Source organism: Protomyctophum bolini, assembly GCF_963924005.1.
Source record: "Protomyctophum bolini genome assembly, chromosome: 18".
In the NCBI taxonomy this organism is placed as follows: domain Eukaryota; kingdom Metazoa; phylum Chordata; class Actinopteri; order Myctophiformes; family Myctophidae; genus Protomyctophum; species Protomyctophum bolini.
In genome coordinates this window covers 23,957,331-24,066,156 of record NC_137879.1, presented here as the reverse complement: position 1 = coordinate 24,066,156, position 108,826 = coordinate 23,957,331, and the positions used below count along the sequence as shown (strand labels likewise).

General features: G+C 41.5%; 1 protein-coding gene across 1 annotated transcript; it reads right to left on the bottom strand.

The window, feature by feature from the left end:
* Positions 1-8,466: 8,466 nt before the first annotated feature.
* On the bottom strand, positions 8,467-94,623 carry crhr1 (corticotropin releasing hormone receptor 1). Its single transcript, XM_080789113.1, has 14 exons — positions 94,332-94,623; positions 81,264-81,351; positions 79,949-80,005; positions 78,992-79,117; positions 51,009-51,094; positions 34,255-34,361; positions 25,584-25,704; positions 23,691-23,844; positions 22,334-22,394; positions 21,347-21,419; positions 13,979-14,064; positions 12,983-13,118; positions 9,944-9,985; positions 8,467-8,638 (listed from the first exon to the last, which is right to left on the bottom strand). Exons 1-14 carry the CDS (start codon positions 94,359-94,361, stop codon positions 8,498-8,500), a joined length of 1,308 nt encoding a protein of 435 aa, XP_080645239.1. The 5' UTR covers positions 94,362-94,623; the 3' UTR covers positions 8,467-8,497.
* Positions 94,624-108,826: the final 14,203 nt, after the last annotated feature.

Genomic DNA, 108,826 nt, shown 5'->3' with positions numbered 1-108,826 from the left:
GCATTATTTTAAATGCATGGCCATTAGCATTATACACAGACGAGTTGCTCAGCTCATCTGGGCCAATTTGTTTGACAATTTAGAGATCCAGCCAGCCAGCATATTTTACTTAAACGTTGACCAAATAAATGTATTGTTTTTTTGTTGTAGCCTATGTCAAAATTTGCCTGAAGTCATTCCTTCCCCGTTTAGCTATTATTATCATGTTTTCCACATCAACAATTTCTATTTTTCAGTAACACCCAAGCACAAACATTGCCTGGCTAAACTAGATTTAAGCAAACATGCTTTACGAGAAAGCATGTGCATTACGATGTGGGTTGAGTGATATCTGGAAGGAACAATAAGGATGCTGAGCTCAGTGAGCAAAGACAGAGATAGAAGCTTCAAGTGACATCAGTGGGAAGCTTTAGGGTTGAAGGCCAGATGACCAGACTGTGGTGCTACTGATGGTGTTTTGGTCTTGGCATTAAGATGGTAATACACAGAATGTGTCCTTCGTAGTTCTTATTTAGCATCTTAACTATTAGGAGCAATATTGCTATCAGTGTCAGTGTCTTGCTCATATACTACGCTTGTACTAAATGTCAGGAGGATCGAGTCATGCCGAACCAGAAACATTCCAGTTAGTTTGCAGTGTACTGACTCCCAGGTCTTGACCTCTTGAATTAGGCTACAGACCCATTTGAGTGTTTGTGAAGCTGCTGTTGTTTACCTACAAGTCTTTTTTTCTCTTGATTGATAATTTTATTAGACAATAAAATGAAAACAGTACATCGTACCGTTTTGATGTACAAATAGAGACTTCTATATAGTCAAAGAACAGAACAGAAATTCATCATAAAGGAGGTAAAAAGGGAAAAGAAACATATACAGTGAGGGGAAAAAGGGAGGGGGGGATTCAGATTTTACGGGGGCCAGTTTCGAATTGCAGCCGTCCGTAGGTGCCCTTTGAGAGCGGTTTTGAAGGAGTCAAGGGATTTGCATGTCTTAATGACTGTTGGCAGGGCGTTCCACATTTTGGTGGCATAGGAGCGAATATAATTTATTGTCTTGTTTGTGCCAAATCTGGGTTGTACATGGTTCGTTGCTTGCACTCCCTCTGGTGTTGTGGGTGTGGACTTCGTTAACATTAAGGAAGTATTTAGACAGGTACATGGGTATCTTGGTGGTATCGAATCTTGTGGACCAGACCCATTGCAAGATGCTGTACTCTGTCGTCGACCCTAAGCCATTCCAGCCTGTCAAAGTGGGCAGGGGTGAGGTGGGTTCGGGGGGTGAGGCCAAGTAGGAGCCTGACCAGTTTGTTTTGGGAAGTCTGGAGCCTAGTTTTAAGGGCCTTTGAGGTGCTGTGGTACCAGGAAGTGCATGCATAGTCAAAGAAACCTTGTACGAGGGCTCCTGTTAAGGTCTTCAAGGTGTTTTTGTTGACCAGTGAGGAGATCCTGTAAAGGAATCTTGTTCTTTGGTTGACTTTTTGAATTTACCCATATTTGTTCTAAAGGTGGGTGGCACCAGATCATTATTCACACTCCCTCTAGTGTTGTGGTTGTGGGAGTTGCTCACCTTTTGGAGGTACTAATCAGTCAAGTGTACGGGCACTGATGGCATGCATGGAGGGCAGAGCTGCATTTTGAATGTCAGTTCCATTTTCAATTCACTTGACTCTGTCTTCTACCCAGAGCCATCAAAATGTTTTGATTTTCTGTTTTACACACCATTATGATGTTCTTATTTTGATCATAAGACCCAATTACTGTATGTCAATCTCCAGGTTTTCTTCAGAATATATGGCAATTATTTATTATGACACTATGGCGTCCAACTACTAGTGGTTCTCAAAGACCCCTGAAGTGTTCAAATGGAACCAAATGGACCCATAAGGGTCTGTTTGAGCACTCACAGTTACAGACCTATTATTCAGGGCTATCTATTTATGTGTTTCTGGTAATGTTATTTGTCCACTCATTTTGTATGTCCGTGGCAAAAAATAATATGTTGACAAAAATGTCCACCACAAGCCAACATGACGATGACCTATGCTATGCATCCTATGCTACCAAAATGTGGTTAAAAAAGGTGGGTCATGGTTCAGGTACGATCAGTTATTGTACGTATTTAAATGCATGCTCAAAGGGGCGTTCATGATCTATCACGTGGTGATCCTCACAAAACAACCCCAGATGTTCAAGGGCAGATGTCCAACCAACTTAGGACAGTTTCTTGGTACAAAGTGCTGACCACAAATAAACACTTTGGTGTTGACCGCTATCATTTTTAGAGGGTCTTTTCTTACCTGAATGAAGTGATTCTTTCTATATTCTGATGGTAATCATTGCATCGTGTTGGTCCAGTAACAAGTCTTCATCATAGAAGGCTCAGTTCACCACTGGATAACTGTCCTACACAACTGCAATCTGGACTTTATTACTAGGTTAAAGCTGTTCTACCCACCCTTTCGAGAGATAAATCCCACCATTAACTATTTCCCAATATTTGTCTTTTCAACCATCACCCAACTGTTGTTTCCTTGGAATCCACACTTGCTGTCTTGTTCATGGAGGATATAGGTAAGACTGTGGTGTCCATAGGGCAGACTGCAGGCCTTTATTATCCACATTTATCGGAAGGATGGGTGTTCTGCTTACTTCTCAAGCTGTCCACAATTCAGTGTTTTCCCTAACATTTCTGTAAGTGAATTTGGTTGGGGTTTGCCCACCTAGCCTCAGTACCCAGGCTTTTATTTAGGGTTTGCCCTAACCAAATGTAGTGGCCACAGTGGCCACTAGATGGAGCGGTGACTCCACAGTGTACACTACTACACTCCACAGCTTCCCCAGCATTCTGTCAGCCTGACTGCAGGCTTCCAACAGTTTGATTTGTTTAATGGGATCCGCAGTGTCTTGGCCAGCATGGATGGGACTCATGGGAGTTTACACGTATCATGGAACACATGACATGCTCTCTAGTAGTGTGCCACAAATATCTCAAATGTAACAGACATGCAACCGATAAAGCATTAGGATTCAGTTCTCCAACTACAGCTTTTGCCTTTTTGCAGACTCATGTGATTTGGTGAAATCACATGAGTCTGCAAAAAGGCAAAAGTCTGGACTTTGGACTAACTGACAATGTGTAGACATGTCAAAGCAGATGGAACTGAGGAACAACAGATTTTTTTTAAAGGAATTGACATCACTACATCATATCATATTACTATTTACAGTAATATTATCCTTATAGAGATTATTATTATTACCGGTACTTGCACAAGCAGAGTGAGCAAGTACTGTGGTCGGCTGCATATGTCTGGTATGTATGTAACCAGCTATTGGGACAGGGACTCGGACAGAGACTTGGTCTTAAAATCTGGACCGAGACGAATACAGGATTTACAGAGAAGTTAAAGCAGTAGTTGCACAGGCATTCACGAGGACAGGAGAGCTAGGGATTCAAGGGGACGGAGAAGAAAGCCGTTAGGGCTTGTTTCCGTTGTGGTCCTTTTGGGGAAAGGGGACATGGGTAGTAACAAAACAAAACAGACAAAAACAAAATACCATTTGTATTTTGCCCTGACCCTGTTCCTTTTGGGGAAGGGGGGCAGGAAACAAAGACATAACAAGAAACAAAAACACAGTACAAAAACCCAACCAATAACCAATAAAAACTAAAAAAAAAAATATTATTTTTTAACCTATTCCAATCTAAAAGGTCAGTATGGATTTAAAAGATGTAGGTCATGTTATCAGCCAACCATCTTTTTAATGCGCATTTAAAGTTTTCGAAAGAACTGATCAGCTTAAGGCTGGAAGGCAAGTCATTCCACTGAACTGCTGCAGAATATAGGAAATATTGCTGCAAAAATGGCAGGGTTTAAAATCAGTAGGGCTACCTCTGGTGTAGTGCCTGTGAGTATCACTAATCTTTGAAAAGTAGTCAATGAAATACTTGGGTGCTACATTATTTCTAATCATGTGAACAAGGCACATATTTAACTGGGATACTCTCTCCTCCACTTTAAGCCACCCCAGACTGGTGAAGTGGGCAGGGAGACGATGAGTTCTAGGGTGCAACTTACATGTAAGGATCACTCTAATCAATTTATTTTGGGAGGTCTGAAGTTTCATAAAAATGCCTGTGTACCAAGATGTACAGGCATAGTCAAAGTGGCATTGTACAAGAGCCCCAGCAAGGGTTTTTAGGGTGTTTTTTTATCTAAAATGCTGGATATTCTAGCTAGAAATGTTGTTCTTTGACTTACCTTTGAAATGACTTTTTGAGCCATGCTTTCTCCTGAAGGCTTGTTATCCAAGATACACCCGAGGTATGTAATGGATATCTTAGCTGTCACTTCAAAGTCAACTACCCTAATTTTAAGACCCAGTTTGTTGTCTGATAGCCAGACATTAACCTTAAGATGTTCAGCACTAAGTAGCTTTTCCACCTCTGTCCACCTCTGGGGGGAAAGAAGGAAAAAACAACCCTGGATAGCCTACATACATAATGTTCAAAAAGAGAAAACAAAATGTTGACATGAGGGTGTCCTGATGGTACAACAGTGCAGGCTTGTCTGCATCATCATGTGTCTGGTCCTCGCTCATGGCCTGCAAAGCTGCATGGCATTTTGTCTCCTCGCTCTCTGACCCCTCTTTCATGTACAATTCAAAGTGAAAGAAATGCCTGAGGTTATGGCCACCAGGTCTGGTGGCCATTGGCCAACCTTTACAAAACAATGGAATTTATTGGAAATGTCATCAGTAATGAACCTGAAAACCCTTATCCCAACCAGATCATTGTGGACATAATTTCTTGTCCTGATTTCTCTCCAGTTCTTTGTCTTTAGATATCTGCAGTGATCTGAATTTACAAATAGAAATTCCCTTTTGTCTCTGACTGTGGAAGAAAATGTCCAATGTTTGTCGGGGTATAAACACTTAAGTTCAGTGTTACTGCCCCTTGAGCCACATACATGGAATTTAAAAGGATCACACAATACTCAAAATGTATTTTGTGTGTTCTCAGTCTCAAGGGCTTGAAGGCCAACATAGTCATAGAAATGTCATTCAGAGTGCAGCCTTCCACTCTGCACCTAGTAACACTCATTTCAAATGTGCCCCAAGCCTGCTGATTCTTCAATCAAAGCCAACAATACATTATTGTCTTAACCCTATAGCAATAGCATCCGTATTCTGGGACGAACATTCGGCAATCTTCAAGCTCTGCAATGTAGATCGGCCATGTATTTTCTTTGCAAATAAATTCTATTGTCCAATAAAATATAACTTATACAAATTTAGAGTATCAAAGTTGTATTTCTACAATGAGCAAGCAGGCATGTGCTGTTAGTTGAGTTGAGTTAAAATATTCAGCCCTTGTGCAGGAGAGGAAACCATGGTTCAATTCCAAGGTAGAACAGGGAACATAGTCCACATTCTTCCTTTGTGTTGATGCAGTAGCTGTCTGTCATCCCAAAGTCCACTGGACTATCTAACCTATCACACAATCATGTCAAAGTTTGTGTCCCTAATTGTCATCAACACCCTGTTCACTATCTCTATATGTACAGTATCTGGTAAATGGTGCATTTATATTGTGCCTTTATCCAAAGTGCTTTACAATGCACACATACATTACAAATTATACTCCATTCTTACCGATGGAGGAGGTAACCATACTAGACACCAACCTTCTCATCGGGAGCAGTTTGGGATTCAGTGTCTTGCTCAAGGACACTTCAACACTAACTCAGGGGGAGCTGCGGATCGAACCGGGAACCTTACTTACGTTTCCCAGGCAGCCACTCTCCCTCCTGAGCCAAGTGTGTGTTGAATAACAATGTGAGATTTATTTATATCACAAGCATGAAGCATCTAATGCTTACTGTACAGTACACTATGTATGTTAGTGAAGACCCCTTGTTAATTTAACTCTACTAATCTAAAAACAGACTACAAAAGTATGACCATTTATTTTATTGTATACTCTCTAAGTTAAATGAACATTGAGACATATGGAAATGAAGTGATTGATACTCAGTAGCAGGGCAGGCCATGTCCGCCTTTTCCCCTCAGTTTGGCGTTCTGCCCATCAAAAAAGTATATTCCGTCAGTCTTTTCCACATATTCTGGTCTTGCCCAAGTCTCTGAACATTTTTGATCCTCCATATTTGAGGTAAATTCATATATCACAGGTCTAACAGTTGAACCTTGCCCTATGCTTGGTCTTTTCCATGTACCGTCAGATAATAGTGGCTTGCGTGGGATACTTGGACAGCAAAGGCTACTCTGCCATGTCTTAAATTGGACATATACCTGTAGTTGTCCTTTGGTAGAGGAAGTGGATCTGTGAGGTCATGTACTGTATATATACCCTGTGCACACTGCTCCAGCTGATTGTGCCATTTTCTCCTCTACCCCTTTCTTGTATATCATTTTTTAGATGTCTTTTTGAGATTCTGAATTCTTAACTATTGTATTGTATGTATTAAGTATTACTGAGGAATTGAGTACAATGGAAACAAATGGCTTTTCATGTTATCCTTTTAGCATAACCTTTGACTGTACTACCTCCACTGTTAACAATCTTGTTAAAAGTGATAAAAGTCGTCTGGCATCCAGTACATAGTTAGATCAAACTCGTCTTAACGGCTTTGGCACTTAAGCTGTTTTAATAAAGTATTGAATCCCCATCCTCAGTAGTAGACAGCAGTACCCCTAAAATGAGTAGTCACAAAGGATCTTTATGACTACTTATCATCAAGTATAATTTATAAAACACAAGGCATTGGGAAAATACACCAACATCACAGTACATTTTATTATATATATATATATATATTACAGTGCCATTTGAAATTCTACTAATAAATACATCTCTTTTATTTCATATTTAACAACCACAGCGCACGTATAGTAGGCCTATACAGTAACTCGAAAGGCATGATAATGATCGATAACAATTGACATCATAATTTGTTTGTGTGAGAAAGATGAGGTACATATACTGCACAATGTTCAATCAATCAAAAATCAAAAACACAAGCGTGTAATGTTGGCAATGCAGGAATGTATGGTTGTAGTGCTGATCACAAGAATAATACGCTAATATGATTTACAGTGTGTGGTTTTCGTAATTTGGTTCAATTCATAGTGTAACGACCCTGCAAAAGACCCGGCCGTAACTTGCTCCTCCAAGCGAGCTATCTCTCTTGGCACGGCTTGTTGCTTGCCTTGTCTACTGAGTTGGAGATCGGGGTTCGACTCCAGCTCAGGGTGCTAAACGTTACATTGGTGTCAGAAGTGGGATGAGGACCGCTGGAGCGTGCCCTTGCGCGATGGACATGAGGGACTCAAGGAGTGAAGCGAGAAGTGCGGGGGTGCACTTCAGAAAGGAGGGGGTAGTGTAACGACCCTGCGAAAGACCCGGCCGTAACTTGCTCCTCCAAGCGAGCTAGCTCTCTTGGCATGTCTTGTTGCTTGCCTCGTCTACTGAGTTGGAGATCAGGGTTCGACTCCAGCTCAGGGTGCTAAACGTTACAATATTAAAACTTTGTATAATACAATACACAGAATGCTGCCTTAGACTCTACTGGCTTTCTATAGCCTCTGCAGTCTTGTTGTGTGTACCACAAAATCAGTATTTGGAAATCATGCAGCAAACTAACACAACTATGTAGCCCACTAAAATCAGATGCTTCTAAACTTAATTCCACTGATATAGATTGTAAATGGGAGGAAAGTAGATGATGGCTTGTAGGCTACCCTTCTCAGTTAATTATGGTCCTCCAGAATTGGCATGTTGTAAGGGGGACAGCAAAAGCGAGGTCTACAATAGTGCATGGAATGTGTTCGACCTTTCTGGCAAGAAAATTAACACATAACTGCATGGGGCCGAGGACGATTGAGAAAGACAGCACATCACCAAATAAATGAACACTGTTTGAACTCACAATTGTTTGTGATAAAAATAACATTTAGAAAAGTTCATTATAATAACTTCACTGCCCCTGTAACAAGAGAGCATTCATGTTCAGTGTCAATAAGTCAGTTGAGTTCAGTGCAGTCCAGCGGCACTAGTTACAAACTCACATTGATGCAAAATAGCAACAAAACAATAACACAGTACAAGCAGGAATATAGCACAATATGTCTATGGCAGGCAAAACTTACAAGGTATCAGAAGCTTTTCTATTGCAAGCTCTCAAAATACTGTCTCTCACAAGCCCAAAGTCATCTTGGTCATTTGTGTCTTTTGATCTACCAAGCTCTTGTTTCACAGAGTCTGCATTGTCCTCCACCCTTGTCCCCTATCCATCTTTACCTCTGTAAGTCCTCATAACGTCCTTCCTGAGTTCCTGGAAAGTGGTGCAGTGTGTCTCTCTCCCTCTCTCCTTTCTCCCTCTCTCTAGCCATGCCCCAGTCAGGATGAAACCAGGACAGCAGTCCGGTTTCTGCCTTAAAGTAAACATTTAGGTCCAGGGCAAGGCTTATTCCCTGTCTCATAACGATGTTGACTGCTTGATGCTGTGAAAGCTGACTCGTGAAGGTGAGGTGGGGATGGACATGGCTTGGGTCATCCGGTTTCGAATTGAGTGCTGCTCTTGCCACCTGTGAAAACGCTTCCTCGTAGCTGACCGCACCTGACATGGAAAGCACAGCTAATCAGGAATCAGGGAAACCGGCCAATCTGTTGACTAAGTTACCATCAGCGCCATCACTACGTATGCGCGCAATACGCACTGCGTGAAGGGCAACGCAACACACCGAGGGGTCAACAAAATGTGCCAAAAAGTGCCAAGAATACCCTCATAATAACAAATTTCTCTGCGGCTCCGCCACGTAATAACACACGCCCATGTGTGTGCGTCCTCAGAAACGGCGAAAGTAGTCGATCTGCATGAGATAAAGCAGCGCTGTCGTCGGGAGGGGGGGGGGGGGGGGGGGGCAGCACAAATATATGCGAGTAGGGCAACCAAATCATCAGCAACGTCCCTGGTTGCCATCCTCACCTCAGCATTCTGAACCACATACAGTAAACATTAAACAATGACTGTAGATGCAATAGGACACATACAGTATGTGCATGACAGCCTGGATAATGCCAGTATAATTCATGATCAGGATAATATAACATCCACATTATATAATGTTCTGGAGGATAGATACATCCTGGAATATTCTCAGTACTATATTTGTGTGTATGTAAACATACTAATATAATTTATATAACACATGCAAATTTCATTGCATGAACTTATTTTTGTGAGGAATCAATACACTCTAATCTTATAGGCTCTGCAGCCCCAAAGTGCATTCATGCCGTTAATTAATCACAATACATAAATATTTAATTGAAGTGTTATCCATATTTAGATTATTTAATGAACCTATTATTCAAGCAGGTAGCAAACATTAACGTAACATTACACACAGACTTACAACATTCTTATTTCCCAAGAGACTAGCTGTAGGCTCTTTTCGTGTGAACATTAGCAATTCACTGGCACAGGTTAGTAACACAAATGACTGGTGCATCCAAATCACGTAATCACACACCTTAAAGGGGAATGAGTATGTGAATTATGTCTGATTACTACCCACGACCCACTACAACATAACACTTCCCAATGCTTTGTGTTGTTGAGAGCTCACTCTCTTAGCACAGAAAAACCTCCATGAGTCCTTTAATATTTAAGTGCCAGTGGGGCTGACAATGATGTTGTACTGATGTCTTGTGCAATGGTACACAGCAACATTTGGCTTAGGCCTTAAATTGGTTTCCTTCCCAAGCATCATCTCCCACCTCTCAGCACTAAGACATGGCAGCAGCAACTTAACAGGGACACTGAAATCCGCCTAAAGTCGGGGGATATAAATAACACATCTGCGACTGCGGCTAGGGGGGAATAAAACGTTCGATCAATACAGGATGCGGATTTGCTTACCTCACTATTTAGGAAGCAGTAAAACACTGACACGAAGAACCCCTGTGAGCAAGACAGAGAGTGAATGGGGGAAGGAAAAATACAACATGAGGGCATTCAATACAGCGACTTTGAGCCTGCTTTGAGGGCACACTGTTTAACACACTGTAAATACTGCTCATTACACACTCAACATGCATTCAGTGATTTCCTGAGAGCAGTTAAGCATTTCTACTACACAGTCATTTCAATCACAGAGTTAAAGGAACACTTCGCCCATTTTCAACCTTATCTTATACCGTAATTTGTCCTTACTAATGCTCATTATTTGGCACAAATTCCATCTAATCACTCTATGAGTCTCATTGGTGGACTGTGAACAGTTTCGAAATCTGCCAACCTACCAATAACATCATTGATGGGTATTTACAAAGTATAGCCTTTCTCTTCCTGGAAAGTTAGCATGCTGAAATAAAAGCCTTTGTGATGATGTGTTAGGCAGGTTTCTGAACTGTCCAAAGCCCCCTCTGAGATGCAAAGTGATTACACAGGAATGGTGCCATCTTAATTAGTTAGTTAGTGAAGACCCTACACTGTAGGGTCTTCACTAACTAACACATTTTTAACCTATCTTTATACTGTAGGGCCTACAGTATGAAGATAGGTTAAAAATGTGTGAAATGGTAATGCCAAATAAACACTCAAGATTGTATTGTGTACTACTACTGTGCAATTTCATGAAATAATAATAACTAGAAAGTTTGGTTGCCGCAGTCGCTTACATAGGCCCCTCCTACTAATATTGTCAGCCAATTACAATGTCACATTTTGGTATGGACAAAAGGGCCATTAAAATGACATTTTGGACAGGTGTATTTAATACCTTTTCATACAAGGTCATTGATCCTAAGCCACTAATTGCATTGTATGGTGTAATCCTACAGGAGTCACCAATAACAATTCCAAGCCAATGCAATTACTACGCAATTATTAATCCCACAGGGTAAATTCTGTGCCATTCACGAGATATCTCGTGTTTAGAGCTTTACTACAGTGTGCCAAACACGAGAAACATGAGATTCTATTAATTAGTTTTTCTTTTTATGTCTTATGTCTTTATAAACGATTGTAAAACATAGATTGGTCACATAACCAACAACAGCCAATTAGCTACATCAAATATTATGCAAAGCTCGGCCAATCACAGCGGAAGTTAGATTACTCCGGAATAGCCAATTAGCTACTACAAACATTATGCAAAGTTCGGCCAATCACAGCGGAAGTTAGATTACGTCGGAAATAGTAATTTAGAGCTTTACTACAGTGTGCCAAACACGAGAAACATGAGATTCTTTTTATGTCTTATTATGTCTTTATAAACGATTGTAAAACATAGATTGGTTACGTAACCAACAACAGCCAATTAGCTACTACAAATATTATGCAAAGCTCAGCCAATCACAGCGGAAGTTAGATTACTCTGGAATAGCCAATTAGCTACTACAAACATTATGAAAAGCTCGGCCAATCACAGCAGAAGTTATATTACTCCGGACTAGCCAATTAGCTACTACAAACATTATGCAAAGTTCGGCCAATCACAGCGGAAGTTAGATTACTCCGGAATAGTCTGGTTGCCCTTTGGGCAAACAGACTATTCCGGAGTAAGTAGTAGAACACATTTTAAGAGTGGTCGGGAGCACTCTTACTGAGATAAGAGAAAACACAGTCAACACATTTGTTTGTCCAATGCTATAAAACATACATTTAAAATGTAATGTAATTTAATAAAATGTATATGATATGGTTTAAAGCAATTTGATTTAATTATTAAATTCATAGGCTAAAAAATACTATTGGTCCATTGAAGGAGGAGGAAGAAATGCCTCTTGACATTTTTTCAAATCAGCCTTATGCATGGTGGCGCAATAACAGGCCGAGTCGTGCCTTCACCTATAACTGCACCAATCTGCATAAAATGTTGTAAATTGTATGCACACTCTCTAGAGGCCAAGGAAAAACCTCTGGTCTGCATTTTTATAGCGCCATTATGTGAAACACATTTGTTAGATTGTTAAATTAGTACCCATTATAATGTGTGATCAAGATGGGTGTCTGATGTTTTTATATTCTATCGTGGTTGGCTAAGATTGACAGACATGGCATTCTATTGACAATAAAATGCCTCAAATCATGAACGCAGTCCAATTGCTGTGAAACGTTTAACATTGCCCTATCCTATACTGTCTATTGGCTAATAACTGCACTTCTATGATCACTCAATACCAAACAATGCACGGCCACAACAAACCTTCCTGACCTGGTGGAGACCTGTGCTCCGAGGAGCACTTTTTCTAGTTGCTGTCTGATATTTTTGTTTGTTTTTTTGGTGAAAGTTGTTAACGTCATCGTTAAATCTGTTAAGCTTGTGACTAGCTACATTGGATCCATTGGAAAGTTGCCTTTTAAAGAGAGCTTGTGACTAAATATTAACTATGTTGGATCCATTAGAACACAGGTTCTTTTGTCCATCTACTGGAATGTAACGGTTTTGGACGTACAATCTTTCCACACAACAAGCAATGAAATATATCCTGTTAGATTAGAGCAGATTGTTTGTATTTCTCAATTTATTTCTGCCATTTGTCAAAAGCCTTGCTTTTTATTTCTGCATTTATAAAAAACAAAATAAATGATAAACAGAACATTAAAAAGATCAGATTTGTAAATGGTGCATTTATTTAACGCCTTTATCCAAGGCGTTTTACAAAGATTGTGCATATACATTCACCCATACATTCACACAACGATGCTGGAGGAAACCATGCAAGGCCCCAACCTGCACATCGGGAGCAATTCAAAGTCTTGCTCAAGGACACTTCGACACTAACTCTGGGTTCGAACTGGGATCCGGACACTCTACCCCTGATTACTCTATTATTGAGATCTCTGAAGATTTGTTTTGGTCACAAGCCGCCATACCCCATAGATACACACTGATACAAAATAAATACAATAAACAACACAGATGGGTGGAGTATAACTGTCTACGGGACATACCTGGAAGGACTCTAAGAAGGAGTTGAAATATATGAAGACGATTTGAGAAATCTCGTCTTCTCCGGGGTTCACGAAGAACAGCATGTAGGTGATACCCAGGAGTGGAAGGAGCACCAGGGTGGCCTTCACAGCTTTCCTGTGGACGAGGGTACAAGATGGTGAACAGCGCTTTGTCCTATTCTACTGAGATGTTGTCCTTGATAATCCATTTCAATCGTGCCATCTTGGTCAGAAAAGGCGCTCTCATGCCCCCCCCCCCCCCCCCCCCCCCACACACACACCTCCGAAAGAGGTGAAAGACGGTCGAGCAGTGAGGCAGCAGACGGATATGCTGAGTAAAACAGACAGAACAGACACACACTGTCTCATACAATGGTGCAAGTGTACTTGTTGTATACAAATACAATTTGTATCTGTACTTTTCTCATTTGAAGGTAGTGCATACAATGGTGTAAAACCTTATTCTGCATGCCTTTTCAGACCAGCATGGGGCCCCATAGCATGCACGGCCCAATCGGCCCATTGTGCGACGTGCGGGCGAGCAAAAATCGTAAGAATCAACCATGATAGGGATTTAGAATTAGAATAGCCTCCTAAAAAATGATAATCCTCGCCAGTCAGGGGGGCCTTCCTTGTGCTGAAATCCTGCGTACGGGTTTACATCACCCTAGTTAAATTACGCCACTGTGCATTTGCAGTAGAGGCAATTTAATCAATTCATTTTAATAGGATTTTGGGGGGGACTTTCTTTTCAAAACGATTCACACCGTAAACATTGTGAGTTTGTAGATTGGTTATTTTCTGCATTTTTGTGTGACAACGTTATACAAGTATAAATTATGGTTTCAGTGATTAAACAAACTAATTGAATCAATTTGTTGATATATTAAAAAATTAAAAACATTGAACAAAGAAAAGGTTATTGATCGAATAATCACTAAGAAAATAACCGATAAATGCAGCCCTAATGATCAGTTATATTATTATTTACTTTACCTGTATTGAATAGTCTCAGACGTGGTGGAGGCTCGCAGTTTGGTCATGAGGATTCTCACTATATTGAAGAGGAAAATGAAGTTTATCTGTGGGGGAAACAGAAACAGACACATCATAGGGATGGTTAAGACTCTCATGGAATCATGAATGAGGGTCAAAGGCTTTGACCCCTTGAATGATCCTGTTAGCTTTGACTCAAAGGTGCCCTTCCAATCGGGAGAATATCCCCCACTATGCGCTGCCATTTCATTTCCTTCACATAATGTACATCAAATAACAGAGCAGCCACTTAAAAGGAACCCATGGTTATACTGTATGCCTTAATACACTAGAATAATTGCCATTAGATTAGATTGTCTAGATCTATGGGATGTAGCATATGTGAGTGCTATAAATATTTTAAATATTGTCTCGAATCGATGCTCATTTTAACTGGAAGAATTATCAAGTTGTTCTTGGTGACCTTTAGGTTAAGTGCTTTTAAACATAACACATTACTATGTGGGAATATTTGACTCCCTCCACATGCCACACTGGAATAAACCATCAATTATCCAATAAACCAGTGTGTATTTGCGGCATTGAACAAACTCAAAATCTCCTTAAACATAAAGACTTACCGGTAATTGCATAAACGTATTATCAGTGACGAATCAATTCATTCTTCTCTATCAATATTGACTACTGTCTCTTGAGAAAGAAGAATGTTGTAAGTCTTCACATGTATACGGTAATATAACATAAATGTTTGCGACTATTGAATAATAGGTTAATCAAAAAAACTAAATATGGACGGCGATGAAATATTTATGTAATGTGATTTAGACTTAGAGCCTAGATGAGAGTAGAGTGCATTCACCAATAATGTGTCTTCTTCTCTCTCTAAGATTATGTCTGACATTTACTTATTGCCCACTCAGTCAGCAGTGCAGGTTATATTAAAGCCATAGCCTAGCCTGTGTCTAAGCTTAATGTAAAAATCACACCCGTGTGAAGTGAGGGGCGCTAATATAATAAAGTCTAACTCATGTTGATTAGGTGATCACATTAAACGCCATTAACAATAAAGAGACAATATGACGTAATGAGGCACATTATGACGTACATTTTCCTTTCATTGTCAATGGCATTTACAAAACAAACATTGAACTAAAGACAAACATTAAACCTGCGTATAGGAGGAGCTAGCTCCCCTCAAAATATATTAGGATAAACTGCAATTAATGTCTGCACTCCGTCCGTCCGTGTGTGTGTCCGTCCGTCAGTCATGCCAATAACTAATCCCAATTTCCAGTGTATTCCCAGTGTATGCCGATTCCCAGTGTATTCTAGTCCTAGAGGAGAGCATCCTAGGGAGAGCACACTATGAGTAAGTCACAAATGTGTAAGGATAAAGGCGCATTCATAGTCTGGATTTTCGGTGGTGAGGTGACCACCGGAGCTGAAATAACGTTGAGCGGTGGTGAGTAAAAACAGGAGGATTCAAACTAGTCTCCACGGTGGTGGGAAGGCAACCCAAGCACCCGAATAAACTCATTCATGAGTGGCAGGAGGCTGTTACGTTTCAGTTAAGCACACACCATATGTCCTTAAAAACAACAAGGATTTCAATGTAACTGTCAACCTTTTGAGGATCATAAAACATGTGTAAGTAAGCCTTGCCGAGCCATGAGGCCTCTGTAGCGTGAGGCCCTGTGAGGAGCTTGATGCACAAGTACACCCCCTGGACATGACACTAGTCGCAGGGACCCCAATCCAACCCCTGATGTTGAGTCAAGCAGGGAGGCATTAGGTAGAGTCTTTGGTAGAAATTGAACCCCAATCTCCCAGTCTCAGGGCGGACACTCTAATCAGAAGGCCACTGAGCTGGTAAAAAGTCAGCTGACTGATTCAGTTGATAGTCTACTTGTTTCTAGGTCCTTGCTACCTCCTTCTTGCTGGAGTAGTGAGGTAATAAGTATTCCAAGGTTGATGACTCCCAACACACCTTTCAATTTAAAGACAGTATTGCTCCTCATGCTCAAGGCAGGGTCTCTGTCTTCACCCCAAAATGTGCACAGAAACAGCTGAGGAAGCAATGCCAGTCTCTTCTAGTACAAAGCCTATCAGACTGCCATGACAACAAATACTACTGTACCTTGCTCTCAACAGTTTTCAACACGGATTGTCAACAATGCTTTATTGAACAACTGAAGCACTATATGCTGTGGCAATTTCCCATGTGACGAGTACTTGATGAAGAATAGTGTCCAAATGAAAAATGTCAAGCGTTGCTTTTAACAACGGAGTGAAGTGCATGATGAAACATGGGAAGGTAAAATTGCTGAATGGGTATTTTCCGGCTCCACTAGAACTGACCTTGGCCTTAACAGATGCCTAACAATGGTTCAGTGATGTATCATACTTGACACTGGAGATTCATGCTTATGTCACAGTTTTAATAGCTTCATTTATGGTTGTCTAGTGAGAAAGATAATGACATTTTTTTAATATATGATAAATGAGATGGAAAAAGACAATGCTACCACTTTTGCTAATAAGACTATTATTATTATAACTAGTCCTTACCCGTTATGAGATGTTGCCTCCCCATAAGGGGACATTTTAATGCACTAATAAAGTAATTATTAATTTGTAATGTGGTAAATGGGAAAAAAGGCTTCCTTAAGACCTCCATATTATTATTATGCCTGTGTGAAAAGTGAGGAGCTATGACAGTGTTTCTGACACACATTCAGACATTCAGACAGACATTGAGTTAATTATGATATGATATGATATGATATGATATGATATGATATGATATAGTATGATATGATTATAGTATGATGATGATGATGATATGATAGGATGATGATGATGTGATGATATTAAATTATATGATTATTATATGTAGGACCTTTTAGATTAATCAGATGTGAACAGACATATTAGAAATAAGAACCAAAGAAAACAAACCCACAAACAAGAAAACAAGACAAAGAGGGTGATAATTAAGGGGGGATGATAGCCTGGCCCCAGCCCTGAATCGCTAGCCACGCCCATTAAGAAAATTTGTTCTGGTGATTCAGGTCTGGTGACTCTGCCCACGACCGCGTCAGTCTCGGTCGAAAATCTGTTCACAGCAGCTGATTGGTCATCAGCCCCCTCACTCGACAGCGTCAGACAACAAACATGGCTGACCCCACTATTAAATCGACGTATGATAAATAGGTTTTATAAAGATCATCATCCGACATATTTTACCGCTTTTGTTTACATGCTAGTAGCGCTCGTTGGCTGTTTGGTTGGTTGGCAAACGGGTTTATGAGGCCATAGCCTCATGATTGACAACAACGTCATCTGCATTCCTACTATTCTGATTGGTTGATATGAACCAATCGCCAATGACTACCGCTTTGACAACCCCCAGCCCAGAAACTGCTGCCGTGGGGAGGGCACCTATAGCATTAGCAGAATGTCTGTGGTGTGGAGTGGAGTGTCTTCTCAATATGACTGTCAGAGCCGATCTAGTTCAGGAACCTTGGTGGGAGGATGCTACAGTATTACAGAAGAGAGAAGATCAACATTTTTCAGGTCAAGGCCCCTTTAGCTGAGAGAGACTACAGTACATATTGTAGGATGTTGTTTTCCGATTGAACATTTTCGTAATTTCATAGTTCGCTTCATGGATGTGTTTGACAGCACTATATATCAGTATTGTGTGAATTCATGTTTTTTTTAAGTCTAAGTGACTCAATTGTTGTGTTAAGTTTGGTAACGTGCTAACTGCTAATGACTATGCAGAATATTTAAACAAATGTGGTATAAGACGAAACAATTAACAGGACATGGTCTGTGTTTATTAATTATGGCATATGAAAGCTGTGAATAAACAATAACATGGACAGTATTGAGAGTGCTATGGTCCTTTAAGGATTGGAATTGGAGTGGTGAAAGTCTCGCACGCCACAAAACAAATTAAGGATGAATAGTCTAAACAGATTTCTTTATTTTTTCACACTCAACCACATGCTAAAGTGATGAGGACAAATGTTCAATCATAAGATCATCATCAGTGCCATCTGACCACACTTATGATAGTCTTATGACAAGGAAACATTTGTCCTCATCCTGGGTTTTATTACAACCTCAGGACCTAGGCTTTACTTTCCTGTCTCTTCTTCCTGTCTTGCGGCTCTTGCCGCAGAGGAGAAAAGTATACAGCACAAAGAGTTATGATAGTGGGGAAGAATAAAGCCTTGAATAGCTCTAATTCTAAAGTATACAGTTTCCTGATATGTCAAAAATAAACGTATCTGATAGGACTCCTTGTACATGATTCAGTTGAAATAAAAGTCTGTCAGTTAGATTTTGTATTTGCCATAATACCAACAATTTAATTAAATGGAGCGGCTACATTTTGAAAATTTGCAAACTAAAACAACCCCAATTGTATCATCATATTTATCCCATTGAATGTTTTGAGATGTCCAAAACCGATTGTAATGTGATATTTACAAGCAAATAAAACCATGTCTGAATGAAAATAAATATAATGTATAGTAGTTCAGTGGTAAATGTTAAATGGACTGCATTTATATAGCACATTTATATAGCATTAAAGCGCTTTGGAGATGGTGTGAATCAGTGTGTGAATGAGTGAATACCATAGACTGGGTGAATACCCATTCACACACTGATGGCGAAGTAAACCATGCAAGGCTCATCTGGAGCAATTAGGCGTTCAGTGTTTTGCGAAGGACACTTCTACACATAGCCAGGAGGAGCCGGGGATTGAACTTTGGATCCTTCGGATTCCAAGACGGCAGCTCTACCCCAGGAATTTACTAAACCATGCAAAACCATCCTAACTGGGAGAATATCTCTCACTTAATGCTGTACTGTATCACTGAATGCCAATTGGCCCATTATTAATTAATACCTTTGACAAATGCATTAAAGATGGAGTGCCGTGATTTGTTTCGCCCCTAAAACATGATCATCATCAGGTACTATGGTACTATGATTATACTAGGAGGAAGATTTCTTTCAAAAAAGTGTACAGAAAGTGTTGGCTTTCAGGAAGAAACCAAAAATGCACAGGGAAGACATATTTGAATATTATAACCACGCCTGGGGGTCTATTAGACTTATTAGAGTAATTTTAACTCCATAGACACATGCGAAACAGGAAAAGTACAAAAATCATGGCACTCCATCTTTAACTAGATAAAATGCCCCTCGGGGCACAGGTCTCCACCAGGGCAGGTCAGGTTGTGGCCTCCTGGTGGCGCTATAAAATGCCAATGTGAGAAGGGTGCCATTTCTTCTTAAGCCTTGGATGGCAATTGGATGATTTGAGGCATTTTGTTCAAAAAATGTGTTATGCAAAAATCCAACTGTTAAACTGATAAAAGCGCCCCTCACTTCACACAGGTGTGTTTTTTTGAGGGGCGCCTATATACAGATTTTGTCCCCACACGTATCAATATTTGCCATTGACAATGAAAGGATAAATTGGGTCAAAATGAAAAATGTAGAATTGCAAATGAAGGATCATCCCTTCAAAAGTTACAATGGTAAGACTGCAAGACTGCAATGGTACTGTGTCAGCTTCACTGAAAAAGACATCACGGATGTTTCCTGTCATTCATTGTCTAGAAATATATTCCATTTTTGGTAAGCCCTGCCAACAGAGATTATAAGTGGAGCTAGGGGCTTGCTTCCTTCCAGCTGTGTTGGAATGTAGTAAAATATAGGATAAGACATCCCATAAACCAAGGTGGATTAAGATTTAGTTGTGTAACACCCAGCTGCAATCTTTTTCATATCTTTGACATTTGAGAAATAAAGCAAACTACACCAGGAGGCAGAGGATCTCATAATATCTGTGAGACACGAATAGGATTATATTATGTAAACCAATTAAGAAGCATGTTTATTATTGCAACAGAAGCAACAAATATAAAGGACAACCAGATGGAACGGTTGGAATTTGTCTCGAAGCTTGCACAAAACATGGAGGCCTGGTGGAGGCTTCAGTTCCCACTAACAGTGTTCTCACTGTTTCATCAGTTGTGGGGGAAAGTTCTGCAGTAGTTAAATAGTTAAATCCAGAGCCAATGACACAGAAAGTCACGTCCGTGAGGGGTCAGACACACAACAGGTTGCGCGGTTCATATATCGTGCATACTTAATCAACACCCATTATGTGTTTGGAACTATACAGAAAATGATTGAATAATACTGAATATTTTATGAATACATCATTCGTTTAGAGCCCTTGCTGTATAATAATTGTCCTGATGGAGTGAATGGACATGACACAAATCTCAATGGCTCTGGGGAAATCTATATACAGTAGGTGCATTATAATCTGATAGTCAGTCAGTCAGTCTGTCTGTCTGTCTGTCTGTCTGTCTGTCTGTCTGTCTGTCTGTCTGTCTGCGACACATTTATGCCCATATACCGTATGGAGATTTCTGTATCTGTCTGTCTGTGCCCCTTTTATGCCCATAAATGATGTTCTGTGTCAGCCTCAGCCATGTCTATGACATCAGATTGATGATATCAGCATACTCCATTATGGGGATTTGCGTTTTTTCTAAAAATAAACAAATCTGCTGACCCGACCGACCTGACACCAAAGCCCCATCCACACGTAGCCGACTATTTTTGAGGGGCGTGATCCACTCCTATTATCCAGCTTTGTGTGTCTGTGTGTATCCCATAGCGACGATTTGATTGGCTGAGCAATGTGTGTACCCCATAGCGACGATTTGATTGGCTGAGCAATGTGTGTACCCCATAGCGTTGATTTGATTGGCTGATCAATGTGTGTACCCCATAGCGTTGATTTGATTGGCTGAGCAATGTGTGTACCCCATAGCGTTGATTTGATTTGCTGAGCAATGTGTGTACCCCATAGCGTTGATTTGATTTGCTGAGCAATGTGTGTACCCCATAGCGTTGATTTGATTGGCTGAGCAATGTGTGTACCCCATAGCGTTGATTTGATTGTGATGTATGATGATGTATGATGATAAGATCGCCCCTCACTTTTCACACGAGTGTGATTCTTTATAAACGTAGGTTTTTATATGCGTATATACTCCGCCCACAGTGTAGATTTAAACTCTGTTTATGCGTCCCCATGTGGACAAGATACAAGTTCACAAGTTCCCACTGGAAGAGTAGGGCGATCACCTCCAACCTTTGCACATATATGCTAGTTATATTGTGTTAACATACTAAAACAGATATACAAACAAACTAAACTAAACTAAAAACTAAACTAAAACTAAATACAACACAAATGACAACATTTTCATTATGCAGTTATCGGAATGCATGTGCAAAATACAACAAAGAAAATATTCCACTCACCACTAACACAAATATCATGGGCCCTTGATAGATGTAATCTGTGTAGACTCCAGATCGCTTGCCAAACCAGCATCTGAAAAGGGGTAGAGCAGTCTCATTTTTAAACAGTAAATTCAGAGTGCTTTGTGTTGTCTTTTAATAGTCAGAGGTGGGAAACTTTGATGATGGAGAGGACCACATTATTCCCAAACCCATTCCTGGGCGCCACATTGGATATTGGAATCCTGAATTATCTTTTAATTGGAATGGTGAAAAAGCACACATTTGAAATGTGATTTCAAGGGGGAGTGTTTAAACCAGACAACCACATAAATCACATTGATCTGCGAATTGGTCATTTGCTCACAACCTGACTTATGAACATCATCAGGCCTCATTCACACGTATAAAACACCAATCAAACAAATGTTTGGTCATTTTGTTGTTTTTTTTAGGCCACCACAATGCTTTTCCAATGGGAGTCACATGGTTTGACCAAACATTTTTTGTTTGATCGGGGGGAGGGGCAGAACACCACCAGCAATCAGCAAGCAAACACGAATGCTTTTTTTTCCCATTGGAAAAGCATTGTGGTGGCCTAAAAATAAATAAAAAACATTTGTTTGATTGGTGTTTGATACGTGTGAATGAGGCCTCACAACTCATATTTAGTCAAGAAGTGATTCACTCCATCAGAATGACACATTACATTGAATAAGCCAAATGTACACTGTACAGTAATCCACTTATAGTAGTGATATTGGCTGGGTTATCACCCATATAATTGGCTCTTAATATCAATCATTGTGAACACTGACAATTAAACTAGCTGGTGTGTAATTAAGAATCATCTGTAGGCTAATGTAAATGCCATTACAGTGGGATATTAAAGGTCACTCGTCTCTTTAATCCAATACAGTTTGACTTTGCCGCCGTCCATAATTATGAAGGCTTGCATCACTCTTAGAATCGGTTTGCATGTCAAAGAAACACATCAAACACACTTACTTCTCATTGTCGTAGTACAGTTTTCCAATCGCCCACGCCACAATTATGGGAAACGGAATACCTGTAAAGGGGGGTGGACAAAGAGAGAGAGAAAGAGAAAGTGACAAACGCCCAAGGACAGAAATTGCATAATGGCACTGACTTTTTGTGCTGTCAAACACAATTGTTTGTTGAGAGTTGTGATCCGCAGAAGCGAGGCAGGACCTGTCAATTAACGGTTGAACATTTTTGTGCAAATGAATGAAAAGCAGACTCTGGTTGAAGATAATGCGGACTGATTTTCTGTTTTGCTTAATTGTTTATGGGTACAATGAAGCCTGAGTCATACTTCATTCCACGACGGTATCTCATGCTGAAAATAGCCGACATACAAGTACACAACGCGTAACATTTGTGACATGTTGTGAGCTTGCAGCTTGGCTATTTTTGGCGTGCAACACCGTTGTGCGATAGAGCATAAATTTGGCATTAGGCAGCTAAACTGCCAGGAAGACCTTGCCATCCCCTCCTTGTCAGCCAACTGTTTTTGGATGCTAGGAGCGATGTGTTGCATTGCCTGTGTTAGATACTGTACTGTCAAACCTCTGGGAAATGTAATCGCACTGCCGCAGACTGCTTCAATTGGTTGGGGATGATGTGTTTGAAGAAAATAAATAAATAAAACAAAATCGTATATCTCCATAGTGTTCAAATCTCTGTTTCTTTCATGTTGCCTATTTCTGCCATATGGTCCACATACATACAGTACCAGTCGGTGGCTGAAGCTAAGCGAGGAAAATGGAAATTGATCATGTTCTCTCTCTCCTTTCACACCAATGCCAAAGAAATCTGCCATCTTCCGCTCACATCTGTCATTTTGCTAGCAGAGTTCACACTGCCTTGAGGGGGGGACTGTAACCCAGCTGGCACAATACACTAATCTCAGCACAGCATAGTTTAATCTGACAGAGTGAAAAGGGGTATTAGCAAACGCCGCACTAATACGTTTCAGTGCTGTCAAAGGAAATCCTCGTAGCTCCGGAAAAGTCTGCTTTTGGGCAGAGTTGAGTGGGTCCTCATGGGGTCCTATGGTCATGACATGTCATCAATGCACCAAGATCATGAAAAAGATAGGTCGGGTTCAGTTCAAAAGTTCAAATATAGAAAAGCTTTCTAGATGGTATGAGAGGTGTCATATCTCATATACAATATGATAATAATATGTCATAATAAATGCGTCTCATTGTCATGCAAATCTCAGCTTGCTCTCACATTTTGAACAGAGTGAGCGGTCATAGTAAGTGAATAAGACTCCAACCACAAAAGGAAGTTATGCCGAGCTCACACAGCAGCGAGTGGAGAGGGAGAGCGTACGTACACCAGCCAATGCAGATGAACATCCACTTGCGCAGCTTGTCGGTGGAGTAGGTGAGCACAATGGCAGTGTGAAGGTAGCAACCCTCGCCAAACATCCAGAAGAAATTGGTGGAGTGGAAATAGTTGAAGGCGGCTGTGACGAGACGGCACCAAACCTAGGGAGTGAATCGATTTGTGAATTATGCGTGCATTCATTCTAACACCTCATAATTAGGTTAACGCTTAATTTGTTCAACGGCATGCCTATTGCGTCAAACAATGCCCTGTGGCAAATGGAAGATGAAAGCCTTATGCTCCTTATTCTTAATCAGATGGAAACTGGGTCAGATTACTGGTGAAGCGTCTGATGGGATGATCGATGGGAAATAATCCACTCTAGATAATTGAAACTCGGATACAAAATACAGCTTTTGTTCGTTGCTTTGTAGCAGTAAAATGCAGCGAGGATGATTCCATTTGCGTGAAAGGATATGCTTTTAGCTCCATTCACAAATAATTCAACCTCGGTATCTCTAATCTGACACAGACTGCAGATAAACTGTTAATAGTAATAGTAATACTACTATCTCTATGGTCTGGCCAACAATGTGGGTATTGGATGGAGCCCACACACCACAGGTATAAGAAAGACGTTCTTTATTGAAATACTGACAACGTTTCGATCTATTTGATCTTCATCAGGTCATGAGAACATACACAAAAGTTTGTACTTTTATACTAAGGGAGTGCCCCCATTAACCAATCAAAACACCACATTTTTGTGCCCCTCCCATCATGGCAGGTGTGACACGTCAACCCTGAGTGAGTAGGTGGGGACCCAGACATATTGATGTAAATATAGTCTGTTCAGAATTTTTTGTGCACTAATTAAAAACATTTTAAAACTATTTAAAAAATGTATATCTATACTCATTTCACCGGTACATCAAATAAAGATCTCACACGTCCTATAGGTCTGTGGGCTTCATTTACATTTCCAATGTTATTCCTTTTGTTGTATTGTTTTTCTTTTGTAAGGTAAACTCTAGCAACTAAACTAAAAAACAGGAAAATACTGATGTAAGATAGATAAAGAACAATCAAGATAACAACCAAAGGAACTACATAAAGAAACCAAAAATATATATAATACACACCAAAAGATATATGAAACACCAACAATGTGACAATATGTCAGTGGTCAAATAAGGACAGAGGGCCGTGCTTGTAGTTAGAAGGGTTGACAGCCCCCAGGCCGGCAGGAAACATCCGGGCAGGGATGAGCAACATTCAAGCCCTCCCTCAAAAAGTGCCTTACTCAAGTGCCCTTGAGCAAGGCCACTTATCCCCAACTGCTTAAGTCGGAGAATCACCTGGGCGGGGAAGTGGATCAGCAAAACTCAACCCCTCCCTCATTAACTCATTTACTGGAAGCATTGATTCAGACTGTAGTCACTTCCCTGCCACCGGATTCAGACGGGACTTTTAATTACCGGTAACCAATTAACCAATTAAGCAAAATTGGCTAAAGCTAATTTGGCATTAATATTGTAAACGCGAGGTAGCGGCAATTTAGTAATGAGCCGCTAACATCCCGGTTTTGATCAAACACCTCAATCTGAGAAATAATTATTTTACCTAGCGACGGGACGCTGCTAGACGATCAGCGATTCTGAATTAATAAAATTTAAAAAACACATAAAAGATGTCATTGGCAGGTAAAGCCGTTGGGATAAGTGCCTTGCTCAAGGCCATTAGAGCAAGACAACTCATTTACTGCCAATGAAGTATTTCACTCTATGTGTTTTTCCCCGCCAACTGCTTCAGTGGAACAGCTCAGTGGCCAACAGTGGTTGTACAGGCAGCTTCCAGGCATGAATGTGTGTGTAACTGTGTAAGTGTGGCTGCCACTTACCACATTGCTTTCATGTACGTCAGGGCTCATGGTCATTTGGACAACAAACCAAGTGGCGTTTCTCAAGATGAAGGCTGTGATGAGGTTCCAGTGGATGATGTTCCTCAAACAGCGAATGCTCCTGTGTAACATACGAGGAACACAGCACTCATTAATGTAATGCTCCTGTGTAACATACGAGGAACACAGCACTCATTAATGTAATGCTCCTGTGTAACATACGAGGAACACAGCACTCATTAATGTAATGCTCCTGTGTAACATACAAGGAACACAGCACTCATTAATGTAATGCTCCTGTGTAACATACGAGGAACACAGCACTCATTAATGTAATGCTCCTGTGTAACATACGAGGAACACAGCACTCATTAATGTAATGCTCCTGTGTAACATACGAGGAACACAGCACTCATTAATGTAATGCTCCTGTGTAACATACGAGGAACACAGCACTCATTAATGTAATGCTCCTGTGTAACATACAAGGAACACAGCACTCATTAATGTAATGCTCCTGTGTAACATACGAGGAACACAGCACTCATTAATGTAATGCTCCTGTGTAACATACGAGGAACACAGCACTCATTAATGTAATGCTCCTGTGTAACATACGAGGAACACAGCACTCATTAATGTAATGCTCCTGTGTAACATACGAGGAACACAGCACTCATTAATGTAATGCTCCTGTGTAACATACGAGGAACACAGCACTCATTAATGTAATGCTCCTGTGTAACATACAAGGAACACAGCACTCATTAATGTAATGCTCCTGTGTAACATACGAGGAACACAGCACTCATTAATGTAATGCTCCTGTGTAACATACGAGGAACACAGCACTCATTAATGTAATGCTCCTGTGTAACATACGAGGAACACAGCACTCATTAATGTAATGCTCCTGTGTAACATACGAGGAACACAGCACTCATTAATTTTCATTAATTTCCTCCACACTAGTTGTTGTCACCCCCCCACGATGTAGACAAACACAAGTTTGTCTACTTGTGTTTGACGTACATGACAAACACAAGTTTGTCTACTCCAAGACCTGAGGCCGATTCTACAAAGACAAATGCCTTGTAAATCACTAGTTTGTCTAACCTCGCATCACCAGACTTTACACCGCAGAGGAAAGCCTGGTATTTGTTCTAAATGGGCCTGTGTGATCCAGTATAGGCCACGCGTACTGAAAAAACTAAAACAAAACCCACGGTGGTTACGGTTGCTGTTTCCAGTTTTCGGCGGCGCTTTGTTTTGGTTCCCCCAATCAGATTTAGTTTAGTCTCGCCAGTCGGTACGAGTTGAAATAAAACATGGATATATACCAAACTAATTATTCCTATAAGCTAAACTACGCCACATCAAAGATTTTAATGGGTACGCTCGAAGTTATTATGCCCTTGATCGCTGGAATTATTTTGGGTGATGCCGGCACCCTTGGTTCCGGCCGTTGGTTCCGGTCGCATGGACTACAACCGGTCGCATGGACTACATGGACTACAACATGACGTAAAGTAATCTCCGCTCCGGACCGGATCAGAAACCCTAAGATGGTATTGGTCTAGTAGTTCTCACACTTATAGCAGATGTACCAGTAAGACGCCCTAAAGGGCGAGGTTGCGTGCATGCACCCGCCTGGGTGACGGCAGACTGCTGTTCGAGCACTGGCACTTTGGCATGGGGGGTCAGATCAACATATATGGAATGAATTCTGTACTGGCCATATATGAAGCGTGTCTTGATACAGGTTTTTTTTTAATTTCTTTTTTAAGATTTTTTTTGGTTTTTGAAGGGACAGACAGTAGGCTGACAGGAAACGGGAGAGAGATGGGGGAAGACATGCAGTAAAGGCCGTGTCGGGCTCGGGAGTCGAACCCACGGCGACTGGATTACCAGTCGGGTGCCCAGACGGTTACGCCACCGCCTGGGCCTTGATACAGGGTTTGATGAGGTCAGATCAATATAATATGGAATGTCAGAACAGGTCAGCTCCATATATGGAGATCTAAGGGTGGCAGCGGGGGCAGTGTCTTGAGTGTACAGGGTTTTATGAGGACCCAGGTAGGACCGGGCCTTCATTTTTGGGTCTGTTGACCATATATGGTCATGCCTGGGGGTGACGGACTAACTAACTAACGGGAAATGCGCATTTTCATAGTAAATGCGACCTGTGGTCGCAACAAGCTCGCAGTGAGATTGTATATATCTATTTTTGAAAAGTCAACGCTAAAGTCTTATATGAGGTGACAGTGGCTCAGGGGTAGAGTGGCAGGTAGAGAAGCCGGATGGGAACCGTGAGGTTCACAGTTCGAACCCAGGCTCCCCAGAATTAGCAAGACTCTGAACCCCTAATTGCTTCCGATGTGCAGGTTAGCGCCTTGCATATGAATGCACCATTTAGCATTTTAAATGTCTGCACACTGGTTTAAAGCTCCCAAACAATTGTAATGATAGTGCAAGGTTTTGACTCTTTTGACCTTATAGCTCTTCTTCAGGCAAACATTGCGCCATTAATACAATTGTTTTTAGCTTTAAACCAGTGTGTGGATGTTGAACTGACACATGTATGACTTAAGTTAAAAATGTGCACACAATCTCCTCTTTGAACATTTCATCTAATACATTTCAGCAAATAAGTGGGTGACCTACATTGCTGTATTTGTTGTATTTATTTATTCCATAGAGTGTAGAGAAGGAGATTAGTTATGAGGATATTACTAAGAGGAGACCGTTAGGAGGGAGGGAGAAAGTGTTGTATTGGGAGGTCCCAACCACTGGGACACCAATGGAGACAGGTGTTGTTGGCTCATATCCAGCAGGGATCCTGCCAGTTCAATCTTCACTCTGGCTGGGAACATTTGAGCTGAACATTCCATGCAAAACGTTTTTGGCCGTCCTACCTTTATCAGTGTCATCGCACACTGATGAAGGCTAGACGGCCTAAAATGTGTTGTATGGAATGGCATAGGGCCTATATGATCAGGGCTGCACATAAGTGGTGCGCCAGTGCGCATGCGCCGTCAAAATTCATAATGCGCTGTCAATCAAGCGCCGGGAAGCGCTTCTGCGTACCAACAGCTGGGGCCGCACAGAATGATTATCATGGCCAGAATACTAGTAAATTCTGTGGTGAGAGCATTTCCCACTGACTGCCACTCAAAGTAGCTACTACTGGCCAATCACAGCACGTCTTGCACAAGTGCACTGGCCATTGTGGCTAATCACAGCGCGTCCTTAGTCAAATGAGGGAGGATCCACTCTATGGGGAGGATTCCATGCAGCTCACTGCTTGTTTTCCGGGTGCTGCAAGTTGCTCGTGTGCGATGCCGTCTCTCACGGACTGGCACTGCTGCACAATATGAAGCTTATCAACATGACAACAGCGTGTCCCGACATACTGTCCCTTATTATCGTAAAGTCGGGTAGTGTACACTGTTTATTTTGCACCATGGAGCCATGTGTGTCTGACTGTCTTGACTCTGTGTTGACTGTGTGTACATCGCCTCGGCTAAAAACAAGAGGGAAGCCTGACGTATGCTTCGCCGTACGACGTCTCGTATGTTAAACAAATAGGCAATAGCTGATCTGCAAGCTCACAACGTGTCGCCTCTGCAACACGTTGTGAGCTAGTAGATCGGCTATTTAAATAAAAATAAGTATGTAAATATTGCTTTGATGCTCATATTATCCTTAGGAAGTATTAAGAAGTTTGTATTAGAATATGCATATAGGGCTGGAATACACATGGACCTACAGCTGCAATTTGAAACTCTAGATTTTTTTGTATAGTGGGATGAATCTAGAGTTGCAATACTCTCCATTGACTCCCCAGTCCCCACTTATCCAATCAATATCGTTTTGCTATAAGTTATTCATGCATCCTTCTTTTATCCATTCGGCGAGACGGGTAACTCGGGTAACTCCTCCAGGTGCTCCTCTGAGTACTAGACCAAAAAAGTTGTGTGCAGCCCTGTATATGATGAACAATTACATTAAGTAAACAGACCTTGTCTGAAGGTGACCCTTTCCTTTTATAAATATGAACTCAATAGGCGGTCAGAGAGCAGAGAAATACAAACAAATTGAATATTTGGGCGTAAGAAATTATATGGACAGTCGGTGACATTGAAATCCTATATGATATATATTTACACCTGTAAACTTTTGATGTTCCCTCTACACCCAAATCTCTTTATGGAAATAGCCAATTTACAAGCTCACAACGTGCCACGTGGCGATGAGTTGTGAGCTTGTAAATCAGGTATTTTGCCAAAAGTTTGCCTATTAAGCCCAGAATCGGGGTGCAAACGTCCAAATGGTTAAATATCTTTTTTTACACAGTAAGTACTCTCACAAAACCATCAAATCACACCAAAGAAATCCCCGGAAGAGATGAAGAGAAAATATAAAAGACATACAGCCTATAAATAAACGTGTTAGTGTTGTAGTGTTGTAGAGGCTATGATGTTTTCTAACACTGTGCATAAAGTGACCTTAGGGTATAATTAAAATCCAGCCCATCTGCCTCAAAGCCAGTGGTCAAAAATAGAAACACATATTCTAACCTAACGGATAGAACAAACCCACGGTGGTGGAGACCGCCTCATTCTTATTTTATTGTCACCAGCTGAAGGCATTATCAGCAAGCACAGGACTGGCTCTTCCCGTGCCAGGCAGAGACACGTGATTTATTTTTGAACAATATTTTCTTCTTTTACCCCAAACGTAGGGTCAAGGCCCATTCTTCAAGGGTCTATGACCTGTTTTTACGGGTCACAAGTAAATATATATATATATTATTTTTTAAATTTCCGTAATAGGTCTGTTTGGGTCCTGGCGTGGCAAGACACCAGATTTCTATTTTGGGTCATATGCTAAAAAGGTGTGGGAAGTTGGGAACCCTGTGCATAGAGAGATAGGAAACCAAGTGCAGTGACAGAGGCAAAACAGGTGTTGGATTTGAACCCTAGTCCTCAAACTCACAAGGTCTGTGTATTAACAGGCACCGCAGCATGCATCAATTCTTAATATATAAGTATCAAATGCATGCTTTGTGCTAACCATGCAGACACACAAGCAACTGGGGGTTCTCCTACCTAGATAATAACGGCCTAATTAACACAACTTAATGGAGATTTCATTTCTCACACGAGACCACAGTGCCATTGTGACACATAATAATTGCACAAAGGGAAATCACAAAAGCGGTGCTTGTGGTTATCACAAGGTTGTACACAAACTCAGAGCGCCTCACAAACCACTGGTGTCCTGTAAACTAATTTAGCCACTCTTGCTTAGTTAGTTAGTTAATTCGTTTTCTATCTCGCGACTATGCCAGCAATGCGGCGAGGGATGTTTCAGAAACCACCGTATTGATTACGCAGTGTGATCTCACTTCTCTTGGAAGTTGACACACTGCCAGTGGGGCCAGCACGACACAGCACATTAATTAAGAAAAAGTACTTCTCCAAACAGGCCTTTGTGATGAGATGGGCTCCACGCCATGGAAGATGGATCCAACACTCTCTCTGCTCTCTGTCCCTTGCTTTCAAAATTGACCCCATGAGAAACTGACGCTGTAAGGCCTCCTTTGTCTTACCATCTTTCAGAGATTCCGCAAATGTCCGACTAATTAGTAACTGACTTGATGATGCCAGACTAGTGCTGTAAGTGTTTTTTGTTTGAGATGTTTGAAGGTATTATGTTAAAGAGGAGTTAGTTAGCAGTTGCAAGTTACACACATGAACACTCTTCATGCCTAAATGTACTCCCCATTCTATTTTCAAATAGACCCCCTATAGCTCCCCTTTTTATTATAAACATTTGAGAAATCTTTACGAATTCAATAAATGTTTGATTGATATTCAAAGTCCTAACGTTTTGTTGTGCATGGGTGTGCCATAGTACTATATGTCAAGCAATTCAATTCATTTGTAATGTTCTGTGGAAGCAAAGCAATTGCATTTGATCCTCGCATTTCCTTCACACTGTTAAGTTAGGGTGACCATATTATTCGTTTTCAACATTTACGGGTCAACCTATGTTTGATTTTTTTCATGTCATGTTGGTAAATCGCCCCGCACTTCATACGGGTGTGATTTCCTAAACCTAATGGGTTCCCAGATTGCCATATTTAAAGTTGGATGAGCTAACACGTGCACCTACCCAGACGTCACCTCTCACCTCAACGGACTATTTACAGTTATGTGAGAACGTGTCTGAGACATTCTCCTGTTGTGCTACATGTGTGAAAGGGCAACACCGAACTAGACCTGACATGACAGTGATAGGCCAGATCACTGACAACCATGAGACAGAAAGTCACCAACCTCACCCAGCGGAGCCAGGTGAATAGACACAAGACCAAGGACACTGGCGTAGTGGAGTGACGGCGAGCCCTGATGCAGGTCATTGGGACGGGCCTCCGATCGCCAAGTGCACGCTACTATACAGTACCTAGGTACTATTTATCATTGACAGGAAATGTAGTCTTATTCGTCACGGTAACAGCCTACGAGAGAGAGAGAGAGAGAGGTGTGGTTTACCACCACGGGTATGAGCAGGGCGCACTGATGCGACTACAGAGCCTGCGGGCTGTATTTTGCGTGTCTTAAGTACCAGGTCTTATTCCCTAACTTGAGTAAACTAAAGACTGGAGGCGTGATCAATGCTCTTTGGCCATTCAGAATAGCCAAATGGCATTGATCACGCCTCCAGGTCTTTAGTTTACTCAAGTTAGGGAATAAGACCTGGTAGACACGCAAGATACAGCCCACATATGTATCTCCTATTCCTACGCCTAGGACGAGAGGAGGGAGGCCGAATTACCATCAAAGGACGGACAATGGACACCGCCGACCTGTTGCCGGCCTGTTGCCTGCCTGCCACCCACGCACCCACACACACTCAGAAGCAGCTGTGCATACACTCACATCACATGGACAGGGAGACAACCACATGGGCCGGACTGTGAGCAGAGTTTTCCCTGACACAACTTACTACATTCTGTATAGTGGGCCACTCTCCCTCCAGTCATCACAGTCTCACTGCCTACTGGACTAGACAAGCTGCCTGCCTCAAGTCATCAAACTCTACACTGCTGACAGAGGCAACATATAACTATCTTGTATTTCTTAATGCACACTTTGGTAGAGGTTTGGGTTGTGTAGTTGTGACGTCATGAGCTAGTCCAGTTGGCAATATATCTTATATATATATCCAACAAAAGTCTTCCTATTGACTTACATTGTAATAGTATTTATTAAACAGCTCTCAATGCCACTCTTTTAGCACAAACGAATGCAAACACAGCTGATTCTGTCAATATGACAAAACCCCATTCTGCATTTCTTAGAAAAAAAAGAAAAAAAAGAAAAGAAGAAGAAGTCAAATTCCTGTTGATTTAGCCATTTTTATTTGGCATGGACTGGATCTGCAGATCTGGGTATGGAACTTCAAATAGTAAAATGACACAGTAATTCCACAACCCAACTGTCTGATAGTTTTCTATTTCTAAGAAATGTTCTATACAATATATAGTACAAGAGTACAGAGCTGCAGTTTGACGAATGTGAGGTGAAGCATATGAGGAAGAGTTCCAATCCGTTATCTCACTTCTTCCAGAGATAGAAAAGAGAGAATAGAATATTGAAAGGCTTCTCTACCAGGCATTGCAAGGTCATTTTGACAATGACTTAATGACTGGGATTTACTGTTGAGGGTGGAGGTTAACGAGCTTAAAGACGATTTGTACAGAATTATACCCTGACATTACATCATACTTTGAGACTGATTACCGGTAGTTTGTCCCAAATGCACTTGTATCGTATCTTACTTTTCTGTTCAATAAAACTCATATAGTCCGGAATGTGAGCAAGGTTTTCTCTGACACAAGCTACTACATCAACGCTGCCTCCAGTCATCACTGTACTGTATCAAACCACCCTGTCTGCAAAGGATCACACTGAATCCCAAATAATTATCACGCAAAATCTATAATCCGTGGATTGTTGAGGCCCCCGGTCATGCAAGAGCTCTTGAACTCCAACTATGTACCCCCATCTATCCATCCCTTCATCTCTCTATCCATCCTATCCTCCCACTCCAAACCACTGTGGCCCACAAACCCACACAAGTTTTTCGTAAATGTTGTCCTTCGCAGCTCCCATTCCTGACGTTGCTCTGTGGCCTTTCACGCTTTTAGCACCCCCAGGGGTGTCTCGAGGATCAATAATGGCAACGGCTGCCATTGAGGGTGCTAAGACCTCTCTCTCCTTAACGCTCAGCTTATTTCAGGTTTGTCAGAGAAACCCATTGCACCCGTCCCAATGGGGCAGCTTTTGGTTTTTGCTGCTTTGCAAGACTGGTCTGTTACTGAACAGGCTGCATTTGTGTGTGTGTGTGTGTGTGTGTGTGTGTGTGTGTGTGTGTGTGTGTGTTCGCGTGCACGTGTGCGTGTGCGTGCACCCCAGATTTTAGGGGCTTCTGAACCCTTTTAAATCTGTGGAGTAGAGATAGGGAAGGTTTATCCCATGACCAAATGGTTGTTGAATAAAAAAAATAAAATCACTTTGAAATGAGTGATCTCTCTTCACGCTACTGACATCTCCATCACTACGAGGGCTACAGGTTCACCAGTGGAATGATCATGACTTACCTCAAACACAAGAAGAGGAAGAATGCAATGAGGAGAGCCACCAGGGAGATGCAATGCCCCAGGAAGTTTATAATGACAGCTATTTGGTAGTGCATCTTGCCTTTTTTCTGGAAACAATCAGAGAGAGAGAGAGAGAGAGAGAGAGAGAGAGAGAAAGGGGGGGGGGGACAGGGTTGCATGAGTTTTTAGGTCATTTCTTGTCTGTTGCTTCACTGTCATACATGCTTTTATTTTAAGATATACCAGTAAGACGCCTGAGGGCGTGCATGCATCCGCCTGGGTGACAGCCGGCGGCTACGGCGGCCATGGCCGTCGTTGCCCCTCTCTTTGGACATGTGCCCCTCGAAAAAGTAGATGCACATACGGCCACAGTGGCCGTGGTGGCCAGCCCGACCGGCTCCCACAGAAGTTCATTTTACCGCTTTTCCTCTGCGCAATTTTCCAGTCATTACGGTAACCAATGTTCCCCTTACGTCCCGCGCAGAACAAATCTGTGTTGTAGTTGTGTTGCCATTTGCAAAGTGGTTTGATTCTTTTGTAACTACCCCCGCTGGTCGTCATGACACACACGCGCACACACACACACCCGCGTGCCTCCTCCCCCGCGCCACACATACACGCACTGACAGAGTAAACAGAGAGCATTTAGCCCACACGGCATGCTGCCTACTACTACTAGTGTAGCTACTAGCTATCCGGTCAAAGTGCAACTATCACCCAAAACAAAATAATGTTTTCTACCGTTGCGACAGTGTGGCGGTCCTACGTCACATGCATTAACGTTGGTCACTGGTCGGACATGGTCCAGCTGATTTATTTTTGTCTAACGCGAAACAGCGTGGCTGTCCATAGTCCATACAAGGAGGAGGAGAGATGTTCTACCCCATTAAATGTACTTTTGCGTCACATTATGGATAGCGACAGAAAAATACCATGGATATAATTAAACAATTGTTCCCCTTTGCACTGCACACACTCCAGGTAACAAAAAACTGATCTGAAGCTGCACTTTCACTTTGTGTTGACTTATCTCCAGAGTCCTCGACTCCTCAGTACCGCAGCCCCACAATGGAGAAATTATCTCATCTGTCACTAACCTCTCTACAATGCCATGTTATTCAATATATTAGTTTAGCACAAAATATAGGCTTTTCTAATCTAAACCAAGCCCTTATTCAAAAGTTATGTAGGCAGTGTCATTGTATTTTCTGTGAATGAACTCACAGTTTAACCCAGTGATCCTCAGCCATTTAAATTTCAAGGACCCCCACATTAAATGTATATGAATTAGCCTAGGGTGACAGGGTCCTAGGCCATTTCATTATGATTTTCATCTCTGCACTGGGACCCCAAAACATGTTTACAATAGCTACTTATATTTTGTTATTTAAAGCTGTGATTATTTATTTAAGAAGCACTGTTCAGAACCAATATGTTCGCCTTGAAAAAATAAATAATCCTTAACCTTTAAGCTAAAATAATTATGACTGGGGACTTAAAATAATTGTTTTAATTGATGGCATTCATGCCCTGGCACTTGGCCTTGTGCCCTCAAAAAGTTGACCACACTAAAGGCCAAGTGGCCTTGCCCCTAAAAGCATGAAATTCCAGGCCTGGTGACAGCAGACTGCACTAATAACTTTGGGGCAGGCCCGTCTAGAGTTTAAATGGACAGGTATCAGTCAAAAGGGAGACATCGAAGAGGAAGGATGGATGGGGAAGGATCAACACATGGAATATCACAACAGGTCAGCTCCATATATGGAAATCTAAGGGTTTTAGGTTTGAGGTGAGATGTAGATCTGCTGGCCAATATTGATGACATCAGGGATCTCCATATATGGGCTTAATATTGATGACATCACGTGATGTCATGAGGCATGACCATATATGGGGCGTGACCAACTGACTGACGGGAAATGCACAATTTCATAGCGACTGGACAGCGGAGGGCCGTTGTAGCTAAAGGTATTACCAGTAGAACAAGGTCACGTCTATGTCCAAATCAATGCCGAAGATCATTGTCTGTGACTCTGATATCCACTGTAATTGGATTTCCCACTCCACCATCAACACTAATCTGTGCTGTGTGTATCTATGTAACCCTCCCATGGCTATGCCCAGATTAAACATGTGCACCTTTAATTCCACTGTTCCAGTGAAAGCCCTCATGTGTCCCATTCATTAAATGCTGCGGCTGTACTGTAGCTCTCGGCTCTGTTCTCGGGATTCTGGGAGCTTGACAGACCAAAAGCGCATTGCATCTCAATGCCAACAATTTTACTGTTCGGGTGTCGGGACCACTGTACTGTGGTTATCTGCCTGCCAGCCTGGTATGTCAAACAAATAAATGGCAGTTGTGCAATTGTGCAAGACTGTCTGAAAATAAGTCTCTTGAGCCACATGAGCTCTCAAATCTCTCCTGCTGGATATCTCCCTGCTGCTAATCCGTCTAAAAACATCCAATAAAAATCCAAGATTCAAGGTTGATTTAATATTTATGGGGATAAATAGGATGGGGATATTTAACACCCTGAGCAAGGACGGAGTTCTCCGTTCAATCAATTAGTAACGCCCAGTGCTCAGAACGGAGATTGATCAAAAGGACAGAGATTATTGATATCAAAACCGATCGCATCGCTCCACAGGCTGGGACTCTGGGAGCGTCTGTTGCACAACATTCGATGTTATTTTCCGGTGGGATGTCATCGCAAATGTTCCCATTTTAGCCGACGAGACCGAAAATCTTAAAACGTGAATAACTCTTGATCTAAATCATTCCGTGTTAGACGGTCCATCGCGGGCCCGTTGCTAGTCACGTTAGAATTAATCATACCTCCTGTTGTTGTCAATCGCATCGAGAGTGTTTTGGCTACATCAAGCTACTTCAGCCACATCCGGGATAGCATCCGGTCCGTCGCTAAATGTGCTCCACTGCTATAAATCGCTGGGCGCTATGATTTATGGATTACATAACCCCTAATGTCGTACTTCTTAGTATCTTATTTGGGGGCTTCGGTGCGGGAAGTCATGAGGTAAGCGCATTGAAACGGGGGAAAGACTTCTAAGTTCTTGGCTGATGCCGACTGTCACTTACTTGGACTGTTGGAAATGGAGGTCACTAAACCTTGTGCTAAACAGTGCAACCAACCATACCCACACAGGAGTGGATAAGGAGGGGACATCAGATCAGAGGTCTCTCCCAGGCAGTAAAATCCTCTGTGTTTATTCATCTATTTGTAATTCAAACCAGAATCGACCCGTAAGAGACAAGTGCATTTGTACACTCGCAGATTTAAATAAACACTGAGGATTTTAAAGTGCATTGGCCTCAGGCAACATTCGTTGTGTGGGTCACAATCAAATGGATCTAAGCGGACTCTTTCTCACTCTCCTCACTCTATCCCCTTCTCTCTGTAAAGAAATGTAAAAAATAAAATACAATCTTCCATTGTATCTCCCTGAAAACAACACAAAGCCACAGCTCAATAAAATAGTTTTCTTTTTTTCTTTTCTGTAAACAAACTTTCCAGGAGATGTTTGATTTGCTCGGGTGCTTGTCCCAGGTGTCATGGTAGAAAATCCAGTTCAATATACAAGCTCAACTTAAAAGAGAAACTCAGTGAGTGTGAAATCCCTCCCACTCAGGATCTCCACTACAACCCGCCCACACACATCTAAAAAACAACTATCCGTCATCCAGAGAGATGCTTTCAGTTGAATGAAAAATATGCTCCTTGTTGCCCATAGGCCATGGCGTCTAGAACAGGGATTGCATCTGTGTATGTACGTCCCATAGTGTAAAAAATACTTTCATAAAGTATGTGTTTACGGTTCAAATCTGCTGCCGAGCCAATCAAACCTTTGGCAAACCCTGATCTACAGTTATGAACAGAAGAATTATGCTGGCGCGTTAAAGTCAGCCACTAGCCCAGCCTCATTGGGTCTTGCTGCTTGCCATGCGTCGATACCAGATATGTCTGTAATTACGTGCTATCAGCCAGTTTAATCTCTGCTGGCGTCTTCATGTTTTGTTTGCGGGTGTGACCACAAGCCCAGGTCTAGCCAGCTAATAGGAGAGAAGAGTACAATCAATTAAGCGGTAACACCTGCCGATTAACTAACCCTGGCGCTTGCACCCGTGAGTCACTCCCAACTATCTCCACACTGCAACAAAGCCCAAAACCACACTAGAGTTCTCAACGGGCCTGGAAATTAAAGCCCGCGCCTACTGGGCCCGAACTGGTCCAGCCAGAGGCTCAACGCTACCCGAAACAATACACGGAAAATCACAGATTATTTTCACGAATTTGGGAAAGGGGCAGCAATTGAGAACTCTGAAACACACACCCCTACCCTACCACACCTACACACCGGTAGCTAAAGATGCCTCACCATTATAACACTGTATGACTTGTATTGTATTTGAGCCTTGGTGTCACGTTTGACAGTAACCTCAAATTGGACAAGCACATTAGCTCTGTGGTCAAGGCTATTCTTTCAGTTAAGGCTTTTCTGGCTAGATTAAAGGCCTATCTGCCCCGTACTGACCTAGAGAGAGTCATTCACGCTTTTATTTCAAGACTAGACTACTGTAATGCTGTTTATGCAGGCATCGATCAGTCAGCTATTAGACGTCTACAGCTTGTGCAGAACGCTGCCGCTCGCCTCCTCACCGGCACAAATAGGCGTGACCATATCACCCCAGTCCTCGCCTCCCTCCACTGGCTCCCAGTCCACTTTAGAATTGATTTAAAGATTTTATTGTTTGTTTTCAAAGCCCAAAATGACCTGTCCCCTTGGCGGAATTGATCAATCCTTATGTCTCAACAAGAGCCCTAAGATCGGCTAATCAGTCTCTCCTGATTGTGCCCGACACACATTTCAGGACCAGAGATCACGCTTTCGCTGTGGCCGGACCTAGCCTCTGGAACGCCCTGCCACTCCATGTACACTCTGCTCGGTCGTTGGCGGCTTTCAAATCCTTATTAAAGACACATTTTTACTCAATCGCTATTAATGTCTATTAAATTGACCCTGGCCCCAGCCTGCCCATGTACTATGTACCCATGTACACTTTGAGTTAATGCTTTTCTTTCCTCTTTGCTTTATCTTTATTTTATCCTCTTCATCTCTTTTTGCCTCTGTGTATGTTACTATGCTCTGTAATGTGAAGCGCTTTGGTCGGACCTCGGTCGTTAGGAATGTGCTATACAAATAAAGTTTGATTTGATTTGTTTTTATATACAGTTTCATTTTATTCATAGAGGACTCGACTGGTGAATCACCCTACCTGGGAACAATGCATGTCAGTTATGCAAATCGACCAATGACAAAGCTTCAAGGAAAATCTTTTAATGCAGATTGCGGCCCCTAAATGTGTCACAGAGACTAAATTATTTTATTTATATTTTTGAGAGTGTTCTACCCATTGCTGGCTGTCTGAAGACAAACATTTTTGCAATAATATACAAGAGGGTGTGCGTTAATGTGATTATTGGCATGACAGTGATGCAGTCAGGAACGAGGCAGGAACGAGTTCCGCATGCTTCACTGAATTGCCTAATCACGATGCCACCCTCAAGTGTAATATTGCAGTTACCATAAAAATAAAACATAAAAATGTATAACAATGCTCTGATGAAGACTCTTAGCCGAAACGCGCAAGCGTTCATTTATTGGTGTGTGGCGTGCCAATAAAAAAGAAAGTCCTTTTTGAGTACTTTGATATCCATTGATTTAGAGAATAAGAATAAAGTGACCACCGTCTGCACTTGCACAATAGGAATACTTTTAGGAACACTTTGATTCAAGCGGCTTGAATATAAGTGCTCCTATTGTCGTTGATCCCTGCCTATGCACCCATCCCTGAGGCGATCAAGTGTGCATAAAACTTTGTTTCCAGTCCTTCATTGATTTGAGGATTTTTGATAAACAAATGTGTTCATGGAGCGCCGATGGCCAAGTGGTAAAGGTGCATGCATACCACATACACTGTAGGCTCTGCAGCCTGAGCGAGTTGTGGGTTCGATTCCCAAGCCTTACTATCTTACTACGTGTCATTCCTCCTCTCTCTCTCTCCTGTTTCCTGTCACTCTTCCACTGTACATCCAAAGAGGGCAGAAAAGCCCCAAAAATATATTTAAAAAAAATTGATATTGCTTTCAAAATAACCTTTCTGCGAGTGTTATCTCTGTTATCTTATCCTGGAAATACATGGGGTCTGAGTCCCTGTTTACTCAGCTCAGCCAGTCCAGACCCAACATTGAGATCGCTGTGCGCTTTTCCCAAGCTGAACACACAGAAACAAAAAGTGTTAACTCACTCACTGTAATGGATTTCCGTTTTCTGTTTTCTGTTTTAATGACAGATCTACTACATCTGCAGACCTCCCATACAAACTGTTAGCCTTGCCACTTAGGCTCAGCTCTGTGAGACTGCAGCACAGCCGGTTTTTATATTTTGAATTAGTTATGTTGTCATTCTCGTTTGAGCACAGGTAGAGAGCCTATCTCAACCAATCAGGTTGCTTTGTCGGAGACTCGGAACTACCTGTTGTATATTCACCCAATCACTGCCTCAAGCTGTGTCTTTCAATGAAAACTATTCCCGTTTTCTATTCAATAGCAAATGTATTTCTTGTCGCCAATCCTGTAGATTGATTCTGGGTCACAATGTTCTGTTGGTTCGTGACCATTTTGTTGGTGTACTGTCCATCCTAATCAAAATGATGACGGCCGGAGCACAGCAAGGGACCGCACATCAGAGCACATCAGGTGGACGCTGAGTGCATGCAGGAGAGAGTGACATGCTTTACCGTGTCAAAGAATAAAGGTCTATCTGGAGTTCCTCAGGGACACACGACAACAACATGCTGTTCTTTTCAGCCTCAAACCAAATGTGCCCTCCTCATCTCCGCAGCTCTTCCTGTGTGTGCGTGCACTGCCTCAGTGCCAGGGGACAAGGCTGTTGAGAAGGGGCTTGGTAGTCAATCCTATTAGGAATCTGCTAATTTAAACACTTTGTTGTGTGAAGCCGTAGGTGGGTAAACACACTAAGGAATAACAGTTCGCTCAGTTGGGGGCGTTGGGGTGCAGGGGCAGGGTTGGCCGGTTGGGGGTCTGAGGTTTGAGAGCTCAGCAGCCCTCCCCCCACCACACCACAGCCAGTTGGTATTGGATTAACGTCACATAGCAGATGGCACTGTTTGCCTGCAAGTCCACCCCACTCCCATGCACTATACATGCACGCACACATAAGCGCACGCACACATAAGCACACACAAGCACACATAAGCACACACACACACACACACACACACACACACACACACACACACATAAGCACACACACACACACACGCGCACACACACACACACACACACACACACGCACACACACATAATTAAGCACACACACACGCACGCGCACACACACACACACACACACACACACACACACACACACCAAACCAAACCAAACCAAACCAAACCAAACCAAACCAAACCAAACGAACCCCAACAAAGTTGGGCTGTATTTTGCGTGTCTTAAGTACCTTATTACTACAGTAACTTGAGTAAACTAAAGACCTGGAGGCGTGATCAATGCTCTTTGGCCACTCAGAATTCTGAGTGGCCAAAGAGCATTGATCACGCCTCCAGGTCTTTAGTTTACTCAAGTTAGGTAATAAGACCTGGTACTTAACTTGTGCGCAATGACAAAAACGACCATTGTAGGTCCTGTATGAATTCAGCCCATTCTTCTACAAAAAGCATTTCTGTTTGATTGAACATTGCAGGGAAACTCCCCCCCCCAAAAAAAAACAACAACCCAGAGACAACAGAGTACTAAGCAAATTCAAGCTAATTCATCACACCCAGCATATCTTTTTTTATTTTGCTTAACCCTAACAACTGCAATTACACTAAGCGTTCACGCGATGGTAGTTATCAACATGGAAAGTAACCCAGGTTTCTAGACATGAGTGCATTCACATTAAAGGGCCAGCATTTCAATGTATACTGTATGACCAGTTGCAAATATGGACAATTAAACTGGCAGCAGAGTTGCATATTTCACAACTGAAGAGCAAATATAACATTAGACAAATATGAACAATTCTAACACATAATCCCGGCTAAAGGCAACACAGTTGCAGCTGCCAAATGCAGAATGGACAGCTTGCAAAAACTCGCAGACTGTGTGAATGCATAAGTTAATGGGCTTATTACAGTATACTGTATCACTGCTCCATCATTAGGGCACAAGCCGATTTGACTCTCCCTCCTCCTCCTCCTCGATGATGGAGTAGGAGGAGTCCTCCTCCTCCATCATCCTTCTTCTTCTTGTGTATTGTAAAATGTGTTAAGTTTCTGTTATTCTCTAGTCTAGTAGTTATAGAATGAAATTGATGCGGCTTTGATGCAACGCTGTTGGTTGCGTAAGTCTTAATGTGAAGCCACCTCTGTTTTTGAAGTGTGTGTAGTGTAGTGCTTTGTGTCATTAATCAGCATTGGATATAACATAATTGCCAAAGGGACCCTGGCCTGTTTCATGTGTACAGTATGTGGTGTGCTTTATGATAAGTAATGAGTGGGAGTCTAAAGAGGAGTGAATGTGTGAGAGTTAAAAGATGTATATTGTACATAAAGGAGTGTGCACTTATTATTGAGAGAGGAATCTACGAGACTAGATCAGTGTCCTACCAATTCTAAAGAAAACCAGAGATATCTGGATGGACTGGCAAGTCTATTCTGTGTTTGGCATTTCAATAACTGGATCTTATCAGTACAGTCATTGCTAGTGCAGGTAGCTATCCGATATCTAGAAGGAAAGGGAAAATGCAACAAACATCTTGCAAATTGGCAGCCATAATGGAATTAAATTCCAACACCATTGAGTTCTTCCAGTCAGAATACATGAATTTTGATGTTTGGATCATTAACACATTTAAATTCTACTTCTACTTTTTTGCATTTGACAAGGCCGCCATCTTGAAAACTGGCAGCCATCTTGGATTTTCAGCTGGTATAGGAAATTATTTATGTATCTAAATATTTGATGTTTTATATTGTATGTACCAAGTATCCCAGAGAGGATGTGATCTATGTGTTGTCGAATATAGATAGGCCTTGTGCATGTATAATTCACTTATTAGGATGTACACATTAATATAACTCAATTATAACCATAGAGTGACGCAAACATGTCAGACTAATTGGCCACACACATACACACACACACATACACATGCATACACACACACACACACACACACACACACACACACACACACACACACACACCCCCGTTATATGCAAAACTATATAGGGGCAGTGCAAACAAACATCTGCAGTCGCATGCCCGAACTGTCATCCTATAAGCTGACTTCAACTCTGTTTACTTTCGTTTAAATGTGACTCCTTAGCAACTAATAAAGATACTTGCTGAGGCATCCTTAGGCCTCCTTCTTTTCAACGATTCTACACTGGATAACATACTTTTCATAGAAAGTACATCCTGGACATCAATTGTGCCAAATTTGGTGCTTGTACCACCAAGTGAAAGATTCTTATGGAATATTGACTTAATCTGCCCCACCTTTGTTTAATTCCCATTGTATCATCATAATATTCAATCATTTTGTATAGCTCAATATATAGCTCAAACACTGTTTAAAAAAAATTGTGTCCATTTTGTTTTTTCAAGTGGACAACGTACTTTTCTGAGAGAGTAGCTTCCGAAGCACTTGTGTGCCAATTTTGGTGCTTGTTGTACCATCAAGTGAACGATTCTCATGAAATATTGACTTAATCTGCTGCACTATCCAGGAGAAGAAGCAGCGACTCTACTCCGAGTCTCTCTCGCGTGACTGAACTTCTCACCCTATCTCTAAGGGAGATGCCAGCCACCCGTCGAAGAAAACTCATTTCGTCCGCTTGTATTCGCAACCTTATTCTTCGGGTCATGACCCCCACTTCAAATCATGACCATAAAGAGTAGGAACGAAAATTGCTCGGTAGAGCTTTGTCTTCTGGCTCACCTCTCTTATTGGAAGGGACTGATGTGCTTGTACCCCTGAAGGAGTGGAGGTGACAACGAGACCCCAGCCTGACTTATTTAATGCCCTAAAACAGTGGTTCTCAACCTTTTGTGGATCAGGGCCCACTGGAAAATCTACAAATTGTTCGAGACCCACCCTGACCAGTAAACACACCCATACAGAGGGCTTGGCCTGGCCGTTTTTTATTTTTTTTAAGTCAATTAATGTTGCTCAGAAAGCTCTCAGAATGCTCCACTACTGACTTTCCTGTGCCATCTATACATATACATAGTATTACATACGTTCTGAAATATATTTCTGCAAACGAAATATGATCAATACCAAAACTAATGTGAATTTATGGTTTCACCGACAGGTCTCTCTATCCCCTAAGTCGACATGACTTCACACTTCGGAGTTCTTTTGTAATCGTATGAGCACATTTTGCAGCCATTATGCCTAGCTGCTGACCGAGGAACCCTTATTCACAATAGTATGGAACAGATGGTGACATATGGCAGCGCTTCTGTAGAGCTGCATATCCTACTAGAGGTCTGTTTGTGGCGGTGAGCTATGCTAACAAAATGGAAAAGAAAAAATGCAGTTTCATAAATGTTATAACGTATCATTAAAGAGGATTATATCAACTTCAACTAATAACTGAATTATTGAATTATCTCCCCCGGCGTCAATAAAGGTATCTTAACCCTAGAACACTAAATATATTTTTGTCACACTAAACACATCACTAAACATATATATATTTTACCCAATGTAAAATATTCCATGAAACATATTGCTATATTGAAGTACAGCAACACATGGCAACTTGAGGTACTCTTCTTTAATATTTCATATTTAAGAAGGGGGCATCATAGGGGGCCAAAATCTGTGAAAAACATGCATATTATATATATTCCTAAAAAGGAAATGGAGCTGGGAACTTCTCCTTTGGTCCAGCCATCCCTGGGACATGTGAGAATGTTTTGCCAATTGTCTGGGGGCCCACTTATATCGTCATATCATTACATTGTCCAGTGTAGTGTACACACACACACACACACACACACACACACACACACACACACACACACACACACACACACACACACACACACACACACACACACACACCAGATGAATGATATGAGAAAGTGTGGGACAGAGATAGGCCAGAGAAATGTCAATGTATATGTTTAGATTGTGCTGCCTGATTCCTCTCAAGCAAAGTTATTCAAGGAAGTAAGAATCAATCTCTCTCAAACATATTGAGTCCATCCTAGCCAAAACCTAAGACTGTTACATAACAACGGCACGACTGGGTGCTGTAGAGCAGGGGTTCTCAACATTTTGGGCTTGGGAGTGGGGACCCCCGGAAATGCTTTGGCCATGTATCGCGACCCCCGCCCCGCCCCCACCCCCCACCCCCAATACAAACTGTCTGCAAAAATAACCTTAATAATAGAGAAAATATATCATAAATGAATACTGAAACCAGATATGAATACTAAGGCAAGTTTATGCATGTACTATGTGTACTATGTAAACTCTTCATTTCCATTTTCCAGCCATTTAGTTGAAAATAATTTGGGGACCCCACAAAATAATTTGGCGACCCCCCGAGGGGTTGCGACCCACGGGTTGAGAACCCCTGCTGTAGAGCGTAGACCAGTGGTTCTCAAAGTGGGGTCCTTGAGGGGGTTGCAGGGGAGGCCCAGCAAAATGAGTTCATTTACAGTAGCATCAAAATGTAACCACTTTAATCCTATATCATACTATATCATCATATCATACTTCATATTCTATACTATATGCTATATATATACTAACCTTAACCCATACTATACTATAATACTTATACTTACTATACTTAGTATACTATAATTAACCAAATGTCTGAATGTGTGTCTGTGTGTCAGAAACACTGCCGTAGCTCCTCACTGCCTGCACCAATCACTCCCAGTCTCCCACTTTTCACGCAGGCATTGACCATAATAATATGGAGGTCTTAACGAAGCCCTTTTTTCAATTTAACAAATTATAGATTAATGTACCCCTCAGTCCAAACCATCTCAACCTATACCATATCTTGTTTCATCCCCAAACCTTCTAACCAGGGCCTAGGACCTAGGCCCTGGTTAGATAGATAGATAGATATTATAGCAGTGACTGACTGAGACATCGAGCGTGCATCCGCAACTGGTTGTGGCCCCCATCAAGTGACCTTTTGACCAATGTGGCCCTCGCCCCAAGTTGAGTTCGACACCCCTGGCCTAGGTGCTCTAATGTATAGTCATTTCTGATCTTGTCCCTCTTGGACATTCGTAATGAGAATCGTCCTCAATTCTGCCACATCCAGCTCAACTAATTTCAACAGTGCCTGTGCCACCGTTTCAGAGAGGTACAGGCTGGCCTTAATTCAATTCAATTTCAATAAAAAAGTGCCACAACAGACCAGACATTGTCCCACCTTGAGCAAGCAATTTTGCGACTGTGGCAACGAAAAACTCCCCCTTAACTGGACAAAACGTCAGGCAGACCAAGGCTCTAGAGTGGGCGGGCAACTGCCTCGACTGTGTCAGGGGGAAAGAGAGAGAGAGAGAGAGAGAGAGAGAGAGAGAGAGAGAGAGAGAGAGAGAGAGAGAGAGAGAGAGAGAGAGAGAGAGAGAGATAGTGTCTCACTATAGTCTTATACTGTACATCTTCCCTCTCACAGCTCTTGCTGATACCGTTCTGTCACAAATCACTCCTCTTACTCCTTTACCTTCACCACTGTTACTCCTTGCATCTTCACCGTTCCACTGTCCTCCTTCTTGTCATGCACACAAATTCTGTCTTACTCCTGCCGACTTTCATTCCTCCTCTTTCCAGTTCATACTGTTACTGGAATATAGGTTCATAACAACAACATAACAAGTTTATTCTCTGGCACTCTCAACTGAACCTTAACCAAACAGTATCAACATCCTGTTCCCCCTTCCGGTCTCCCCTTCACAATCAAGTATCCCCATTGCCTCACAGTGCAACACATTTACACTGGCCATAGAGAACAGGAAACAGTATTACACACAAAAAGTGAAACTTTGGCACAATTTGCACAACCTTCACTTCATGTACCTAATCACTCGGGTCAATTTGATACTACTTCACACTCCCTAATCGCTAATCGGCATTAGACTCTTTCCTTCTTTACACTCTGATGTCAACTACACAGCACCTTGTTGTCCACACATTACACACAATATTCAGTTGTTGCACACACTTCTCATGTAAAATTTTAAAGCATCAACCTACAAAAGACAAATATTCAAATTTCAAACATTCAGGTCTGGCGAGCAATTTTCTGTCTGGGACAATTATGAGCTTCCACTAGGCTGCTCAAGTGCGTGAGTGGTTCCAGGACCACATTCTCCTTTCCTGAATCCCATTGAGGGGTTCTTTTCAGCTTGGAGGTGGAACGTATATGAACGGAACGCTCAGCGCCGGGTCCACTGATCCAGTGTTGAGGCCTGTCAGGCCTTCGTGATCCACTCCAGCTGTTTCCTCCAACGCTGCCTGGAGAGGGCCCTGTTATGTGGAGGAGGCCCTCTGACCAGACAGAAACTGGAGGCAGGCGTGATGCCCTAAATCTTTTGTGAATATGTGTGTTCCGTTTTATGTTTGACTATGAAAAAAGTAGGTCTACACTGAGTCATTTTACAAAAGGAGAAATGGCTCATTCTCCAGAGTCATTGTCATTATATGGTGTGTTCTATGATTGTATTTTCAATTTTGCACTTCATTGTGCTGAAAATGCTTGGTACAGCAAATGCTTATTTGTGTGTACTCAATGACTGGTAAATATGCCTGTGTGTACCAAATGAAAAAACGAGTTCCATTTTGTGAACAGTTAGAGATTTGGTGGCAAAGAGTCATCTTGCAAAATAAGTGTCAGGGGTTATCATTTTGTGTGACGTGAAATAGCTCGTGACTGTAGAACATAAATAATAAAGGAATAATATGTCATGTGACTTACAACTTGTGAGCAAAATACTTTCTTTATATGTATTTTGTGTTAAAGTCAATCGCTTTTGCTTTTAGTCTCTTTTCAATGACTGATGACGTGGACTTCATGTTCCTCATGTCCAATTGGGGATGCAGATCTGAGCTGTGGTATCACTACATGAGGTGGAGAAATGTTGTGTGCCGCCCCATGTGAAGTCATGCACATGGCAGGCTGGAACCCATCACAGCACATGCAGTCCTTATCTAGCCAGTATAAAAAGGCTGGAGATCTTTCCTCCTGTTGTCAAAACTGTTTCTTCCATACCATTTTTCTCAACATGTTTTGCTAAGTCAAATGATACGTCTTTGTTTCAAAGACATCATTACAAAAATATGGTACATCATTAGTTACAAATGCATCATCACATAAGTCTGTGGTATTGTCAGCAACTCTCCTTAGTGGCGTGCACAGATAGACACTAGGGGGTGCTACAGCACCCTTTTTTCACTTGAGCACCTGCCCCTCTAAATGTCACCACTGACTTTCCTCAATCTGAGCCGATGCACTCTAATGCATGTTCCTCCGTGTCTGAAAAAACCCAACGATCTCCTACTTTCAAATGTTTCATCAGCGTGGTGTATTTGTGGGGATTTACAGGGATCTCCGCATCTTTCTGAACCAAAACACTCCGATTTCCGCTGCTATGGGTGACATTAAATTTGGTCATAAATGTTGTACTCCATTACAGGTCTCTTTAGTGTACAGAGCAATGTTGCACTCTACTGCATCTGTATAACTTTCAGTTTCCTCATTTAGCTTGACTTGCTCACTTTTATGCAGACAGTCTTTGGCCCAATGAAATGTTGATCATCAGAACGCACTCTTTGATCTGCATTCGTACCTATCCAAATGATTTGTGCCAGCCTGGCGTCTTCTGTTTTGAATTTCCTTGGCCGTTTCTCTTGTACTCCCCGATAGGGCCAAAACCACGGCAAGGGCTTGTTTCTATTTTTGCAAGTTCCGTGACTCTGCTCCAGATTGTGATCTCATTCTTCCAACTTTCATATGGCTTCCCTTCGTCGAAGCCTGATGGGACTCATCAACCATCCTTTGCTACCAATGTTACTGGAATAAAACAACCCCCTCCAGGTCTCCCCTTCACAATCAAGTATCCCCATTGCCTCACAGTGCAACACATTTACACTGGTCTGAGAACAGGAAACAGTATTAACTTAACACATATTTACCTCCACCTTTCCAGACTCTCTTCAACCTGTTCAATGTTCCAAGTACTGTACATCCGCAACCTAAGATCTACGTTAGTGGGTAGAGCTAAATGGCACTGAATTCTCAATGTAACAGCTAATAGTGTTTACCTGAGCTTAGATGACACAGCAGTTCAACAAGTTAACTTCGCACTGTGTGTGTGTGTGTGTGTGTGTGTGTGTGTGTGTGTGTGTGTGTGTGTGTGTGTGTGTGTGTGTGTGTGCGCACGCCGCACGTGTGCCTGATAATCATGCTCGGTGAAGAGCAGTTAGGTGTTAAGTGTCTTGCTCAGGGACACTTCGACACAGACCGGGGCCAGGAGGCGCAGCTAAAGACTAAGCTACAGCTGCCCTAAATGTGTGTGCGTGTGTGTGTGTGTGTGTGTGTGTGTGTGTGTGTGTGTGTGTGTGCAAATGCCATGCCTCGCAGCTTAAAAGCAACTAGCCACGGCCTACACATACACTAGTGTGTTGTTCAAAATAAGCAATTTTGCAGCAAAATCCTTGAGGACCAGTGACTATTTCCTACACACAGTAAATGTGCATAGGAGAAAAAATGCGTATATCTTTTCTACGTCCGAGCATAGACATGGTAACGCCCTGCCTGCCTCTGATTGGCCTACCGACACAGCCGGTGTCTCCGAGGTGGAAGATACATGCTGGATAGTCTGTTGCGCGGGGTTACTACGTGGTGGGAAATAAATAAATAATACAAGTACCATATAATACAAGAGAATGACAGCTTGGCACCCGTGGCATTTTTGTAGAAGAGTCAAACTATACTGTTTATGCCGTTGGCCTGTTTATTTGTATACATGTTTAAACTTAAACATTATTACTGTAAAAAGGTCTCTTTTCCCTTGATCTTTATCTTTTTTAGTATAATAGTATTAGTTTACTATAATTAGATGAATAGCATAAATGAAGGCGGAGATCACCAAGGACAGGTGAGTTACAGTTTAACCACATAGAACCTCTTTACTAAGTAAAACTAAGTAAAACAGACCTGAGTTGACATTGGTGGCTTTGGGTTGAGTTGTTAAAATCAGTCTGAACGTAAAGATCGGATCTGGTCACTTGCAAACGGTAGTGTGAATGGTCTAAATCGGGCCTTAGGAGAGAGCCTCTCTGGCGTGTACCATCTTTTTTCCACTCTCTTCTCTACAATAAATGTATTTCAAATTCAAACCATCAACTTGTGACCGTGTGTCAGAGGAACTATAAGCCTAGTAGCAATTGTCTTGTCATACATCCCTCTACCCATTAAATCTCTTTGCAAAAATAGCCGATCTGCAAGCTCCAAATGCAACATCATGCATTGTGGGCTTATAGATTTCCCAAGCAAATGTTCGTCCCAGAATAGGAATGCTCATGCAGGGGTTCAAGTGGTTAAACAGCAACAGATGAGAAGAAGGCAAGGATAGAGGAAGAGGGAGAGATATTGAGAGAACAGTTCCTTTACCTCTTCATGTAATATGGCTCGACACATGGAGTAGTTCCCCTTCAGAGCCCAGGTTCCATTCGCTAGGCACCTTCTGTAAACATTATCTGCAGAGTAGAGATATGGGAGGAGAGGGGGGGGGAGGAGAGGGGGGGACAAGCATGGTGATGGTGTGATTATTTTCTAAATTTCAGAGGTTAACCTCTAACTCCCAATTACTGGGTGAAAACGAGACATTTGAGGTCAATTAATTGTGGAAATGTGACTGCGGAAATGTGACTGCTCCAGAAGCTCACAAGGAACGTCATTAGATCTCACACATTTTTGCCAGTTTACCGCACTCTACAAGTACCCTGATTATTTTTGTCAATGTCAATGACGACCCATATTCTGTCCCAGTTAGGATGACCGATATCAAACTTGACAGTAGCCAAACCTCAGGATTAGCCTCTTGCTCCTTTTATTTGTATAGGTCTACAGGTGAAAATGGAGTGAAAACTGGAATGATATAAACATACAATCACTGATATGCTCATACATTGGAACATAATGCACAAGCATGAATCTTACTTACAGGCATTGCATCGAAGGAATTCAAAGAAATAATAATGAAAAATCTCATTAGGAGACAATAAAAACTTGTGTACACTCTAAAAGCAACATGTAGCTTCTGCCCAGTCTCTGCTAAAGTAACAACACCTGTGTTGATTAGTGTTTTAGCTGCACCTGCTTAGGTTATGTAAGTAGTGCTACACATAACCTGTCAATACCTTTTCCTCCCAGGTGGAAAGCCTGGTGACACGAGGTTAGTCAATAACTGTCACTGTTTTACTAATAAATCTGCCCTCAGGGCAGAACACTCCCCGCCATGGCGTGACAGGCGTCCTTGACGCCACTTAAATCAAATGAAACATACTTGTAAAGTTTCTTTCACTTTAAGCTTCTTGTGGCAACAGAAGAAAGACCTCTGAAATAGGCCTCAGAAAACTGCCCTGCCCTGCAACATCACTTTCAGCTCCACCTTGCGCACTTGGGATGGGTGTTCACAACAAGAGATAACTTTTCTTGTGACCACCACGCTCTGACTTATGGTGCGTTACCCGTTCAAATCACATTATAGAAATAAAAGTAATGGGTCGTTTCCTGAGGAAACACTCTTACGAGACATATTTTGGCACATGACTTTGTTGCCTGGTTGTCACCACAAACCACTGTGCATTGACTGCCCACATCAGGCGGATTGGGGTGGACTTCATCTCTCTTCTAGGCCGAAACACGTCCGTTGTCCATCAGAGGTAGATAAACCATGTGAAAAGCCAAAAGGACATTTCTTGTGTGTTGGCTATTCCTTCATTCTCCTACTCCTACTCATACTCACACAAAATAGCTTTGTTAAACATTCACCAGTCACGTCGTGTAGAGATCTTGTACAGATATCTCCATATTTCAACTTTTTCATATTAGTTTCATTGGCTCAGCACCCACCGTCGATGTGCATCTAAATAAGTATGCTTCAAAATGGCGAGACTGTGCCAAGAGAATGGTTTCTTTTATTTTTGAGTGGTGCTAGCCACTCCTACAGACAGCTATGTGTGTCCATCTGTATGCATGTCCCTGTACGTGTCTATCCGAGTACGGAAATAGTGTTTGTTGACCACCAAATGTCATTGTTTGTGCAGCCTTACACACACACACACACACACACACACACACACACACACACACACACACACACACACACACACACACACACACACACACACACACAGAGAGAGGAGCACGAGTACAGTACAGAATAAAAAATATTCTGTAACCCAGTAAAATGTACTGGGTTCATTTATTGAAACCAAGTACTGTATGAAGGTTACAGATGGTCACTCACTGGTCATTTCCAGCAGAAACGAGAACGCGCCGCTCTCGGACCCATCCAGACGACCTCCCTTCCTGGATACCAGACGGTACCAGTCCCACCTCCAGGGCCAGGGGGGGATTAGCAGCGGGGGAGATGGCCCCAGACCTGCCGGCCCGCCAACATTTTCCACTTTTCCTATTCGACACCAATGATGACCGTAGAGCCCTCCGCCGCCTCTGGGCAACACACCGTTCCGGAGCAATGGCCGTTTATAGCCGAAAAGCACAGATCTACAAGCCCGGGAAAACACACTTATCTGCACCACGGTTGCCTCCGGGTGACCCGTCCGGTTCTAGCGGCCCCACATGTGACGTTATCATTGGTTCCATATACGGAAGTATAAAGACAGGGGCGAGTCACGGGGTATCCTAGTAAACACCGCCCTCGAGGCTTGTATGAAAATCGTCTTATAACTGCTTGTTTCAACGTTAAGGACCCCACACACCCCCATACCGTTTTTTTAGGCTGCTGCCCTCGGGGAAGAGGTACCAGAGTATCAAAGCCAACACAAGCAGACTGAAGAACAGTTTTCTCCCCCAGGCTGTAAGACTGCTTAACAAGCCTAAATGAACATTGAACATTCCATGGTATTACGGCCTTGCATACTGATCTGAGTTCTTTAAACTTTTTTAAACTTTTATACTTAGTATTGTTATTTATTTATTTACTGTTACTTATGTGTGTTGTGGAGCATCACCCAACCTAAGTTTTTCACGATGCTATGTATCTGTGTGACAATAAACACATTAAACAGATTAGCCTTGTGATAGAGACTTTGAAAATGTCTGTTTATTTATTTAATTTAATTTTTTGAAAGATGGTTAAATGGATAAAAAGAATGCCTTTCTGTGTAACATGTGCAACAACATGTAGGTAATCTGGGAGAAAGGTTTGAGGACGCAGATTTACAAATCAAAGACTTCATTAAAGAAAACAAGTCCACTGCTGTAAGAAAACAACAGCCTGGGACAGTGTTTCCAAATCTAGCACTCTATAGTACTATTTATGACTTTGCATGTAATCAATGCCAGCAGGGAGTATTATTTTTCTAAACTGGGACTACTTAAAAATAGAAACAAAAGTTACAAAAGTAACTGAATCACGTACCTTTCTCTGGTGTCTATTGAAAGTGATATTGTGCACAACTTCAATTTTACCAGTCTCATTAAGTTGAAAAAACAACAAAGAAAAGCTTCTAAGGGTAGGAATATTTATTTATGATTGTGCTGCTGTTGCATTATTGATGATATATTGCTGCTGCTGTTTATTGCATTTTTATGGCTTTGTTATTCGAGCATTGCACAGCGATTCAATTTGTGCCTCTGACTCTGTAAAGATGTTGTGTTCTCTATGGCTGCAGATGTTAACTACCTGAAGCTAAACGCTGTTTCCAGCTTGCAGATGCACTGTGAATGCCATTCATCCATTTCTCTGTAGCTTTCATGTTTAAAATGAAAGCTGTCTTTGTGTCCTGGTAGCTCAGTCGGTAGAGCTCCTGCCTTTGGACAACAAGTTCATGGGTTTGATCCTGGGCACTGCCAACTCAGGTAAATTCAGGTTAATGACATAATGTACCTTTGGACTATAACAAAGTTACATACATATGCACCACATTTAAATTGATAACTATCATTATCAATATTTAATATCAATGGTCTTTTGTCAGGTGTTTGCTGTGAACAAAGTGTAACTTGCACTTTGGACAACCCTGTAGTATACCAATGTGCCCCGAATGTGTGCATGTGAGCCATGTAATATTCCTAGCACGATTTTACACGTGGCACTAAATTACTCTATTCTGGTAAAGCATGACGAGTAAAGGGGGCTCCACACAGAGAGTATAGCCTAGGGGCCCATGACCACTTTAATCTGCCACTGGAGACGGGGCTTAATAATACTTTCATTACTCAATGACATAAATATATTTTTCAAAAGACTGTTCTCTATCGTAGCAATGGTCTCAAATTTTAACACAAATTCTACCATTGTACCGTAGAAAAACATTTTATATTGAATAATACAAATTTAAATAATGGTGATGAAATTTTGGTGCATGATATTAGACTCCGTCCTTGAACCCATCTCCCTCTATTGAGCTATGTACATAACGACGCAATGTGACATACAGTAGCTCTTACAATGCTGTACCCCCTCCAACTGTATTCTATTCACTGTCTTATATTTTGACACTTTGTCAATGTAAACGTATGTTTTCTCATGCCAATAAATAAAGCTCCTTTGAATTGCATGCAAAAGTTATCATAAACTGCCAACTTGGAACAAAAGCTGTGTTTCCACTCAAATAACAGTACATTGCTGGATACAAAATGTACATAAACAACTGGCATAAGGAATGTGATAGTCCTTCCAACATTGCCCTCCTAAATTGTTAAATACCGTCATGTGACTTAGGCAAGTTAGAGGCATGTACATTACTTAATGATCTCGCAAGAGGTGTCTAAACATGCAAGACTAGGCATCTGGGGATGATAAAATATGTATTTGGGACGAAGAGAAACAATATCCATTTGCAAGCTGGCAGAGTGTCTAATTTACAAAAGTATGTCAAGTCAAGTCAAGTTTATTTATATAGCACATTTCTCACCCCAATCGGATGCTGCGTTCATGTTTTGCAGCATTTTGCACAAAACGGGCCACTCCTCTAAACTTTGGAAGCCAATCTTAGCCAATCAGGATGGAATATGAGAAATCAAAGAGGCCCATCTTGATCATTATAGAGATCAAAAAAAAATGTTTTACTTAAGTCGGCCTCCTGGTGGCGCTATAAAGAGCAGATGTGAAAAATACAGGGCAAAGGTTTGTCCATGCCCTCAAGGGAGTGTGCATACATAGTTTTACACAGATTGGTGCAGTTAACTCTGCCTAGTGGGAATGTGCATACAAAATTTCAGGAAAATCACACGATGTGTTCATGAAGACTGAACTACCACCGCAAGCGCAGAAATTTAGAAGCAAAGGCAGCTTAAGGAGCACTAAAACGGTGAAATGTGCCTGTGAAGCGTACATTTTTTGTGCTGTACATGTTTACCCTAACAACAATAGTTTCTCCAATGCCATACCTTGAAACAGACATTCATCTTCAACCTATACTAGGTTTTCTACATAAAAAAACATATATATTTTAGATAAAACAAAAATGTAAAACAAACAAATCAAAGAAATTCCATGAATAAAAACGATATAATTAAGAAGTAGTGAAAATAGCCGATCTACAAGCTCAAAGCGCAGCGCGATGCAATGCATCTGCTATTTTCTCTAGATTGGGTCCCAGGCAAACGTCTAATCTCTCCTTTGGGTCTCGACCTGAAAGGTTTGATCACCACTCCCAATCGAGGACTAGGACCTACCTGGTCCACGATTTCCCACATCTGTAAGTGCATGATCAGAGGGAATTTGTAAAAGCTGCCATTCTTCTCTAAAAGTCTAAAATTGAGATCCATCCTGCAAGCCCTCTTGCAGTCTGGCCCGTTTGCATTACAATGCAAGAATTCCAATGGAGTCTCTGCAGGGAGCCGTATCAAAATATGAAAATTGTGTTTTTGCTCTACTGGACAGAACAGTGAGGAAAATATCTGAAACAAACAGAGAGATACCTATACAATGACAAATAGGTTACTGCCAAGCAGGTGTGTTTTAGCTCTCTTATAGGACCATCCTGTGGTCCTACAGGAGTCCTCAAGGACAGTCCTACAATCCTCCACGAGGTTCCATTCTTGACCTCTCAGTGGAACAGCAAATGGAGGCACAAAATGAGATTAAATCATGATGGTTTGATGATGAACAGCAAACCTGTACAAAATGAGATTAAATCATGATGGTTTGATGATAAACAGCAAACCTGTACAAAATGAGATTAAATCATGATGGTTTGATGATGAACTGCAAACCTGTTCATGTAAATGAAAACTTCTGAGGCCTAAGTGATAATGTAATTTATTCAATGTGATGGGACTTTCTTTTTTTAGCTATATTCTCTGTAAAGAAGTAGGCACTGTATAGGCTATATTTAACTTTTAAATGTATTTTTGCTAAATGTTTCATCCTAAAATAGCAGAAAATATGCTCACTGAAATGTACTGGCAGCAATTTCAAGTTCCCTTTAGAATATATACAGTATTGTGGCCGTTCAAACAAACGAATAAAACCACTGTTGGTCCGATGGTGTTGCAGTCTATTTAGTACTCGCGTCTTGTTTACAAAGTCAATCACGGAGATATGAAAGTTGCGTCAAACTAATTTATTTCTAAATTCTTAGAGTTACTCCTTCACATAAACATAAACTTTAATTCCATAAAACAAAAGATAGCCTGCACGGTCAACAAACTGTGACGCTTCCCCGTCTGTGTGACATTCTCTCCTTGCCAGGAGGGTGTCACCCATTACTTATCAGGATTACAAATCAGGTGCCTTGCTCCCACAAATCATTCAATCCCAAAAGGGGGGAGGAAACTGCTATTCAAAACCATCAAATTCATAGGATAATTAAATAACAGAGAAAATATACGATTCATATAGCAGGCAATAATAGCATAATAAATACAAATTACATTTGTTCCATTTATTTTTATTATAATTATGTTATTTTATTTTATTCATACTGTGAAAGTGTCATACGCTTTCTTTTTATACGCTTCTGAATGCCCTTTCATTAACATTTTAGCTGCTTAATAGGATCATTCTTGCCCTGATGAAGACTGGTTTGGTGAAACATGTTGACAGTTTCCTTTTTAATTTAATAAATGCTTTCCTCCTCATTTTAACCTTGAGTGCCCGGATCGTTTTTCTTTAAGCCCTCACTGCTTGTTGTTGTCTCGCATCGCGACGGTGGAATATTCTTCAAGCCATGGAACTATTTTCAGGGGGATTTTCATGGATCAAAGGCGCAAATACTTTGGCGTATGATCCAAAGGTAATTAAACAATCTCGGCAGCCTCTGTATATGTCACCTTTTAATCTAAAGCCTTCAACGTGTTAAAGTAGAGTTCCGCACAAGCTGTTTTTGGGTAACCCCCTTATGGCCACCCTAATTAACAGTGGATTGTGCCTTCTACCTGCACTATTCATATTTAAAATTTATCATTTTAATGCCAATAGAAAAATCTGTGATATACACAATATATCTCATTTTAACGGGGCAAGCATATAATGTAGTAAGACACCCAGTCCTGATGGTGGTGGTTGCAAGCGGAAAAGCAATGTTTCATCGGCCGACTGGTTTGTGTTGAACTTAAATGCTACAGTAGTTTGTTGCAGCGGTGGGCGAACGGTTTGCGGAGCGGTCTTGATATCGGAAGGTCGCTAGTTCGTATCCCCGGACCGGCACGTTAAAATTACCACCGCTGAAGTGCCCTTGGACAAGACATTGAACCTCTACCATGAAATGTTCTATGAGCAGGGCCTGGCTGTAAACAAGTTCTTCAGCTTAGTCCAGTTACCCTGGGTAAATATAGTAACTTTGCTTTGCACTCTGTTGGAGTTGGAAGCTGAAAAAAAACATCAAGCGAAATGGCTGCCAAGAGAGGTCAACCACAGTGCTGCCTTCCTATTGGTTGTGTTTGACGCCTGGTCAAAGTTCACAAATATTAAACTCGTGGACTCGTCACACTCTTCAATGGCCTCAACGCGAAGCAATGGGACGCTCCTTTGCTGCCATAGAATGGAAGTGAAGAGGGAAGCTGATGCTTCTGATGTGTATGATGAAGTGACATGGGAACTATGCACCAAAACGTTTTTTATGTGACAATAAACCTGATTCTGATTCATGTGTGACCATGATCTAATAAGTCTTGTGACTCCCAGGATGCCTGTCCTTGTCCATGCATGCAAATGAAAAGTATTCAAAATAATATAATATTTAGAATATTTCTTTATCAATGTATTTTTCAAGAGACTGCAGGCTGTAAATGAGAGTATCTCTTCTTGTTTACTGACGTATGTCCTGCTCCATATACACTGGCGTATTTGAGGCTCCGCAAACGACGCATTGCGCGGGGGGGGGGGGGGGGGGGGCTCCAGCAGAGGGGAGCCTCACTCGCCCAAAGCTATAGCCAAACTCTGCAATAGATCTTGGTTGGCCACCCATTTTACATTTAACATCATCTCTGTCCGGTGTTGTCCATGTGCTTCAATGTTTACATCTGGATTCACGGCAGGGCAGAGCAATGCTGAATGGGCTATTTTCCAAATCGCAGAGAAGATGGTAAGTCTTCGCCTTCGATGATGTTATAGGATATACACTGTGGTGAAAGGGCCCCACCCGGATCATTGCAGGGGGGCCAAGGGATTTTCAGCTACACTACTGTCCATATCCAGGAGGAACTGATTTAATGAAGAATCTGTGTGTGTGTGTGTGTGTGTGTGTGTGTGTGTGTGTGTGTGTGTGTGCGTGTGTGTGTGTGTGTGTGTGTGTGTGTGTGTGTGTGTGTGTGTGTGTCAGTCATACACAAAGTCTTTCCCAGACCACCCTTATGAGCTGAACAGCAGTTCAACTCATGTCAGGAGTCAGGAAGCAAACTTGAGGCGACAGAAACAACATTTCACGATAAGGAGAAGAGTCACCTTAGCTCCGCAGATGCACCAGAGGGGTTAGAGTCTGGCACATAAAAGTACAGATCCTCCCTGGGCACATTTGCAAAGTTCTAAAAAGGGTACTCATCCACATCTCTGTCAAGGTTGGGGCGAGCAAGGATTCACATCCACATAAATAAATAATGAGGTGAGGTCCACATTATTATAATTCTACATAGACCATCTCAGTGGCCTTGTGGTTCCAGTTTCCGCCCTGAGATTGGGAGGTCAGGGTTCAATCCCATCAGTCATAACAAAGACAAGGGTTGGATTGGGGGAAAGTTCCTGCCACATACTGTAGTAGCATCAAGTTCAGGGGGTGTACTGTATAGTACTTTTACATAACGCCGCCTCAGAAACAGGAGATAGGCTGACCATTGATTCCCAAGGCTACAGTACTTACTCATCACAGTGAGTATTCTGACTCGTTGCATATAGTATTGACTCGTTGCATAGTATGGGAACTGTAATGGCTTCAACCACAAAGCAGTGAAGAGTAGACAGCTCTAGTGCATCAGTGGACACAAGCAATAAGGCCAAGAGCCGTAGGCTCTGAAGAAAACGAATCCCCTCGGCTTACAAATGGTTTACAAAGATTTACAAATGATTGGCGTTCTAGGCCTGTTGCCTGTTAGCCTACTACTACTACATACAGACACACGGAGGCACACACACCCACATAGCAACCCTCACACCCCTACTATGAACACAGCCCACACAAACAGGCCGAAATCACCGCAATTTTGGCATTTATCATTCCAGCGTGACTTTGAACTTTCATGTACGCCATGCCAAAACTCAAGTCTGGTCTTGAGCTGGCGTACGCCCGTTTTCTGTCGTATAGACCCATATTAATAGAGACTTCACCGGATTTCTCCTTCCATCCACTTGCATTAAGTTGCTCAAAAGCGCATGAGGCGATTTCACTCCTCCTTGGGTAGGAACAGAGTGCATTCTGGGATGGATCGTGAACACGCTGGCCGCTGACTATCATTGTGCCATTTGCACGCGTTCACGTATGAAACATAGCGTTCACGTATGAAACATAGCGTTCACGTGTCATTGCCCCAATAACATGAACATGCGCAATGATAGTCAACGGCCCAGTTCTGGCTCGAGCTGCAATACCAAATTCGGCCACTATGTCCATTTCGCCTCAGGGTTTTCTCTCGGTGACGTCTTTATTATATTTATAGTCTAAAGTATAGACCAGGGGTTCTCAACGTTTTTGGCTGGGGACCCCCGGAAATGCTTTGGCCATGTCTCGCGATTTCATTTGGAATGGCGTGCTGCCTGTGCTGGAATATTTTCATGACAGAGAGTCATTGGAGACTGCTGGAGGTGGAGAGTGAAGTCTCCCTTGCTGTACTAGCCTACAGTAACAGTACAGTAGGCCTCCTCGTTTAAAGATAAATCAGACGCGACGCGCAAGGGTCAACTGTGCCAATCGGCAGACTGCATCGGGTAGATATAGGTAACCCACCCAGCCCACCACACACCAGTTTACTCATCACTCCATAAACGTTCATATAATTGACAGCCACCACTGGCTATCTATCTGTCATGACTCATAAACGTGGCGTCACGGACCACAGTAACAGAGGACACAGTAACAGAGGAGATGCACTCCTTTATTTTAGTGTGTGTGTGTGTGTGTGTGTGTGTGTGTGTGTGTGTGTGTGTGTGTGTGTGTGTGTGTGTGTGTGTGTGTGTGTGTGTGTGTGTGTCAAATAAAGGGATAGTTCAGAATTTTCTAACTTAAGCTATATGAAATACTTAATATAGTGGTTGCAACTGTAATAATTGATTGCCCACCCGCCCAAAAAATAGTTCCATGTGATAGAGGAGTCAAAGTTGTTAGTTAGTTGTGCTAATATTTTAGAAATAGGTCAACAACATTGTCAGACTAACACATTTAGAGGTATTTTTTGCTGCCGGGCTCCATCCATCTTTTAACCAAACTCTTGTTTACTCTTATAAAAACTGTCTATAGTGGGTTCTGGGAGGCCCGATCCACTAAGCTGTTCACACACATATTTTGGGTCTAAAGGAATTTTGCAAATTTCCCACATTAGTAGTCTGATCCAGTAATATTTTTTTGCGCAGGGCCGCTCAAGTCTGCTTCAATGCAGACTACATTGGACCAAAGCTGGCTGTATGTCATTAGAATGCAGACTACTAGACGACTAGTAACGTGGGAAGTTTGGAAAATTCCTTTAAACCCCAAATATGGGCGTAAACAGCTTATTGAATCTGGCCCAATATTGAGTGCGTGATGTTGATTGTGCACACTGATTAGTTAGTTTATTAGAGTTGTGGATTAATTGCTCATTTGAGTTGTGGGAGATACAGGAAGCATTAAGATTTGATCCAGGGTTGGATTGTTAACTTTAGTGCCATGTAGAGTGGGTTCATTGTTTCATTCATTGTTTACAGAGATGTGTTGTGGCCAGGGTCTTACTGCAGGTTTTCTGAATGTGGTGTGGTTGCCTGCCACAGAATACTTCTGATTATTTTATCAATTTAAATGTCAAGTTCAAAGTTATTTTCAATCAGTTCTACCTTAAATGGATATTCCCTCAACTTTTCTGTCAAGGGGAGTAGAGGGGGAATTTCAATTTATTTTGAATACATTTGTAAAGATCTAATAAGAAACCATAAAATTGTCTTTATGGGGGATTACCGGTATGTGTAAATTAAATTGCCACAAGACCATCAAAGCCGTCATTTCTTCCAGGTTGGTAAGTGAATCACCCAAAGCGTTTTATGTCTCAAATTTATAATATTATATATTTCAATTGGACTACATTTGCAAAGATTTAATTTAAAAATAAATTTGTCTTTATAGGGAGGTATGTACAAAGTGACTGGAGTAATTTCCAGAGCCACATATTTCTTCCAGGTTAGTAAGTGAATCAGCAAATGCGTTTCATGTCAAATGACATTTCTTTATAATATTATATTTTTCACATTCTAACATTCTCCAGACATTCCAAGCAGAGCCTGACAGCAACTTGTGATGCTATTTCTGTGACATTCAGTCAAAGTATAGTGTTGTTGTCTTTGCAATAACCTATCGCTGAGTCCTGTTGCAAAAAATCAAGTCTGAGTGGCACATTTATGTGGCACATATAAACATATTATAGATAAACATACATAAACATCTATAGATAAACAAAGTCACACACATATTACTCTGGGAGATAATAAATTATACAAAAAGGTCAAAACTAAATTTCATATTTGAAATTGTCTGAAGATTTTAGTTCATGACCCATGCTATACTGTATGAGAATCATACATTTTTGCAATGCAGTGCAATTTACATTACATTGGAAATATGTTTGACGTTCTGTTTCCCCACAGTCAATATGAGCCACAACGTACAGGATACAGGGTCCCAAAAATAACCACTGATTTCATGTAGCATTATCCATTACATATCCATGTAACCGTTGCCAGAAGGTTTTTTTACCATACATTGGTGTGGTGACTTTGGACATTTTAGCTACAAATTCATTTGGATTTAAGGCAGCGACGACATAAAATTGTGCCTGGTGGGACTGTGGGGGGCTGGCTATGGGGGTCTGGCTATGGGGGGCTGACTATGGGGGGCTGGCTATGGGGGGGTGGCTATGGGGGGTTGACTATGGGGGGCTGACTATGGGGGGATGACTATGGGGGGCTGACTATGGGGGGGTGGCTATGGGGGGCTGACTATGGGGGGCTGACTATGGGGGGGTGGCTATGGGGGGCTGACTATGGGGGGCTGACTATGGGGGCTGACTATGGGGGGCTGGCTATTTAGAGCAGGGGATAATTAATTTTGGTTTACATAATATGTACAAGCCCAAGGTAAATGGTTTGACCCCTTTTTTCATTTCAAATCACAACAAAAGAGACCATGGCATGCAAATACAGTTAGGCCTATAGCAGCATGTCATTCTTGAAGAGTACTTTTGTGTAGCTCAAACACTATAAATACCAAAGTAGCGACACATGACAGGGAAAGTCCCTATTTTTAGTTAATTGTAAGCTTACAAATATTCTTCCGTCAAATGTAATCACACTTGATTAACAGTTCAACACTTCAAAAAGAAAAATCCCCAATCTCATGAGCACCAAATGAGATTCACAAAAAACTGTATCTCACATAGCGAGCAAGACAAATGGAATAAATCCATGCAGCCGGTTGACTGAAACCGATCAGCCATGGTTCTTGGAAGGGGAGCATCTGTGTGAGTAAAGTCTGTGTGAGAAGGTATTATGTGAGCTCTGTAGCTGTAACTCAATCTGCTGCTCAAAGCCAATCAATCCCACCAACAACACATAAAATCCCAATGACTAATCTTGTCTGTTCAACCAGACAGTGGCTTTGTGCTGTGACCATAGCACTGCATGAAATAAGTCGAGGTAGTTTAGTTACTATTAACACCAATGTTACTCATCATTTCTAAGCACTTGGCTGCATAGTGGAGTTCATGGCACTGAAGAGGACAGGCAGAAAAGTAAGCACAAGTTACAGTACAGCATAAACTATTACTGTCACATGTTTTACTGACAGTACACAATTAATGTATTTATTTTGCAATTGTATTTTATTTTACTTTTTATATCGCTATTTTATATTATTTTACACTTTTGTCTTAGTTATTTGTATTGTCTATTGTTGTGTATTTTTGGAGTTGGATATGTTGCATCTAGGTACAGAATTGAATAGAAACAATTCATGGCATTCTGTAGCCTACTGCTCTGCTTCCCTGGCCAAAATATTAGACGAGACGAGATGAGACAAGACTGGGTCAGACTAAGTAGCGATGAGACAAAATAAGACAAAAGCAGTGCTATGACAACTGAATTTCACTTGCAGGATCAATAAAGATTTCACTTGCAGGATCAGTACCTGTCTGTCTGTCTGTCTGTCTGTCTGTCTGTCTGTCTGTCTGCACGACAAGACAAACCAAGGAGAGAAATGGAAGAAGGGAAAGTAGAACGTAATAGAGAAAAATCGTAACTGGGCCAATTACTGTATATAGCAGGTGTGCCTTTTCTACAGCATGTCACTTCAGTGACCCTGTTCCAATACAGGCAAAGTGCACAAAAGGTGAAACTACAGCACAAGCTGTATTTTGATCCAAAAAGACATGCAGGGAAATTGAGAGAATTAACCCAGAGGATGAAGCTGACTGACCTGAGTGTCTCCAAAGTATCTACTGTAGGTGTTCTGTTAACCACTTAAACCCTCTTGACTAGTGAACTGGACCTGAGTTGGTTCTGTACTTGGGGCTCCTTTTTCTAGTCTTCTTGGCCTTCACCATGCATGTCTCTTTGCCACAGATCGCCGACCTACAAGCTTGTACATCAGCTACTCTCGTCTAAGCCAGGCCGACAAGGCGTGGCCGAGACAGATATGTTTTTGCCCCTGTCTATCTGTCCTTGTGTGTGCGTGCGTGTGTCTGTCTGTCTGTCTGTCTGAGAGCACTGAAATAAACTGAAACTGTATTGTGTGTTTACAAAACTAACTAAAACAAACTAAGATTATAGAGAGAATGTACTTAATTTCACTACAATATTTCATATAAGCTTTGTATTTTGGGTGGATATGAAATCTACCTTGCAATTTTGTAGCTGTGCATGTTTTAATTGTGAATGCATTTTTAACACCTTAATTGCCTGGGGTTGTTTAATCCATTAATAAAATGTGCTCAGCGATTTATAGCAGTGGAGCACTTTTACAGACGGACCGGATGTTATCCCGGATGTGGATGTAGCAGCTAAATGTAGCCAAAACACTCTCGATGCGATCGACAACAACAGGAGGTAAGTTGTTAAATCTAAGTAATTAAATCTAACGCAACTAGCGACTGGACAGCGGTGGGCTGTCTAACACATGATCTTTTCTTAGAATTAGACGGGATAGAATGGCAGTCATTGCTCCAGAACACCCAAACAACTTTAACAAATACCATACACAGGTTAATTCAATTTAATATATTATACAGAATTTATCACACACCTCACAGATTATATCAATTTAGCCATGAGACATCATCCAATTGTCTTCGATGTCAACACGTTAAAGGAGATCTAATCCAAATGTATATTTGAACAACTATCTAAAATTATTGGAAAACCTGTGACTCCTGATGCACGAATAGCTATTTTGGGTGATGTCTCTATGCTGAGTAATCTTGACGCCTTTGAAAAGAAATGTATTCTGTATTCTGCAAAAAAGTGTATTCTTTGTCATTGGAACGGAGATTGTTGATGCTCATTGTTGTTACCATTGTCATTCTTCTTGTTGTCATGTTTTTGAGTGGTGCAACTACTCCTACAACCAGCAATGTCCGTATGCGCCTATGTGGCCATGAGCACAAGTATATGACTATAGGGTACCAGTAGGGGGCGCCAGAAACAGAGAGAGGGATAGTGCTGCAATGTTGCCTGCTAATGAGAGAGAGAGAGAGAGGTGGGGGGGGGGGAGCTGCACCACTCAGTTCACACATGATAATAGTCTAAGGCTGTCCCTGAACATTCGGGGTTCGAACCTCGTTAGGGTTGGCACTCAAATCTTAATTAATGGGCCTTGAACTGTTCGAGACAAAAGAAACCAAATATGAACTTAGAAATGCTGGCATGTTTGATACAACTGTTGCAAGAACAAATACAAAGCAAGACTGTGTATCTGTGAAAGGGGTAAGTCTGTGGAAATGCTGTGACAAGGAACGTAGTTCAATCCATGTGTTTAAAGAAATGTTTAAAAAGAAGATGATAAATAACTATAGACTATAGTCTTATGATCTTGTATTTGATGTTTTGTCTATAAAAAATATATTATGATATACGTACATACATCTATATATCATTTATCACATGTACAACAATACATGTATTATCATGATCTGATAACCAGTCACTGAGCCTTGAGAAAGGGTTCTGTTTCCTTTAAACAGAAGAGATAGTGCATGCTAGAGGGCAGCACGGGTCCATCCGGAACCGAACACGTGAGAGCCGAACCGAGAACCGAGCTGGTTCGGGCCCAAAATATTGACTTGTCCCTCGAGCAGGGTGGGATCCATCCCAAATTGCCGCGGGTCTCGTTCGGATCGTCTGAAATGCAGTTACCCGAAATTACCCGTGCATTATATATTAAACCGTTACAAATAGGTTTAAAAAATAGACTTGCGTGCGTTGCGTTGTAATTATTACATTCTAAAGTCCATATTGTCTGTTGAACAGAGTCAACGAGGGCTGGGTCTCGTCATGCACCTCGACATGCTGTCTCTCTCTCTCACGCACACATGCAGTGAAGCATCAACCCCTCCGAGGGGGGTTGACTTTTATTGTATTTTATATATTTTTTTAATTCTTTAGTTCTGTGACCCACAAGATTTGTATCTTGTACATGGCTTATATTCAGCAAGTAAGCATCAATAATGATAGCATCAGTCGTCTGCTTTTCTGTGCAAAACCCCTAACAAATGCATCCTCTTAAGTTAACACATTTGGATTGTACCAGAAAGATAACACCATAAATCACTCACAGTGAGTGATAGACTTCAACACTTGTCAGTCACTTGGCATAGCAGCATACAGCAATGCACATACACAAATTTGTATAGTCACGTTGTTGGTTCATTTATGTTTCTTTTAGAGCCCTGTGTCTTAAAATGAGCAGGGAATTTATATTTTAGGAACAGACCTGTGCACACACACAAACAGACACACAAACCTGCAACTATCTCACATTAGAGCTGGGATACCCGACCGAAACCCGACAGGTCCCGTCGTCGGCCTATTACCATAATTGGTGGTCGGGATTCGGTTCGGTATGAATCAAAACGATCCGACGATTCCGACTAGTCTGTCTCAGTCCCTACACTAATTCTGTAGGTCAGGAGCTACAGAATGAGCGTAGGGACTGAGGTTACATATGGGGCGCAGCTGGAAGAACCACTGAAGAGAGGAGGACGGCGTTAGCCTAGGTTGAACTCACCCACGGTGGATGTGATCCTCCTCCTCCAAGACAACATGTAAACCACGATGGTTGGATTAATATAAATAGTTTGATTTATTAGCTGTTAAACAGTGAAGAGTTGAGTATGAGTAAATAACTCGATCCTGCCCATGGACCATGGCAAATTAGGCTACCAATAATCGCCTGCCGCTGGCGCTGATTGTTTGATTGAATAGCACTTTATTAGAAGAGTTTGCAACTTTCAGTCCCAAAGCCTACAGCTGCCCGCACGCTGTGTGGATTAAATATTGCCAATGCAGAATTTCCGATGTCAAATCAAATCAATCATCAATGCTGGTAAGACTGCACGAGTATTTGTGTGTGTCGTGTGTAGAACAGAACAATTAATTGCATTCCCTGGTTGTTATTCAATTACATACAATTGAACTTAATTTGTGCAGTGGAAAACAACATTCACAGACAAGCTCAACATTATCAGTCAATCTTGTACACAAACCCGGGTCAGATTTTGCTACACTGACTGCCAAGTATTATGCCTTTCATATGTGTGTTGTTGCTGGCCTGTTGACTTACAGTATCCTAGGCTATAAGTACTGTTGTCCTGTTGCTCATATCTATCTTTGTTATGTATGTATTTTCTTAATATCTTTATTTGCTAGTGCTCTGCCTTTGATCAGGTCTGTCTGCTTATGTCTGTCAATGTGTTCCCAGATTTCACATGGCTTAACTGAGACTAGCTGGACTCAGAGCAAGGTGTGCATCAAGCTGCATATACACAAATACTGAGTTACAACTCAGGCATACAGTGGCATTATGGCAAGCTGCCCTGCTTAATGGGTGTGTAATGTGGTGTTGACGTGCGGCCCAGTGGCCAAATCTTTATCTATGCCATAGATGCACCTGGGAGGCAAACTGGAGCCATGAGTTCAATGCACTCATTGAGAGCCGGGTGGACAAACGTATGTTTATTTTTGTTGACCTTTGTCAGATAACTGGTTCAAGAAAATAAAAGAAGAAACGTTGTGTTCTGATCTCTTGTTTTTGTTTTCGGCTCCAGTTTGCCTCCCAGTGCGATGAATCTGCCAGCTGGAATTGCTGCACCAAGAAAGTGACATACTGTAGTAGGCCTACAATACCTACAGTACATTTCCTTCCCTTCTTTATAGCCTCAGGAAGAGCCTCTGTCCGTACGAGTCCATGAGATTGACTCTTTCTACAGTTTTATTTCCATAACATGGCAAGATCGATAAAGTAAATATCCTGCTAATCCAAGTAATGCAGTCGTCTGTCTGCTGCTAATCTAACCTGCCACTGTCTGGATTTGCAAAGCTGTTGTCTAATGTCTCAGCTGTTCTGCCCTGCATGTCTGTGATCTATGTTTGTCTGTCTTTATTGACAAGGATGATTGTTGGCTTTGTTTTGCTTTTAATTTGTTTCTTGATTTGATTTTAGACTTGATTTACACCTGACAAGGGTCTATGGATGAAATGTGTAATTCTGGCAATAATGTAATGTTGATTACTGCAATTGATTTGGCAATTCTCCAAAAGAAGGTCAGTTCTCTAAAAACGGACAAGCCTTTTTACATTTGCAAAACATCTCTGTTCACTGCGATATTTGGAAATACTCGTAAGATCTGTCATGTTTGTCAATTTACAATACAGTAAGACTTACACATCTATCTGAATCTTTTCAAACGAGACCAGTTTTATCAGACTGTGGTTTCTCTGGCAATGCACATAGAGAGCATAGCAGTGGCTGTGGTTTTCTGGACCCACTGAAAACGCTCCCATTTCCCATAGAGATTAAGGACTGTATTTTGCGTGTCTTAAGTACCAGGTCTTATTACTTAACTTAAGACCTGGGGGCGTGGTCAATGCTCTTTGGCCACTCAGAATAGCCAAATGGCATTGATCACGCTTCCAGGTCTTAAGTTAAGTAATAAGACCTGGTACTTAAGTTAAGACACGCAAAATACAGCGCTTAGGCTATAAAAAAGGGGGAGGGACAGCCTACAAAAAGATGCTCTCTTATTTGTTAGGGATGTGTAAATGTGTCCAAAATGAAAATCGATTTGTATAATTAAATATTAACGATTAATCGATTAATCGTTTGGGGGGGGGGGGGGGGGTTGTTAATGAAACCTACAAATAAAAAATTCTTCCCCCCAAGGGGGGGGACCAGTGTTGATCCAATTGATCACCATAGCAACCCCAGCCTGATTAGGTGAATTCCCAACAACGGCTAAATCCTCCAAACCTGTATCTTGATTGGAGTCACTCACACTTCTCTCAGTCATGCAGCTACACAGACACATCCCAGGCACACTTTGGTAGGCCTATAGCCCTGTCCTGTTTGGATGACAATATTGCCTTTCCAACAGATTTTCATAAAATAAAATATAACTATTATCGATTATTAATTTTAATAATCGATTATTGCTATGTTTCCCTATTAAAGTTTTTTTCACTGCATTTGAAAAAGTGTGCGGGTGTTTGTTCTTTCTATAGAGATTTACAAAGATATTTGATATTTCATTTAATCAATTATTCTATAGTATAAAATACATATAAAATACTATTCAACTAGAACTGGTTGTCTGAGTTAGAACCCGCCGCAGTGGTGTCCGGTGACAACGTAACAGGGATGCCGATATCTCTGACACAACGATGTCTGGGTTGTAACTGGCCAGACATCGCTGAGAATATCTGGGTTGAAGCAGGTTGAAAGGCCAAATATCCTGTCTCCTGTCTCGTATGGAAGGCGATGGAGTCTCTCGCGAGGAGCGTAACAAATGCTGCTAGCATCTAGTTTCAATGGAAATACCCACTCTTATATAGGGCTTAGCTGGATGCTTGTCACGTCCGTATTTATCCATATATGGAGTTCTATAATAACCTGATGTCACTAGATGTCTCTGTCGTCTCCATATATGGAGCTCTATAGTTGAAAGCCATCTTTACACTAAGCCTAGAATCAAGCCATCCAGGATCCTGGAGAATCATGACCATAAAACCTTTGATTCTGTGAAGAAGAAAAAAATTAGAAAGAAAAAACTACTTTTTATATATATGTGATGTATGCCATGCTTTTGTTTTTGCTTAATGTAAGTCGCTCTGGATCAAGAGCGTCTGCTAAATGCCTAAATTGTAAATTGTAAAGATATATTCATTTAATAAATACCCTTTGTTTAGTGTTTAAAAAAACACATCACATAATCAAAGGTTTTATGGTCATGACTCACTGGGATGATTCTAGGATTAGAATAATTGATATAAACATTTTTGTAAATACACTCAAACATGCATGCACATAGAAAAAACACATATTGTACACACACGGAGGAGCCAGCACAGGCACGTACATTCATGCGAACAGACACACTCAAGTCTGGCTGCCCTCTGGGAACCATTAAGGACAAGTGAAGCTCAGTGAAAACACGGTAATGGTGTTGGGATGGGGATGGGGGTATGCGCAACGACATAACAACAAGGATAGTTAGTTATGCCCGGATGAGTCACAAAGCCAGAGGAGGGCGTGCATGCAGTGCCATGGGCACCTGTCACAAACCAGTGGCTGAATGGTCTGGACAATGTCCCCCAGATCATTGTCATTGCCCCAAAGCATATGTAGCAACATGCTGCAATGACTGAGCTCATCAGAGCTTGAGCTCATCAGAGCTTTGAAGTATATTTAGGATAGTCAGCATGCATTGATTGCACCCCATTAAGCCCAATTTTGGGCTAAATAATGAAGGTCCTTGTAGGAGCACAGTGCTGTCTTGAACAGTGATTCTGTACTAATTGGAGCAGGTTGTAACGTAGCACCCAGACAGACTTGTTTAGATTAAAAGACTTACTTCGTGGAAGCCAAAACAATCCCGGCCTATGGCGCTTAGGCGCTATGTTTTAAGTCTAGGATTTGTCACAATCTAATTTTGGAAATCCGATCCAGTTGCCCTATTATGATTCATGGAACTGCTGTTTCCAGTTGATGCTGTATGGGCCTGTGTAACCGGGCCAGATATCAGACACAGTGTCTGGTTGCTGCATCCAGGAATTCTCCAGCTACTTTAGTATTTTTCTAACTAGCCACATGTATCTTTAAAAGCTTCTACAACTCATAAACATTGGCTGTTTACCCCCCAAATTCACATTTTCCATAATTTCCATGGTGGCGGGTACAATCCCCCATCACTGCTATTGTTTTGGCTGTGGCAATATTGTGTGAATAATTTGTAACATGCAAGTAGGTCAAGATGGGGGCTTTTGAGCTTACATGCCATTTACCCACAACATTGTGGGGTTTGGGTCTAGCTCTTAGGTCATAAGTCCTAACATCTTCCCCCTTTCATCCTAACTTTGAGTACTGTGCTTTCTAATATTAGAGAAAATATTATGAAATAAGCTGTATGAAAGTAGGTCAAGAGGGAAGATCAACTCTTGACTCACTAAGAAGTGGGTTTAGAGAGAAACTGGAGTCCAAATATTAAGAGTCAACCAAATAATAAAAAATATAAAACAACTAGAAGAGTGCGCTCCTCTGAGCACAGATCTCCACCAGTTCAGTTGTGAGGTGCAGCCCCTTATGGGTGTAAGTGATTGAGTGATTTAGTGATTTGGACAAATATGGGTTTCATCATGAACCAAGGAATACAGGGGGAATATTTTGGATTGGATGACCTGTCCTACATTCAAGAGTTATAGGCCAAAATGTGAAGCACACCATTATAGCGCCGCCATGAGGCTGACTTGAAAAGTATGATGTGGTGGATTCTCTTTAGCCTATTGAGGATTGTGCAAAGTTCCACACTGATCGGTCCAGTGTTGTCCGAGATTAGCTGCCCAACTCACGCACGCACGCACGCACGCACAATGCATACAAGGACACAAACATTATGGGTGCAGTTATGTTACAATCACAATCACACACACACACACACACACACACGCAAAGGCCTAAAGGCCTCACCGAAGGTTTTTTGGGCTTTTGCAGGCTGGGGCGCCAACCCATACTTCTCCCGGGGTGCCGTCTACATTCCGGCTGTCATGCCGTCTACATTCCGGCTGTCACCCGTCTCTCCGGTGGTCACCAGGCTATACCTGGTTGTCACAAAAAAACACTTGAACATATCTTTACCCGCACAATGCTTTTGTGTTATTTTTCTTTGAATGCATGTTTGTATTCCTACTACACTATTTATTTTCTAAGAATGGCAATGTCAGCCGGTAGTTTCACCATCTGTAGTGTCCATCCCCGTGGCGAATATATCGACAGTGCAACCGGTGCAATGCACCGGGGCCCAGCTCCCCCAAGGGGCCCATGAAGGGGGAAGAAGGAGGAAAAAAGAGTCAAGACGACGGTGAAAGCCTGATAGGCCTATCTCACAGCCATTCCCCGCCCCCTTTCCACGCCCCCTTTCCAGACCTAGTGGTGTTGACGTGACGTCACTCCATAGACATCACATGTTAAAACAAAATACATATATACATGAATGCACCTGGGACGTATCCTCAGTGATGTATCCCAAGGTCATCAGGGTTTCGGGTCTCCCAACATCATACCCCTCACTCAGGTGACCCAGCCGGGGTGATCAAGTCCCGACTTACGTCCCAGTAGCTACCCTCGATCAGTCCCATTAGGGAAAAACTTTATTCAGGAATGGTGGATTCTCAAGCCGCAACGGTTTTGCAGGCTCCACCTTGCCCTTGGTGGTGCCGAAGGCTCCGCTTGAGGCTTGAATGGCCTCAAGGCCTCAAGGCAGACACAGGCTGGGGCGCCAACCCATACTGCTCCCGGGTGCCGTCTACTTTCCGGCTGCCACCTGTCTCTCCGGTGGTCACCAGACTATTCCTGGTTGTCACGTAGTCTATTCCTATGAGTCACTATAAATAGAATAACTATAACAAAATACATACATACATGGATGCACCTGGGACGTATCCTCATTCCTACATTCAGAAGCCATAAACAACGCTTTTTCTGAAGGTAAACTTTATTCTATTTGTTTTAGCTGTCTCACCATCTTGTTAATAATATTGGTCTTTTACATTTTAACATTTGGAAACGGCCTTAAATGGTGCAGAGAAAGCAGGTAGGGATGTAGCTCTGGTCCATAGCCTTACTCATGAGGTGACGGTCCCTCGGATGAACATATAAAATTTAAGCCCAACACTTATACATAAGTGTCATGACATAGGCCGCTGTTTCGGAACGGTTCACTTCACTCAGCATAAGCATGCAATGTAGCTCTCCACTCGAAATGAATGAATCTCTGCTTATTCTCATTTTAGTTTCGTTTGTGCCTATACTTCGACTTCGTTGCGCGGCGGTACCGCACACCCAAAATAGCCGCTCTACAAGCTCACAACGCGTTGCCTGCGACGTGTCGTGAGCTTGTAGATCCTATAATTCTGTGTGTGCGCACTGTGCACGCCTGCACGGTCACCTGCTCAATTAAGAAAGATTTAATGCATTGCCGATGCGCTGATGACGGCCAGGTTCAGACTCAGAGCCCCCCCCCCCCCATTGCCAGATCCTTTCGCCACTGGTCCATCCACACTACTGTGTCTTTTAGACATCATTGTTCTCTTTACTGAAAGGGCTTTTGAGATTCATAAAGTGTTTCTTTAAAAAATATATTACAGGGTTGTGTTTGTGGTATGTGCAAAATCTGAGACACCTGGGTTTCAAAATATTTCAACTACTAAGGCCTACGGATCCAGCTGCATGCGCCAAACACTCTTTGAAGAGTTTTAGCTGACAAGGAACAGGTGCACTGGAACACTCACACTTACATATTTGTGAAATATAGTTTGTCGCGTCAACAGAACTCGAGCAACGCAACTACTTCTGACAGATGGCTGCAGTATCGCCAAAAAGAGTTTTTCCTAAAACACAAATGTTTTGTTGCACAAAATGGATACATACACAATTGTTCTTATGTGCAAACTGTATTCTGAACAGGAAGAGACTTTCATTAAAATGTCAGTCTCTGTTCATGATGGAATACAGCCTCAACATACACTGTACTTGGACATAGATTCTGTCTTCCGACCTCTGTGTCCTAAATACTTCATGATATTGGCTGGATTTCCCAAAGGGACCATGCGTGGCGAGTGGGCGTGTGGTTCTTAGAGGCAGTCTTCCACAACACTGTGAGCATAGATTTCCGTGGATAGGTGTGCCACGCAACTTTCCTTATAAGGCGCTGAAATGAAGTAAGCCGGCCTGACCGGTCAATAAAAGAATGCTGACAATTAAGTAGCTTTAAGCCTGTTGTATTGGCAACTGACACAACTACACACACCCTTGCTTTCCCACCTTTTTTTAATGATCTAGCTATATATCGTTATTACTCACATGCAGGGATTAGCAGAGCTCCAGACATCTTGTTGAAATATCATATCTTGCTTGTTCAGTTTTATAGTGACTTGTACTGCCCAAACACTGCATCCTCTCTCTCTCTCTCTCTCTCTCTCTCTCTCTCAAAATGGGAAAGCATGGTCGAGTGACCATCAGTTTCTATTGAGACTGAGATGCACCGATTCTAATGATTAATTAACCTCTTTAAAATATGTAGGCCTATATCCACAATTGTATATTCTATTTAATTATTTACTTACTGCATTTGGGACACTAGTGTTTTCATATAGGCCGGATTTCATCCAAATTTCACGCAAATACACATGATGGTCATGTGATCAAGACGGATCTAAAAATTGCAGAAGTTGCCCGTTTTTAACTAAACGCTGCAAATCATGAACGCGGTGTCCGATTGCGGTGAAACTTTGCACTTTTAACATTGCCCTAATATAACACCCCCAGGAGACCGAATTTTTGCAAACATTTTACATTACTACCAAAATGTTGTCCAAACATCACACATTATCTCTATAGTCAAGTGATCAACACGGATCCGTTTGATATTTCATATATCATCCTGAATATTGCCCACAATAACATACCTGACTTTTATTGCCATTATTATAATAATTATAGTTTTTACAATAATTATGCCGAGGTCTGCATTTGGGATGCCCCACATTCTCCTAAAGCAGCATTAATGGGATAGTGTGCTGAATCCCCGCAAATATAGATTCATCTATGCATCTCATTTACTCTTTCAGCTTTTGGGATCCCTCGAAGGCGTTGAATGCTAATGTTGGATTACGATGATAGGGTTAGCAGGTCCAGTAGGCTCTCGTGGGATAAGAGTGATTATGCTAATCTCCTAGGTGAAACAAATCGCCATGTGTCAAATTATAGGTGGACTCAGGCAGAGTTATGGGACAGTACCTTTGTTTAGCACACAAACACACGCACACACGCACGCACCCTGAATTTACAGTGAGTATATATATATTACAGTGAGTAGATATTACATCACATTATAAAAACTTTTAGAGTGTTGATTTACAGTTGTCATGGTTTTCTATTTGTGTTATGCGTACAGCCTCTGCAAAGACTCTCCAGGTATTCCAGATTCTCGTGGGCAGTCTTGTGATATATTGTATGGTCCTACAGCTAGGAGGTCTGGTGCAACTAATTGGTGTCCCAAACCATGTTATCAGCACAAAGTAAATGATGACCCCAGTTCCACCGCAAACGTGTGGGCACTTGGGTTATCATACAGGATAATACAATTATTTTACACAAGAGCCTCCCTTATGTGGTAATTAATGCATAGATTTTCAAAGTCAGTTTTTAAAACAATGGAATGAGTTTTTGAACACAATCAAATTCTTAAAATAAATTTAAATAAAATGACAAAGAAGTCAGACAGTTGGATCTATGTGGTTGTCACATGAAAGGACTATCATCTGGCACGAAGCGATGCATGTCTTCTATTTAAGACCAAAGATTGTGAATCTGGAGGGACGAAAGAGGCACAGTTCTTAATTCTGTGACATTTAATCGTAACAACGACAGCTGGGACAGGGAAACTGATTGATAACTGAGATAACGGAAATTATTTCCATTTTATCTTCAAAATCAAAATGTTTAAGGTTACTGCTTGAGGTGCTTCTTTTTAATGGAGAATGCGGTGGAGAATGACAGGACCGGCACTAGAGAGATTGGAGGTGTCATGTGATACAGGTCATGAGCCAAATTCAAACACCTGACATAATGAGTGTGTTTCTGCCATATGCGGCATGTGCACAACCTGGCTGAGCCACCAGGACACCAACTGTGCCGTGTTGATTAGAGGCCTGCATGGCTGAGCTGCAAAAAACGAAACAAAAAAGAGTATGTCTTCCCAGGAGAAATTAATTGTAAAGCGCCAAAAATGGCCATTGTCAGCACTTATTTTTCATTGAGCTTTTTCAAAGCTATTTAAAAAATCTATACAGTATATATATTCTAATATATCTGTGTGTGCGTGCGTGCGTATGCGCACGCGCACGCCTGTGTTCCTAGATCAGTGGTACACAAACCGTGTGTTGGGGATCCAAACATGGGCCACAGGAAACATCTACCGGGTTGTGGGATTGTGTAAATTAGAATAGCCAACTAATTTCTGTTTTTAAACTAAATGTGCTGATAATCATATTTTATGTTGTTTACTGGGAAATGCATTTGTTTATGTGCTTTTAAGAGCAAGCTTTGGTGTGCCTTGGAAAACATAAATTTGCCTGAAGAAAAATGCTGGTCCAAAACATGTTGCTCGTTTGTCCTCCTGAGTGCATTGAAGAAAAAATGCTTATATTGGAAGAAAAAACAAGAAAAAAAAAATAGACTATTATGCTGTGTTCACACTGGCAGATATAAAGATACAGGCTACCAGTATCATTCAATGGAAGCCATCAACATAAAGATACAGGCTACCAGTATCATTCAATGGAAGCCATCAACATAAAGATACAGGCTACCAGTATCATTCAATGGAAGCCATCAACATAAAGATACAGGCTACCAGTATCATTCAATGGAAGCCATCAACATAAAGATACAAATCTGATGTTAGCTGCTACAAAAGCTGTAACCGCTACAAAGTTACAAAAACTTTGGCCTGTTTACAGATACGAATTAAGCTACAAATACAGTATGCTGTGTATCTTTGCATATTTTGTAGCTACGCTGCATTACTACACAAATGTTTTATCCATTTCCTTAATTTTATCCCCATTTCCTCACACACTGTTCTCGAGAACTGCACATCCTTACACCTTCCCACTCAACACTGCACTTCCTTGAGTCCTCAGTACATCTGCTGTGTGAAGTGAATAGGATGAATGCTTCTCGAGATTAATGAAGAAGTCATACAGTACAGTACTGTACAATACATATCGTTCGTACATATGAATGTTCATACATACATGCATGCATGCATGCACGTACGCACGCACGCACGCACGCACGCACGCACACACACACACATACATCTGCGTGCTTGCGCGCACACACACACACACACACACAGTCACACACACAAGATGGATTCATGAACTACGGGTAAATAAATTACAGAGGTGATGTTTGCAAGGTAAATGCATAGCCTCATTATGACAACACTAAAGTTTCCCCATTATACATCTAATGTATAATTTAAGTAAAGTCTGAACGAATGAATGTCTGTCTAAATACATGTCTCTGTTCCTCACTCGCTACACCAATATACCATATATGGGGGACAAGGGGAGAGCAACGGACTTGAACTTAACAACTGCACCTCCTCCACTGCCCCAGTCACCCATGGTGTCCCCCAAGGCTCTGTGCTCGACCCCCTTCTCTTCACCATCTACATCCTCCCCCTTGGTCAGATCCTCCGCCACCACGGCCTTCAATTCCATTAATTTCTTTATTGCACGACGCGTTTCGCCGTTTGGCTTCGTCAGGTGCTTGCATAAACACGCCGTGCAATAAAGAAATTAAGCATAACTAATCTTGTCCTGACTAGTCTCTAGAGTGTGCGGTCCCTTCCTTTCCCTGGGGAAGTTCTCTTTGGCCTGCACACACATATTATATATATATATATATATATATATATATATATATATATATATATATACACCGGTATAAATACACCGTTTTTTTTCTTCTTTCTTTTGTTTTTCATTTCAATGCTCAGTACCTGTTCCAATCACAGGTACGCCTGTCACGGCCACTGTGATTAATTGTCAGCCACAATCAGAGGCTTTTGTTTTGCCCTGATGCAGTAATGCCACTGCTATGAGCTGTGAGACACAAGGTTAATACAACAAGGCGTGTGGCACAATTACAAAACTGCTTCTTTGAGAGCTATTTGGGGCACCTGAGTAGGGAAGACAACAAAGAATAGTAATCCCAATCATTTGTGCAACTGAGTGTGTATACTTGGTCTTTACAAAAAGCCTCCCTGAAAAACATTCCTAGTCACAATCAGACACCCTTTTTTATACACATGTGTCTTGTTAATTTGTATGCTCATGCTAATTTATGTGTGCACAGTTACGTAAATAAGATTGTCCCAAAGGGAAAGACAAGGGGAATTAATCAGTTTTCTTTTAGTCTATTGTCACCGCCATTGAAAATGCATGGACTTACTGGTGGTATTGTATCTGACACCGTAAAACATCTCTGGACAGGGTCGTGACACCATCAGCCCAGCACTGCTCCTGGGCCAGCAGGTGCCGATGCCATCAATGGAGGTGTCACAGTAGATGCCTGTACCTAAGGAGTAAGAGACAGAAATGTCAGCCATGTACGTGACATAGCTTGTGACTTTAAAAAAGAAAAAGTAGGACATTTTTTTATCATGCTTTTAGCAATGGTTTGAAATCGGAAAATTAGCTCACATGTCGCATGCAAGGTTGTATCTGCTATTGTCGTTTTTGTGTGTGTGGGTGGGTGAAACGAATAATCATAATCATAATAATCTTTTTTGTTATTATTATTATTATTATTATTATTATACAAATCTGTTTATAATTACATACCCAAAGCCATGTTGAAAATGGTTTACAAGAATGTGTGTGGACAAAGTACTGATATAGTAAATAAAATAGTCAAATGTTTTATATAGTTCTATAATAATGCATGGTCATGAAATCCCAAGTCACACTTGTCTCGTGGTATACCAGTGCGCTTCAGCACACTGTTTGTGATCAACTGGAGTGAGGGACAAACATAAGACATGAACATGCATACTTGACATAGCTTGTGATTTAAAAAAAGAAAAGCACTACACAGCTCTGGCGACAATTTGGTAATGCTTTAACAATCCTGCTGATGAATTACACTGCTGAATGTATGCATACTGCTACTGATTAGTGCCGCGCTGTGCTGATTCCTGTCTCTGGTGGCACCAAGCCAAGTCTATTTCTAGCCATGGTCTTATCTTTGATGTTACTCTACTATACATCTGTGACGAGATCAAACTTGCCTTCCCGTGCACACCGCTTCCACAACAATACATTCGGAGTGGTAACAGTAGTTGAGGTAGAAGACAGGGAATCAATTTCACACATGTTAGAAATGCAAGGCCAGGCACGTCCAACTCACCGCTCCACCAACCTGTGACATTGCGGGAGGTGTGGTTCCAGGAGGGCGATGTATACACTGCAATCCAGAGGGAGGAATTTCATTAATAAGCCCCGCACAACCCAATCCCACAACACTCGCTCTCAATTTAGATTGTTTAGAGGTGGGCAGTCCTGAATGAGTATCTCATTAGATCCAAGTTAACATCTGCAGAGGGTGAACATGAAAGGGCAGCGGTAAACACTGGTGACAGACCTATCCCCAAGTACAAACAAGACCATAAGCAAGGAACATGAACCAGGACATGCCTTGAGGGGCTATGCTATTAATGCTATAATGTCTCATACAGTTTAGTTTAGGATAAAAAGGTCTTGAAAGGAGGAGGAGCTTGCGGGCATAATTTGTGGCAGTGTTGTTGTGTAATAATAATAACATTTGTGTTGCCCTTGCGTTTTCACTGTCTTGCTTTCATATGTTGAATGTGCGGTATACAAGTACATTTTTAATTAAACAACATTTTACTGCATTGCCCAGATAGATAGTACAACTGCTAATGAGTACACTGTGCTAATATAGCATGACTTGTAGCACTATTACAATATAGCCTATCTTTTAGAGCTATTCAGGGCGCCTGAGTTATACCCAGGGAAGGAAAAAAACTTGTGAGGTTTTCACCATGGGTGTAATGGGTAATGAGGCGTGATGTGCGTGCGGCCGTGCGTCTATGTGCGCATGCGCAGAGAACGCACACAGAACAGCTCCAACCAACATTGGGAAATGTGCATATTATTTTACCTTAATGTGTGAGCAATTTGACTTAGGTTTACGAGTGCATGAATAGTAGGAAACACGTTGCCGAACTGGGCATCCACTGTCACTGGCTGCTGTTGTAGTTCTAGGAGACGCATAATACATCTTACTTTAAACGCATGGCACAAGAAAGCCATGACAAATGGAGTAAAACCAACACTCGAAAAGACTATTTTTGAATTGTGATTTAATATCTTCTATAGGCTATCTATAATATACTCTCTGACACTGGAATTAGGGAGTGTGTGGGTGTGCGAGCGTGCGTGCGAGCGTGTGTGTGTGTGTGTGTGTGTGTGTGTGTGCGTGCGTGTGTATGCGCACATACAATCATGCATTCGTGCATGTGAATGTGCATGCGTGTTTGGGTTTGAGTGCATACTTGCACACATGCAACATAGATTACGTAGGGGACATTTGTCCCTTTCAGATATTGTTAAAGTACATTGTGCTGTAGAAAAAAAACAGTCTGTTTTATGACAAGCCTTTTAGCTAATTTATACTTTACTTCATTGAACACAACACTTACATGAGACATTCGATGACAGCATAAGCAGGGCTTCACATGTCAGCTCTGCTGTAGAGTTCGACAGCAGAAGGCTGATGATGGCAGACACCTGAAAAGAGAGGAAAGTGGCCAAAGTGACTCAGAGTTCATTATTCAAGCTCTTCCACTACCAATTTACTTATGTCTTTGGTGCTTAGAATCTCTTGTGTCACTCATTTTGAGACATTCCTCATGGGAGGAATGATGCTCTACCGAGCTAAACTGAAAGCCTTTTAGTAGCCTTGGGCAAATGACATAAACTGTATGTACCAGTGTCTCTCTTGCCTAATACAGCGCTACTGATCTGAAAAGCTTTGTAGTCTGGAATGCATTTCCCACTCACATTAGCACATTGATGCATACATACATATATGTAAAGAATTTAATTTAAATTCAAATCAAATGAATGTGTCATGTTTTGTCGCTGTTAGTCAGGGCTTATTAAAAATAAGTCTGGCAGCCGGGCTATACATACATTCATGAATCCACCTTCTAACCGGCTGTCAACATTGAGCACATTACAACCTATATAAGGAACCCATTTTGGTGTTTAAGCACCCCGTGCCGTGTTTAAGCAACGAGTTCCGTGCTATAAGCTTGTAGGTCTGCTATTTTTGAAAAATCGTGAAATGTGGCACAAATATTTGAATATATATTATTTCGTTTTTAACTAAAATCTTTGCTTCTGGGGGGGGGGGGTGTTATTTTTTACTGCAGCAAGTTTTACGCGATCGCTACATTTACATAGCAACAGTCAGATTTCAAATATATAGTACTCACCACAGGTGCCACGGGTGTTAGAAATTTGCTGGTACAGCGATTAGCACTGCTGCATTCCGCGTTGTTTAATAAAAGGCCTTTTTATCCAAGCTGTTTTTTTGCCATAGGCTTTCAACTACGTGCCCCAATCAGTCAGGAGGTGTATTACACTGGGTGTGTTAGATATAGGCACGCTGACCGCACTGCCAATACAAACTAATAGGCTAGTACACTCCCGGTGTGCAACTATATGAGTTTTCCAAACGCACCCCGTTTGAAAAAAAGAATGCCTTTTATTAAACAATGCGGAATGCAGCAGTGATAATTGCTGTACCAGCAAATTTCTAACAACCTTTTGAGGCTGTGACCCCCAAATAATCATAAATGAACTGGGGACACCCCCCATGCACACTGATAAGCAAATGGAATGTAAGAGTTGAGGCATTCAATCTTGTATGACTCAGTTCCACAGATAAATATTGAGAAAATACCAGCTCTACAAGCTCATGTTTTCGCCTCTTCCTTATATTATTTGATAATTTGGCCAATGTTTTACCAGTTATAGTATTTTGTTGATTACTTTTGATGCAGTAATGGCATTTTTCTTGTGACCACCGCGCTCTGACTTATGGTGTGTTACCAGCTTAAAGCAACATTGTAGAATAGGTACAGGGTCGCACACACCAAGAATGCATTTTCAAAGGATTTATTCTCTACGACCATCATAGGACAGACGTTTCGGCTATCCGGCTATCCATCATGACACTGATGAAGGCTGGATAGTATTTCCTATCCTGGGGTCTGGCCCCACTTGGGGACCAAAGGTCAAACGGCTGTTTTGGGGTAGACAAAAATGTGAGGAAAACATTACTATATATGTCCCTGACATTTCTAAGTAAGCCCTTGGCCCCTTGCTTTCATTCAATGTTCTCAATGTGATATCATTCCAGCTCCTGACCTACAGTCCTACACTATAACAATACTTTTTCTGTCAGATAAAAGGTAAAAGTGTCTCCTTGTTATATGTTGGTACATGGTACAGTGTACTGTAAATCTATATTGTTTCTTGTGTGTCACAAATATGGCATTTTACTTGACGATTAATTGTCATACAAATAATTGCGATTAACAATATAAATATCTGGCCTAAAATGGCTTTTAGGCCAGATATGACAACATAAAAACACAAAGAAATGACGACACCAAAAATCCAAATAAATAATGACAAAATACCAAAATGACAAAAATGACCAAAATACACCATATAATATAATAAATAAATGATTTATATAGAGCCTTTATCCAAAGCGCTTTACTTAGATTTACACATTCATTAATACACCAATGGCGGAGGAGACCATGCAAGACACCAACCTGCACATCGGGAGCAATTTAGGTTTAGCGTGTTGCTCAAGGACACTTCAACACTAAATAGATTACTATACAGCCTACTAGAAATCTGTTGCAAAATCCGATCTACAAGGTCACAACGCGTCGCACCACACAGTACTTTAAAAATAAATCTCCCAGTATTGTTTCCACCACAGTTTTAGCAACTAGTTTGAAATTAGATGTCACTGGATGTATCAGTAGGCGGAGATCTCTGTTCGTCTGGCAACATGAGCCTACCCTGTAACTAAGGGCGCTTTCACACCGGACATGTTTGGTTCGTTTAAAACGAACCATGGTCCGCTTACCCCTTTGGTTCGGTTGGTGTGAACATGCATCCGAACTCTGGTGCGGATCAAAGAAACGAACCATGGTCCGCTATAAAAGGCCGGACTCGGTTCGCTTCCAAACGAACCACGGTGCGGTTCGTTACTGGTCTGAATGCATTCAGACTTTATAGAGGACCAAATACAGTACGATAGCCAAAATAGCTGTCGGGCTTCGGCAGTTGTGAGGCTGCATTAATAATTAGTTATAAAAGCATGTATTTTTTACGGGGATCATCATATGACAGCTGACAGTCTGATTTTATTTTAATAGTAGACGCATGTCGAGGCGCAGCGCAAATGTAATGGCAGCGTACGAGGTTCACATGCGCAAAAATAACAGATGTATGTCATTTTTATCGGGGATACCTTGGAGGCTGTACGTCTCCGTGAATTGTATGCATCAGCAGCAAGCACATTATTGTTCAAAACTGCTCCTGTTCATCTGTTGCTCTTATTTGGCTAATAAAATAATTAATAAGAATGAATGCAATAGCAAGTTGTTGCTGTCATGTTGCTGTTCTCTTCTCTCTCTGTGTGACTGAAGGTTGCCCCAAAAATTGTAGACAGTGATTTCCCCTCATGTTCTTTTTCCCTCATTATTTGGTTCGCTTAACATGTCCACGTGTCATTTGTTTACATATTTGGTACGCTTTACAAAGTCCAGTGTGAACACCAAACGGACCAAAATCAAAATGCAAATATTTGGTCCTTGGTCCTTGATCCGGACCTTCTAAGCGAACTTTGGGTGTGAAAGCGCCCTCAATGTAACAAGGGGAGATCTAATAGTGCTTTAAATTACAGCCTGCGTTCCCTGTAGTTTCCCTGTAACTAAATGTAACAAGAGTGACTGAAGAAACGCATTCAATGGGGGGTCTTATTATAATGAGCAGAATATATCCCACCCCCCAGAAAGCCTTGATGCGATTATTCACGGTAGACCCTTTTTAGACAGCCATTGTGATGGGTAAACACAGCTGTATAGTGTGTATAGTGTGTTTTATTTATGTTACAGCATGTACAGTTACAGTTAACATGTAATAGGGGGTGACTAGCGGCACAGCCAGTTTGTGCACTGACCAAAGGGCAAGGACAGATTATGGACTGAGCCAGTGGGGTCAGTGCCCAGGGGTCCTTGATTACCACGAGTAGCCATGAGGCAATCAACATTAAAATATATGTCTGTCTGACTAACAGAACTGACTAATAACAGATCTGACAAGCATTTTTAAGATGCATACATTTCACATGCAAATAAATATCATGCCAATAATACTCTAGCTAAGTTATATAGACTGAGACTCCTGTATGATAAAGATGTGCAAGACCCACACATGCATGCAGTGTTTGTGTGCCCACCTGCTGTGAGTAGTACTAGTGCATGGTGGAAAGAGTCCTAAAACATAATTTGCCCGCAGGGGCCTCCTTGGGTCTTAACCACTTCCAGCATCCGTATTGTGGGGAAAGCTTTCGCATTCGACGTGTTGTGAGCTTCTCGATCCGAGCCTCTTCAGCAAAAGCTTTCTCTACAATAACAATAAAATGCACTAGTTATAGAGCCCTGAGGAGGGTCAACCATATATAGGGTTTAAGTGGTCTGTCCCTGCGAGTCGTGACGGCCTGAATTTGAATCTGTCTTGGGTTTCATGTCTTTCTCTAAAATAAGTATAATTATAATATATTTATTATAACTTAAAGGATAACTTCACACCACTTTCAATCTAACTTCATGGTCCACTCCTCCTCACTAATGCTTATTATGGTATCATTTGTTTGAAGATATGAAAATAGGTTGAAAATTGGTGAAGTCGCCCTTTAACTAATACACAGTTAATTTAACTCTGAGGGCATAAAATATATGAAGTACATATGAGCCCACTCTGAAAGTGTACTTACTACAAAGCAGAGTAGCACTCCAGATTAATATTTCATCCTCTCAATTTCTGCAACGTGGTATCAAGAAATGAAATCCATCTGTGGGGTTGGATTTCTTGAGGCCAGGAAGGCTGGCCTCTCTGAACCGAATCATAACCCACCTATCATTCAGTAGGATTACAGTGCATATTGCTCTGTGTCACTGCTAGTGCCTCAACAGATCAAAACCGTCTGATCCGAGGCTGGCACCTAGTCAGTATGTGTCACTGCCAATTTAGCAGAGGGAAGGGAATGAAAAGAGAATAACCAGCACCTGATTAGAAGTCATGTATTTTTAGAGCTGGCTGAATGGCAGCTATAGTGTAGAGACCTGAAAGGATATTTCGCGAAATCTCCACAGTGACTTTCCATCAATGTGATGTGAAGGCATTTCAAAGGACTGTGTGAGATTTTGATTCCTATTTTCTTTTGAATGGGCCGTGGGAACAACTTCTGGGGACCTGCTTTGCCAACAAATCACTAAATCAGAGAAGTGTAGCCTACACCCCCCCCCCCCCAAAAAAAACCCCCAAGAAAGTGTAATGGAGACCCAGAGACGGCTAGAGCAGATCTCACCAGAGGAAACGGACTCAGCCACAGTGTGAAACCGAGAACTAGAAAAGTATGCTAATGAACCCTACCCAGGGCCCGCAAACCCATAGCCACCTGGAATGGGATCTGAAAAATCTAACTTATAGCCTACATCTTGATCACATGACCCCATAATGTAATAACGATTTGGACACAATCTGTAAGAGTAGAAAAAAGGCAGAAAAGATAAGGCAGAAAATGTAATCTGGCACAAACAAGGCCTATAAGTTGTGTAGTGATCCTTCGAGAAAGGAATTTCTTTAACAAGAAAATTGAGGAAAACAAAAACCACTCACCACAAAACCTCTGGAAGGCACTCAAACAATTAGGCCTCAACAACAAAATAAAAACTAAAACTACAAACCTCAGAATTATGTCAAGTGACTCGATTGTGGTGAATTGTTTGTTTTAACAGTTTTTTCAGTTTTTCCATTGCCACGCAAATGTCTCTCGCATCCAGGTCTCTAATGGTACAGTAGCACTTATGACAATCTAGGGGTTCAGACAGACAAACAGACAGACAGACAGACAGACAGACAGACAGACAGAGGTAGGGATGGACATTGCTGTTCCTTGGAGTGGTTGCACCACTCAAAAAGGAAACACAATAGAACCTGGCTACTATTGCCCTGTTTCCATCCTTAGTTCCATCTCAAAGGTTATCAAGGGATGAATTCACGAACAAATCACCAGTTACCTCACAGAAAGAAAACTGCAGTTTGAATTCCATTCTGACTTCAGGAATGTCCCATTCCACTGACATGCCTATTAGACTGACTACATCAAACACGAGGTAGACTTAGTCATTGTCTTGCTGGACCTCCAAAAGACATCAATCATTCAATTCTACGGAATAAGATCAAGGTGATTGGTTTAGAATCAGATAACACATAACTGGATGAAATCCTATCTTGAGGTGGTTTATGTCAAAGGAACTCAGTCCTCGACCCTGCCAGTGAACTGTCGGGTTCCCCAAGTAAGTATACTAGGATTGATTCTGTTATACTAGGATCGCTATAATTTTTTTATTCTATTTTTAGCATCAACCTTGGCCATCATCTTCAGTTTAAAAGTGCATTATTTATAAAACACATACAAAAGTGTTTTACACACAAATACAATTATAAAGCTTAAAGAACAAGTGAAGTAAGTTCTCATTATGAACCCCTTTGGTTCAGAGAATATAGACACTTAAGACACTAATGACAAATAAATACATAAATTCACCATGAATATAAATTCCACAAAAATCATAGCCATATTCTTGTCATCTGGAAGTGTAGCCTTAGCCTATAGTATTATTATTATCTGTAGCCTATTCTGATTATATGCTGTAATGAGACTGAGATTTTCAAGGTTTGCAAGGTTTAGTGTTTTGTCTTGTCTATGTATGTTGGTATGTAGTTTGTTTTGTCTATTCATGTTTACATGATTGTGAGTCACAATCATGTTGTGACATGTATTTGTGTTGGGAGCCCCTCGAAAACGAGATGGTACATCTCAAGGTCCGTTAGTTAGTCACCAACGCCTCCATATATGGTCACGACTTGTGACATTACATCTCCAAATATGGTCACGCCTCGTGACATCATGCCTCCATATAGTCATGCCTCGTGACATCACGTGACATCATGGAGACCCTTAGATCTATATCTGCATATATGGAGCCAGCCAGCAACTCTGACCTCAAACCTCATACTTAGATCTCCATATTTGGAGCTGTTGATTTCACCCCACCCGTCCTTGTTCTGACATTCCATATGTTGATCTGACCTCATCAAACCCTGTACACTCAAGAGTAAAGACACGCTCCATATATGGCCAGTACAGAATTCATTCCATATGTTGATCTGACCCCCCATGCCAAAGCGCCAGCACTTGCCCAGCAGTCTGCCGTCACCCAGGCGGATGCATGTGACCTCGACCTTTAGGGCGAGGTCACGTCGCTTCTCGCCCTCAGGGCGTCTTACTGGTAGAATATCTATGGCTTTGATGCTTAGATGAGATGTAGGCCCATTTGACAGTGCAGAAACATAATTGCCTTGATGCATGTAACATTAATGAGCATCAACCAGTTGGACACAGACACCTACACCTACACTACCTGCCCGCAAGTGCTCTAAACTGAGTGACTGTCTCAATTCTCTCCAAAAGCCTTTGGATAATGGAATATGATTAAGGATTATACTGCAATTATGGTAAACTCACATTACATATAACACACACCATACAGTAAGAACTTTAACTTTCGCTACCCAAAGAATAGCCAGCCAGCCAGTCAGCCAGGGACACACATTGCTGGGCATTGGAGTGGCTGCACCACTCAAAAAATATATTAAGGCTGTCAACATTATTGCATTAATTAATTGCGTTAAAATATTGTAACGCAATTAACGCATATGCAGAGTCTTGACCCGCAGTGTTGTCTCTGAACATGTGTGAACGTCAGTCTCTGACAGTTCACTTCCTTCAACAGTGTCCCAGATTTCCATAGAAGTCTTCTAGGCGAAAACCCAGCTAGAACACACCCTGACACTCTCACTCTGATGCGCGCAGCTCAGAGTGACAACTCTGATATGCACGCCGCTCGCACTGATCCAAGACACAGAAGTAAAACATGTCGTCATGTTCCGGCCCAAAACACTGAGGTAAACATGATGATGTTTGATTAAACACAACATGCGACACTGCCACCGAAAACTAGCTTCCCAAATAGTTGATCTGCAAGCTCACAACGCGTCGCATCCGCAACGCGTTGTGAGCTTGTAGATCGGCTATTTGCAGGTACAAGGAAATATGCAGGTTGTGAGCTTACTGTATTATGTGAGACTGTGAAGTTGCCCGAACGACCAAGGCTCCAAGAACAGTCAGGAATGGTAGTTAAGGGCTTTTATTTTCCCCAAACTCCTCCACCAAAAGTCCATACAATTGTTCAGTGCAATAATTCTCAATAGCAAACTATATTACAGGCAACAAAATAAAGAAAGGACAAAAAGATAAATAAATACTTGGGCAACACTCAAGTTAACACTCACTTAACAAAACCTAAACAGGATGAGAGCTCTCTTCAGGCTGCACCTTGATCACACAAGGCCCTGTAGCTCTCCCTCAGGGATGTTATTTGTGTCAATGCCCACCAACTAACTAGCCTGTCCCTGCAGCCTCCTTTAAATAGGAGTGGGTCCTACCACTGGGCACAGACTCAATTAGCACATTTCTTCTCAAATAATACACTAATAAATAAATACTTCCAACCACCTTGAATAAACAGTAACCTAAACATTCTAAATAATGTGTTACAATTAAACAAGTATAAAACAGAATGAACACTCAATGACAATTACTCAAAGAATAAGGAGAAACGCCCCTCTCCTGCATAGCACTTGGCCCTTTCCTCATCAAGGGAGATGCCACCAGCAGTGCAGGAGAGACAACTAACCAATCAGTGATTACCATTCAAATAAAGTTTAAAACAACAGTCCTTGCATGTTATAGGAAACAGTTTCATGTGTCTTTGTATACTGTATAGGGCACGGGTTGCCCCGTGACAGAGACATTTAGAAACATTTGCCTTAACAATAAAAGCATTTCAGCTTTAACAAGTTGAAAATAGCTACTATTACTACAGTACCAGCATATATGGGCATATTTCACATAGCCCATATATGACGAGACAGAAGCAAAGTGGAAAAGGATTAGGCCTACTGATTCGGTGGCATTTCACATTGCAAACGGGTGCAGGAAGAGTGGGCACCTAAACATTGTGGACACCTCAGTGTTAAATTGGCTTTTTTTTCTCCGAAATGTAAAATAAATAAATAAGGAATTAATTTGGATAATGGTAATGGATGGACATATTGTAAAAGTCACTTTATTAATCCCAAAGGGGTTTTTTATTTTTATAAAAACAACATATTTGAAGAATTTACCAAAAACAATCTAACAGCTCTACTCTGTGGTTCTATGGGCCTTTGACAATAACTTGTAGCTATGCAACGTATATATTTAAAAAAATAGTTTGAATGTTGATTCATTTTGAAGCTGTGATTAATCTGATTAAAATGTTTTATCATTTGACAGCCCTGGTCTTTTATTCTTCTCTTTTTATATCGCGATAGAGTATGAGGTCACAGAAATACATATCGTTGTTTTAAATTGCAATATATCGCGGGACGATATATTGGCACACTAACCTGCTGCTAATAAGCAAGACTCATATCGCACTGTCACCGGCAGGCAATTTTGTCTGGCTTATTAGCCAGGCTATCGGCACACCCCTATCGGGAGACCACAAGCATCTCTTTTGTAGGCCTATAGCGTTTGTATTTGCTGTTGAACATGTATTATTGTGTTCATGTTTGATGCTATGTTGATTAATTGAATACATAGGACCACAATGGAAACAAATCGCCAGGATTTTTTTGGGTTATCCTCTTAGCCTTAGCATCTCACTGCACCATGGATTAGTAATAGTTTGTAGGCCTGGGCCGTGGCTCAGTGGTCCAGGCACCTTGGCCGGTAGCCCGAGTCTCCCGAGTGACTCCCGATCCCGACGGCCTTTACTGCATGTCACTCCCCCATTTCCTGTCAGCCTACTATCTGTCCCCCTTAATAATACTATTAAAGGCGAAAGCCAAAAAAAAGAAAAAAGTAATAGTTTGCAAAGAAAGCACAGCATAGCGGAAAACTTGTCAGTTGGAAATGGGCGTGGCTACTTTTGGGAGTTCCAATGATCCAAGGAATCCATGGGGAAATGCATTTTGAATGGCCATGTTCAAGAGTAATATCCAAAACATGAATAGTGCTGTTATATAGCGCCACCATAAGGCCGATTTGGAACATGTAGGGTGGCATTTCTTCCTCTGCCTAGTGAGAATGTGGATGAAAAGTTTCACGGCAATCGAACACTGCGTTCATAATTTGAGGCGTCTTCAATTTCCCCTCTGGGATTAATAAAGTATATCTCATCTAATCTCATCTTTTTGTTCAAAAGGAGTAACTCCAGCAAACTTTGGAAGCAATCTTAGCCAATCAGTTTGGAATATGAAAGATCTGACAGCTCAGACTATAGAGATAATGTGTAGCTTACCGATTCCCTTTGATGTTTGAACAAAAGGAGGAATAAAAAATATATACATCCAAACTCTGCAAAACTTGTTACTTAACTGGTGGCGAATAAAAGGGTGATGTAAAAACATTGGGGCAGAGGTTTGGTGTATGGTGGATTTTTATGAAACAAAAACTTTACAGATTGAAAGAGGATAATTCAAGCTTTCTGTACAGCTGCAATGTTGGTGAGTTTGACTTTGTTTAATACAATTTTCTGTTTGGATGAATGGGCTGTCTATGTGAAGTTGCACCTAGTTAGCACCTTGCTGGAAAGATGGCCGTAGGTGCAGTTATAGGTAGAATTTTGAATCAGCCTGATATAGCGCCATCATGACGCCGATTTGGCCTAATGAAGAATGTGCGTGCAAAGTTTCAAAGCTTTCGGACGCTGTGTTCATATTTTGATCAATTTTGTTCAAAACGGACCACTCCTGCCAACTTCGGAAGCCTCAGTATGAAATATGAAAAATCTTGACAGATCCGCCTTGATCACATGACTATAGACATAATGTGTACCGATTTGCATCAGCGTTATAACAGGCCGATGTGGAAAATTTGAGAAGATTCTGCATGGCCTCCAGGGAGTGAATGCACAGTTTCAAGTCGATCTGGCCAACAGTACCGGAGATTAGCTGCATGTACACAGATGGAAGAATGGACATGCATGCGCGAACACACACACACGCACGCACGCACGCACGCACGCACACACACACACACACACACACACACACACACACACACACACACACACACACACACACACACACACACACACACACACACACATCTAAAAATGTTACGTGCCTGTCCTAAGTTTATCATCTGTAATATATTCTAGTTGACAAAGGTAATAGAGCATGCACCTCCACTCTAGCCTGCAGGTGCTGGACAAATGGAAGTACAAGAGGAAGAAATAATTGATATATTGATTCAACGTTTCGATCACTGGGATCTTCTTCAAGATCCCAATGATCGCCTCTATTTGTTCCTCATTATATTCTAGTTGACACTGTTCCAGTGGGCTCTGCGCAGTCTTGAAATAATAGACAAACGATTCAACTCTATCAAGGTGCATTTTGGACATTTTGCATATACCTTCAAGTTAAAACATTTGAACACTGATTTCCCTACTAGTATTGAATAGTTTCAAGAATGATACCTTTTTCTTTCTAGGAATATCTGATGACAGAACTCTGCTGTCACATCACAGATCGCCTACCGTACTTTTCTTTCACACTGAAGCTTCAAATAGCCTGCCCTATAGGGTCAGGTACTCCACAGCATACATTAGGCTCATGGAATATATCGATATTATATTGATACCATGATATGAGAGTGAGACTAGATATTGTCTGTGATTTAACATATTATAATTTGTGATCTTTTTCATATAACCATATTGTCCATATTGCCCAATGCCCGCCCCTATTAGTGTTGCTTGGTGAAAAGAGCTGATTTTCAGTGAGTTTGGCCAGCTATATATAGTCTAGCCTGGTTCTGGTGTGGAGGTCGGCTTTCTTTATGATTCCTAAAGTAATTACAGGTTAGCCATGATGTAAATTGCCTGCCCTATAGGGTCAGGTACTCCACAGCATACATTAGGCTCATGGAATATATCGATATTATATTGATACCATGATATGAGAGTGAGACTAGATATTGTCTGTGATTTAACATATCATAATTTGTGATCTTTTTCATATAACCATTATTGTCCATATTGCCCAATGCCCGCCCCTATTAGTGTTGCTTGGTGAAAAGAGCTGATTTTCAGTGAGTTTGGCCAGCTATATATAGTCTAGCCTGCTTCTGGTGTGGAGGTCGGCTTTCTTTATGATTCCTAAAGTAATTACAGGTTAGCCATGATGTAAATTGATATGCTAAACAAGCCAAAGCAGTAACTCCCTTAATGTGATTTGACACCACTAAGATTAGTGTAGTTATTTCCATCATTTCTATCATTAGTGGAAATTATGAATGGGGTGTGTCAGTGTGTGTGTGTGTGTGTGTGTGTGTGTGTGTGTGTGTGTGTGTGTGTGTGTGTGTGTGTGTGTGTGTGTGTCAGGCTGGTGAGCTGGTTTTAAACCACAACAATGGCAACATACTGTGAATAGCTGGGGAATTTCAAATAGGTTCTGGGGATTCTTGCCTATTTTTAGCGCTGCAGCTATACTCGTACAATGGTGTAGGTAACATCATTAAGCGTGTATAACGCACCTAGGCGCAGCAAAAAACACCCATCTACCCTGTCTCCGAATTGTTTTTCATATAGCTAAACTATCTCCCGAACGGGCAGTGACCTTGGAAATATGTTCTGAAATACGCTAAGAGCTAATCAATATTCATAATATATAGGGTAATATAAAACAAATTTGGCTGAGATGAATTGCATGAAGTTTATAAGGGCTCATTGCATTTATAGGAGTAGCCTAGCCTATTGCAATCATCATTTAATTCAACCTGCCTTTTTATTTAGGCATAGTCAGAAATTAGAATGTAGCATACCGGTATTTGCTATTTCACGTAGGAAGCGATTAATTGAATCCAAATCCAAATGTTCCCCTTCACCCTCAGCCCATACTCTAAGCCTCAGCCCCATCTTTAGTTTACAATAATTAAGAAGACTGCTTCATGATAAACCAACACGCAGCAGCAATTATATACAAAAAAGGATAAAATAATAAATAATAAAACTGTTTTATGTCAAAAAGCTACATGCAACAACAAAACTATAAAGCCAAGTTGGCTTTTGTTGTTAGTGTTTTTTGCAATAACAGGCGGTAAAACACAAAATAGTTGTGATATATATATATAAAGATGTATTTTTAAATGGTAGGCTATACCAGTAAACTACACATTGATTGATGATCCGGTCAGTCATTTAATGGATAAATCAGACGAAGCCCGCGAACAGCCCGTTTGGCAACGCGCTGTAACAATATTAACGCGCAAAACTTACCTTCACTATGAAGATGCACATGAGACCCATTTTACCAGGTATCCTTTTCACACCATTTGCACGTTGACAAAAAAAAGTATTTTTTATACAAATCCAGACTTTTCTTTCATTTGTCTCTAAAGTCTTGCAAGCACTGTCGTTTCCTTCCCGAATACACTGTCCGGCCACTGAGTTTTGTTAATTAGTAAAGGACACTCAGCTGGGTCGCTCCTCAAAAAATGCTGCAGCTATTCCAGCTATTGGCGATTCCAAATGGTCCAGGACTCCAGGTATATGACAATAAATAAGACTATATCGGCATGTGAGTTTGGGAACGAAGTTGGGGTACGTTACTTTATCACCAGCCTACACGCGCAAATCATAAACGCAGGCGGGTCCTTCTGCTAAAACTCTCCCCAAATCGTTAATATGACATGAAAGAAGACGGTATCATCATCATATTGTTTATGTAGAACACGAACGAACTGTTGCCCACTGGCACTGTCAATTAGGCACTATATATATCTCAGCTGCTTGTCTTGAGGTGAGGTGGTGTCCTTTCCATTCGTGTCGCTTTCTCATGAATACCCAAACGAAGTCGGTCTGTCAGCTTCTGTTACAGGACTGGAAACCAATTCCACATTGGAGACGCGCGCCATGCCTCCAGATTGATGCATACTCCCTCAAAGCTGATCGCTCGCCTTAAGTCCTTTTTACATGCATGGTTTGCTCTATTAAGTAACCGTGGGCAGGGCTGTCATACCTCCGGCTCCTTTCTGGCCACTGTGAAGCATGCGTATGTCGAGATGAGTTCCAAAAGCACCGCCCACGCGGTGTTGTGCCGAGATTTTACTCCCTGCCGATGTTGTGTGTTGTGCCACTTTTTTGTGTGTCCGACGATTTACCAAAGTCCAAATTACACGCGGAGTGGCGTCTGTCTACTTACTCTCTCAATAGTCAGCTCTATCGTCTACTCTGCTCTACCTCATTGCAATGTAAATTGAAAAGCAGGATTGTTTGGATCAGACCGTGAGAGTGCGAAATTATGCGCACTGTTCAGAGAGGCTGCTGACAAGCATCATCTACGCGCGCGTAACCAAGGCAAGGACACCATAGTTTATATCTATATTCTATGATGCAAATGTTGTCCACGTTGCGTATATCCCACGGTGGCTATTGTCATCATAATGTTCAGCTCATCACGAATTATTAATGGGGAAATGGAAAATGCATAGAGTGGGTCACAGTTCCAAAATATAGCCCACATGCACGTGACATCGATGGTGGCTGGGGGAGTGGGGGTATTGTGAGTTTGTATTTGCTTGAAAGGTTACGGAATAGGTGTAGGCTATGCCTGCCTGGCAAGATTCCAGTCTAAAAGGTGTATAGTTGTATACAGAACGTGAGCAGAATGTAAGCCAAGAAAGTCTCAAATGACTTACCTCCCCCTCCATCTCTGCTGTCTCATTTGGCTTTGCTCCAAGTTGCTGCATATGGTTTTTTTTTCAACCATAGCCTCTCCCCTTCCCCCTGTATTTCGTTTTTAAATGAACCCTAGCATAGCCTACCTATTCTGGATATGTCAGGCAGGAAAATAGCTTATATCCACACAGGCATACACAACTTGCATTGTGTAGGCTATGCTTGTAGATCTGCTATTTTCATTGAAATGGGCCCTATCCTTTGCCACCCGGCCTTATCCCTAAACTTATTTGCCATTTTTTACTATTTTGAAATAGTTCAATATAGCTGATCTACATCTACACGTTGTGAGCTTGTGACTGGCTATTTGGACAATTTTAAAAGGTTTTTTAAAATAGCAAGATATAGCCTGTGGTGTAGAGTAAAAAGGGGAGGGGACTAGACTAAGTATAGACTCATGCGGGACTCATTTACAGTATGTGGTTAAGAAGATAACTTGTATGTATGTACCTCAAGAGTGTTATGGCATATGGCTGAAAGGCTTTTTGCAAACCGAGCTCCCTTCAAATCCACCAACATGCAAAAAGAGGCAGAATTCAAAATGTATGCTTTAATCAAAGGTGACAGGGCCCTCCCCTGTCACTTTGCACGAGCAAACTGCAGGTGGTTGGGATCCAGTTTCAGGGTACCACACCTTATACACCTGAACACCTTACACACTAAAGCCTAAAGGTAGGCTCCAGGTTTTCAACATATGTATTCTTTGTCAACTTGACAGGTGGCAAAGGGCCTGTCATGCACATTTTGTTTTGGTATTACTTCTGTAATTATTTGGTCTTTTGTCCTTTGTTGTTTGGATACCTAGGCTTACGTATAGGTTGAAAAGCACACCTCGCTAATCTCTATAGCCCAGGTTCTGCAGCTGTATGGAGGAGCTCACCATGGAGCAAGCCTTTTTGGCTCAGTACAGCTGGAGTGACACTAACATATGAATTATCTTCCATCTGGACACAATATGGGACGCAATGGCATACAGAGTGAACATATCCCCACAATCCTTATACACAGAGAAACCCTCTGTGTTCATCAGAGTGTAAAGATTTTGATTTTTTTTAACACTTTTTTTTATTTTTATTGATGCAGAAAAGAATAAACATATGTGTACATTTTGTTGTATCCGACATGTAAATACCCCCCCCCCAATCAAGGTCAGAACACGACAAATAAAACAAAGACAGACAGTCACAGTACAAGACAGTAAAAGTAATTAGTAAACTAGTTTTGAAAGTACTAATGAACATGGTAAGAAGAAAAAATAATAATAACAAATAAAAAATCCATCAGGGTATGGTATCTACTAGGTTACATTATTTACATACATTGTATCCATCATTCAGTTTAGATAGTAAATTGCTCTATGTCCAACTGTCTACTTACTGGGGGCCTCTAACCAGAGGTCGCCCAATGTCAGACTTGGTGTGAGGTATCAGATTGTACTTAAGGGAATATGGGTTTAAGTGAAAGGTATACTTTCCACAAACTCTATGAAAGGGGTCCAAGTCATAATGTATCTTTAGAACCACTACGGTTGTACCTTAGTTTCTCTAGGGGAATCATGGAGAGAACCTCTTTGAGAGTGTAAAGATTTGACCAAATCAATTTTTATTGATTAACTACAGAGTTTAACCACAAGCTTACAATGTTTTGCAAAGCGACTGTGAGCTTGTAGATTGGCTATTTTTATACATTTGGACTAATAGACCCATCCATGGGGGATCTCTGGCCAGTGAAGCGTGTAGTGTTTAAGTAGCCTGGGCACCATTTCATTTCGGTATATGATCCGGGCTGGAGCCGGATGATATGCTTACGTCATGTTGTAGGCAATGGTTTGCATACAACTAAAAGCAATAAAAGCTCTCGTAAGCGAGAGCTTTTATTGAGAGGGAAAAGGAAGTTGTCGCCGCCTGTTCCCGACTACAAAACAATACTACAACATGACGTAACCACATCATCCGGCCCCAGGCGGGATCATACGGACTTTTGAAACAGAGACCAGGCTTTCCTCCGAGGCGGTGGAAAGCCTGGTGAGGCGAGGTTAGTGTTTAAGTGGTTAAAAGCACTTGGACATGGATGTTTCAACCACAATCATTCTTATTCTTTTACAATAAGCTCCATCTATAAAGGCCATGGGAAATCATGTAGAAGAGCTCCAGCATTTCTTTGAATTTCTGAAGTTGTGTGTCAGTTGGGCCCATCAGCAAGTGTGCTTATAGTGTGAGGTTCTTTACTGTCAATCATTCCAATCAATTTAGTGGACCTCTCTCAAATAGCTTTTCCAGACAGGCAAACCGATTGTCAGTCCACCTACAGAGATGGTGACCTAGAAAAAAGGGGTCCGTGCGTGCAACAGCATTGTTTTGTGTTTGTGTCACATCTGCACACAGTCTTGCTGGCCCTCATCAGAGCAATGGATCGAGAGCCGTCCAACAATAACAAACAAAGGGAACTACACTCACCTCCAATGACATATCTCCAGGGGGAGAGAAAGAAAAAACGGCTGTTTGGTGTAGAAACAAAAACCCACACACGTAAGATGTGGATGCTCCACTCCGTGTGCATATGTGGGGAGAGTAGATAATGGGATTTGGCGTGACCTTCTATTCCTCCCCAGACCAAAAATATACGAACATGGTTGATGGGATAAACAGTTCTGCCAGTCACTCCTGGTGGAGCAGGGAGTATGACAGAGTCAGAATGAATTACTGCTAAAACCTTCGCAGGATGGTGTATTGATTTTATGACACGGTTGGAAGTATAGTGACACCTCTGAGTGTGACGTGACACTATTCGGGATAATAAGGGTGCCCCAAAAAGCGTCCGGGTACCTCCCTCGCCGCTAACATGGACTTGCAAAAAGAGAACGCTATAACTGGTTTATGTTTGATTTATTAACGGAGTGCCATTTATACTTCAATCAGGAGCCTTCTTAGCATTCCAGAGCTCTACAGAAAGGAACAAGGATCATGAAGGATGTAAATTGTAGCCCCGAGAGGAGGTCAAGTTGTGAGTAATTATCAAATTACGGATATCGGTATATCAAATATTACAGATGGTTGAGATAGATGATGGACTTGTTGGGGGGAGGGTTACATTGTATGAAAATCAAATTACACGTGTGGTTAAATTACTGCCTCAAACGGTACATTCTGTAGATTATTTTCTGGTGAAATGAAATCAAGTGATAGGTCTGACTTTGAATACGCCATTGGATCAGCAGGTATTCAATCATCTGTTTTCTGTTTATGCTTGATGCAGATTTGATCTATGGAGGAATGTGTCATGTTTGCACTGCATCTCTGCCATATGCCATTAAGTAATCTCTGCAGAGATGAATGTTCCAGGCCCACAGGGTAATGAAGTGACTGTATTGTGACTTAATTTATCTGGACATTTAAAGTGTACTTCTTGTGCTCTATATTTATCCATTACTGTAATGAGGTTGCCAGGAAATGCACAAGATACAGTAGGCCTATTTCTCCTTGAACCTTCTTTCAACTGTCTTGCTCATTTAATCAGTTCCATCAATCCATTTATTGGTCCAAAGATCAATCAAATAATCAGCCAATAAGCCTGTCTATCCCGTCTATCGATCAATTTTTCTATAATAAAAAACAATTCCACTCAGGTTTTGACAAATTGTAAAAAATCCACTAGACCATAATGCAGTGAGAGTGTCATTCAACCACACCCGGTGTGGTACAGTAGATATGTGAAGCAGACAAGGGTACTGTATCAGGCTGCCATAGTTTAATGGCACCATAGTGAGTAGGCCCAAAGCCCAGTTTCCAAGAGAATTGATTATGGCGTGTCAGCGGCACTGGCAGCCTCTTTATTTATCATGAGGCCATATTCCCGTGGTCCTGGCAGTGCTGTGGCAGGTGTGAAGGTCAACAAGAGAGCCGTATTTTAATCAAAGATTGGAGGAGCTAAAAATAAAAGCCCCCCCCCCAGGTGGAAGCGTGAAAAGGCTCCATGTTGTAGCCATTTAGATGTGGTTGTTGTCAGTTGCATAAGCTCCCCTAGAGAATGCTATCAATCTTGGACTGTGTGCTGCAATGCACATGAAGTCAAACTGAGGTCCAAGACTGACAATGAAAATTAGATGGTGTCCTTTACAAATATATTCTTAATTTCTTCCCCTGAAATGAAACCTTACCCAATACCCAGCTATTAATTTGATGTGGTTGGTGTGAGGGCTAGAATGACTCATTGTGTGTGTGTGTGTGTGTGTGTGTGTGTGTGTGTGTGTGTGTGTGTGTGTGTGTGTGTGTGTGTGTGTGTGTGTGTGTGTGTGTGTGTGAGTGTGTGTGCGCGCGTGCGTGCGTGTGTGTGTGTGTGTGTGTGTGTGTGTGTGTGTGTGTGTGTGTGTGAGTGAGAGTGGCCTACGATTGAGTGGGCAAAGGAATTAGTGAAACGCTCAAACGTAGAGAAAGTAATGACCACAGATTGAGTGGTGGAGGTTTGATTGATTGAAGTATTTATTAACAGTATGCCGAATGGGTACATTTAAAACGAAAGCAAAACTCAATACAAAAACTGTTACTGCGGACGGACGACACCATAAAGCATTACACTTGTTTACAATAGGGTCCACCATTTTCAATTCATCAGAACATTTAGAGATGTCCAAATATACACTTCTATAAGGTCCCAGGGTTCGATAACCCTGTCATGTTTGCTCGCCTCCCAAGGAACCAGGAAACATTGCTGCTTGTTCCTGACAGAAAAGGCATTGTCTCATGTTACAGTTATGCCACAAATGAATGATGAATGTGTGTAGCTGTGTGGGATTCAATGCACAGTAGTGTGTATGTTTATGTACTGTATTGTGTGCATGTGAGCGTGCGTGTGGAAATTCACGTAAGTGTGCGTTCATTATAGGTTGTATATGTGTGTGTGCATTCGTTTATTTCATGTGTGTTCTGTATACTTGTGGGTGTGTCTGTGTGTACATCTGGGATGCATGCATGCATGCATGAATATGTACGTGTGTGTGTGTGTGTGTGTGTGTGTGTGTGTGTGTGTGTGTGTGTGTGTGTGTGTGTGTGTGTGTGTGTGTGTGTGTGTGTGTGTGTGTGTGTATACATGCACACTATACATGAGCAGATGGCTCCAAACTAATGAATAAAGTGATAAATGAACTAAATTTGATTCTTCATACATGTGACACAAACACGATGTGCTTAGTGTGAGGTTCTTTACTGTCAACAACGGTTTGGACTGACCTTCATAATATGAAGGTTGATCGACCAGGAAAATATATATTTGTATTATTATTATTACTATGTAATATTTTCTTAAAAATAAAAAATATTCCCAGCTTAATACAGTAGGCCTAGATGTGTGTGTAATACAACTACTGTATTCACTACTGAGTGCAGTTGGATATGTGTTCCTAAATTCAAGGTCCAATGCCAAGAATGTGTCCCCACATTTTATTCAGCATTCTTTGAAGTTGTAGGCTATTTTGTTTTCCAAAGCTAAAGGGAAATTGTAAAGAATTTAGTGTGAAGAGATACAAAAGTAGCTCCTTTCAGTAGATAATACCGCAAGATTACATTGAGCTCGTGGGGCTTTGTGATTTACTGATCAACACTATTATTGTAAATTAGGTCACTAACAGCAAGAGATAATTTATCAAGCTCTCTTGTGCCCCCTACTGTTTGATTATGCTCCAAACAAGATGCTTAGTAAGAGGTAATTCTGCAGTATGACTTTGAACACATGCATTCAATCTCACCAAAATGTCTTTCTAGTGTAGAGAATATTAAAAGATGTGGCCATAGTGTAGTATCCAGGGAAATTACAGGAAATGTACAGTTGAAATGAACTGCGAGACTCAGACAGTCCAGCAAGGTTTAACCATACGTACTTAAGTACATTTATTGTAAAAGTAAATTCGTTGAGGGACACGAATGGGGAAAGGGGAGGTTGGGTGTCAGGGGTTCAGGGTCGGGATGTTACAGAAGAGAAAGGTCTAGGAATAAGGGTGTAGTTCTTCCCTTTGTCTGTCACTTTATACTGGGGCAATACATTGCTGTAAATGTATGTGCACTCATGTGTGTAGACTCCGCTGTGTGTATGTGCTTGATTGGGTCTGTCTGTGTGCGTGTGCACGTGACCCTATGGGTCCGTGTGTAGATGTGATGTATGGCTGGTACTGTATGGCCTGTGTGTGGTGTGTGTGTGTGTGTGTGTGTGTGTGTGTGTGTGTGTGTGTGTGTGTGTGTGTGTGTGTGTGTGTGTGTGTGTGTGTGTGTGTGTGTGTGTGTGTGTGTGTGTGTGTGTGTGTGTGTGTGTGTGTGTGTGAGAGAGAGAGAGAGAGAGAGAGAGATAGAGAGATAGGTGTATGTGAGTGGTCCTATGACATATTCTACAATAGAATGACATAATCTCTACCCTTGTCAACTTTACCTATCACAATGGGCCTTTGCTATTCTGGGATGGCTCAAGATTAATCAAATAATAATGGCATTGGTATTTAAGATAATCAAAGGGACAGTGCCCTCCCTAACTACTTATCCAAACGGAGTGACGTACAGCCACAACACTCTAGAGGGAGCAACCATGATCTGGTACTACCAAAATTTAGAAAAACTTATTCTACTACTTTGCCACCCAAAATGTGGAATCATCCATTAAAATATGTGAATCACTGGTGATTTGACGTGTTAATTCCATTGATGAATTGAATAGCTTATAGGACCACAATGGTCTGACTGTACCATGCGCTGATTACATTTCTAACATTTCAAATAAAGTAGACTATTCAATTAATAAAAATATATATATAATAACAATTCCATCTATTATCTATTGAGTTATTTAATGCTTTGCCAAAAAAGATGTGATATTCAGAGTAACTAAAAAATGGCTGCACAAAGCCTTCAAAGGTAAGGCAATGGTGACAGACTGCTTACGTTCATTTATTCATAGCCCACAATTCACAAGAGACAGATCATTTAAGACGGTCATTCAGGCCTTGATCAGAGCTAGGTCTGACTTGCCAAAACAAGTCAGCATCTTAAGCAATGAGTGTAGCCTACCATGAATAATTTATGTTGCAAAACTTAAGTGTGTGTTATGGTGAACTTATGGTGTTCCCTTAGCGTCTCAGTAACGAGGATCACAGTGTGACTAACTGGCTCATCCATTCACTGATTTCACTCAAATTTCACATGACACTTTTATTTTGTTATAAATTCAAAGAGCCTCTTTGTGACAATCGCCCTATACAGCAGCTAAACATTTCAGCCACAGACACAAGTTAGCAGAATTTTTGGCTAATCCCCACTGCTGAGAAATCTGAATTGGCTAAATTAAGTTTACAACTAGTAAAAGCAATGCTCTTGTTAAGGTTAAGCAGTGTTAATTAATTTATCTCTGAAAGTGTAAAATGGTGTAAACATCTATTTTACCTAACACTAACAAAAGTTATATCCTAGGTTTCAGAGCCAAGGCTGTTGCATAATTAATACATGCCCTCCTTAGGCAATGTGACCTCTCGTCACCTCTGTTCTCCTGCACCAGTGACTGTCCATCCAATTCCTACTTCCATCCCTCAAACCGCTGACATTCTCAGATGACGTGACCACAGCTGACCCTATATCTAACAACAAGTTAATCAGCCGGAGAGAGAACTATAAGCACAACTCGAAGGGTGTTGACCTCTGTATTTATAGCAGACAATTTTCATTCAATTACAGTGAATTAAATATTAATAAAAATCACTTCAATTCAATATTAAAGCAATGTTATGTGAGCTCAAGTATCACTCAGCATAGCACTCAATTCAATTAAAGGACAAAACCATTAACAAACCCAACCATACTTTCCACACAGCTTTTGAGCCAATGTCCTCAGGTCAGTGCCATGGATGTAGGTCGGTCTGGCGGCTCTGGCCATAGCATCATCAGGCCAGCTGTTGACAGATTGTGCCCACAAGGCCCTCTCAACAAATACCTCTCCTCTGTTGTTTATATGTCCGGCAACTGTTTGTTATGCCTCATGACAATGACAGACGTGATCTGAGGCATTATGTTTTTGGGTTGTCCACCAACTGGTGGCAATAACTAAATAATGCATACATTAAATATAACATAATTTTACTGGGTAAGAAAAAAAGATTGTGGTGGTCAACACAGACAGCTACTTATGTATATTGCAAATTGGAGACATACAACTGCTGCTTTTTTAATTGAATTGAAGTTATGCTAAAGGTTAAATAGCCTACATAATATATTTTCTTTTCAACAGGTTGATTCTTTGATGCACGGAAAACATCAAACTTCAAACATAGCTGCTTTCATCAGTCTTCATTGATGCACAATTTCTTTTTCTGTGATGAGTTGTCAGTACAGCCGCCTTGTAAAAGAAATCAATAAATCAATGATCGTGTGAAGCCTTTAGTTCTCTTACAAGATTTATGTATACTGTGTGTGTGTGTGTGTGTGTGTGTGTGTGTGTGTGTGTGTGTGTGTGTGTGTGTGTGTGTGTGTGTGTGTGTGTGTGTGCGTGTGCGTGTGCGTGTGCGTGTGTGTGTGTGTGTGTGTGTGTGTGTGTGTGTGTGTGTGTGTGTGTGTGTGTGTGTGTGTGTGTGTGTGTGTGTGTGCGTGTGCGTGTGCGTGTGTGTGTGTGTGTGTGTGTGTGTGTGTGTGTGTGTGTGCGTGTGTGCGTGCGTGCGTGCGTGCGTGCGATCTATGGAAATCTGTACATGTATTCCGATGTATTCGATATTCTTCATAGCAATGTACTTATAGGGAAAAAAGGCAGACATGCTGAGGTTACTTCAAAATCCAGGTTTCCAAGCTGCCTTGATGGGAAGATATCCATCTTACAAATACAAAATTGGAACGAATGATCTCTCGACAAGACAAGATGAGATAACATTTTTATTGATCCCAGAGGGGAAATTGGGATTTCAACTGTCAGGATGACGATATATTGATGATAGAATGATAATAGAAGGAAGGTGGGCGAAAAAAATCTCAAACGTAAAAGTGTGCATTATCATTGTGGCACAGTATATCATTACATGCACAATATTCTGTATTCACTTTTACAAAGTGTCCTGAGATATAACTGCAGGATACTTTGTCTGGCATATGAGCTAGATTTATGTTCTTTTGGAATGTTTAGTTTTTTCTTATTTCTATTTTCTTATGTTATGACAATTTAGCATTTAGCAGACACTCTTTATATATATATTTATATATATATAATGAATGAACTCAATCCTAAGCAATATAGCTTGCTGTTGCAATAATAGATTATATTTATATATTAGTTTTTTGTGAGTTTAGATTCTGTGAAAAATCTATTTGTTAATTTTGGAATGATTAACCTGAAACAAGGTTTTCAATGACCCATTTTGAGATGTATAATTTGTAAGAAATATCATATAAATAAGGTTTTGTATTATTGTTGCAGTTGATGTTGTTGTTGTAGAATGATGATGTTGTTGTTCCTTATTATGTATGTAAAAGATGTGAAGGGAATCAAATTGTGTAGTATCACAAGAAGGGATGTGACTTTAAAAATATATATATTTGCAAACAAATCTGTTTTAATATCCTTGATTGATTGAAATATGTTTGCAGAATTACAGTGCATTTCAAGCACAACTCAATACAAAGACTGGTAACTATGAGCAGACGACCCAATAAAGCATTACATTTGTTGGCATTACACAAGCGGGTCCACCTTGTTCAATTCATCAAAACATTTAGAGACGTACAAATAGACACTTCTATATAGCCAAAGAACAGAACAGGAATTCATCATAAAGGAGGTAAAAAGGGAAAATAAACATATATAGTGAGGGGTAAAAGGGGTGGGTAGGTGGGGGGATTCAGATTTTTTACGGGGTCCAGTTTAGAATTGCAGCCGTCCGTAGGTACCCTTTGAGAGCGGTTTTGAAGGAGTCAAGGGATTTGCATGTCTTAATAACTGTTGGTAGGGCCAACATGGTGGTGTATCGAATCTTGTGGACCAGACCCATTGCAAGATGCTGTACTCTGTCGTCGACCATAAGCCATTCCAGCCTGTCAAAGTGGGCACCTATCCACCTAGAACGTATCACGTGTACCCAATGGAAAGTTCTGTGGCACCTGGCCATGGAGAATAACAGGCAGACAGAGTTTTAAGCTACAAAATAACCGTTAACGGGATTTGTATTCAAGGTTCAATGTTCAAAGTTGTACTTTATTGTTACATCTTGTGTACAGGTACATAAGAGAAATGTTTATTTGGCTTCCTTCAGACAATGCAGCAGCAAACAACATCAGCAAAATGTATTCTAACGAGGTGTGGGGGAGAAGGCCTTGGGGCTGAGCCACTGCCAGTATGTCTCTCTAGGCTGTGGAGTGTGAATTGAGTAGACCTGGGGGAAACACAGCAGACAGGGGTGAGCAAATGCGAGCAGTCAGGGAATGGCTGCCAGGCTCACAAGTCAGTTTGTTCGTGTTCCAATTGGACTTTGTCCTTTTTTCCTACTGCCGCAGTGGGGGGGATCAGTATACCAAAAGGGAACACACAGTTTACAGACAGTCAGACAAATCTCTTTTCCTACAGTCTTCAAAATCACGATTCTCCTTTTATACTGTACTCTCTTTCATCCTCTCAGAGGGTTGGTTTGTTCTCCTACCTTCCACTCTGGTGAGCAGATCGAGTCATCAACCTCAAATACTGTAGGCCTTATAACTGCTGACACTGCTCACCTGTTCTCCTGTCTCTGGCACCTGAATTTCCCCCGTGGGATCAATAAAGGTATCTATTTCTATAGGTCTGCCAGAGCAGGGTGGGGACATATCGGCCTTATAGCTGTCTTCTCTGTGGCCCTGGTGCGTGCTTGTGTAAGGTGGGGTGTGTGTATTTGTGGGGGTTACACATAAAATATTAAAGACAAAATTACTTTCAATTGTCTATGCTTCAATTATTCTCATATAAAATCTTAATTAAATTCCAAATACTGGATGAATCATCGCATGATCAGTGCGTAAGTGTTTTATTCTCCTAACTCATGTTTTTCTCTTTAAAATGGCTATTTCCAAAGTCAGTTTATGCCATGGCTCAGACATTGGTTGAGTGGTATATAAATGATAAGATTAACAATGAACTGAATAAGTTTCAGTCTTTATAACTGAAACTTATATGACTGAGACTGAGAGAGACCCGAGCATTGGCCAGCGGAGCATGGTTGTGCTTATTGTGGTGATGTGATCTCTTTTGTTCTTCATCCATTTTTGATGAGATTGGGATTTCCTATCTATAGGATTGTAAAGCGAGATTAATACACCAAAAATATCGGATCGCAGCCCAGCACAAGGCGTTGTGAGCTTGTAGAAGTATAAATCTGAGGTAAGAGCTCCATTGTTGCATTGCTAACTCATGTTTTACTATGAAAACCTGAATATCCCATCCGTCCATCACCCACGCCTCCATATATGGTCATGCCTTGTGACATCACGTCTCCATATATGGTCACACCTCGTGACATCACGTGACATCATGAAGTCTCTTAGATCTCCATATATGGTGCCTCGTGTCACGTCACACCACCATATATGGCCATCTCCATATATGAAGATCATGTCACTGACCTCATCTAACCCTGGATAACCATACATGGAGAAGACTGGATCTGGATCATCACCTAGATCTGCATATATGGAGCCGGCCAGCAACTCTACATCTGACCTCAAACCTTAAACCCTTAGATCTCCATATATGGAGCTGACCTGGTCTGACATTCCATATGTTGATCCTCCCCACCCGTCCTTCCTGTTCTGACATTCCACACTCGATCAAGACATGCTCCATATGGCCAGTACAGAATTCATTCCATGTGTTGATGGAATGAATTCCATCAACACGCTTTGGGTGCGTTGGTAGGAGACACAGTTGCCAAGTGAATTAAATAAAGAAATATAAAGAGGAATGGAGCATGCTGGCACCACTAGTGGCCACATTCCACAGGACGAGAGCAACGATAGCCGCACCACACCTGAGCCTATTAATCTACACAAAGTCCAATTGGAACACGGACAAACCTGTCTGGCAGCCATTCCCTGACTGCCCGCATTTGCTCACCCAACAAGAGCAGGACAGCATGGAGTCATGAAATGGGTTTGAAGCTTGGTTGAATGGTCTGCAATGCATTATCCTCACTGAATACAGTGAACAAGGCTCTTGGTGGAACAACTTTGCTGTCCTCATGGGGGTGAGATGGAGAGGCAGAAATAAAGTCCAAGTGGGAATAGCACGCACATTTCCAAAAATATTGTTATGAGCAAAAGTATGTACAATGAAGACGGAAGGCAGTTCTCACACTGGTCTGTATAGCTCCCCGAAGCAATTTATTTAGAGGTACAACGTTTTGAGACTCTTCGTCAGGTATCATACCTTAACCTGACTTTTTTCTGGAAGATACAGCCCAATGTGTGAACTGCCTTCCATCTTCAGGGACAGGCAGAAACCACAGGTCCTGGTGCCCCATGCATAGCCTCTGTATCATAGTGCTCCAGCCAGTCTACGACGACTTTGCCAATACTGGACAAACAAGGTATAGTTGTGCCTCGAGTCCTCGACCAGTGTGTGTACTGCCCACAAATGCCTTGTGTACTGTTACAACAGTACCAGGTGGGGGGCTCCTGTGGAACACCTGGGGATCTATATTGTAGGCCCCTTCCTCGCCACGAAGTCATAGTGGTGGTGATCACTACAGTCGCCTCTGGACATACGACTAGCATGAGACTAAATTACCACGGCAGAGAAGCTGGTAATCTAATCAGTGCCGCAACTTTAAGGAGGTCTGTCTGTGGCTCAGAGTGAAAAAGACAAGGCCGCTACTTATTTAGGGCACAAAGGCGAAATGCCATGGGCAGGAAGACAATCAACTAAAACAAGATTTTAGTCCATTGACATAATTAATAGAATTTAATTTTTAATATGTAGACTATCTGCAGTGAAATAAATAAATTATGGTATTTACAAACTGATCCATTATTAGCCCTGCACCAATCAAAGTCACTGGA

Bases quoted from the DNA above. Each gene is read 5' to 3' on its own strand.
- crhr1 (XM_080789113.1), bottom strand. From the start codon at position 94,361: ATGGGTCTCATGTGCATCTTCATAGTGAAG. The intron at 25,705-34,254 runs GTAAGTCATGAT...TATGTTACACAG, and splicing joins TTCCTCTTCTTGTGTTTGAG to GAGCATTCGCTGTTTGAGGA. The intron at 14,065-21,346 runs GTGAGTGGAATA...TTTCCCCCACAG, and splicing joins CCATGATATTTGTGTTAGTG to ATAAACTTCATTTTCCTCTT.